General features: G+C 42.4%; 1 protein-coding gene across 1 annotated transcript; it reads right to left on the bottom strand.

Moving 5' to 3' along the window:
* Nucleotides 1-9,852: 9,852 nt before the first annotated feature.
* LOC142740736 (solute carrier family 26 member 10-like) lies at nt 9,853-74,471 on the bottom strand. Its single transcript, XM_075850160.1, has 18 exons — nt 74,199-74,471; nt 57,615-57,725; nt 53,726-53,886; nt 52,967-53,131; nt 51,786-51,938; nt 49,410-49,492; nt 48,883-49,030; nt 42,693-42,806; nt 39,318-39,395; nt 33,715-33,810; nt 31,794-31,900; nt 27,436-27,505; nt 25,023-25,202; nt 20,869-20,929; nt 19,306-19,385; nt 15,114-15,168; nt 12,088-12,194; nt 9,853-10,319 (listed from the first exon to the last, which is right to left on the bottom strand). Exons 1-18 carry the CDS (start codon nt 74,461-74,463, stop codon nt 10,281-10,283), a joined length of 2,073 nt encoding a protein of 690 aa, XP_075706275.1. The 5' UTR covers nt 74,464-74,471; the 3' UTR covers nt 9,853-10,280.
* Nucleotides 74,472-144,179: the final 69,708 nt, after the last annotated feature.

Here is a 144,179-nt window from a genome sequence, read left to right on the forward strand (position 1 = left end):
CCACAAGTGTTCTTGAAATAAAAAATAAATGTGGGCATTGCATTTATTAGTAGATAAATCCAACACCTGCGGCCCGTGCCGCCCCTGAATTAGTGGAAGTCGTGCATTTTAGCAATGGTTACAAGAATAAATTGGGGATGTATTTCCTTTTTCTTATGACTATGTCCTGCCACATACAGCGGTTACATTCCTAATTCTGTACCGTGATACGGGCATGATATTTTTTTTTTGGAGGATCTCTAATAATCGAGCTGTTCCTTATCAATACACCATGGGCTTTGTTACGGTTCTTCTGGAAATACTGACATAATTTTGGGGATTAGTGATCCTTTACTGTTCCTATAGATGGTTTTGGACACTGTCCCTTTATATATTCTGTAGATGATTGGTTGTTTTGTGCACATAGCGGTTCCTACCTTGCCGGGCAGGGGCCTGTTATGGTGTACCGCGTCACTTGGCACATTCGTCCCTCATAATGATTGATGGAGCTAAAGAGACGTTGTACAACCAGTCACTGAAAAAAAAATCCTTGTCATGACAGCCCTGCAGGTGTTCTTCTATCTAGTGAACAGACTCGAGTTTGCAACATAGTTGGATACATTTTCCTCCATTTGTTTGAAGATATTGCCCATCACTCCAGTACAGTTTATTTTTTCCTCTCTGACTGATTTTATATATCCAATCACCACTACTTGGTTACATCCTCCTATTAATACATGGACATAGGGTCCATGTACTCTCTCGCTCACAGACCCGTAGCGTCGTTTGGCGGCGCGGATCTGTTTTGCGAGTGAGTTACCATGGTCACGTCACAGCCGAGCAGTGGCTGTCACGTTGCCATAAGAGGGGGTGTTCCCCTACATACATCCCGGCAGCGAACTCCGATCGCTACACAGATGTATTCATATCTCCTATTGTGAGATTCAGGAGGTTAGCTTAGAGTGGGTTGTGGCAGGCGAGGCACAGTGCGGCCGGCAGCATAGTCTTTGCATGAACTTGGTTTGTTCGTGTGAAGCTGGCTGGCGGTCGCGGGGTGGATCGCCGTGTCACAACAGATACACGCCCCTCCAGATACGTCACAGGGAGGTGTGGGAGGCGGGTTGATCACAGGGGGGTGTGTCAGGAAATATAAAAAGCAGGGAATCCCTCAGTGCAGTGACGGCACACGCCAGGAACAGGCGTCTTTTTGTTTACCTCCAACCAGGAAGGACTAAACTACTTGCCACTGCAAGAATGTTTTAAACAGGATACTCCTTGCCACTGCAAGCAGGCTCGGACTCATGAGCTTTCGTCTGATACTAATTGACAGCAATACTGATCTCTAGGCAGTTAAACCTCAAATCTGGATACAACTGCTGCTCTGACCCATCTCCCCTGAAGAACTGCTTGGTCAGCAGGGAAACGCGTTGGGAGAAAATACTTACCATCTATCACTTCAGGAGAAGCCATATAACCATCCTCGGACACATTTACCAAAAGGACTACCAACTGAAAATAAGGGGTAGGAGGGCAACTGCCCCAGGTCTTTTTATTTCAACCTATACATGTGGTCCTTGCAAGAGGATAAGATATTGGATAAAACCTCCTGATGAAAGTGATTATTATACATTACAATACGAAGAAACCTTATTTAAGGCGGACTGATAAATATATTTTTTTTGCTGTCTTCATTAATTTTGTTTGATTTTGACATAAATCATTGTATACGAATTGGCATGCAGTATTGGCATTCGATATCCTTACTCTTTGACACAGTTTTGTTATCTATTTTTAACAAGTTCAGTAAAAGTTACATTTTATTACTCCGGATCTATTTTCATTTCTTGATTTTATATTAGGACAGAATTCTGTCCACAATGACATCATAATGGCACCAACTGCTTCTTCAGCAAGACATAGTCATAAGTACAGGCAAATACGTCTATAGCGACATGTATCCATTATGAATACACGGCTTCACTTTTCTTCTGTATGCCGCACAAATTTATTAATGTGGCATATTTCTAACAAAATAAACTTCTACCACGTCTCCTCTATTTCATGTGGAAACGTAATAAGAGTTTGAAGAAAACATTATATACCCATAGTGTCTGAAATGATACCCATTATTTCCTCCTTTAAAAAAATTTTGGTTCGCATGCCCACTACACCACTAGATGAATACCTTTAGGGGTTTCGTTTATAAAATGGGGTCATTTCTGCGTGTTTTTTTTTTTTGTTCAGGCAGCTCAATGCCTCTAAATGCATGATATGGGGCCGAGAATTTATTCAATTGTGCCCTGAAAGCCAAAGGGTGCTCCCTCTCTTTTTGGCCCAGCCACACGTCTAATAAGCAGATTGGGGCAACAATGAGAGTATTTTTGAAAACAGGAGAAACGGGGTGATAGATTTTGGGGTGTGTTTCTTCATTTTCATGTTCGCTTTACAAAGAAATCGGTCTTCAAAGTGATACTTTTATGAAAAAAGTGAAGTTTAATTTTTTTTCACCTGCTATGTATTAAATTTAGCAAAAAACTGTGGGGTCAAAATACTCACTACACCCCTAGATAAATACCTTAAGGGGTCTAGTTTTCTAAATGGGGTCGTTTATGGGGAGTTTCTATCGTTCTTGCAGCTCAAAACCTCTCCAAATGCACATTGGGGCCTAAAACATTTTCAAGCAAAATAGGAGTCCTGAAAGCCTCCGGGTGCTCCCTTCCTTTCAAGCCCTGCTGTGTGTCCAGGCAATGCATTAGAGTCACAATGGGGGCATTTTTGAAAACAGGAGAAACAGGGTGATAGATTTTGGGGCGTGTTTCTTCAGTCTTATGGTTGCTTTACACAGAAATCGGTCTTCAAAGTGATATTTTTATGGAAAAAGTGATTTTTTATTTTTTTTCACCTGCTATGCATTAAATTTAGCAAAAAACTGTGGGGTCAAAATACTCACTACACCCCTAGATAAATACCTTAAGGGGTCTAGTTTTCTAAATGGGGTCGTTTATGGGGAGTTTCTATCGTTCTGGTAGTTCAAAACCTCTCCAAATATACAGTGGGGCCTAAAACATTTTCAAGCAAAATAGGAGTCCTGAAAGCCTCCGGGTGCTCCCTTCCTTTCAAGCCCTGCTGTGTGTCCAGGCAATGCATTAGAGTCACCATGGGGGCATTTTTGAAAACAGGAGAAACAGGGTGATAGATTTTGGGGTGTGTTTCTTCATTCTTATGGTCGCTTTACACAGAAATCGGTCTTCAAAGTGATATTTTTATGGAAAAAGTGATTTTTTATTTTTTTTCACCTGCTATGCATTAAATTTAGCAAAAAACTGTGGGGTCAAAATACTCAGTACACCCCTAGATAAATACCTTAAGGGGTCTAGTTTTCTAAATGGGGTCGTTTATGGGGAGTTTATATCGTTCTGGTAGCTCAAAACCTCTCCAAATATACAGTGGGGCCTAAAACATTTTCAAGCAAAATATGAGACCTGAAAGTCTCCGGGTGTTCCCTATCTTTCGGGCCCTGCCGTGTGTCCAGGCAATGCATTAGAGTCACAATGGGGGCATTTTTGAAAACAGGAGAAACAGGGTGATAGATTTTGGGGTGTGTTTCTTCATTCTCATGGTCGCTTTACAAAGAAATCGGTCTTCAAAGTTATACTTTTATGAAAAAAGTGAGATTATATTTTTTTACACCTGCTTTGCATGAATTCTTACAAAAAAACTGTGGGGTCAAAATACTTACAACACCCCTTAATAAATACCTTAAGTGCAGTTTGCAAAATGGGGTCACTTGTGGGGGTTTCCATCATTCCATCATTCTGACACCTATGAGCCTCTGAAAACCTGGCTTGGTGCAGGAAAACCAAATGTACTTCAAAATGTATAAAATTAATATGCCCAAGATATAGCCTGAATGCAGTCAATAAGCAGCCAAAAGAGTCAGATAGCAAAAATGATGGTATGTACCCAGATTCATATCACCGCATGGAGGAGACGCCAGACCCGACGAGCGTTTCGGCAGATGACTGCATTCAGGCTATATCTTGGGCATATTAGCCCTCTGCATTTATTGCTACTTGACCTGCCTTTACTCGTTATACCTTGACACAAATGCATTGTGTCTTTTTCATAGGAAGCACTTTGCCTCTGCACAATAGCACTAGCACTTTATATACACATTGTTCTTTATAAGTCATGTGGATATTAGCCTACTACTTTTAACATCAGCATCCATGTAATTGGGTCTTTCTATATATGTTCATGTCCCATTAGTATTTCACATATCCTGCATGGGCTGACGCCTTTTTACATTGTATGACTCATTTTTTAATTGTTCATGTATCTGTCCATTAATAAAGATGTTTTTTCTATTACATATTATGTTTGAGTTGTACTTGACCATTTCCTCTATAGGTTGTTTTAACATGTAACTTGGCCTGTTAAGTTTTTTGGGATTGAAAGAGCTTTTGATTTCTGTAAATATGACCTCCTGATGCTGCAAATTCAACAAATTACCATTTTAGTTCTCTTTACAACCTTTAAAATATTTTGATCTCTGTTGTGCATAATAATTTGAAACAGTGCATTTTGAGTTTTTACTTCTAAAATAATAATAATTTGGAATGCGGTGTATATGTATGAACATTTTTCTATATTGCTAAGCTTATCACTTTATACGGATTAAAGCGGTCACGTGCCGCTGCACCCAATCGCTGGTCATGCCAATCAGCTGTCAATCAGCTGTCACGTGCCTAATGAACAGCATGAAACCATTTCAGGAACTTTCGGGACCGACGGCGTTAAAGATTGATTGCAATCCTGGGTGCCCTACAAGTAATATAAATAGAAATATTCTTCTGTCAGGTGCCAATTCTCCCATCTGTGGTAAAGTTTGACATTGTATCGGTGTGAGAAAAAAAATAAATATATAAAATATATATATTGAGGAAGTCAAAAGGCGTTACTTCATCCGCCCTAATACCTGAAAAGCCACAAACAGTGTGGTTTATAAACATAAATAAACGCCAGAATGCCCCATGAGTGACAGTTACAACGGCCAATCAGAGGTGAAACAAAGAATACCAACAAGTACCAAAAACATTAATCACTAAACTTCTTTAACTCCTTAACGCCGAAGGACGGATATATCCGTCCTCAGCAGCTGCTAGTTCGCGCAGGAGGACGGATATATCCGTCCTGTGATGGCGCGGGTACTGTCACTGTACCCACGCGATCAGCGGCAGGAGCACGGATGTTATACACAGCCTGGCTCCTGCTGCAACTGCTGGAATCAAAGCGCGCTCCGATTCCGGCAGTTTAACCCATTAAATGCCACTGTCAATAGTGACAGCGGCATCTAATGTGTTTGACAGAGGGAGGGAGCTCCCTCTGTCACCCGATCGGCGCCCCCGCAAACAAATCGCGGGTCGCCGTCGGGTTTCCATGACAGCCGGGGGTCTAACAAAGACCCCCAGGTCTGTCTTCAGCATCTGCCTGTTAGGCGATGCCGGAGGCATGACCTAATAGGTTGCCTGTCAGTTTTACACTGACAGGCAATAATGCTTCGGTATACTAAGTATACCAAAGCATTATATATGCGATCGGCACATCGCATAGTGAAGTCCCCTGGTGGGACTAAAAAAAAAATGTAAAACAGTTAAATAAAGTTTGTGGAAAAAAAAATAAAAAAATTACAGTCAAAGTCAAATAAAACTACTTTTTTGGCCCAAAAAGTGGTTTTATTTAGTAAAACTGTCAAAACAAATCACACATACACATATATGGTATCCCCGCGATCGTAACAACTTGACCAATAAAATGAACACATTAATTAAACCGCCGGATGAACGGCGTCCAAAGAAAACGCAAAAAACGTCAAAATTCTCTCTTTTCTCCCATTCCCCCCATAAAAAATAAAATAAAAGTTAATCTATAAGTCCTATGTACCCCAAAATAGTACTAATGAAAACTACACATTGTCCCGCAAAAATCAAGCCCACGTACGGCCACATCGACGGAAAAATGAAAAAATTACGGCTCTTGGAATGCGGCGATGCAGGAACAAGTAATTTTTTTCTAAAAGGGTTTTTATTGTTCAAACATAGGAAAACATATAAAACCTTTACATATTAGGTATCCCCGTAATCGTGCCAACCCATAGAATAAAGTTAACATGTTATTTATGCTGCATAGTAAACGGCGTAAATTTATAACGTGAAAATCAATGCTGGAATAGCTGCTTATTTTCAATTCTCTCCTAAAATAAAGTTAATAAAAGTTAATCAATATGTTATAAGCATCTAAAAATGGTACAATTACAAAATACAACTCGTCCCGCAAAAAACAAGCCCTTATACGGCTATGTCGACAGAATAATAAAAAAGTTACGACTCTTGGAATGTGACCGTGAAAAAACAAAAAATAATCCTGTAATGGCAGGGGGTAGGGAGACGGACAAGTGAGCCCTAATCTACTCTGTCCTTGCCTACTTGCAACGACCCGCCCTAGGCGACGGGGTACAACTGGGCGGCGGTCCCTGCGCTCACTAAGTGCACGACAAACACGACAAACATACAAAGGAACACAAGCAAGGAAAAGGGGCCGTTGCCCACGGCAACACCGTGAGCAACCAGAGTGGTGAACGAGCCGAGTCAAGCCAGGAGTGTGCGAGGTACAAAACGAAAAGCAGAAGAGTAGTCGGTAAGCCAGGGTCTGTATGGAGCAGGATCAAAAATAGCAGGAGCTGTAGCTGGGCCAGGAAACCACAAGGAAAGAATCACAAGCACCGAGGGACAGGAAGGGCAGGCTTAAATAGACCGAGGGCGGGAGCTAGCTGAGTCTGGCCAGGTTACGATAGGCTCTCCCACTCCTAAGCCTGCCAGCCTGAATGGTGGAAGCAGGAGTCAGTCTCAGGGATGTATTCTCAGGTGCTGACCGATTAGTTCTGGGAGTTAACCCCGAAGCTGTGCCTGGCAGATCCTTTACAAATCCTTGGTCATTAACGTGCAAAATGGCCCGGTCATTAAGGGGTTAAAAAACATAGGGTACAATAGAATGGCTTATTTATATGTTAAGTGTTAAATTACTTTATTTATTTAAAAAAGGATGTATGTATATGTGTATCCAGTAGGGAAATAAAAGACAAAAGAGCCGACTGATCAAAGCCAGAGGGTTGTAGGTCAGGGCATAATAGAAAGTAATCCGAGGCAAAGGATTGAGGGGGAGCAGAAATACACTACATCCCCAATGCAACCTTATTCCTAAAGTATATCACTCAGTAAGAGTGAACCGTAATCGCAAGGACGAGCAGATTATAATTATTGGCGGCAGTGTGACGGGAGGCGGCCAATTAGTGTTCAGCATTCGACCAGCCTCAAGTTACCATGGAGACCGGAAGCTCCCCTGGTAGGCTGAGGAAGCAGCCAACCAAAGGGGAGAAGAACGAACGAGCGCCCAGTGGAACGGAACCACCAGTGAGAGACGCTGGCTAGAAGCGAAAAGAGCAGAAAAGAAGGTGGAGAAGGGGGGATAGAAGGGGGAAATATGCAAGAAGAAATAAAGATAAACAAACTCAGTAGATCAAAGAGCTACAGTTATGTGTAGATGCAATTAGTACAAGAACATTGCTAAAGAATTTGAAAAGCTAGATGTAATGGAGCAATACATTATTTAAATAAATAAATAGAATCATTAAGTGAAGGGATATAGGGACATAATTAATACAAAGAGATAGCCAGAATTTAGAGAGCTAGTGGGATGAAGCAATTCGTTAATAGATTAGATATAGATATATAGAATCATTAAATAAATGTATTGTCAGTAAAGGGATATAACAGTGTAAATTATCAATGAGAATGTATATAATTAATAAAAAAGGCGTCATTAGATGAATATATTATCAGAGTGTCTCAGTCAATAGATATATGATCTAGAACTATATCGGGGAAGAAAAATATATATATAACTGAGTGAAGGTATAAAGGGATACAATGTTGGTGAGTAGTGCATAAAAGGATATCGGTGGGTAATGCATAAGCGGATGTATAACACAAATGTAAAATCCTTCACATAAAAACATATGGATATATAGAATGCATATAGATATAAACACATGTACATGCTTACCTGTAAAAATATAAATATATAACACAGTGTGCATGCACATGGCCTATCTAAACATAGAATGGTAAAAGCTTATAAGAGTAAAAAATACATAAATGAATAAATATGCAATGTCCTGTATAAAAAAATAATAAGAATGTAATAATAAAATAATAAGAATATATATATATATATATATATATATATATATATATATATATATATATATATATATATAACAGAGATATAAAAATTACATGGCTGAGAACTAATGGCATTAATAAATAGGTAAATATATCATAGGAGGCCTTAAAATGATGTCTCAATGTATTCATTGAGACCATGCGGTTGTAAACATGACAGTTTGTAAATCCAGTAGTTTTCACGTTGCCGGAGTTTGGCAAATCTATTAGGGGTGGAGTTAGCAATTTGTTCAATAGGCGCGATACTAATGCATTTAAAATCATTATTATGTGAAGTCGCACGATGGCGTGATACACTATGTTTTAAAAAGCCATTGCTGACATTAGATCTATGTTTATTGATCCGGTTTCTCAGATGCTGTATAGTACGCCCAGTATATTGGAGGTTACAAGGGCACTGTAGAAAATACACCACAAAGTCGGACTCACCGAGAAGAAGCATTCTGGTGTTTTTTTATGTTTATAAACCACACTGTTTGTGGCTTTTCTTGTATTAGGTCTGATGAAGGCGCCAGTCCGGCGTTGAAACACGTTACCTCAATAAATACTTTATTATTACCTAACTATTCTTCTTTTCCACCCTCCGGATGAAGTAACGCTTTTTGACTTCCTCAATATACAGGGTGGGCCATTTATATGGATACACCTAAATAAAATGGGAATGGTTGGTGATATTAACTTCCTGTTTGTGGCACATTAGTATATGGGAGGGGGGAAACTTTTCAAGCTGGGTGTTGACCATGGCGGTCATTTTGAAGTCTGCCATTTTGTATCCAACTTTAGTTTTTTCAGTGGGAAGAGGGTCATGTGACACATCAAACTTATCGAGAATTTCACAAGAAAAACAATGGTGTGCTTGGTTTTAACGTTACTTTATTCTTTCATGAGTTATTTATGTCATTATGGGTGTCAGGTCCGAGCATTCCTAGATGAACAGTTTCCTGGAATGTGGATTGGTCGTCGTGGGCCAGTTGAATGGCCCCTTAGGTCTCCCGATCTGACCCCCTTAGACTTTTATCTTTGGGGTCATCTGAAGGCAATTGTCTATGCTGTGAAGATACGAGATGTGCAGCAACTGAAACTATGGATACTGGAAGCCTGTGCTAGCATTTCTTCTGCGGTGTTGCTATCAGTGTGTGAAGAGTGGGAGAAGAGGGTTGCATTGACAATCCAACACAATGGGCAGCACTTTGAACACATTTTATAAGTGGTTAGAAACTTGTAAATAACTCATGAAAGAATAAAGTAACGTTAAAACCAAGCACACCATTGTTTTTCTTGTGAAATTCTCGATAAGTTTGATGTGTCAGATGACCCTCTTCCCATTGAAAAAACTAAAGTTGGATACAAAATGGCCGACTTCAAAATGGCCGCCATGGTCAACACCCAGCTTGAAAAGTTTCCCCCCTCCCATATAGTAATGTGCCACAAACAGGAAGTTAATATCACCAACCATTCCCATTTTATTTAGGTGTATCCATATAAATCGCCCACCCTGTATATATTTTATATATAATTTTTTTTTCTCACACTGATACATTACTATGTGGTGGAGCCTTGTGGCAGCAGCAACTTTATCTATTGAATGCCTTTAAACAGCGTTGTGCCTGGATACTGCACAACTTTCCCAGGTGAGGATAATTCTTACACCTGTATACCCATTCACCAATTGTTTTGGGATTCTGTAGTATGAGGCGCTTCTTCCTTTGATTTATTTCAGATATAAAGTTAGACATTGACAATTGTTAAGTTCATGGCTTTAATAAAAAAAAAAAACAATGTTCATCTCATAACCGAACAAAGAGCCGTTTGTGCAATAGTTGCTCCAGCTGAGTAACATACAGTAACAGTAAGTGCTCCATAAGACGCAGTCCTCTTATCCTTCATTCCATGGAATCCAAACTGCCTAATGAATGTCTCATTTCTTTTCTCCAAGTAGAACTGTTCATCTAGTGAGGAGATTGGTGCTGCTTCTGTACAGATTTCCAGGAAAGGAGATTCTTACACCCACACAATTGGGCTTTTAGGTGTCAGACTGTCCTGTTGGGGAAGATTTATATAAAAAGTTATGAATCAGACTGCAGTAGTTTTGGTAGTCAAGGTATTAGTTACTTTGTAAAAAACATATGATCAGCTAGCTGAACAAATTTATTAGGCCATGTTAACATCTGCTTTCTGTTTTCTGTTGCTCTGCTCTGTTATATAGATGTGTCCACCCTTGGGAGCCCCACACACTAGTGTGTTTGGTTCGTGATATACGGTCTGTACTGAAAACATGATTACAGTACGGGACAGTTGTCCCACAGTGAGGCAGGGACTCCTAGCATCGTACATAACTATGATGCTAGGAGCCCGGCTCCCTGCACTGTGTTCGGTCCGGGAAATGCGGCCGACATACGGACCATATATCACGGACTGAACACGCTCGTGTGAATCCGGCCTTAGGGTAATCTTACACAGCCCTAGGTGGGCCGTGTAAATGAGCGCCGATCAACGAGACAGCTAGTTGATCGGTGCTCCTCATCGGTTGATCGCTCTGCAACGTTCGTTTGCCCGTGTAAAAAGGACCTTACCTTTACTTGATTTTGGTTATGTACTCCAATTTCTCATGAAACCATTTCAATATAATATTGCAACATGATAGCAAAACCCTTGACATGTTGCAAATCACATCACAATCACTAGGTGGCCACACATAGACACATAAAGCATAGACATCTTGGGACAGGGTATCGCAAAATCATGTTTTTTTTATATCTAATTATCTCGTGCCGCACATCTTAGGATATGTTGAGATAAGAGGAAACGTATGGAAGGACACATCTGTAGGAACAGAACGAGAAAAACGCAAACGCTGGATCTGTTGGACGATGGGTTTCTGTCATGATTTCCGTCATTTTTCCATACAAAATAGCAGTGCTACTTTGCAACCAAAAATTACGTAATCTGTGACGGAGCTTCTGACGCAGATGTGGACAGGACCTTAAAGTAACACCAAGGCAAAAATGATACATTGTGTTATGGCTATTGCAGGGAGGCAATGTATGACACAGGGACTTTTTATTATCTTTGAATCCCTGTGCCATGCACCGCCACCTCAGGCCCTGCATTAGGCATAACAAAGTGTATTCGATTTGCCTGGAGTGTTCCTTTAATAATGTTAAGATCAGTTTTAGTTTGCCAATGCCAGCCTGAGTATGTCACTAAATACAGAAAAGTAAGTTTTCTAGTAAAATTTGACTCCCACAACCCTAAAGGTGCAGTCAGACATAGCATAATTTTCTGAAGCGGTAAAATCTGCTGTTGAAATTTACAACATATACTCCTATGGGTGAAAACAATATCTGAGACACACAGATGGTTTAAATTTTGCCTATGCGGATATATTTTACACCGAGTTTTCTGTATGTGTTGCGCACTTTGGATGCAGACTTTTATCATAGATTTCAATGCAATGTGAATGTCCGCAAAGAAAGAGGCAACACAAATCCGCTGCGGAATTACTGTTTGGTGTTTTGTGGCATATTTAAATGCCATGTGTGACTGCAACCTTATACTACTTACTAAATTTACACAATTTTCCCTGCAAATGTAACCATGATTTTAAGTTTAGTGGTGACACAAAATCAAAGAATTGTATAGTTGTATAGTTATTAGCAACCTTTACTTGTATACATTGGTATGTAGTAATTGTGGGCTACAGTATAAGATTTTCTACATGTTACATAATGTAATAATATCATATCATTTTTACTTTCTGTAAAGCTTATAAAAAGTTCCATATGAAAGTTAAAAATAATTCCCTTACAATATTTTGTTCGGCATAACACGCGGCATCATGCACAGTTACAAAGACTTGCTGTTCGCTGAGATGATCCATGATACCAATGGAAACCAATGTTCTAAGCACTTTAGCTAAAAAGCAAAAAATATATGTATTTAAATTAGGGTTTATTAAATAGTAACATGAAATATGTGGTTTAGGATGCGGCAGGCATGAGCTCTTTATCATAGCCTACTGCAGAATATCATGTACAATACACATACAGGAACACTACAAGGCTAAGGGTATCTCCACAATGAGTTTTTTGGCGCTGTTTTTGCTGGAGAAACCGCATCGGAAACTGCACCAAAAAGGACCGAAAACGTCTTTCTTTGATTTCATTAGGAGGCGGAGACGTTATTTTCCCTCGAGCGGAAAAAAACACTTGCGGCAAAAAAGAAGTATTATGATCTTTCTTCAGGCGTTTCCGTCTCTGACCTCCTATTGACATCAATGGAAGGGAGAGAAAGCAGTGTTCGCAAAAAATGCGGCAAAGAGAGTGCAAAATTCCTGAAGGAATTTTGAGGCAGATTTTTCTGCCTGCAAAAAACTCTGTATGTCCACACGTAGAGTAAACACTGCGGATTTTTCACAATGGGTTTCATTGCGGAAAATCCACAGCATAAAGCAGTAGCAGCAGAGTGATGTGATGCATAAAAAATACACCAAAAAACTGTTCATAAATTGACCTGCAGTGCGTTTTTTAATCCGCAGCGTGGCAATTTATGCTTTGAAATCGCTGCTTTTCTGTTGCGGGTTTTCCCCATTGAATTCTATCGGGAGGTAAGACCCACAACAAATAGCAGATTTAGCATTTTTTGCGATGGAAATGCTGCAATTCCACCGTAAAAATCGCAACCCAGGAAAAAAAAAAAAGATTATACTTACCCAGATTTCTAAGGCTTCTGCGTCCAGTCCTGTCTCCAGGGAAGATGTTTTATCCTATCTGACTGCTACAGCCAATCACAGGCTGCAACAGTTACCTGGGATGAAACGTCATTGCAGGAAGCCGTGCTGCAGGACGTCAGAGGGACGCGTCGTCTTGACTATGGGTAAGTATAGGCTTCTTTTTTTTTTTTTACTTGATGTTTTCCATACAAAAAACTGCAACACAACTTATTGAGGTTTTTCATCGGGAATTCCCTGCTTGGACCAGGGCGGATACGCTGTGTACTTTTACACATCGTATCCGCCCTGTGTGAATATAGCCTAAAGGTATGTAGACATCTGAAGGATCACATTGTTGTATGTGTTTGTTGAAGACCTCACTTCAGAGCTGTGGCGTTGGTCACCCTTTTCTCCTCTTGGAAAGCTCTTATTCTCCATCTCTAGTTTTAGAAACATAGCTTCAGGTCTCCACATCCGTTCAGCCACAAGACCATGAGGCTGGTTTTACAGCAGCATTTTTATGCGTTTTTCATGGCATTTTTCTTTTCATTTTTGTGGTGCTTTTTTATGCAGCCAGATGTTACATTAACCTCTATAGTGAAATATAAAAAAGCACTTTATACACTGCATTTGTGGAATTTTTTTCTGGCATCCCTAGTCTTCCCTGTGTGATTTTAAAAATGCCAAAAAATAACATGTACAAAATTATACTAAATGAAAAACGCCCAAAAAAAACGCCACCAAAAATGCCACAAAAAAAGCCAAAAAACAAAAACAAAAAAAAATACTTTACTTACCCCGGGGGGGAGCAGGGACGCGGTGCTATGGCAGTGCCAGGGGAGGTGAGTATAGGCTTTTTTTTTCAACCATTCTCCGCAATATACAATCTGGCCGAATATTTGCATTAAATTGAAGCACCATTTGGTGTTAATATTCGTCTGGATTTCCCTGCATGTTCTGGGTCAGATATGCTGCAGACTTTTCTGTGGCATATCCGACCCATGTGAACATACCCTTAGGGCACATTCACACGTGGCGGAATTGCTGTTGAATTCCGCTGCGGACAGTCCGCAGTGGAATTCTGCAGCAGCCGTTTTTTACATTTCTTTCTATAAATTTTTGGGAAAGTTAGTTCAGACATTGCAGAAAATAACTGTGCGGAAATCAGTCTGCGGTGCAGATTTTTCCCTCCGCAGCATGCTCATTACATTGCAGAGAAGAAGCAGCGGAATGTCACTGCATATTTCAGCCTTTGCAATGCAAAAACTGAAATCTGTGGCAAGTCCGCTGTGATATCTGCAACGTCTGAATTACCTGTCAAATATGTAAATGTTGGTGCAGATTCGTTGCGTAATTGCCCCGAATCTGCACCAACATTTGCAGCATAAAAAATTCTGCCGCGTCTGAACATGGCCTTAGGGTACCCACACACATAGCAGATTTGTTGCAGTTACATGTGGGTTCACAGCGAATTTCCCCCCTTCTACATTAAAAAGGTTGAAAACCGCGGTAAACATAAAGGAACAGAATAAGCATATTGCAGGTTTTAAAAATCTCATCCACTTCCGTTGTGGATTTTCAAACATGCAAATCCGGATAGCAAATCCTCAACAAATCCACAACATATGTGGGTACATTTTCCAGCAGGATATTTTTATGACACGTCATTCAGAAAAGTGTGCTTTCACTCAGAAGTTTCTATAACTTTCTATTCCTTCAATCGAGAGTGACTGTCATGGTGCATTCACCTTTTCTCACAATTCTGCACTAGGCATATTTTTTGTTATGTTCTGAATACAGTACATATAATGTTCCATAATCCAAAAAACTGCTTTGTGATACAATGAACACCAGGAAACTGTTATAAACTAATGCTCAATTTGCCTTTTATAGCTCTGTTCACATCTGCACCCTGGTATCCTTTTATAATAGAAACCAGGACACAGTGCCGGATCCACCGTACAACGGATACCACAACAGATACTACAATGGGGTCTGTTGAGCTCCGTCATGGTGTTCATAGTTTTGATGCCTGGAGCCTCTGACGCGGATGTGAACATAGCCTGATGCTTGTAATAGCGAATTGATAGAGAAATAGGAATAAAGAGTGAGTAGATGCTCACCATTACATCCAGCAAGGAGAAGGTGCATCCCAGCCTTCTGACACTCAACACACATCTAAATAACACGAACAACACATGGTATAAAGTTTAATACAAGACATATTTTTAAAGTGATTGCATTTCATAAATTATAAAACAATACTAAACAGAGTATTTGGTGTAAAAAAAAAGGCAGCAGTTTGAAGTGTTTTTTATGGCATTTTTTTTAATTTACTCTCATTTTGTAACTTTGTTTTGAAAATATGCCCTACCTGGAGCATGCTGTATTTTGATAAAAACGCCACAGACCCCAAAAACGGTGCAAACCAAAATGCTGTATACGTAGTGTTTTCTATATTTCAGTATGGACTTTAAAATGACATCTGGCTGGAACATTTTTGATCTAAAAAATAAATGCTAGGAAAAATAGCAACAAAAACAACACAACATTTTTTATTTTCTCTGGCGCTTTTTGCAGTTTTTCTCCGTTCTTCTGGCACAAAAATGCTGCGACCAGATGTAACTTTGGAATAAGAGAAAGCCTACATATACTGCATTCTGGTTTGGGGCGTTTTGGTGGTGTTTTCGGCTTCAGTTGCATTTTTTTCCAAAACGCAGAATGATCTGGGTATGAAACATTGAATAAATGCCATGAAAAACGCCTTGAAAGTCATGACGTTTTTACAAGCGTTTAAAAATTATCAAAACATAGTGTGTGTGGAGAAAGCCTTAGACGGCTATTTCCCCCCGCAAATAAGACTTGTAGCTACTAGGGTTTTTTTGCAGTGAAAAATAGGCATTTTTGACAAGTAGAGCATAATTTTAACCAAAATGTAGTATGTATGCACCTATGACAAAATATCGCACGAGGATAACAGAGAACCCAATCATATGATGATGGGAACCAGATGATGGGAAATTAGGTTTAAAGTGAATTACCGTAAATTTAAAGACTACTTACTGACTGTCAACTATTTTTTTTTTTAAAGCCAGCAACATGGCTATAGTAACTATAGCCATAGAAGCTGCCATCAGGGCCCACTGAATTGCAGAAATGTTGTCCCATTTTGAGGCAAATAAGCACAGTGTTGACTTGCTGTCTAGTTCTACTATGTTGGTTCTCTGTTGTGTTGAAGACCTGGACCTGGATCCATCCTTTGGTGTCTGCTTAAGTAAAAGTAGTTATGTCGCTGTTTGCATTTAAGGTTTACTGTCAACAAGATTGGGAGCCCATTTCTGACTTTGCTATGGGTCCCTATGAATGTCTGTTACCACCACAAGGGAGAGACATATATCCAGCTCTCTAGCTTTCCATCCTACTCTCCAAATCACACCCCACCTCCTATGCACTTGACTCACCTAATCCACCTAATCCCCAACCATTCAACCTTACTACTGTGTTCATCCCAGCTGTAACCCATATCTTCAACCTATCATAGTGACGTGTCAGAAGTTTTGATTAGTGGGGGTATGAGCACTGAAACCCCCACCGATCTCTAAAACTAAGCAGCAGAAGCGCTCGGGTGAGCGATATGCCTCTTTGTTTCTGATCGGCTTTCCTCGGTGAGTGGTGTACGGACCCATAGACTTTCTTCATTCTTTTTAAAAGTTAAGTTTAGTTACACTTTAAGTAGCCATCCCTTGACCCATCCCTTATGTTGAGCTATCTAAATAATATGTCCACCCTGAACTGTCCTCTCACCTCTCATCCAACTCCCTTTTCAACCATCTACAGTATAATCTGGCTTCTGATAGTACCCCTCTACTCACACAGCTTTAACCAAAGTCCCTAATTATCTGTTAACCCTTCCCACACCACGACTTAATAGCATGTCATGGTGCAGGGGGTCATGTTTGGAGCGGGCTCACTGCTCTGTATGCAGCAGGTGTCAGCTGTGTATTACAGCTGACACCCGGGACTAACGGCAAGGAACAGTGGTTGCACCGCAGCATCTGAAGCGTTAGAAAGAGGGGGCACCCCCTCCGACAGCTCATCGGCGCCCCCACAATGCCATCGGGATGGGCCGATGGTTCTCATGGCATCCTAATGAAGGCCCCCAGGACTGCCTTTCTTCATCTCCTGTTAAGCCTTGCCTCTGACAGGTCTCAACATGAGCCTATAAAAATGACAATATACTGCAATACATTAGTCAAGACCCATAGGGGGATGAATAAAATGTGCAAAAAAAAGTTTAATAAAATTTTCAGTAGTGTAAAAATAAAAAATATTAAAAGTTCAAAAAAAAAACCTCTTCCCTCTGAAGTAATGTAAAAAATAAAAAAATAAACAAAATTGGTATCGCTGCGTCCATAAAAGTCCGAACTACTACAATTTAGCATTATTTAATGTGCACAGTGAATGGCGTAAAAACAAAAAAATATAAAACTCCAGAATCGCTGTTTTTTAGTCACTTCATATCCCACAAAAATTGTAATAAAAAGTGATCAAAAAGTCTCATGTAGCCCAAAATGGTACCAATATAAACTATAGCTCGCTCGATGGAAAAATAAAAAGTTATCGTTTTCAGAATATGGCAGCAAAACACAAATTTTATTTTTAACAATCAGTTTTTTACCTTGTAATAGTAGTAAAACATAAAAAAACAATAAAAATTTGGTATCGCCGTAATAATATTGACCAGTAGAATAAAGTTAACAAGCCATTTTTACTATATGAAGAAAGCCGTAAAAACAAAACGCCCCAAAAGATTGAGCAATCGCTGTTTTTTTCCTATTCCATCCCACAAATAATTTTTTTCCAGTTTCCCAGTACATTATATGGTACAACAAATGGTGCCATGAAAAACTACAACTCGTCCTGCAAAAAAACAAGCCCTCATATATTTTTATCGTCGGAAAAATAAAAAAGTTATGGCTTTTGGAAGGTGGGGAGGAAAAAATGAAGATGAAAATACAAAAAATGGCTGTAACGGGAAAGGGTAAACAGGCAAAGCCCCACAACATTACTCTGTGCTCCTTCTTCTAGGCCGGTCCCCTGCCTTTGACACGGTCGACCACTCCCTTCTGCTACAAATTCTTTCATCCCTTGGTATCACCACCTTCTCTTCTCGCCCTCCCTATATTGGTGTCCCTCAAGGCTCTATCCTGGGTCCCTTACTCTTCTTTATCTATGCTTTTGGCCTTGGACAGCTCATAGAATCCCATGGCTTCCAGTACCACTTTTATGCTGATGACACTCAAATTTACCTCTCAGGCCCAGATGTTGCCTTTCTGCTATTCAGAGTTCCAGAGTGTCTATCGCTATCTTCACCTCCACCTGGGAGATTGGTGCAGAGGTGGTCGGAGATCCAGAAACAGTCAAGTTCACTCAGCTATGCTGTTTTCGTAAGTCCCATAGAAGTGAATGGGAGATACGGAAAGCACATAGCACAGCGAGCTACGTGCTTTCCAGAACTTGGTTGTAACTCTGTGCAGCCAGCGGCCATTTCACCTGGCAGGGGCAAGGTCAGAGAACTCCTGGTTTTGGAATCTATCAGATATTTATTGCATATCCTATGCATATTCAAGAAATGTCTGAAATGGGAATACTCCTACATGTTTATTGTACTTGTTATTTTTATTGTCTTATGTTATGTATTTAAACCGTTTTGTATTTCCTATGTACAGCGCCCTGGAATTAAGGGGGAGTTCAGACAGAGATTTTTGACAAGTTTTTTGACGCGGAAACTGCGCCGCAAAATGGGCCAAAAAATGGGCGAAAATGCCTCCCATTGATTTCAATGGGAGGCGGAGGCGTTTTTTTCCCGCAAGCGGAAACACCGGCTCACGGGAAAAAGAAGGGACATGCCCTATCTTCGGGCGTTTACGCCTCTGACCTCCCCGTGACATCAATGGGAGGCAGAGGAAGCATATTTCGTGGCATTTTATACCCGCAGCGATCAATGGCTACAAGCGAAAAACGCAGCGAAAAACTCCGCGAAAAACTCAGCGAAAATCGGCGGGCAGGTAGAGGAAAATCTGCTTCAAAATTCCAAATGGAAGCCTAACAGTGCTTCAAAATAAATTTAATAATAATAATAATAATAATAATACTGCTTTTATTGACCTGAATAGGAGCCGTACACAGTTATAAAGAGTTTAGATCCATTAGTGGGGGCAGTTTTTGTTTAGTAAAGAGCACCGACCTCTTTTAAATTATATTACGAAAATTGATGATTTCGTTTTTGCTTTCGATTGTCAATCATCAACTTACCTGTATAAAAAGACGAGCTCCAGCAATGTCAATAAATATTATCCCACTGCAATCAATGATAAGTGACTTGATTTCAGTGTCTGCATAGAAAAGATTATTGTATTGCATTTGTAACAGTCCATAAACTAAAAGACTATCGTATTCAGATAAAGATTCTACCAACACATATAGATGACGAGCAGAAATAGCTGGTAGTTATAGGTTGCTGATAAGTGGATCTGTAGTGCCGTGTTCAAGAGAGGGCACACATTGCTGGACTTGACAGACAGATATTCTTCTCGCTGTTCTGGATTTTCCTGACAGATCAGCACCAAAAAGGTTAGTGGCAAGCAAGCAGCTCCTTGCTTTCTGGCAGCAAAAAAAAAGCAGCATATGTAGACGTATGAGTGTGTTTTTTTTTCGGGGTTTTTCTTAACCCCTTAGTGACAAGCCAATTTTAAACCTTGATGACCGATCTATTTTTTGTTTTTTCCCATCGTCGCATTCCAAGAGGTATAACTTTTTTATTTTTGCGTCGACATAGCTGTATAAGGACTTATTTTTTTTGGGACAAGTTGTATTTTTTAATAGCACCATTCTGGGGTACATATAATTAATTGATTAACTTTTATTAACTTTTTTGGGGCGTAAAAGAAAAAAAACAGCAATTTTGCCTCTTTTTTTTCAAAATTATGTGTTTATGTGTCTACATATTTGAAGAGACATAACTTTTTTTATTTTTCTGCCTATGCAGCTGTAAAATTTTTGAAAAATGGGTATATAAGGGCAGGGCCTAAGTATTTTCCATGTGCCACGTGTGCCATATCAATCAGTTATTTAGTAGAAAACTTTATTTACTCAGCGTCAAATATACTATTTAAAACAAATTATTTAAGTAAGAGTCAAAGATTAGGAAATTCAATTGAAAACCCATACGCTGCACTACAAATTCAGTAGAATTTTTTAACTTCCCACTTGATAAAAATGTCTTCTTCTCATTGTGTTGTGTAAATTTTTTCAATCCTAGTTCCTCCTCTGCTAATTCCGAATGTTGTTTATTGTTTGTATTTGCAGAAATACATTCATACCCAACTTCAGAGCAACCAAGATAAAGCAAAAAATATATATAACATGGTTCAGCATCAGGGTCACCAACCTCCATTTTTCTTTTTCTGGAAAACTTTTTCAAAATCACAGTCAAGAAAATGTTTTATAGACAAATTAAAACCCAGAAATGAATGATTCTAAGTAATATATGTCTAGAAAGCAGAATAATAATATGAATATATTAGCAGGATTTACTGTTAACTATAAAATAATAATAATGACAATCAATATACTGTACAAAATACCCCAGCATAAAAAAAAATCACGCATTTATTTTTTGGTTATGGACACTGGACAACAACCCCATATTTTTACAGGCTGCCTTGAAAATTACAGTTGGTTGGAGACTCTGCTTGACATCCAACCCTGAAAAACAATATTAGGTTTTCCATTGCTAAATACAAAAATAGTTCAATAGTCATGTTCACAAAGCAATACATTTGGTCTTAATATATTTATGAATAAACTGTATTGTACCTTGTTCCAGCTTTATGTTGCCCCCATCTGCATGATAAACTGGGTTTGCGATTCCTGCATCCTACAACATAAAATACAGTAAAATGTAATAATAAAATTCATAAATGCTAAATATATTTGGATAGGGGGGCTTTGACAAACACTTCCCAAGAAGAAGCACTGCTTTCTAATAATAATAATAGTAATATAAATCATTTATATATATATATATATATATATATATATATACATATACACTACCGTTCAAAAGTTTGGGGTCACCCAGACAATTTTGTGTTTTCCATGAAAACTCACACTTATATTTATCAAATGAGTTGCCGAATGACTAGAAAATATAGTCAAGACATTGGCAAGGTTAGAAATAATGATTTTTATTTGAAATAATAATTTTCTCCTTCAGACTTTGCTTTCGTCAAAGAATGCTCCATTTGCAGCAATTACAGCATTGCAGACCTTTGGCATTCTAGCTGTTAATTTGCTGAGGTAATCGGGAGAAATTTCACCCCATGCTTCCAGAAGGCCCTCCCACAAGTTGGATTGGCTTGATGGGCACTTCTTGCATACCATACGGTCAAGCTGCTCCCACAACAGCTCTATGGGGTTGAGATCTGGTGACTGCGCTGGCCACTCCATTACAGATAGAATACCAGCTGCCTGCTTCTTCCCTAAATAGTTCTTGCATAATTTGGAGGTGTGCTTTGGGTCATTGTCCTGTTGTAGGATGAAATTGGCTCCAATCAAGTGCTGTCCACAGGGTATGGCATGGCGTTGCAAAATGGAGTGATAGCCTTCCTTATTCAAAATCCCTTTTACCTTGTACAAATCTCCCACTTTACGAGCACCAAAGCAACCCCAGACCATCACATTACCTCCACCATGCTTGACAGATGGCGTCAGGCACTCTTCCAGCATCTTTTCAGTTGTTCTGTGTCTCACAAATGTTCTTCTGTGTGATCCAAACACCTCAAACTTTGATTCGTCTGTCCATAACACTTTTTTCCAATCTTCCTCTGTCCAATGTCTGTGTGCTTTTGCCCATATTAATCTTTTCCTTTTATTAGCCAGTCTCAGATATGGCTTTTTCTTTGCCACTCTGCCCTGAAGGCCAGCATCCCGGAGTCGCCTCTTCACTGTAGACGTTGACACTGGCGTTTTGTGGGTACTATTTAATGAAGCTGCCAGTTGAGGACCTGTGAGGCGTCTATTTCTCAAACTAGAGACTCTAATGTACTTGTCTTGTTGCTCAGTTGTGCAGCGGGGCCTCCCACTTCTCTTTCTACTTTGGTTAGAGCCTGTTTGTGCTGTCCTCTGAAGAGAGTAGCACACATCGTTGTAGGAAATCTTCAGTTTCTTGGCAATTTCTCGCATGGAATAGCCTTCATTTCTAAGAACAGGAATAGACTGTCGAGTTTCACATGAAAGCTCTCTTTTTCTAGCCATTTTGAGAGTTTAATCGAACCCACAAATGTAATGCTCCAGATTCTCAACTAGCTCAAAGGAAGGTCAGTTTTATAGCTCCTCTAAACAGCAAAACTGTTTACAGCGGTGCTAACATAATTGCACAAGGGTTTTCAAGTGTTTTCTAATCATCCATTAGCCTTCTAACACAGTTAGCAAACACAATGTACCATTAGAACACTGGAGTGATGGTTGCTGGAAATGGGCCTCTATACACCTATGTAGATATTGCATTAAAAACCAGACGTTTGCAACTAGAATAGACATTTAGCACATTAACAATGTATAGAGTGTAGTACTTCTGATTAATTTAATGTTATCTTCATTGAAAAAAACTGTGCTTTTCTTTCAAAAATAAGGAAATTTCTAAGTGACCCTAAACTTTTGAACGGTAGTGTATATATATATATATATATATATATATATATATATATATATATATATATATATATATAGCAAACATAGAATGGTGACAGCACCCTGCAACACTAATGCCACCTAAACCACTAAATATAAATAAATATGCACTAAAGCTAAATCTACTTACAAATAGGGAGGTTCTTAGTGCACATTTTGATCAAAAAGTGTTAGCCCACCTGCCACGACAAGGCGACCTCTGTAAGGTGGGAACCTACGCTGCACATACACCCAGAACTGGGACTAAGCCTACATATATACCTGGGGATGGTAGGATCCAGCATTGAACTGATTAAAATCACCCAGGGCAGAATGGGAGGAGTGCAAGAACAACAAGTGGAGGCAGTCACTAACCCCACATATATGGATACCATAAGCACAACAAAAATTTTGAACAGCACATTCCAACTAAATGATACAAAATGTATGCAGGTGCAAGAACACCCATGACTGCAGATATACAGCAAACATAGAATGGTGACAGCACCCTGCAACACTAATGCCACCTAAACCACTAAATATAAATAAATATGCACTAAAGCTAAATCTACTTACAAATAGGGAGGTTCTTAGTGCACATTTTGATCAAAAAGTGTTAGCCCACCTGCCACGACAAGGCGACCTCTGTAAGGTGGGAACCTACGCTGCACATACACCCAGAACTGGGACTAAGCCTACATATATATATCTAGTGCCAACATATTCTGCCACTCCTCACAATTGGGGAAATAACAAACAAGTAAAATGAGAAGTAATCAAAACTAATGAACAATGACACAAAAAGAGAGTAGTCCCTGCCCATTAGAGCTTACAATCTAAATGAAGTGGGAGGTCACTCACTAGATACATAGTGTTGGATCACCCCCTTGTGTTGACAAAGGGAATATGAATAAAGCTGCATGACCCAAATTCATTGTTAAAGACTTTTCACTACCTAAAATGTAACAAAAGCAATTTCAAAGAGAATTGTGTAAAGTTGAACTTCTTTAAAATAAAAAATGAATATGGATGCTTGATGCCTTGCTCAGACAATTTTATTATTTGGCACATGTAATGAAATAAAATGAACGGGAAATTGTGAGGACCCCATCCCTAATATCAATAAGTAGCAATATAGTAACTTATTTAATTTAAAGGAACAGTGTCATCACAAATTATTTTTTTATATGTTAAAGATGTTAGTGCTTTATTAAAAACGTTTATATTCATTTGTGTGTTTGTGTTTTACTTTTTCTTATTTTTACACTTTTTCTTCCCTATGGGGGCTGCCATTTTTTGTTCCATTTCTGTCTGTGTCGATTAACGACACATACAGATATGGAATACGGCAGCCACAGTCCCATAGGGACTGCGAACGGCTCCCGTCCCATTGACTTCAGTGTACGGCGTCTGTGTGGGAACTGCGCATGCGCCGCTCCCACACAGTCCAATTCGAAATTGGCGCCGTCCGGCGCCATTTTCCTGTGGACCGGAAGTCGCGACCGGACAGTAATATTACTACTTCCGGTCGCGGCTTCCGGATTTGTGCACTTGGACCAGTGGCAGCAAACGGAGCGGACGGGCCGGAGGGAGCCGCGGCGGCAGGAGCAGGTAAGAGATTTCAATGTATGTTCGTGTTTGTGTGTGTTTACTACTGTATGTCAACCTACTACACTGTGTGTTAGCTCAAAAAATGGCGACACACAGTGTAGGAGGTTACACCGTTCAAACCCCTCGTTTATCCCGGCACTAGCCAGGATAAAGGAGGGGGGGATGCTGAGAGCTCACTAGAGCGAGGGCTTTTTACCCAATTTTGCAAAGCTGCAATTTTGGGAAGAGCTCCATCTAGTGACCAAAAATGGGTAGTATTATAAATTATAATTAATTTATAATATTTCCTAACTCGTGAAAAAAATAAAAAAAATTTGAACAATGTTTAATCACCCACACACTAAATGTTTAATTTAAAAAAAAAAAACATGTTTTTCTGGCAACACATTCCCTTTAAGTTCATAATTCAAGGTCCTTTGACAAGGCATCCAACAAAGCAGAGGATTGGGGTGGAGAAGAGAATTATGATTTGAAAAAAATTGGGTAATAGGTACCGTATATCAGCCACGGCGGAGAAAAAAAAACTCATGGCTGCTCTCGTTGGTAGCATCTTCAATAGAGAACTCATATGTACTGTTGTGATGGCCTTAAAAAATATATTTTTCACAAAAATATGTCTATTTCTTATAGTACTGTCCCTTGGACTTGATGTTGAGTGCATACATACATGTACATAGAATTAATCTTACCACAACTGAGATGCTCATCTTTCTGCCTTGTTCCATGGCTTTTAATGCTTTCTCTCTCCTCCTTATCTTTTCCTGTGTCAGTCCCACGATCCTGCTCATTGTTTCCTTAAAGATGTCCCTGTTGCCATAGTAGATGGGGGAGTTATAAGACAAAATCTTCACGCCTGGGATTTCAAAACACTGTAAACAACAATAGAGACAGAGGGTCTATAAATTTTGGCAGTGGATCCTGGAAGAAGTTTTTTTTTGTTATTTGTCTTAAGAAATCGGAAATTTGTAGCCAAAACATGTGTTATTGGAATCCAAATGCATTATTCCTGTCCTGTCTGATTTATGTATTGCTCTAATTGTGGTTTGGATGGCGTCCTTTTACTTGGGCAGAAGAATATGTTCCTGTATAATTTGGTTGAGGACTATGTGAATATAAAATATAAAAAGTAACTCCATCCAAATACATAATTTCCTCATTACCTTTTACCTACTAGATCCTTGGTTTACTTATGGAGTCATTTATATAAATATTGTCAAGTCTTAGTTAGGCTTGGTTCACAACTCATTCAGGCACTATGTGTGGCATACACGTTTAAACAGCGCAACCAAACGTATGCCAAAGTCGTAGACAACTGTATGCCATTGACTCCCAATGCAAAAAAAGTGTATATCCCTGCATATGCTGCCTACAGTTGTATTGAAAGATGTAGTTGGTTATGCTTTTCAATACAGTTGAGTAGTAGAGTCCACAAAGTGTTTAGAGATCCATGTCTTTATGCGTGGTATGAAATTGGAGACAGGCATTTCCAAGTCATGAGAGGGCATTCTTAAATTGTGACTGAAAATCTTTAAAGAGGAAATCAAGTAAAAAGGTCCTTCTTATGTGTCATAGATACATATGAGATAACATTGGTGACGTCTGATTTTGGACCACCACTGATTTCCAGAATGAAAGAGCTCTATCGAGGATATAAATCCCTTTGACACTGCTAATATATTTGTTTTATACACAAAGAAAGGAGTCATATACTATCACGTTAATGTGATTTATTGAGTAGCACGTAGTACTTACACTATTGCTTCGTCTCCTCCTCTATAGACTTACTTTTCATGCATGTTCCTCTTTTTTGGCAATAATTTTGCCTAAATTAGCGTTCCTGTTTAGGTACCTTATACTCATTTTTTCGTGTGACATTTCATAAATGTAGCTACTCCTGATATAGCGAAATAGCCCTCTGTACATTAGATTTTGTTGCTACTTTTATGTGTTACTGCTCTGTATGTAGCCCATATACAGTTATCTATTCAAATTCTCTATTTTAATAAGTGTTGTTATTTTTAGATTTTAGATTTTTTTCTACTCTTTGAAATATTGGCAATAGTATTCTTTCTAACCTTTCTTTGTGTATAAATATAAATGCGGAGTTTCTATTAAATACTTGGGAGGTGGCTATCCAGATTAATGGACACCTAGCCCACTGGTAACCGTCCTGTGAGACCTATGTTTATGTAGATTTCTTTTAATGGCAGTCTAATACAACATATTCAAGTATACTGAGTAACAGAATTTTCTGATCAGTGTCAAAGGGATGTCAGTGTTCTATAGGACCCTTTCATTTTGGGAATAAATGGTGGTACTTCAGCAATGTGATCTTCTAACATATATCTATGATAAGATCATTTTCAGTGGATTTCCACTTTCTTTACCCATAAAAATGTAGAAGGACCAGCTCTTTGAGAAGACCACGCCTTTATTTAGACCAGATTTTCTATGATAGATTTTAAGTTCCACCACATCCTATATACATAGTCCATCTTCTATCTAGAAGACATTTTTAATGCAATTTTGGATGGTCATCTGAAAGAGACACAGAATGTTTTTAGAAGAGCTTTTAATCACCTGGAAAAAGCGATTCCAAAGAAGGAAGCAAAATGACTCAAAGTGTCACCAAACACTTTGAAACATCTAAATGAAAGAAAGGGCTGCCATTTCACTAATAAGCATTTCCCTGATATTCTAGATGACAACCAGTCTGCTAATTTGGAAAATCTGCTAATGTGGAACTCAATGGAACAGACTGGTACTAGACTACAGGACCTTTACTGTTAGAAAATATCCATGAATTCAAAAAATGTTCTCTATTGATTCAATCTTTAAGGTCCCCCGACAGGAGATCCATGAGAAGTAATTGTTTGTAGGGCAATAAAATTTTATTATTATGGATTTAAACAATTGATTTTGTTTTGTTAATCAATACACCACAATAGTGTTTTCTGCTCTGACCAGGATCAGTTTAAATGATAAAGATTTGTCACTAAATGATTAGCAACAAATGATTAGACACAAATAGCAAAACTAAAATGACTCACTGAAAGGATATGTGTTCTTTTTAGTAAAAATGTCATGTATTAAAGTATGTACCTTGTCATTTTGCTCAATGGGACGGTATATTTCTGTATTGATAGCTCTTCCCAGAACTGAACACTGTGCTCTGAAATGATAAAATAAGCTTAACGTGAATAAACATTATACTTTTGGTTTATAACAAAATAAATATATTAAATAAAGGTAAGAAAGAACTATACATTTATAAAAGAAGCAGGTCCATCAGCAGCACAACGGCAATCCTAAAAGAGGTGAGAAAGAACCTTAGGGTTACAGCAAAAGACCTACTGAAGACTCTACAAACTGCAACAACCTTCAACTGCAAAGGGGAGATCGGCTTCAACTGCAAAGGGGAGACATTTCCTCAACCTGTTGCAGGAAAATTTTATGGGCCAGTTTATGGAAGACCCGACTAGAGGTGAAGCTCTGTTGGATCTGGTCATTTCTAATAATGCAGATCTTGTTGGGAATGTGAACGTTCGTGAAAACCTCGGTAACAGTGATCATAATATAGTTACATTTTACCTATACTGTAAAAAACAAACGCAGGCTGGGAGGGCAAAAACATTTAATTTTAAGAAAGCCAATTTCCCCAGGATGAGGGCTGCAATTCAGGATATGGACTGGGAAGAACTAATGTCAAATAATGGAACAAATGATAAATGGAAGATTTTCAAATCTACTTTCAGTTATTATAGTGCAAAATTTATTCCTATAGGTAACAAGTATAAACGGCTCAAATTAAACCCCACATGGCTTACACCTTCTGTGAAAGGGGCAATACATGACAAAAAAAGGGCATTTAAAAAATGCAAATCTGAGGGTACAGCTGTAGCCTTTGTAAAATATAAAGAGCTTAATAAAATCTGTAAAAATGTAATAAAATTAGCAAAAATACAAAATGAAAGGCAGGTGGCCAAGGATAGTAAAACAAATCCCAAAAAATTCTTCAAGTATATAAATTCTAAAAAGCCAAGGTCTGAACATGTAGGACCCCTAGATAACAGTAATGGGGAGTTGATCACAGGGGATCAAGAGAAGGCAGAGTTACTAAATGGGTTCTTTAGCTCTGTATATACAACTGAAGAAAGAGCAGCTGATGTAGCCGCTGCCAGTGCTGTTAATATATCAGTTGATATACTGAATTGGATGAATGTAGAGATGGTCCAAGCTAAATTAAATAAAATAAATGTGCACAAGGCCCCGGGACCAGATGGGTTACACCCTAGAATTCTTAAAGAGCTTAGTTCAGTTATTTCTGTCCCCCTTTTCATAATATTCAGAGAATCTCTAGTGACTGGTATAGTGCCAAGGGACTGGCGCAGCGCAAATGTGGTGCCTATTTTCAAAAAGGGCTCTAGGTCTTCCCCAGGTAATTATAGACCAGTAAGCTTAACATCCATCGTGGGGAAAATGTTTGAGGGGCTATTGAGGGACTATATACAGGATTATGTGACAATAAATAGCATTATAAGTGACAGCCAGCACGGTTTTACTAAGGACAGAAGTTGTCAAACTAACCTAATCTGTTTTTATGAAGAGGTGAGCAGAAGTCTAGACAGAGGGGCCGCTGTGGATTTAGTGTTTTTGGACTTTGCAAAGGCATTTGACACTGTCCCCCATAGACGCCTAATGGGTAAATTAAGGACTATAGGTTTAGAAAATATAGTTTGTAATTGGATTGAGAATTGGCTCAAGGACCATATCCAGAGAGTTGTGGTCAATGATTCCTTCTCTGAATGGTCACCGGTTATAAGTGGTGTACCCCAGGGTTCAGTGCTGGGACCACTATTATTCAACTTATTTATTAATGATATAGAGGATGGGATTAATAGCACTATTTCTATTTTTGCAGATGACACCAAGCTATGTAATATAGTTCAGACTATGGAAGATGTTCATGAATTGCAGGCAGATTTAAACAAACTAAGTGTTTGGGCGTCCACTTGGCAGATGAAGTTTAATGTAGATAAATGTAAAGTTATGCATCTGCGTACCAACAACCTGCATGCATCATATGTCCTAGGGGGAGCTACACTGGCGGATTCACTTGTTGAGAAGGATCTGGGTGTACTTGTAAATCATAAACTCAATAACAGCATGCAGTGTCAATCAGCTGCTTCAAAGGCCAGCAGGATATTGTCGTGTATTAAAAGAGGCATGGACTCGCGGGACAGGGATGTAATATTACCACTTTACAAAGCATTAGTGAGGCCTCATCTAGAATATGCAGTTCAGTTCTGGGCTCCAGTTCATAGAAAGGATGCCCTGGAGTTGGAAAAAATACAAAGAAGAGCAACGAAGCTAATTAGGGGGATGGAGAATTTAAGTTATGAGGAAAGATTGAAGGAATTAAACCTATTAGCCATGAAAAAAGACGACTAAGGGGGGACATGATTAACTTATATAAATATATTAATGGCACATACAAAAAATATGGTGAAATCCTGTTCCTTGTAAAACCCCCTCAAAAAACAAGGGGGCACTCCCTCCGTCTGGAGAAAAAAAGGTTCAAGCTGCAGAGGCGACAAGGCTTCTTTACCGTGAGAACTGTGAATCTATGGAATAGCCTACCGCAGGAGCTGGTCACAGCAGGGACAGTAGATGGCTTTAAAAAAGGGTTAGATAATTTCCTAGAACAAAAAAATATTAGCTCCTATGTGTAGAAATTTTTCCTTCCCTTTTCCCTTCCCTTGGTTGAACTTGATGGACATGTGTCTTTTTTCAGCCGTACTAACTATGTAACTATGTAACTATGTAACCTCTGTTCATGTGTCCACTATAAGAAAAACAGTGAACCAGAATGATGTTAATGGAACGACACCACAAAGGTAGCCACTGCTGTCCAAAAAAAAACATTGCGATCCGTCTCATCTTTCTGGAGACCACCTGGATGCTCCACAGTTATTCTGGGAAAATGTTCTATGCACAGATTAAACAAAACTGAAACATTTTAGCATAAATGCACAATGTTGTGTTTGAACAAAGAAGAAAACTGCACACCAAAACCTTATCCCATGGTGGAGGGATCCTCATGATTTGGAGCGGCTTTGCTGACTCAGGGCCTGGACGCCTTGCGATCATTTGGGGAACTATAAATTCACAGTTGTATCAAAACATTTCATGAGATAAGGTAAGGGCAGCAGTCCATGACCTCAAGCTGAAGAGACGTTGGGTGATGCAACAAGACAAAGACCCAAAGCACATAAGTAAATCAACAAAAAAATGGTTGAAATAGAAGATTTGTGCTTTGAAATGGTCAAGTCAGAGTCCTCACTTTAACCCTACGGAGATGCTGTGGCAAAACCTAAAGAGAACCGTGCACACAAGGCATTCAAGAAATATTCATGAACTGAAACACATTTGCAGGGAGAAATGGTCCAAAATTCCTCCTTAACGTTGTACAAATCTTATTTGCAGCTATATGAATCACATTTGGTGGAGGTGATCGCTGCTAAAGGGGGTTCTACAGGTTATTAAAATCAGAAGTTCACTTACTTTTTCTCCCTGTACTGTAGATATTTACTCAATGTGCTCAATAAAAGACATGAATAGTAAACTGCTTGTGTGTTATTAGTTTAGTTAAATAGTGTTTGCCGATAATTGTGACTTACAATCCAATTACATTTTATTAGTAATCAATGCAGAAATCCAGGCAATTCCAAAGAGTTTACTTTTTCTCGCAGCTTTATATCTATTTTATTTATGTTTTTTTCATCTTAATAGATCTAAGATTCTGTGCTAATAGTTTCATAATATATCTTTAATGGGGTCGATGCTCTGTTTTTTTTTTATATAATGCTTCAAATTCGTTGCTTCCCTTTATACAACCATAGAGTTAAATGATAAAATTATGACTCCACCACTAGGGGGAGATGAAAAGTGTTCTGAAGACAGATTTATTATTGAGTTCAACTAGAGCTGAATAAATCCATGTTCAGTACTGTATTCAGTACTGCTTCTAGTGGTGGTTACAGGCAGCTAGAATATTATCATTCAACTCTATGGCTGCTTGAAGATTTTGGAGCTCTGTAACATAAATTATCATGAAATTGATCAGCACAGAATAGGTACAATAGGAACACTTCTTTTAGCAAGACATGAAAAAACTAATGATTCCACTTTCATTTTTTTAAGTTTTTTTTTTATATCAAATTTTTTCTATATTGAAGTTACAAAATCATTCCAGAATCATCATTATGTTCAATTTTATAGTAAGTAATATAAATAAATACTTTAAAAGACATAAAGATGTCCTCCTCCTATCCCGCCCCTATCCCCTGTTCAGACAGGGGGAAATTTTTTTAAATTATCATGCAACAGACTGTACCGCATCAAGAGCGCATTGAAAACCGCAATTCTTTATACCAGAATTATATTTTTAAAGAACGTACCTTTGCGTTCTGCAAACTACAGTCATCATAGAGAAAACTACTCCGACAGCAAGGCCCATCTCCACATTGAGAATGACTACTGCCAACCATGTGACCACCCAAACAGACTGGAAAACAGAATCAGATAATGCCATTCTCAATCTGTGTAATTTAATAATTTATTGCAAATGTAACTATGGAGAAGATTTATCAAAACTATTGCCAGTAGGGCAGTTGCCTATAACAGCCTATCAGAACCCAGCTCTCATTTTTTAAAAGGTTCTTTCACAAATTAAAGCTGCATCTGTATTGGTTGCTATGGGTAACTCGACTTCTCCACTTTTCCTTTGCACTAGTTTTGATAAACCTCCCCTTATGTTTTAAACATTGTATGGCAATCTTGTAGCCTGGCAGGAAGGTGTGAGTAGTTCAATTCCTTTGAATGGACTGCTTTATTTTGAAATCATTCCTGATGTTAACAGGAATTATTTTACTACTAACAGTTTCTTATGTAATTGCCTTTCATGCAGTTTTCTTTTATTTGATATAAGTCCAGTCAGTGACACTCTTAAGCCTTCCAGACATTTGATGTACATTTACATCATAGGTAAGAGGGGGGAGTATACATCGCCCCCACGTGGCGTGAATATGGCCCCCAGCTCTGCCATATTACAACTCCTTTTAAGCCGTGGGCTTAAAGAGAACCTTTCACCTGCCCATAGGTGTGCAGCTGAGTGCAGCATGTAATAGACAGGGCTTCACAAACACTGTCTCACTTGACACTTTTTTCCTATCTTCCTCCATTATTTACATATCGGTGCCGCTATATTTGGTGCCCGATATGTAAATAAGCCCCTTAACTGTCAATGGGGCGTTTCTATATAATTAAATGGAAAGGGGGCGTGATCTATTCGCTCTGACACTGTCCAATCAGCTACGGACAGTGTCAGGGCGGCTTGCGCTGTGTTCCCTCCCGCGAGAACATACAGACTGAGAGAGCGCTCTCTGCAGAACCACCAGTCTGTGTGTTCTCGCAGGAAGGAACACAGCGCAAGCCGCCCTGACACTGTCAGTAGCTGATTGGACAGTGTCAGAGCAGAGACATCACGCCCCCTTGCCATTTAGTTAGATAGAAACGCCCTATTGACACTTCAGGGGCTTATTTACACATCGCGCACCAAATATAACGGCACCATTATGTAAATAACGGAGGAAGTAAGAAAAATTATTTCAAGTGAGACAGTGTTTGTGAAGCCCTGCCTAGTACATGGTGCACTCAGCTGCAGATGTATGGGCAGGTGAAAGGTTCTCTTTAAGGCAGGGATTAATAGATGCCAAAAAGCACAATACATTGCAATACATAAGTATTTTGGTGTATTGTGCAAGCACTCAAACGATCGCATGTTCAAGTCCCCTAGTGGGACTAAAAGAAATAAATGTAAAAATGAAATAATAATGTTTGAAGGAATCTAGGAAAGAAAAACTAAAACAACCCCTTTCCCATTTTATTTATCCCGAACGGTGAAATAAAAATTAAAAACACTTGTTTTTATTTTGTAAAAGTAGCCAAATATAAAAAAATATATACTTTTATTTTGCCATTATCATATTGACCCGCAGAATCAAGTTAACATGCTATTTTTACCGCAGTGTGAACGCCTTAAAAATTAAACTCAAGTAACAATGTTTTTTTTTTGCATTCTACTCATCAAATAAATTTTTGCCATTTTGCTAGTACATTATATGATACATTAAATGGTGCCATTAAAAACTACCACTCATCCTGTAAAAAAAATTCCCTCATATGGCTATGTCCACAAAAAAATAAAAAAAGTTATGACTTTTGGAATGCAGGAAGGAAAAAACTAAAATGAAAACACGAAAAATAGCTACAGCAGGAAGGGGTTAATGACAATATGTATAAATCTTATGGAATACTCACAAAGTCCGTTTTGCTGATTTTCCATAATTCTGGAAGCTCCTGGAATTGTAGGAACATCTGCCTGAGGCTCACAACATTTATACAGGCAAGTACTGCCTGGAAAAAAAAAAAATTAATAGCTGGTAAGGAGAGAACCTACAGTATGTCATAGACAACAGGGTAATGTGTTAGAGATACGTCTGTAGACACACGTACGAAGAAAAGATTCATTTTAATTCTATTATTTTCATTATTTTTGATTATTTGTAAAACATTTGTCATCAAAGATGTATGTGTGCTCGAGAAGAAAATGGGGCGCGCATTGAGGCTTTGAGGTATCCTATTGGTCCACAGCCTGCTCAATGTCCGCTCTGTTCATTCTTTGTTTCTGCTTCAATAGCGGCACCATTTTCATCAGTGCCCGTCAGCTGCCTGCCCCAATGGTATCTACAATGATGAGGATTACATATATTTAGGGATGATGGGGATCACATTAGATATCTGAGGTGCGGTCACCTGATTCTATGACCGCACCTCAGATAAAGCAGGTGGGTGGGATAAACTAAATGGGAATGGAGAACTAATGGGGCGGGCCAATAGACACATAGAGGGGCGGAATAATTAGTAAAGAAGAGCCCTGTGTCGTTATGTAGGTCAGTGAGGTATCGACAAAGCACTGTTTGTATACTAACTCTCGTGCACGAGCCTGTGTCGAAAGAAAAACAGACAGATGAAAATCAGGACTTCCGGCAGGGCACAGGTAGGGAGAATAGGAAGGAAAGTGTTCAGATTTAATACAGATTGTATATTAGGATCTTTATTCAATATTTATATAGAGTATTAGTTAAAAAATTTTGTGTCCCTGGAAAACCCCTTTAAGTTCCTCATCAGTGTATAGAGTACCAGTCAAAAGTTTGGACACACCTACTCATAAAAGGTTTAGTCCAAAAGATAATATCCCGCACATCCTCATTCAAAAATGTGAACCTTTTTTCCATCCATTTAAAATCCTAGTCGATATTCCATGTGACACACTTTTCAAGCCGTTGAGGCTCTTAGTCATAGCTTTGCTACATGGGTGGTACTACAATTTTAGAACAAACACTGACCAATCCTAATGACCGGATGGGGTCATCTGTCATAAGCTACATGATGCAATGTATTGGTTATATTGTGGAACAACAAGACAAGATACATGAAGCATACTGGATTATATTAGTAGTCAATCAATAAAGATAAATTAGGTCATGAATATAATTTAAACCCAAAGGAAATCTAGTGTTTAACCTGAAAATCCAGTATGCTATTTTCCAGTCAAACACTAGATTTCCTTAATTATATTCATGACCTAATGTATCATTATTGATTAACTACTAATTGAATCCAGTATGCTTCATGTATCTTGTCTTGTTGTTCCACAAAATAACTGTCTAGTATCATGTCATAAGACCACATCTGGTCGGTCCTTGCTTTTAAATTGTAGTAACACCCATGTAGCAAAGCTATGACTAGGAGACTGAACGTCTTGAAACGCATAAGCGTCACATGGAATATTGATCACTGCATAGTATTTTATTTTATATTTATTTATTATTGCATGCAGCTCCGAGACGAACCACATTGCTAACTATTTTCTTTACAGCTGGGATACAGGACTCAGCTTTTGCTTTGTTTTCTGAGCTGTTGTTCTGAAGTTGCTCTACCATTAAATACTGTACATGTGAGGACATGCTGTATCTCACCTTTTGACTTGTGCTATATTGCCACGACTTGAGTCTACTAGGTCCTTCTGTGCACCCTCCTTTGGTTTGGATGTCGACGCCACAAGACACGGACAGCAGCTGGGCTGAGTTGACTTTTAAATTTGCTTATATATGTTTAAAAAGTAATACAAACTATACAGTGACTCAAAAAAGGTAATACGATTCAAAACTATCTCATGTTTTAGAATCCTCAAAGTAGCCACCATTTGTCTTGATATCAGCCGTGGCATCTCTCAACCAACTTCATGAGGCAGCCACTACGGATGCTTTTCCAACAGTCTTGAAGGAGTTCCCATGTATGCTGAGCACTTGTGGGCGGCTTTTCCTTGACTCTCCGGTCCAACTCATCCTTAACCATCTCTAATGGGTTTAGGCAGGGGCGTAGCTAGGGGGGGGGGCAGGCGGGGCATGTTCCCCGGGCGCAACCCGGTGGTAGGGAAGGGGGGGTGCCGAAGAGCAGCTGATCGCTGCTGATAGGCGCCCCGTATGTCGGACACCTGCAGCAGCTTAGGAAGAGCCAGGACATTACGGCATTCTGACGGGTCTGTGAAGCAGAGAGGAAGTTCCGCCCACACACAGCCCGTCCTGACCTGTGATGCTGTCAGCAAGGAGACATGGTGAGTGTCTGTGTGTGTAGTGTGTGTACAGTGTGTGTCTCTGTGTTTGTATGTGTATATGTTACAGTGTGTGTGTGTGTGTGTGTATGCATGTGTGTGTGTGTGTCTCTGTCTGTCTGTGTCTCTGCATGTGTTTGTCTCTTACATCTACTACATTATCTGTACTCAGAGAGTTATCTCTGTGTTATCTGTGGTGTTACATAGGACTGCAGGTAACATCTACTACATTATCTGTACTGTGTGCTAAATTACAATCTCAGCTCTGCTACACAGTACAGATAATGTAGTAGATGTTACCTGCAGTCCTATGTAACACCACAGATAACACAGTGATAACTCTCTAAATACAGATAGAGGTGTTACCTGCAGTCCTATGTAACAACACAGATAACACAGTGATAACTCTGATTACAGATAATGTAGTAGCTGTTGCCTGCAGTCCTATGTAACATCACAGATAACACATTGTGCTAAATTACAATCTCAGCTCTGCTACAATGTGTTATCTGTGGTGTTACATAGGACTGCAGGTAACACTACTATCTGTATTTAGAGAGTTATCACTGTTATCTGTGGTGTTACATAGGACTGCAGGTAACACGACTATCTGTATTTAGAGAGTTATCACTGTGTTATCTGTGGTGTTACATAGGACTGCAGGTAACACTACTACATTATCAGTACTCAGAGAGTTATCACTGTGTTATCTGTGGTGTTACATAGGACTGCAGGTAACATCTACTGCATTATCTGTACTGTGTATACATGTGCCTGTGTGGGTATACATGGGTCTGTTTGTGAATGTGTCTTTGTGCTTGTATATATGTTCCTTTTATGTATTTGTATATGTTCCGGTCTGTGTATTTATCTGCCTGTGTATATGTGTCTGTACGTCTATATATTTACCTGTATGTATGTATTCCAGAATGTGTGTATGTATATTTGCCTGTATGTCTAAATGTCTGTCTTTATGTATGTACAGGATATATGTTCCAGCGTGTCCATATATGTGGTTAATTTTTGGTTTGTGTAGGGGGCGGCAATAGAGAGTCCCGCACAGGGCGCCATCCAAGCTAAGGCCAGCCCTGGCTGTCACCGACCCTAGTCAGAAGAAACTCCGCCGCTGCCTGCGCCGCATGACGTCCTCGGCTCCTCCGGTAAGTCACACCAGGCAGAGCGGAGAGTGGTAGCGGTAGGCTACCGCTCACCGCTCTGTTTACAGTGTGGCGCTAAGTACAAGGGGGGGAGTGTGGCGCTATTTAAAAGGGGGGGAATGTGGCACTATTTACAAGGGTGGGGGTGTGGCGCTATTTACAAAGGGGCAGCGGGCTGTGTGTGGCACTATCTACAAGGGGGGCTGTGGGGCACTATCTACAAGGGAGGGGAGTGTGCTGCTATTTACAAAGGGGCAGCGGGCTGTGTGTGTTACTATCTACAAGGGGGGGTGTGCTACTATCTACAAGGGGGGAAGCGGGCTGTGTGTGGCACTATCTACAAGGGGGCTGTGTGGCGCTATCTACAGGGGGCTGTGTGTGGCCTCTTTAATTTATTTTCTTTTAATTTATTTTTATGTTAATTACATTCTAGAACTATATCGCTTGTAAAATGTAGAAATGCTTTTATACTCGAGTTACATTAAAGAAATTGTGAAAAAAAAAATGACATCTCATTGATTGGTAGGGAAAGAAAACATGGCGAGGGGGAAGGAGATGTCTGGAAATAAGTTGGGGGGGGGGGGGGGCGCCAATCTGAATCTTTGCCCCGGGTGCAGGAGAACCTAGCTACGCCTCTGGTTTAGGTGAGGGGACTGTGAAAGCTAGGTCATTGGACACAGCACTCCAAGACTCTCCTTTGTTGTCTTGTACCCCTACACGGCATGGAGATCTATTTTGGGTCATTGTCCTGTTAAAAAACAAATATGGCCCAACTAAGCGCAAACCAGATGGAATAGTGTGTCGCTGCAGAATACTGTGGTAGCAGTACTGGATAAGTTTACCTTCAATTCAGTAAAAATTCGATAACAGTGCCCCAAGCAAAGAATCCCCACACCATCGTGCCTACTTGTCCATGCTTTAAAGTGGGAACCACACATCCTGACATCATCCATTCACCTTCTCATTGTCTAACAAAGACAAGGTGGATAGAGCAAAAAATATTGCACATTTTTTCCACTGGGCTGATGGCGACTGCCTGTGTTCCTTGGCCCATATCTCTTCTTCTCATTTGTCTCCCTCAGTAAAGGTTTTCTTGTAGAAATTCTGAGGTTGGTGGCTGGAATATACTTGTCCTGTTCAGTAAAGGTAGCTCTTGGTCTGCCTTTCCTCTGGCGATCCTCTTTAGAACCTGTTTCATCATAACGCTTAATGGTTATTGCCACTGCACTTTGAAAGTTCTTGCAATTTTCCAGATTTAGGCCCCACGCAATTACGGACCCATTAATTTCTATCGACAACAGACACCTTCCCGTATATTTGCGGGAAGGTGTCCGGGCTGTAGAAAGCCTCCGCAAAAGATAGGACATGTCCTATCTTTTGCTTTTTCCAGACCATGTTCCCATACTTTATATGAGAGCACGGGCTGAAAATGTCGGTGGCTGCCCGTGGCCGCAAGCATCCGGCCATGCCCATAATAGCGGAATGTAATTATGGGCACGGCCATGTGCATGAGGCCTTACTGACCTGCATTTCTTACAGTAATGTTGACTTGTCTTTTTTATTTGCTTAGTTGAGCTGTTCTAGCCATATTGTGGACTACTACAAACAAAAGACCCAGATGGGTCTTTTTAATCTGATCTGCCTTGCTGACACTGCAGATTTGCATTAGGCATGAATGAAGAAAGACATTTCACAAATTAACTTCAGGTGACAAAAACGTATTATATGTGCCTCAAAAATGAAGATGGAATAATTGAGGTTCAACATTTTTTACCTCTAAATGTCACTGAAGTTCAAAATGAAATAGGTGAATAGGTGAATTCCCCCCCAAAATGTATTAAACATTATCCTTACAAAACCTATTCATACAAAAGCATCAAATACAATATTTATATTTGTGTAAAAAATTACTTTAAAAATTTAAGCCGTAAGCCTCTGAATCAAGAGAAACCAGATTTCAGACAGGTATGTCCAAGTTTCTGACTGGTACTGCACTATTAGGAGTTGTACACAGAATTACACAAATGAACACGTCACATAAATGATCCAATGTCTCCCTCTGCCTGTCACTTCATTTATGTCGGTCTTACCTTTGGTAAATAGTTGAAGAGTGGACCAACCCACATCAAGACAACGAGCACCACACTGCTGGTAAAGAACCCGGAAAGCTAAAAATTTATAAAAAAAATGTTTATTGGATGTACTTTTAGTACAAATAAAAGAAAACATTTAACCCCAATATTTAATTCCACTAAAAGTCACAACACATGGTTCAGGACCATGAAATATGGAGATTTATTTTTTTAACAGAGACTGTAAACATGGTAGATTCATGAAATGTATTTATACGGTCATAAAAATGTTGACTATGTCGCTTTTCGACCTATTAGGGCATATGGATGTCATATAAGGGAAGGGCACTACTCGGGACCTTCTCTTTGTGCCAGAGTGGAGAGCTGCTCACTAAATGGCCTCCATGTAATATTACATTTCTCCTTTGGTGTATAAAAAGGAATGTCTGTTTGCTGGGGGCCTCAGAAATCGGACCCACAGAGATCAGTTGATTACCATGGTGGCTCCCATATTAAAGGGGTTCTCTGTGATAAGACAATTCTGATGAGATACTATTTTGTTAGGGAAAGAAGACAGAGGTAACCACCAGCTCTCCGGACCTTGCCAACATCGTCCTTCCTGTTGGCTTGACTTTTACTTATAAATAAGAAGACATGTATAGAAAAATGTGTATTACATTGAATGGGCAGTAATGGAAATAGAATCACACATATTTTACCTATAATGTAAGGCACTAGAAATAAAAGACAGTTTATTCAGCGCAAATGTGGAGACTGTGAGGAGGGATGAGCCTTAAACACAACCTGATTTAGCAGTATATTACCCAATTTACAAGTGTGCTTGAAGAGTATTTTATATATATATATATATATATATATATATATATATATATATATATATATATATATAGGAGTATGTTATAATTCCGGAAAACCCTGATCATATCATTAATACAAAATAGTGTTTGATAATTTATAGGGATATAGCAAATGATGGGAGCAGCAGGTTGGATCTTTATATGTTGGTGTATATAGAGCAATGCTCTTAGTAATGACCAAATGCAAAGATTTCAGTGAGGTTTTCCGTGGGGCGCAATCGATTTAACACAATAATTGAAACTTGAACTAGATGTTTTATTACAAGACGTATGAAAGCCATTTACGGATACATGTTGTATGGATGCCTGCTATGGGCCCATGCTGTACCTTTGCGTGCCTCCGATTTTATACAGAGCCACACAGAGGTTTGTTTCTCACAGATTAGATATTATTTGTGAGAACAAAAGTTGTAGCATGTGATTTTACAGAAAACAAGATGCCTCGGTGGACCATTTGTTGGCCAATACTCACCATATGTTGGAACCTGGAATACCTACATATTCATTATACAGGCCAACAATGTGTTATTGGTGGGGTTGCAACCCCCACTGATCAGCAGGACGATGAGGCTGCGTCAGGCACAGCGGCACATCCTGAGAATAGGCCATCAATATACATTTCTGGAAAACACCTTTTAATTATGAGGTTTCCAGCACATATCAAATTGTTGACCATATTATGTTAGATGGATCCCCGTTAACATTATACCTGTACAAAATCTATTGAGCCATGCTGTACTTCCATATGCCTATGATTGCATATTGAGGTTTTATGTCATATGAATCTAACAGGAAAAAAAAGTGTCATGATCCATTGGATGCTGTATTACGGAGGTATTATTTTTGGAGGAGGCACCATACAGCAACCATGTTCTTGAAATTCATCAATTCAAAGATGATGGTAATTAGTGGCGTAACGATCACAGGTGCAGGGGGTGTGACCACGACCAGACCTGGAAGGGAAGGGGGCCCGCCGCGGATCCCCAGACATCTGCTCCGCTGCATACAAGGTCCTGACCCCGGGCAGTGGTCTGATTTGGGGGGAGTCTGATCAGGGAGGGAGGCTGGCTTGGGGCCCGCAGTCCCAGGATACTCCCCTGATGCTAATGATCTAATTGTATTTTGCAATTAAAAAAATGTTCACAAAGGGTCAGTTTTCATTTAAATGGATATTGACCTCATCGGAGGAAGTAAGTGTAAAATGTTAATGGTAAATCATTTGGAGTATTTCATGATATACATACACCGATCAGCCATAACATTAAAACCACTAACCGGTGATGTGAATAACAGTGGATATCTTGTTACAGTGGCACCTGTCAAGGGGTGGGATATATTAGGCAGCAAGTGAAGAGTCAGTTTTTAAAGTTGATGTTTTGGAAGCTGAAAAAATGGGCAAGTGTAAGGGTCTGAGCGACTTTGAGAAAGGCCAAAATTTGATGGCTAGACCACTGGGTCAGAGCAACTCCAAAATGGCACTACCTTCAGTACCAAAGTGGTCCAAGGAAGGACAACCACTGAACCGGCGACAGGATAATTGTCCCAGGATCATTGATGCATGTGGGGAGCCCATCTGGCCCAATCCCATAAAAGAGCTACTGTAGCACACATTGCTGAAAAAGTTAATGCTTGGCTATGATAGAAAGGTGTCAGAACACACAGTGCGTCACAGCTTGCTGTGTCTGGGGATGCGTAGCCCCAGAACGATCATAGTGCCCATGCTAACCCCAGTCCACTGGTAAAAGTGCCTATAAGTGAGTATCCGAATTGGACCATGGAGCATTGGAAGAAGGTGGCCTGGTCTGATGAATCATGTTTCCTTTTACATCATGTGGGCAGCCGGGTGGTGGTGGGTCGCTTTCCTGGGGAAGAGATGTTATCAGGATGTACACTGGGAAGAAGGCAAGCTGGTGGAGAAAGTGTGACACTCTGGGCAATGTTCTGCTGGGAAACCTTGGGTCCTGGCATTCATGTGGATGTTATTTTGACACGTACCATCTGCCTAAACATTGTTGCAGATCAAGTACACCCCTTAATGGAAATGGTATTGCCTAATTGAAGTGGCCTCTTTCAGCAAGATAATGCACCCTATCACACTGCAAAAAGTGTTCAGAAATGGTTTGAGGAATCTCACAGAGTTCAAAGTGCCGGCTTGGCTTCCAAATTCTCCAAATCTCAATCCGATCGAGAATCTGTGGGATGTAGTGGAAAAAGAAGTCTGATCTATGGATGCCCTACCTCGCAACTTACAGGATTTAAAGGATCTGCTGCTTACATATTGGGGCCAGATTCCACAGGACACCTTAACAGGTCTTGTGAATTCTATGCCTCGACGCGTCAGAACTGTTTTGGTGGCACGAGGGGGACCTACATAATATTTGACAGGTGGTTTTAATGTTACGGCTAATCGGTGTATATGGCAGACATAACGCCTTTCAAGCTGAATTGCATAAATGACTCAGATAGACATATATATAAATCAAAAATACATATATGAAAATACAGTAAACATTACCTGGGTATGACATCCAGCACTTTCAAGAATACTTGTTGTAGCCAAAGTCGCAGAGCTAGGGAAGCAGTGAAACAAGGAAGAGACCATGTTGGATATTCCATGAGCCAGTAGCTCCTGAAATATAAAAATATGCTGCTATTTTCAAGATAACAAAATTAGAACAAACAGAAAAAAGGATTTAGAAAAACAGGAAAATCGAGACCGCTAACAATATAAAATGACTGGGGAGAGTGCTGCAAGAGTATGGTAAACAAAAACATATCTGACGCAATGAGGGCCAGGATGACAGATGTCTGGCATCCCTGGTTGTGTGGAAGTCCTCCTGATCGGAGGTTGTTGGGCTACATGGGCTGTGAAATCAAGGTTTCTCCTGCAGACACCACCTGTTGAAGGAAAGAGCAAGAGCGGAAGGAAAAGAAAAAGAAAAGTGGGAAAGAAAAGAGGGAAGAGGGAGGGACCGTATACAAACCTAGAGCCCACATCAAGGCAGTTTTAACCCCTTAATGACCGGGCCTGTTTGGGCCTTAATGACCAAGCCAGATTTGTTAAATCTGGTATGTGTGAATTTATCAGAGAATAACTCAGCGAAAGTTTTGAATATCCAAGTAATTGTGACATTGTTTTTTCGTCACATGTTGTACTTTATTTTAGTGGTAAAAGTAGACTGATACGATTTACGGAAATTAATAAAAAAAATAGAAAAAATGAAGAAATTTTGTAAAAATTATCATTTTTCCCTATTTTTAACGGCAATATGTCACATATGTACATACATACAGTACAATTTTTTTTATTATATATATATTTCCATGTTTTTACTCTATTTTGGCAGCACTTTTGAAAAAAAAATTTTTTTGGGGAGCAATTTAGAAGACTTACAAGTTTAGTAATAATTTTATACATTTTGAAGTACATTTGGTTTTCCTGCACCAAGCCAGGTTTTCAGAGGCTCATAGGTGTCAGAATGGCGGAAACCCCCACAAGTGACCCCATTTTGCAAACTACACCCCTTAAGGTATTTATTAAGGGGTGTTGTAAGTATTTTGACCCCACAGTTTTTTTGTAAGAATTCATGCAAAGCAGGCGTAAAAAAATAAAAAATCACTTTTTTCATAAAAGTATCACTTTGAAGACCGATTTCTGTGTAAAGCGACCATAAGAATGAAGAAACACACCCCAAAATCTATCACCCTGTTTCTCCTGTTTTCAAAAATGCCCTCATTGTGACTCTAATGCATTGCCTGGACACACAGCAGGGCTTGAAAGGAAGGGAGCACCCGGAGGCTTTCAGGACTCATATTTTGCTTGAAAATGTTTTAGGCCCCACTGTATATTTGGAGAGGTTTTGAACTACCAGAACGATAGAAACTCCCCATAAACGACCCCATTTAGAAAACTAGACCCCTTAAGGTATTTATCTAGGGGTGTAGTGAGTATTTTGACCCCACAGTTTTTTGCTAAATTTAATGCATAGCAGGTGGAAAAAAAAAACAACACTTTTTTCATAAAAGTATCAGTTTGAAGACCGATTTCTTTGTAAAGCGAACATGAAAATGAAGAAACACACCCCAAAATCAATCACCCGGTTTCTCCTGTTTTCAAAAATACTCTCATTGTTGCCCCAATCTGCTTATTAGACGTGTGGCTGGGCCAAAAAGAGAGGGAGCACTCTTTGGCTTTCAGGGCACAATTGAATAAATTCTAGGCCCCATATCATGCATTTAAAGGCATTGAGCTGCCTGAACAAAAAAAAAAACCACGCAGAAATGATCCCATTTTAAAAACTAAACCCCTAAAGGTATTCATCTAGTTGTGTAGTCGGCATGCGGACCCAAAAAATTTGAAAGGAGGAAATAATGGGTATCATTTCAGACACTATGGGTATATAATGTTTTCTTAAAATTCTTGTTACGTTTCCACATGAAATAGAGGAGACGTGGTAGAAGGTTATTTTGTTAGAAATATGCCACATTAATAAATTTGTGCGGCATACAGAAGAGAAGTGAAGCCGTGTATTCATAATGGATACATGTTGCTATAGACGTATTTGCCTGTACTTATGACTATGTCTTGCTGAAGAAGCAGTTGGTGCCATTATGATGTCATTGTGGACAGAATTCTGTCCTAATATAAAATCAGTCAGAGAGGAAAAAATAAACTGTACTGGAGTGACGGGCAATATCTTCAAACAAATGGAGGAAAATGTATCCAACTATGTTGCAAACTCGAGTCTGTTCACTAGATAGAACACCTGCAGGGCTGTCATGACAAGGATTTTTTTTTTCAGTGACTGGTTGTACAACGTCTCTTTAGCTCCATCAATCCTTATGAGGGACGAATGTGCCAAGTGACGCGGTACACCATAACAGGCCCCTGCCCGGCAAGGTAGGAACCGCTATGTGCACAAAACAACCAATCACCTACAGAATATATAAAGGGACAGTGTCCAAAACCATCTATAGGAACAGTAAAGGATCACTAATCCCCAAAATTATGTCAGTATTTCCAGAAGAACCGTAACAAAGCCCATGGTGTATTGATAAGCAACAGCTCGATTATTAGAGATCCTCCAAAAAAAAAATATCATGCCCGTATCACGGTACAGAATTAGGAATGTAACAGCCGTATGTGGCAGGACATAGTCATAAGAAAAAGGAAATATATCCCCAATTTATTCTTGTAACCATTGCTAAAATGCACGACTTCCACTAATTCAGGGGCGGCACAGGCCGCAGGTGTTGGATTTATCTACTAATAAATGCAATGCCCACATTTATTTTTTATTTCAAGAACACTTGTGGGGTCCATGTTCTGAATAGACAGATGTGGGCTCCTGCACAATAAACTGTATTCATTTGTGAGTGATCAAGTCCTGGATATAATTGTCCAAGAAATGTATATAAAAAAAAAAAAAAAAAAGGGGAAAATTAGTTTTACAGTCTGAAATAAATACTTTACTACCTCCCCGTGAGAATCCCTCCCTCCCTTGGAAAGCTCAGAAACGAAAAATAAAATATGAATAAATGAAATTGACTCCCTAAAAAGAATCCCCCCACCCCACCCTTTTTGGTGTTTCCTAAATTATAGATAAAATTAATAATTAGAAACGGTGTGGTAGGTCTCAAAACAGGGGTAGTTGCACAGGCCTGGATTTGAAGGGCACATGGGGCAGTAAAACCGTGTATCCCTCCTCCTTCCGTGTTTACTGCACACCCGGCATCTCCTTTGGGGGTATTCCTTACTCTCAGTGGCAGGGACAGGGTGAAGGAAGTGGCGTTCAGTGAGCCTTTTGACATTCTCTGACTCAAAGGAGTCTCCAGGTGCGGGGGAGTCAAACAGGAGGTGCTCTATAATTTTCTCCTGATACTGGAGGAAACTGAGCGTTCCCTGGGTCTTGTAGAGCACATAGCTGTTGTAAGTGGCCATCTGGATAAGGTAGATCGCTACCTTTTTATACCAGGCCCTAGTTTTGCGCTTGACCAGGTACGGTTGTAGGACCTGGTCAGATAGATCGACTCCCCCCATGAACTTGTTATAGTCCACCACGCAGACCGGTTTCCTCTTATCAGAGGTAGCGCCCCTCTCTCTCACTGCCACTGTGGTGTCCTCGTGCACGGTGGAGAGCATGTACACGTCCTTTTTGTCTCTCCATTTTATTGCGAGCAACTGGTCACTGGTGAATGAGAGTGACGCACCCCTTACTAGTCGCCTGGACACCAGCTGTTGAGGGAAGCCGACTCTATTTTTTCAGACCGTCCCACAGGCCCCTGTATTCGCAGCATGGAGGGACTTATACAGGGGGACACTGGTGTAGTAATTGTCGGTGTACACATGGTACCCTTTCTGTAGGAATGGCACCATGAGTTCCCAGACTATTTTCCCACTAATGCCAATATCCTCTGGGCATCCTGGGGGATTAAGGTGGCGGTCCCTGCCCTCATAAATGAAAAAGCCACAGGTGTAGCCCGTTGTGTTCTCGCACACCTTATAGAGTTTCACTCCGTATCGGGCTCTTTTGGAGGGGATATATTGGCGAAACGATAGACGGCCCTTGAAGGCCATAAGGGACTCGTCTACCGCTATTTTTTGGCCTGGGGTGTACAAATTTAGAAAAGACTCAGATAGGAGGGAGATGAGGGGTCTCAACTTGTTGAGGCGATCATGGCCTGGGTCACTTCTTGGGGGGATTTGGGAGTTGTCCGAGAAGTGCATGAAGCGCATTAGCGTCTCATAGCGCGTTCGGGTCATGACAGCAGCAAATACAGGGGTGCTATGGATAGTGCTAGTAGCCCAGTAAGAGCGGATAGAAGTTTTTTTTTACTATCCCCATATTTAGGGTAATTCCCCCCAAAAAATTAATTTCACAGACGGTTGTGGGGATCCATCCTCTGGAATAGTAAGAACTGGGATTTTGGGTGACAAATTGCCTGGCGTATAAATTCGTCTGCTGGACGATTAGTTCCAGGACCTGATCGCCTATAAACAAATTAAAAAAATTATAGGGGGTAAAATTTGTGACATCAGAGTTGATGCCTGGAGTCGCTGTAAATGGCGGAATTTGGGGGGAGAAAGAAACTGCAGGATCCCACATTGCGGGAGGGACTGCAGTACTAGGCCCGGCTCCTGACGCTTCACCGGTGACCGCTGCGTCCACCACCATAGGGCTGGGGGGTCCAGTGGCAGAAGCAGAACTTGTGTCGCTTTCTGAGCCAAGTTCTGCTTCTGACGCAGTGTCCGTATCACTGCCGGAACCGCTAGAGCATAGCATGGCGTATGCCTGCTCTGCAGAGAACATTCTGCGGCTTCTGCGGTTCATTATTTTCTAACACTAAACTAACAAGTAAATTTTTTTTTTTTTTGTATTTTTAATCTTTGGGGGATTATTTTTTTTTATATAATATAGACACAACACTAACGTAAAAAAATACGGTAAACCGCAGTTAATTACAGCAACTAAAACGAATTCAGCGGAAAAAAAAAGAATTACGGAGATAACAAGTAATTACGGGTAATCTGGCGTGATTACGGGTAATCTGGGGTGATTACGGACAATATCGGAACACTGGCGAGTAAGTATGTGGTGTATTTCACAGTATAATACAGCACAAGATTTCTATAGTATTTTTCTCTCTCTCCTCTCACAGATCAACTACAGTGAGAGGAGGGAGGGAAAGAGCACAAATCTTGTGCTGTATTGTGTAAATATGGGACTATGGGCACTGTGATAGGTATATCACAGTGACCATATGATCAGGGACCAATTATCAGGGTCCCTGATCAGTTTCTATGTACAGGCAGAATAGCTGCCTTAGACACACAGCGCATGCGTGCGCCATTTTCTTTTTTTTCCCGGCAGTTAGGGATGGGGGGGGGCACGGGGGGACGACGGGGGACACGATCGGAGGCAGCAGGGGGCATAAGCAGCAGTTTTTTTAATCTCCTCTCACCAAACATACATGGTGAGAGGAGATACAATAAATGTGCCTCAGCAAATTATGATTTTAACGGCGGTCGCCGGTATTCGTTGAATACCGGCGATCGCCGGTATGGGGACCGCAAACAGCGGTCCCCAGTCACTGCTCCAAGCCCTCAGCTACCTCCGGCAGCTGAGAGCAGGGAGCTAAACCTCCCCCCGGCTGCGCTATTTTATTCCGATGCCACGACGTAAAAAGTCTATGGCATCGGAATAAAGCCCGTTAGTGACCGACGTAGAAACACGATGGGTCGGTCACTAACGGGTTAACAAAACGTAGTTACAAGGCTGCTAAAAAATCATATCCGTACAGTATGTCCTGTCATGTCCGTATGCTCTATTGGGACATATGGACATCATAAATGGACACTCTTTTAGCCACAGTGTAGAGCCGATGCAAAAACTCCTGCTCCAGAAGACTCGGCACAACCATGTACAACAATGTGCAGTCATCTGCAGCTTCCCCTGGTGATCACAGCTAATCGCCGGGGATTACAATTGCTCTACAAACCCCTTTAAAATGACTGAATTACTCACAATAGTATGAAATTAATCAAAAATGCTTATAAACTCATCCAGTTGGTTTTGACTTCTGGGCATACCATAACTGTCTACAACAAAACCTTTATAAACTTGAATACTTAAAGATTTTTTTTTTTATGAAAAAGTAATTTTTTTCTATGTTGGGCAAGTCTTATACAAAATGCATAACCTCACCTGGTTTGGATCAATGCTGTATCTATGTTTCTCTGCATAGATCATGGCAAGCGATACAGACACTGCATAACCTACAAACGTGATGGCGATAGTATCTCCAATTACATTAGGAATAATATCCAAAGCTGGGAGCTTGGGGGCTGGAAAACTGTTAAAAAGTAAAAAACTGAATTTAGTTTGTTAAAAGAATTATCAGTATCTTAAAATGTTTGTGTTTTTATATAAAAAAAAACCAACATTTTATTATGTGTTTTCTATCTCTAAATATCAAAATGGATCCATGTTTTTGGTTCACATTACAGAATGTTGAGATTTATTTCCATATGTTGAAATGCTTTTCTGATCATAATTCTGCAAATTACGCAATAACATGCAAATCCTTGATCCTATTCATAGTAAAATCTACTGAATTTCTGAAATATTCATAATGACGTAATGAGGAAAAACGTTGTAATAAATGATTTGAAGTTGTAGCTAACAAGGTAGAATATACTGCCATTATATAAATAAACGATCATCGTTATTACCCTGCTGGTATACTTCCAACTATCTGCACATTATATCGGTTGTCCAGAGAAGAAGCAAAAGTTATTCCAGTAGCTACAAGAACCTGTAATAAAGCAAAAACTATGATAATATCCAACCACTTTTTTTACATGATTTCATACAATGTTTTTCTTTGTTTGTTTTTTGTTTGTTTCTCTCAATATACAGTTTAATCATCTCTATTGTCTTCTATTAGCTTGCTTGCCTGCCTATAACGCTGTTTGGCTGTAAGGAACGAGAAATATGGTAAGGCCTTGTGCACACGACCGTAGCCATGTGCACGGCCATGATTTTTGGGTCGGCCGGCCACGGAGTGTCAGCCACAAGCCGCCCGCAAATCGCGGGCTGTGCACATGGCCGCGGCCATTATTTTCAATGAGCCCGGACCGCAGAACACGGCCGTAATAAGGTTTGGCATGGTCGTGTGCATGGCCCCATAGGAATGAATGAATTCTCCCGTGGATTTTCGGGGGAATTGCCGCCGCAAAAGCACGTTCGTGTGCATGGGGCCTTATAAAAATCAACTTCCATTGATTAGTTATAAGCCACTAATACAATAGCAATACTGAACAATACTCAAAAGAATACACTAAAGGGTTAGTCTAAAAATGGAAGATCTATTTTCCAAACCGTAGAGTAAGTAAACTTTAGAAACCCATAAGTCTGCATGAGTTGGTCAGAGATCTAGCTTGCTTGCCTATTAGTTTATGTAAAGGAGTTGTCCCACCAACGACATTCATCACCCATCCAAAAAATATCCGATCGGCAGGTGCCCCTTCGTCGGAACCCCACCGAACACCAGAACGAAGGTCCCGAGCCAGTTGGCAGTAAGGAGGAGATTTAATGGAGAGCTGGTCACACAATCACCCTGCCACTCCATTTCATGTCCATGGGTCCTACGGAAACTGCTGAGCTCTGTACTCATACAGTAAGGAGGAAGGGGGGCTTGAAACCACGGCTCCAGTGACCACCGAGGGCCCCAGCGGCCAGACATCTACCACCCACACTGGGCGCAGGCGACATATGTCCTTCGTGGGAGAACACCTTTATAAATATGGCCTAAACTATGCTTCTTTGGAGGACATGCCAACCTTTCTTGTCATTTTCTAATTTGACGAGTGACATGAAAAGCTGCGGATTTGAAACAATGTCGGTTTTATTGGGAATTACTCTAAAAACTAATAACTTTTTTTTCTTCTTGCACCTGTTAGCAAACAGTAGATCTTGACCGTAATCACCTTTGCACACATTAGTAATAGAATACACTATCACTACCAGTTTCCACCCTATAAACTAGTCTGCTTATGTGATTGTAGGGATCAGCACTCCCATGTAGGATAGTATTAATAAATATAGATATTATTAACTATATAACTATATATAACTTCTCCACAATCGCTGACCGTGATGGATGGTGATGGAGTCAAGTCAAGGTTGGCAAATTAAAAATTTGTTTGGCCAATGTAGATAAACAGAACGTATTTTACAGGTCCATTTCTCACACATGTAAATTATGATTGACATATTGTAACTCTATTTCAATTATGTTATGTAGTCAGGGTGCAGCTGGTCCCCAGGATACAATAGGATCCTCCAATGGCTTTGACACAATAATTTGCCTCAAAGGTCCTGCAAAAGGCAACCTAGTTTGAAGCTGATTGAAGAGCCAATCACTTGACACTAGGATCTATTTCTTATAGGTTGACATAAATAGTGAGCAGTGATATTGTTACAGCTTCTATACTGTTCTGATGACCTTTTCATTTTGGAAAGCCATATAAATTAATTGTTGATGTTGCCGACTGAAGCCTACTTAAGGGGCTACTGCCATCTTATAACGTGATGGCATATTGTTAGGAAATGCCATCATTTTATGATCAGCGGAGGTTCGACCTATGAGACCCCCCCCCCCACTGATCCTGAGAATGAAGGGTCCGCAGCGCTGAGTTAGCACTGCATCTTCTAAGTTTTTCATGCACATCGGCGCACCCGGCTGTGTAGGAATTGCAGCACTACTCCATTCACTTGAAAAAAAGTGAAAAATCAGCGTAAACAAAATGTGTAAATCAGCACTGCAGACCCTTCATTCTCAGGATCGGTGCAGGTCCCAGAGGTCGGACCCCCATTGATTATAAAGGGATGGTATATCCTAACGATATATCATGACTTTATAAGATTGGAATAATTCTTTCATTATTTTCTAATAGAATGTAGCAGGCACATATCAAACTTCATGTTAGCTCTCCTCAACTATAGGTAACTACTGGCCCAGTCTATGAAGTTGTGGACTTGTTTAAAAAATTTACCAATTTCCACTACCATTTAACTTTTGCCTTTAAATGATAAAAAAAACTTACCATAATAATTTCTCCTGGTATTGGTGTCCGGAGCTTTGTTCGGAAACGTACATTAAGTTCTTTGATCGGTATAAGCACTGCTAAGCAGAGCATTGATATAATCAACTCTGCAACATTCGTCATATGGGCAGCTCTAAAAACTGATGCCAGTGTCTAAAACCACAAAGAAACACAAGTTTATTGGGACCTTATAGAGCCAGATGACATTTTAACCTTTTGGGTATTTTTCTTGCTTTTGATATTAGAGTTCTCAGGTAAAGTGTCCAAATCAATATTGTATAGTTATAAGCAAAAATGTCAAAAACAGCACTACTATGCTCATAAACATTAAATCTTTCATTAAAGTGTAGCTAAACGTATGACAAACTTCTGACATGTCATAGTGATATGTCAGAAGTTTGGATTGGTGGGGGTCAGAGCACTGAAACCGCCACCAATCGCTAGAACGAAGCAGCTGAAGAGCTCGTGTGAGCCCTCAGCTACTTCGTGCCTATTCGGCTGTTTCCGGAAATAAATGTATAGGTGTACGGACTCAATAGAAAGTCTATGAGCCCGTACTCCGATACATCGGCTTTCTGGAAAAAGCTGAACAGTCACGAAGCGGCTGAGCACTCACACGAGCACTTCAGCTGCTTCGTTCTAGCGACTGGTGGGGGTTTCAGTGCTCGGACCGCCACCATTCCAAACTTCTGATATGTCACTATGACATGTCAGAAGTTTGTCAAACGTTTAGCTACACTTTAGGCTGCCCAATTCAAACATCAAGGTATATAAAATTGTACATGGTCATAGATGTGCTCCGCAATTGGATTACATGGCAGGGGGCCGTAGGCACACTATAATCCCTAGTATGTCATTTGTAAATATAATAGTGACATCAACTTTTACCCAAGATGTCAGTACAGTAAGCATTCTTCTATCAGTGCTTACAGCATAAAGCTAAATTGAATGTTTATAAGAATTGAATGGAGACTACTGCACCATCTCCCAGTACATGAACTATAAAGCAGCCCTGACCTGAGTGCCAGATGCCATTTTCCGCAGGGCCACCTAATGACGTAGCCCTTTTGTAAATACTGGAAATTCCAGCCCTGGGTATACTGTAGATCTTTTTAGGCCGCGCTGTATTGATCATTGCAACATTATTCATTAAGGGGACTGTCACAGTCTACTGGACCCACCTTAAAAATGGAAAAGGATCCAGTAGGACGTGGAAGGGGGAGTCCCATCATATTTTGGATCTGAGAAATGGTGACATGAAAAGCAGCAGCATTGGTGAAAGCTTTTACTATAGGCTCAGACAAGTAAGTGGACAGGAAGCCCAGCTGTAGAACAAACATGACCACCTGGAGAAAAAAAGGGAAGAATTACTTTATTAGACTAGACGCAACATTTTGTATTGTAGGCCATTAGTTACTTGTATATATTTTTACTAGTATTTATTTGTGGTTTACAGGATAATATATTTAAATATTATTAAAGAGCACATGTCAGCTCTCCTTTTTAAGAATTCGGCATTGTGACATTCCTCTGTTCTTCCTCCTGGAAATGTATAAATAAATTAAAAACTGAGTTATTCCCCCTGTCAATAGGTTGTGTTCCTACACGGTCTGAATTTGTCAGCACTATTTTGACAGTGTCAGAGTGTGTAGGACCAAGCCTCATTGACAAGTGGAAGAGTAACACCCAGTTGGCAATTAATTCATACATTTCCAGGAGGAATATCAGAGAACCAACATAATGCAGAGAAAATGTGCCACAGAATTACTAAAACAGACATGTCAGGAGATGTGAAGGGTCCTCTAGAAATTAATATTCACTAAAGCACAATTTTATGTGATAATGAATTCATACTTTTTTTATGTCAAAATTTTAAACTGAAAATATCCAAAGTATATCTCATAAGTAAATTTCAAGTCAAATGGCAGCAGTTCATTTACCATTATAAGCCCCATTAGGAAGGCGATAGCAGCAGCCATCCCTATTCTCTGAGCATATATTTCCGATTGCTCCTCACTGGTGAGGTTTCTGTCCAAAGGGTTTTCAAAAAGATGTTCATCAATTATTGAGCCAGTCATTAGACTTAGCACAGCGAAAGTACCTAGGAGTCAAAAATGTAAATCTTAATTTCAAAACAGGGTTTGATAATTGTTGAACATTCAACATTCTTTAATATGAATGATTTGTACATAAAATTGTCCTGAACTATTACGAGCACAACATTTTACTCCAACCCTAATCTTAAAGGGGTATTTCAGTTTCCGCAAATAAGGGTTATTCCTGGTGTAATGAAAAGTTTTAAAATTTTCAAATATACTTTCTGTATCAATTCCTCATGGTATTTAAAGAGGCTCTGTCACCAGATTATAAGTGCCCTATCTCTTACATAATGTGATCGGCGCTGTAATGTAGATAACAGCAGTGTTTTTTATTTCGAAAAACAATCAATTTTGACCAACTTATGACCTATTTTAGATTTATGCTAATAACTTTCTTAATAGACAACTGAGCGTGTTTTTACTTTTTGACCAAGTGGGCGTTGTACAGAGGAGTGTATGATGCTGACCAATCAGTGACCAATCAGCGTCATACACTTCTCTCCATTCATGTAATCAGCACATAGTGATCTTGCTAGATCCTGATGTGCTGTCACTTACTCACACATTTACGTTACTGAAGTGTTTTGAGAGTGAATAGACATCACTTCCAGCCAGGATGTGATGTCTATTAACAATCCCAACACTTCGGTAACGTTTGTGTGGGACATAATGACAGCAAGCGTGATCTCGCGAAGTGTCGGGATTGTGAATAGACATCGCGTCCTGGCAGAAAGCGATCTTTATTCACTCTCAAGACACTTCAGTAAGGTTAATGTGTGAGTAAGTGACAGCACATCATGAGCTAGCAAGATCACTATGTGCAGAGTAAATGAATGGAGAGAAGTTTATGACGCTGATTGGTCACTGATTGGTCAGCGTCATACACTCCTCTGTACAACGCCCACTTGGCAAAAAGTAAAAACACGCTCAGTTGTCTTATTAAGAAAGTCATTAGGATAAAGATAAAATAGGTCATAACTCCGTCAAAATTGATTGTTTTTCTAAATAAAAAACACTGCTGTAATTTACATTACAGCGCCAATCACATTATGTAGAAGATAGGACACTTATAATGTGGTGACAGAGCCTCTTTAAAGGTAATGTGTCGTTAGAATTTTTTTTTTTAGTTAAACAGTTAGTGTATAAGTGATTAAACATTGTTCTAATTTTTTTAATTTTTTCACGAGTCAGGAAATATTATAAATTAGATTCTAATTTATAACATTTCCCAGTGCTGGTCACTAGATGGAGCAATTCCCAAAATTGCAGCATTGGCATGTGGTAAAGCAACATTGCTTTATGCTGCAAAATTTGAGAATACACACTCGCTCTAGTGAGCTCACAGAATCCCCCCTCCTTTATCCTGGCTAGTGCCAGGAGAAAGGAGGGGATTGAACGGTCAAACCTCCTACACTGTGTGACGCCATTTTTTGAGCTAACACACAGTGTAGTAGGTTTACATACAGTAGTAATCACACACTAAAACACGTACATACACAGACCTAACTTACCTGCTTCTGCCGCCGCCGCTCCCTCCGGTCCGTCCGCTCCGTCTGTTACCTCCACTCCAAGTGCACAAGTCCGGAAGCCGCAACCGGAAGTAGTAATCTTACTGTCTGGCCGCGGCTTCCGGTCCACAAGAAAATGGCGCCGGACGTCGCTCGGCTGAAGACCTTCAATTTGGACTGTGTGGGAGCGGTGCATGCGCCGTTCCCACACAGACGGCGTACAGCATAGTGGATGGAACGGGCCCCGTTCGCATTCACTATGGGGCTGTATGTGCCGTATTCCATGTCTGTATGTGTCGTTAATCGACACATACAGAGATGTAAAAAAAAATGGCAGCCCCATAGACAAGAAAAAGTAAAAAAATAAAAAAAAGTAAAACACAAACACACAAATAAATAAAACATTTTTTAATAAAACACTAAAAGTAAATTGATATAAAAATAAATAAATTCGCAACACTCGTCCTTTAACATCTTTGCTTGCATTCATTAAATAAAAACCTTCAAAGTTTACTATTAAATAGAAAAATCTGTGTGATAGACAAATCACAGGCCTGGACTAGATTAAAGAGGTTGTCCACTTTTTATCTTTTCTATTAATTTATTTATAAGATAGGACATCATACAAATTTCTAATATACATGTATTTAAAATTCTGCTCACATACCTTTTTTATATCAGTGCAATTCTCTCTGTCTAAAAATCAATAAAATGGAATAGCCCACAGATTTGTCCATAAAAAAGCACCCAGAGGATAACAGAATGGACAGTCATGTGACCCACATCATGTGACCACTGGCATTCAGGTAACACTGTCCAGGTATATAACAGGTAAATAGCGGGTTATTGAGGAGCAGAAATTATGAAGGATTTCTACCTCCATGTCTGTCAGTGTCTGTGAGGAGCAGCTCTTACATTCTCCCGGTCTCCTCTGTGTGTTGTGTATGTGTTTTTTCTTCAATTTAACGCTATTAACAACATCCCCAAGAGACAGGCAGCCATTTTATACATAATTTAGAGAAAGTGAATACATGTACAGTGAATCAATTGTTTTGCCACTATTAGTCCTATGGCCCCAACACATTGTGTGTGTTGTGTGTGTGTATGTGTACGTGTGTGGTGGTGGGTCGAATGACTGACGCCATGTTTAGTCATATTTAGTTAGCCTGTGGATACTTTACACAGGACTAATCTGTGGGCTGTACCATTCTACTGTGACAGGGGCCTCATGCACTATAATACATGTATGTGAGCAGAATTTCTAATGCATGTATATTAGAAAACTGTATGATTACCTATTCTACAAATGAGAAAAAAAATTAAAATAATTGGAAAACCCCTTTAAATTAAATTACATGAATTAGGAGGGATGCCGAGGCAGGAAAGGGTTAAGCTAGGTGCTGAAGGGAAGGTCTCTTACCTGATTGGCCAAGAGGCGGGATCTGAGGGGGTAATATAAACTTGCAGGAAGGGTCTCCAGTGGCAGTTTGTAAAGGAGCAGCATCCCACCTGCTCACCGTTTTTTTTTGTTTATCTTGGTTCATTATTGTGTGTTTTTTCTGCCCTTTTTTTTGGTTTGCTTCGTCACTGCAGCTGGCAGAAACGGGGTCTATGAAGGAGGTACAGTGCTGGGTGAACGAGGCTCATCACAGGTATAAGGTGTCCTCAAGGTTATGCATTACTGGTGGTTAATTACTAGAGGGGTAGTCCCTACTGGGACATTAACTTTGGGTAACATTCAGTGGGAGGTGCCCTGGAATGGGTCTACTGCGGCTGAGGGTGGAGAAGAGGTGCTGATGTTGCAGGTAATATATGGAGGACCTTCAAAGACCCCCTTCCAATAATTAATATGTTATATATACTGTTATTTATATAATGTTATTTTTTATATAATAGTATTTTTATACACAGTACATATTTGTGATGTATGTTATTAATGAAGAGGCTGCTTGGGCCATTTCATCCAAAGTTACATGGCGTTTGTCTTTATTTTGGTTAAGGTTATTAAGTAGAGGTGGTTATTTATTGTTGAAGTGGTCAGAGGATAGTCAGATGTTCCCACTATTATGTGGTTACATTATTACTTCAGTGTGGTTTACATTCTGGGCTTGTGATGGGACTTTAACTGTGAACTGCTGTGAGATAAAGTATGTATGTTATAAAAGGAGCATCATCAAATAAATTGAAATTGTATGAAACAGGTTTCTTTCGAGTGGTCTCACCAGTAGAAACATGATGTCCAGTCCCAAGTAGCATGTACAGTAGAACAGGAAAGAAAGATGTATAAAGTCCATACACTGGAGCCACTGATGTCAGCAGCGCAAAGGCCATTCCTAGGAGAGATGAATTCAACAGCTTTCATTATAGGCAAAGTAGGTTTGACATTACTATTAAAACAGGAGAGATATCGAAAGTAAAACAGGTATAATACTGTGAAGAGAAATGTTTAACATTTTCATGTATTACATTTTTTCATGTATTAAAAATTAATGACAGTATTGCTTGAGGGACAGATGATGGTACAGGCATATTAATAATAATTTTGCTAATTGCTATGGTTTTTTGTTAATTAAATTCTGTTTTTATGTGTTTTGTGTTTTGGTTCCCCCCCCCCCCCCTCTTTGTGTTTCAGTTGGTACTTACCTGTCGGCTTCTGGAAGTTTCCGATAATCTGCCCATCACCAGGAGTTGGCACCTGATTGGTACCCGGGGATAACGGCAGGAGAAGATGTTTAAGATCGATATTCTGCCCGGCATCTGGAGTTGATTTTGATTGTCAGTTCGGATTTTTTCGGTGGGAAGATTCTCCTTTAAAAATCCACGGTCTCGGAGGTCCGGGGCCAGTTCTTGAGTGTTCCAGTGACCAGCAACCACCCGCCCTCCCCAAGAATTGTATTTTCTCCCTGACTGTCGCAATTTTTTATTAGAGGGGTTTTTTGTCTCCCAGCTATTGCTGGGTGGACTGATTTATTAAAAATGGTTTATTTATTATATGTGGTTTTTATTATATTGGTTTTAAGTATTTTGGTTTTTAAAGTATTTATTATTATTGATAATTTTGGTAACCCTTAATAAAAACATTGCAGCCTTTATTATCCACATATCTGTTTTCTGTCTTATTTGTTTTAATTTGAGTTTATTTTAATTGTGCCGTGTACCTTCATGTGTCACTGCTGTAGCACAGATATTGGTCTGGATGGACTGGTTGTACAGTACCTTGCAAAAATATTCCAACCCACTCCCTCCTTTAGTGTTTTTTCTGTTTTGTTGCGTTACTGCCTTGAGTTAAAAATGATTTTTGGGTGGGTTTGTACAATTTGATTTGAACAACATGCCTACCACTTTGAAGGTGCTAAATATTTTTTTAGAGTTTTGGTTGGTGGCCTTCTCTTGTCAGGTTTGTAGTTGTGCCATATTCTTTCAATTTCATTTTAATGGATTTAATGTTGATGTTTAGGATATTTTTGTTATACAGTAACCTTGATCTTTGATTCTCTACAATTTTGTCTCTGACCTGTTTGGAGAGCTCCTTGGTCTTCATGTTGCTTGCTTAGTGGTGTACAGATCAAGGCCTCATGCACATGACTGTAAAAACTCCCGTTATTACGGGTCGTAATTACAACCCGTAATAACGGGCTCATAGACTTCTATTGGCCACGGGTACCTACCCGTTTTCTAACGGGAAGGTGCCCGTGCCGTTGAAAAAGATAGAACATGTCCTATTTCAGGCCGTAATAACGGCACGGACAGTCCATAGAAGTCTATGGAGCTCCCGTAATGACGGGTGGCTACATGTGTGCACCCGTCATTACGGCAGCGTTGCTAAGCGACGTCAGTAAATAGTCACTGTCCAGGGAGCTGAAAGAGTTAACTGATCGGCAGTAACTCTTTCAGCACCCTGGACAGTGACTACCGATCAGAATAAAGAGCAACCTGTAAAAAATAAAAATATAAGACGTTCATACTTACCGAGAACTTCCTGCTTCCTCCAGTTCGGTCTCCCGGCCGTTGCCTTGGTGACGCGTCCCTCTCAACATCCGGCCCGACGTCCTGGCCGTCCCTGGATGACGTTTCAGCCCATGTGACTGCTGCAGCCAATCACAGGTCAATCACAGGCTGCAGCGGTCACATGGACTGCCGCGTCATCCAGGGATGTCGGGCTGGATGTGAAGAGAGGGACGCGTCACCAAGACAACGGCCGGGTAAGTATGAATTTCTTTAACTTTTATTACAGAAAGGGCTGTCCCTTCTCTCTATCCTGCACTGATAGAGAGAAGGGGCTGCCGATTAGTGCAGTGCTATTTTGCCGCCAAAAACGTGCCCGTAAATACGGGTCGAATACGTGTGACACCGGACCTGTATTTACGCCAGTATTTACGGGTGGGAAAAAATACGGTCGTGTGCATGAGGCCTTAGGGGCCATTCAGAACAGGAGAATTTATACTGACATCAAGTGACAGATCATGTGACACTTTGATTGTACATAGGTGGACCTTATTCAACTCATTCTGTGACTTCTGAAGTTATTGTTTTGACCAGCCATTATTTAGGGGTTACAGATCAAAGGGGGTGAATACATATGCGCTCATGACTTTTATTTTTTATTTATATTTATTTTTTAAGCAAAGTTTTTTTTTTATTCCACTGTAACAATTTGGACTTTTATTTGTCAGGTCCATTACATAAAATCCAGTTTTAAATCTATTTTAATTCCAGATTATAATGCAAACAGTAAAAACACCATTGGGTTGAATACTTTTACAAGGCACTGCACAAACAGCATTGAAATAACTGACCAGCAGATAGTGAGTGCTCAATGACTGAACTTTAATAGTGAGCATAAAGTATTAATAGGCAAGAAGAAATCAGTTATTTAAACACATGTATCCCTGGAGATATTTTTACTCTCTGGGCAGAACAACTGATAGCACCCTAGGAGGTCCAAGATTTCCGATTAAATAGTGGGCTTCACTATTTTATACTATACATAGGCCCCAAAATATATATATATATATATATATATATATATATATATATATATTGTGGCCCAGCAAGCCAAGAATGGAGAGAAGGAGAAAATGAGTGTATAGGAGGCACACAGCCAAAACCCTATCTTGACGTGTAACTTGAAGAAAAGTGTTGAGCCCTCCAACTGGGCTGCTGAAATCACTCTAGTTTCCATATAGGCAGGGGCGGACATACCATATGTGAAACCTGTGCAGCTTCACAGGGGCCCTGCAGGCAATGGGGGCCACTGTAACCTTACTTTATATTAGATCATATATGAGAGGCTACATTCCTTCCCATCAATCACTCACAATTGCTGGTGAATTAGTAAAGCAGTAAGGGATTTTCTGGAGAGACATGAATGGTCTGTGATCTGTTGCTAGAACCATGTTGTCATTAAAGGGGCTCTGTCACTAGTTTAGTAATGCTCAATCTCCTAAATAATCTAATAGGCGCTGTCACGCTTATAATTCCAGTGAAAATTGTGTCCCAAAACGTAGATTATTTTAAAAGTTATGAGCTTTTTCCTAAATATGCAAATTAGGCTATACTAGACAAAGGGGCGGTAACGCTGCTCTTTCTCCGTGGGCGGTGTTTGTGTTGTCTGTATGATGCTACCTGGATAAGCGCTGAGGCGTGTTGAAGGAGCTGCGACAGAAGTGTGAACACAGCTTGATCTCGCGATTGAAGCTGAGATCACACTGTGCAGTGAAGGCGAGAAGCTGTATGACGCAGATTAGACAGCGTCATATATACAACACTAACACCACCCAGAGAGAAAGAGCAGCGTTACTGCCCATTTGGCTGGTATAACCTTATCTGCATATTTAGAAATAAGCTCATAACTTTTAAAATAATAAACATTTTCACTGGAATTATCAGCATGACAGCATGACATGCCAATTTCATTAGCTAGGAGATTGGGCGTTACTAAACTAGTGACAGATCCTCTTTAAATTAGAAATTAGAAATGAACAGTTGCTTGTTGCACAAGGGCTGTCTGTTTTTGGCATCTTTCCCTGGGTAAACTACTGTGAAATCTCAAGAGTGTTTCTGTTTGGTAGGCAGCTGTGATATCTCAAATGTTTCCATCAGGTAAGCTGCTGTCAAATCTCCGGTGGTCATTGCAGTCAGATAAGCTATTGTAATACCAAGGGGGGTTTTAGTCAGGTGAACACACCTGGCAGCTTTCGTGACATCACAAGGTCCTTTTACAACCTCCGATAAACGGCCGATGCAGCGAGCGCTGATCAACGAGACATCTCCAGTCACATGGAGCTATCGATGGGGACGAGCGGTCGTTACTCCAATCGCTCGTCCCCATACGTTATTATCATGTCGGCAGCGCGTCTCCCTGTTTACACAGGGAGATGCGCTGCCAACAAAGATAATACTTAACTTTTTTAAAAAGATACGATCAGCAGATGATCGAGCGTTTACTTGTTCATCCGTTGATCACTGCCCTGTTTACACAGGGCAATTATCGTCAACGATTGTTCTATGAACGCTTGTCTGCCCGATAATCGCCCAGTGTAAAATACCCTTTAGTCAGATAATTTTGCTGTGACATCACAATTGTGTTTGTCAGGATTTGAACCCAGAAACTCTGTCGCATAGGTAGCAGCTTTTCTAGCTAAACTAAGTGGACACATGTACTTTCTAGCTTCAAGGCAATGCCTGAAAAGTATATTTGGTATGCTCTGTCTACAGTATACATAAGCCCAAATTCTTTCCACTCACTATTTCCTTAGTCTATGATATACTGTATATTTTTATATGATTTATATTTCTTCATTCTCCTTTACTATAATAACGCTATCCCTGTACTATGCTCTGTCTTCACTAATATAGACACATTTAGATCATCCATTATCTCTAATAAAGTCAGAATGCTCATCTTCAGCTACTAAGATCATTTTGATTGCCTCATTGGCTACATGTTTCCAACCTACAAAGAATTGATGCTAGCAAAAGCAAAGGTATAGAAAATATATAAATTTTTTAATTGAAATGACCAATAAAAGCTAAGTTACAATACAATTAAAAAGAATCCTCAAACCTACAGAGAAAAAGGACAACTCACTGTAAGTCCCCCATTACAACACAGACCTGCGTACAATAAGCAGCATATAAATGCCAAATGGCATGAATTGATAAATGCCTTCGTCCGGGGGTGGTGCTGATAGCATACTCTCAATATTTAAATAGGCACTAGCCAATAATCTTTGTCAATATCCAGGTGATCCTTAAATAAACTAATCTACTCACTGTTTATTTGTTGGTTAAAGTGTGTGGCTGAGAACATGACTGGTCTCCGGAAACGTCGACCGTGAGACACCGGCGGTTGAAACACATCAGCGCGTCATGGGCGACGAGACAGAAGCCAGTCAGTCATGGCCAATCAGAATGCGACACAGTGATAAGGGCCGTGAGGATGTAACCAGAAGGTATTAACACTATATAGGACAAACGGATAGTCATGCAATTATTATAGATAGAGCAAGTCCCAATATAAAAGAAGACCAGGTGGTTATACAAATATATTACACATATAGCATAAGGTCACATAATACAGTGCATGTGCAGACAGAGAATTCACAAGGTAAAATATTACATAAAATCACATAATACAGGGGACACAGAGGCCATCACCGCACGAGCATTAATCAAGTTATAGAGTTTCCCAAGTCTGGTTGTTGCCCCCTTATTGGTCCTCTCTCATATAAGATGCACCCTCACTAGATATCAGCCACCCCAGGCGAAGCCATTGGCGGAACTCGCATTGGCTGTGGGGGGTGTATCTCATGTATGCTGTTGGCACATGCCATGCATATTTTCCTTGGGGAATACGGTTTTATCTTGTATTATTGTTTTGCATTGCTGGTCAACTGAAAATGTATCTATAATATGTAACTGCATATACAGGTTCTTCTCAATGAATTAGAATATCATCAAAAAGTTTATTTATATCAGTAAATCAATTCAAAAAGTGAAACTCCTATATTATATAGATTCATTACACACAGAGTGATCTATTTCCAGCATTTTTTTCTTTTAATGTTGATGATTATGGCTAACAGTTAATGAAAACCCAAAATGTATTCTCTCATAAAATTAGAATATTAAGTAAGCCCAATTTCAAAAATGATTTTTAAAACCGAAATGTTGGCCTACTGAAAAGTCTGTCCAGTATTTGCCCTCAATACTTGGTTGGGGCTCCTTTTGCATGAATTACTGCATCAATGCGGCGTGGCATGGAGGTGACCAGCCTGTGGCACTGCTGAGGTGTCATGGAAGCCCAGTGTAATGACAGGGATAGTGAAACAGACAAGTGAGCCCTAATCTACCCGCCACTCAGTCCCTGCCTACTTGCAACGACCCGCCCTATGCGACGGGGTACAACTGGGCAACGGTCCCTACACTCAATAAGTGCACGACAGACAACAGACAAGGAAACACAGAACAAAGGGAAACGGGGCAGTTGCCCACGGCAACACCGTGAGCAACAAGAGTAGTAAATGAGCCGAGTTAAAACAGGAGAGTACGAGGTGCCAAACGTAGAGCAGGAGAGTAGTGAACAAGCCGAGTCAAACCAGGAGTGTACGAGGTACCAAACGCAGAGCAGAAGAGTAGTCAGTAAGCCAGGGTCAATACGAAGCAGGGACAAGTAGTTCAAGAAGCTGCAGCAGGGCCAGGAAACCAACAGAGAAGAATCACAAGCAAGGAGGAACAGGAAAGGCAGATATAAATAGACAGAGGGCGGGAGCTAGCTCCGTCTGGCCAGGCTGTGATAGGCTCTCCCACTCCTAAGCCTGCCATCCTGAGTGGTGGAAGATGGAGTCAGTCTCACAGACATAGAAGCAGGTGCAGACTGATTACCTATGGGCGTGGATACAGAAGCTGTGCCTGGCAGATCCTTAACACCCAGGTTGCTTTGATATTGGCCTTCAGCTCGTCTGCATTGTTGGGTTTCGTGTCTCATCTTTCTCTTGACAATACCCCATAGATTCTTTATGGGATTTAGGTCAGGCGAGTTTGCTGGCCAATCAAGAACAGTGATACTGTGGTTATTAGACCAGGTATTGGTACTTTTGGCAGTGTGGGCAGGTGCCAAGTCTTGCTGGAAAATGAAATCAGCATCTCCATACAGCTTGTCAGCAGAGGGAAGCATGCTCTAAAATTTCCTGGTAGACGGCTGCGTTGACTCCGGACTATAACATAGTGGACCAACACCAGCATATGACATGCCTCCCCAAACCATCACTGACTGTGGAAACTTCACACTGGACCGCAAGCAACTTGGATTGAGTGCCCCTCTACTCTTTCCCCAGACTCTGGGACCTTGATTTCCAAATGAAATGCAAAATATTCTTTGATCTGAAAATAGGACTTTGGACCACTGAGCAACAGATCAGTCCTTTTTCTCCTTAGCCCAGGTAAGACGATTCTGACGTTGCCTCAAGGAATTCGACTGTTGTAGTCCTTGTCCTGGATACGTCTGTGTGTGGTGGCTCTTGAAGCACTGACTCCAGCTGCAGTCTACTCCTTGTGAATTTCCCCAAGATTCTTGAATGGCCTTTTCTTGACAATCCTTTCAAGGCTGCGGTTATCCCTGTTGCTTGTGCACCTTTTTCTACCACACTTTATCTTTCCTCTCAACTTTCAATTAATATGCTTGGATACAGCACTCTGTTAACAGCTAGCTTCTTTAGCAATGTCCTTTTGTGGCTTACCGTCCTTGTGCAGGGTGTCAATGACTGTCTTCTGGACAACTGTCAAGTCAGCAGTCTTCCCCATGATTGTGTAGCCTACTGAACCAGACTGTTGGACCATTTAAAGGCTTAGGAAACATTTGCACGTGTTTTGTGTCCACTTTCTTCTTTTGCTATTTATATTGGTAATGAAAACTCTGCTGCAAAAATGTATGCAATCTCCAGGTCTCAAAGATTATCAGTAGGCAATGTAACACAAACTATGGCTGCTTTTGCAGATCATGTTCTAATTTTAATAACTAGCGCAGAAACTACCGGTTATCCTCAAAACCAAGTTATTTGGAGTGGTTTAAAATTTTAAAGTGAACTATGGTAAATTGCAAGCTCCTAACATCTCAATTCACGTAGATAAACTTGATAAAATAAAACGAGACTTCTCTTTTTACTTGGCCGACCACAGTCATAACATTTATGGTCAAAGATTATCAGTAGGCAATGTAACACAAACGACGGCTGCATTTGCAGATCATCTTCTAATTTCAATAACTAGCGCAGAAACTACCGTTTATCCTTGAAACCGAGTTATTTAGACTGTTTTAAAATGTTAAAGTAAATTATAGTAAATTGCAAGCTCCTATTTACTATGATTCATATTTGATCCAAAAGAAAAATCTTGGTGGTCTTGCATTGCCGGACTTATATTCTTATTACAAGGCAATACATTTAGCAAGATGGCTGACTCTGATTGACGCATCTAATGACTCCCCATCGGTGCACATTGAAAGATCTTTACTTGGATCTTCCAATCAGCATTACCTTTGGGTGCTTCCATCTCCCCAACAGAGGCCACAGCTCACAAGCCTGATTATGAAAGGGACTGTACGCATTTGGCAGGAATTGCAATCAAAGGCAGAGATAGATCCAAAAGTCTCTCTATTTCTACCAATGTATTTGATTCCCTCTTTACTCGAAAATAGGCCAATAGAAACAACTCCACTATGGAGAAAATGAGGTACAACCACAATACACAAATTTCTCAAAGGCACCACCTGCAGGATCTTATACCTGACACATCTCTGAATCATCTTGAGGCTTACGACCTTAGACACTGGGAAAGTTTCTGACTAAATTCTCAAATAATCTGAGAGACCCTACATGGTATGAAAACCATTTAGCTTTGATCAAAATGCCTTCTAAACTTTTATCTAGATTATATTCCGGTCTTTTTAACTGATCTTCTGATAAGCCTAGATTTATTACAGAGTGGGAAACTGAGCTACATGCCACCTATACATGGGAAGTAGCGAATGAAATGATACATAATTCCCATGGTTTATTTACCTGTGTATACATGCAGGAAAGCTCATATAAGCTTGTGACAAGGTGGTATACGGCTCCAGCTTTCCTATACAGACTGAATCTTGCTCCCTCAGATGTCTGCTGGCGGTGTCAGACCCACACAGACACTATATTACATATTTGGTGGGATTGTCCGTTAATTTATACATTTTGGCAGGCAACTACCAAACAAATTAATCAAATATGTTTAACTGCAATTAAATTAACCCCAGAACTCATAACTGTGTGGAAACCTTTTACTTCTTTACGTCCCTCAAAAACTGACTTACCTACTCTACTGGGCCGCAGAATTGCTGATTCCATTAAAGAGGATAGATGTTGAACCCCCACAATTCCTTTATAGATAAGTCTATCAGATCTGCCATTATGAGGAAATGGCAGGCTGGATACATCAATCTAGAGAAAAATGTTGAGATCTATGGAAGCCCTGATTTAATTTTGAACATAACCCCTTGAAAAAGCTGACGGCGAAACGTGCGTCCGGGTTCTGTGGTGGGGGTCTGGTGTGATTTGGGACTCATTATGCAGTACAGTGGTTGGTATTCAACCGTGGCAGTATCTATGTTTTGAATGGCTTTTTTTCTTGGAGACAGCACTGATATTCAGTATTATACTGAGTGTATACCTTTTGTCTCTTGAAATTATGTTAATTTTTTATAGCAGGTGACATTCTATGAGATATATTTATAAAACTAGTACTTCCTTGTTATATTATTGATGTGATATGCTGTTCTGTGTATTGTAGTCCCTCCCACCATCACCATGTGATTTTAATTGTGTGTTATTTTAGGTCTTGATGGCCATAGCTCTTAAATATCTGATTAAAATATAATAAAAGTCTTTTTGTATGGTACCTATGGTGTGCTATTGTGTTATTTTTACTCTTTATATGGTAGTATCTATGTATATACTATAGGGATTGTGTTTATGCTTTGATATACGCAGATCATTATATGTATTTTTTTGGCCTGGTTTGGTATAGGTATTAGTGTATATTAATTGTAGTAAATTTTAGGACTAGAAAAAATGGTCTTGTATTTTGAGAATGTGTACTATTCTGTACAATAGGTATGACAACATATTAAAATGTTGCCTTTAGTGCTTACACTCAGCAGCCTGGGGACTTTTACAACTTTTTTTTAACTACGTATGTCTCTGATCTGACCCCTTGAGAAAGCTACACGCGAAACGCGCGTCGGGGCGCTACCTTATCCACTGGGTCATACCACTACACTACGGAAATATGGGTAAGCATAATATGGAGGTTATGTTAAGTCATTTATACTCTATTTACACTGTTTACGCTCATTTGGTGTAGACTCTAACTTTACTGCCTGTTTCACCTGACACATATTCTCTATCTGTGCATACCTTGCTAGTTTAGGATTAAAGATAGATGTGTCTTTTGATATACTCTATTTTGTTTACCTATATCTGTGATATATTGTGTCATACTGTGATCCAGTTATAAAGACCTGTTTTAGATTCTTATGTTTTTTTGATTTGTAATAAAGATATTCTATTTCCAACTTTCTTTTGGTATCTATGGGACTCCTTGTTTCTCTTGTTTATATACTTACAATTTGGAGTCTTTATCTCCCATAAAGTGGGTGGTTGTTACTTTTGTTCCCCACCCTTACATTTATGTCCTGTGAGACTGTTTTGTCTAACAATAGTATGTCTCTGATCTGCCAGTTCAGTCTGGCAATGGTGATGGTTGGATCATTCATATGAACGATACAAGGTACGATTGCTCAGCCACATGTAATGAAGTGTGCAAGACAGATCCTCCTAAAGATCTATGCACATGGCTGTATTACGGATACATGTTGTACCAGTAGAGCAACGGACGCACCCAACTCTTGACTTTGTCTAAGTATGCCGTGTGCACGTTCAATTTGAATATTATACCGTACTTATGGAAAAAAAACAGCAATCCAGACTTCACTTGCACTAGGTAAAGTTTATTTTGGTATCATAGATTCCATTCATAGGTTATGTAGCAACGCTTCGGAATTATGTTCCTTCATCAGACTATGTGTACACTACAATGTTCCTTGATTGGTACTCTCCTTGAGAAAATACATGTTATACCAAACAGTGTGGCACACAGAGGTATTCCGAGTGTTTTTTATACGGAATTCTGGAGAGAAACAATGTGGATATTTTTTAATGCATACCATATTACTTAGGTATTCTTCTCTAGAAGCATTGCTTCTCCCGGAGAATACAGCGCATCAAAGAGGCTACAAGTTTAGCATACTATGAGGACATTTGCATTGTAACTGTTTGTGCATTGCATGTGAGTTATTTATTTTTAATTCATAGAGGACCTGTCAGCTCTTCTGACATGTCTGTTTAAGAAAATAATTGTATTCTCCATTGAAATAACAACTCTGGAGTACTGTTCTGTGTTATGTTATCCCTCCGATATTCCTCCTGGAAATGTATGAATTAATTGACAACTGGGTGTTACCATTACCTTTGTCAAAAGTGTGTAGGGCCCCATTGACAAGAGGAATGATAACACAGATGTCAATGTATTCATACATTTTCAGGATGATTAACAGAGGAATGGCACAACGCAGAGTTCTAAGAAAAAAATATTTTAATATTCATATTATTTTATTGAAATACACGTCAGTAGAGGTGACAGGTCAATTTTAATGTTAATTATGTGTGTTTTTAAAGTCTTCAATGGAAGCAATATAGAAAGTTCTGTTACCTCCAAAGATAAATTAGGTAATCTGTTGTATTTTATACTAAAGTGTACCCTACATTATACAATATATCAATGCAACAGTTGACCTAATAAAATGTTATTCCTGCTTGTGATTTAAAGACGTTTATGTACTTGGACTGACAAACCGAACTACTGAAACAAGCATCTTTGTCGTTTCAACAAACTTTGCATAAATCAATAGTGCAAGCAAATATAAGAAACTTTGTAATATATTTTATTAGAGAAAATAGACTCTTTCTCTACTTATGAGCAACTTTTACTCCTCCCCCTGCCTACTGCACTGATCATTCACTCTCAATCCACTGCTAAAATATGTCTTGAAGGATCAGGTTACATGCTGCCCATCAAAGTCTATGGAAAGGGCCGAGGGAGGAGGAGGGAGCAGCGGCAGAGCGACACACAGACACACAGAGATGCTGCTTCTAGTTACTGTTGTATATCACCCCAGTGCTGAATTCGTAGCTACACTTCTCAGTACTGCTGTTTAATGTCCTCCATGCTGCTGCTACTTTTACTAGGTGTGTGCTACAGAGAGATAGGAGAGGAGGATCTCCTCTTTTCTCTGTGTGTAGTGTATGGGAGACATCATAGCAGCTAGTCTCTGCCCCCTAGCTCAGGGAAGACTAACAATTAAAAATTGATCATACAGATGGGAAAACGGGTGAAAAATGCAGAATATAAGTAATATAATGGCCATAAATTGTGTTTTTTTTTCTCACATACACACATGACAGCTAATTCTGAAAAGTCACTTGAAACAACAGGTAAGCTTTAAGCTTTGCATTTTTGATATTTGTCTGCTGACAATCTGATGACTATTCGGACAACCCATGGCAATATTTTGGTCAATATTTTGCATCAGTATTCTTAACCCCTTAATGACCAGCCTATTTTAGATTAATGACCAGGCCATTTTTTAAGTTTTTCCATCGTCGCATTCCAAGAGCTATAACCTTTTTATTTTTGCGTCTACATAGCTGTATAAGGTCTTGCTTTTTGCGGGACAAGTTGTATTTTTTAATAGCACAATTTTGGGGGACATATTATTTATTGATTAACTTTTATTAACTTTTATTTGGGGGGAAATAGAAAAAAACCTGAAATTTCGCCACTCTTTTTTGCGTCTTAAATCTACGCCGTTTACCGTGTGATATAAATAACACAATAACTTTATTCAGCGGGTTGTTACGATTGCAACAATACCAAATTTGTATAGTTTTTGTATGTTTTACTACTTTTACACAGTAAAAACGCTTTTTTTTTAAATTATTTGTTTTTGTTTCTCCATATTTGAAGAGCCGTAACGTTTTTATTTTTTCGCCGATGCAGTTGTATGAGGGCTTTTTTTTTGCGGGAAGACTTTTTATTGGTACCATTTTGGAGTAGATGCGACTTTTTGATCACTTGTTATCACATTTTTTTAAAGTCAGTATTCACAGAAAACAGCAATTTTTCCATAGTTTTTTATTAAATTTTTACCGCGTTCACCGTGCGGGTTAAATAATGTAATAGATTTATAGTCGGGGTCGTTACAGACGCGGCAATACCAAATATGTGTAACTTTTTAACTTTATTTTGTTTTTTTAATAGTAAAGCATTTTGTAAGGGGAAAAGCTGGGTTTTTCATTTTTTTTCAATTTTTTTTTAAATTAACTTTATTAAACTTTTTTTTTACTTTTTTACTAGTCCCACTAGGGGACTATAATATGCGATTCTGCGATCGCATTTATAATACACTGTAATACTTTTGTATTGCAGTGTATTACTGCCTGTCCGTTTAACACGGACAGGCATCTGCTAGGTCATGCCTGCGGCATGATCTAGCAGGCATTCACTCCAGGCAGACCTGGGGGCCTTTATTAGACCCCCGGCTGCCATTAGAGACACAGACACTCGGCGATCGTATCGCCGGGTGTCGGTGGGGGAGAGAGGGAGCTCCCTCCCTCTCTCCAAAACAACTCAGATGCGGTGCTCGCTATTGAGCACCGCATCTGAGGGGTTAAACGGGTGAGATCGATACTAATATCGATCTCACCCGGCAGAGCAGGCAGCTGAGAGCAGGGAGATTTGACCTGCTCTGTTAACTTATTCCGATGCCGCGACGTAAAAAGTCTATGGCATCGGAATAAGGCCCGTTAGTGACCGACGTAGAAACACGATGGGCCGGTCAATAACGGGTTAAGCGAAACTGGTAGCAGGTCCATTACATGGAAGCAATAGGATGCAAATCTTTCCCTTATATACCCGTTTCAATGTGGCCCAAAGAAAAGAAAGATAAACCACAAACAGCTTATTTTTTATGTATATGTTATATTAGATTTTCTTTATATAGTGCAGCCTTTATAAATTATTTAATAGACAATATGTTAACCGTATTGAATTACTAACACAATTCAATGCTTTTTAAAAGAGCAAGTTACTATTGTTTATTATTATTATCCATGTGTGTGTATACAATAGCTTCCTCTAATCTGAAACATTACTTATCCCTCCCTTGGATACAAGAGGTGCTGTTGCATGATTTCCGTTATGTCTTAGAACACAGGTCTATGACATTTGCTGCCACGTGTCTGTTATGAGATATGTTGTAAAAGGGGTTGTCCAGTTTTGTGTAAATAAAATGTATCCACTCTATAAGGAACAATTTTGCAACTTTCTAATATACTTTATATACCTCGCTTTTAGGCTATGTTCACACGGAGTATTTTGGGGGAGGAATATCTGCCTCAAAATTCCGTTTAGAACTTTGAGGCAGATTTTCCTCTCCCTGCACGCCGATTTTCGCGCCGTTTTTCGCCCGCGGCCATTGAGCGCCGCGGGCATAAAACAGCGCGAAATAAGCTTTCTCTGCCTCCCATTGAAGTCAATGGGAGGTCAGAGGCGGAAGCGCCCGAAGATAGGGCATGTCGCTTCTTTTTCCCGCGAGGCAGTTTTTCAATGGGAGGCGTTCTCGGGCCGTTTTTGCCGAGTTTGCGACGCGGTTTCCGCGTAAAAAAACTCGGCAAAATACCCCGTGTGAACATAGCCTTAGATAGTATTCTGCTTGCTGCAAGTGAAAGGAATTGTTCTTATTTACATTCAGATGCTGAAAAAAAATCCTCATTCAATTGCAGTGATAGTCTTTACAATTATTCAATGTATTGTATATAATAGTAAAGTTGCATGTGAATCTAAACAGCCTACGGTGTGAAATTTTAAAGGTGGGTGGTTTAGTTAAAAAATAATTTTAGATATATTGCATAAAATAAGTAACATTTAGCAAAAACAACATAAACATAAAAATGTATGGAAATCTGCTACTATTTCCTCAAACTGGTCTTCCCACCTTAATGTTTATGACATGTTGATCGGACATGTTATAAATCAATGATTGGTTGGGTACTGGGCTGGCCATTGCTGTGATATACATCTGTCTAAGAGGGCAAGTGGTCCTTAAGAGCTAGAGAGATGTGCTCGGACTGGGGTTCCTTGTGCCCACTTTTAATTGTATCATAAACTTTGTTATTATTATACACATTCCTCAATAAGTTCTAATAGGTTATTTGAGAACCAAGTGATTGGCTCTATATGAGTTTTCTTTCTTCTGGATCTTTGGGTTCCTTTATTGTGCCAGAGCCTGGGACCAATAGAGGATCCTGTGACACTCTTATGGGCCAGTCCAAACCTGGCTGTACTGTCTCTTGGGGAGAAATGATCAGAGCACACCCCAATAGAGCATAGAAGATGGACATTTCTAAAGTAGATGACCACTTTAATATTAAGCCCAATACACCTTCAAAATAACGTTATTAACAAGTGGAGGAAACTATGTCAGAAGGGCTATGGCGATTTAGAATTACAGTATTATCCCAAAAAACCTTAGTTAGAGTCACTCTAACGTTTAACTATTAATTTATATGGGTGAGGTCCCTTCTCTGATGTCAGTGTATGTTACATAGTAAAATGTAAGGGGTACTTAAAGTTTAGTGTAACTTTCTACAGATTTTATCACACCAAAACCTGATTATGCTTTATTACTCTGCTACTTTTAGAGAAATTGATAGACAGATTTCTGAGGTATGTGAGACTTGAGATTCAAAGTTCCATCATTCAAAAGTTTCTAAGTACATACACATGTATATAAGGTTCAGACTTACCAACTTTGTATTTATTTTTTCCTCAAGAAATGCAGCACGTGTTCATGGCTGTACCCTCTTAAATATAAAACTCTAATAAAACAAGTCTCATAACTGCTAGCTAAAATTATCAGCTAAAAATGCAGATATAGATAGAAAAGTCATTCCGAATAAATAGGTGAAAACAACTGTAAGTGTTGTCATCCAACCATTTAAAAGTGAGAGCCAATGAAAAATGCGAGATGCATTTTGTCCATAACAAAAGCATAGAGATAGATAGATAGATAGATAGATAGATAGATAGATAGATAGATAGATAGATAGATAGATAGATAGATAGATAGATAGATAGATAGATAGATAGATAGATAGATAGATAGATGATAGATAGATAGATAGATAGATAGATAGATAGATAGATAGATAGATAGATAGATAGATAGATAGATAGATAGATAGATAGATAGATAGATAGATAGATAGATAGAATAGATAGATAGATAGATAGATAGATGATAGATAGATAGATAGATAGATAGATAGATAGATAGATAGATAGATAGATAGATAGATAGATAGATAGATAGATAGATAGATAGATAGATAGATAGATAGATAGATAGATAGATATCCATAGATGAACGAAGGTTAGTATTAAATATTTTGTTAATGTGAAGTATTATCAAATAAATATTAAGATTTACAGATTGATTATTTATACTTTTTAATTAATTTCCTTCTATTATTTTGATATTTGATAAGACACATTGATCTAGGTTGGCCGCATATAGCCATGCTTTGAAGCTTATACTTTTTTGTCAACATAGTGAAATCTGTTATTCAGCAGTAAAGAAAGTTGAGTACACTTACCTTGTGGGATATGCACGATGCCAACTGTCAAGCCTGCAACAAGGTCTCCCAGAATCCATTTCTTCAGTTTGTATCTGGGCAGCCAACCTACAATAGGGATCCTATGCTTAAGCAAAGTGTGGAGACCATGAGTTGAGCATTTACAGCTCCTGGCTAATTTTTCCTTTAAAGTCAATGGAGGCCTCTCCAAATCCTTCGCTGTGCCATACACCTTCTGAAATTGCTCTTCCGTGTAGACGTTCCTGTACACTGCCAGTGTACTCATAGTGAACGCTGCCAATGTAACCTGAGATCACTGGGGATAGAAGGGAGGGAAGCCCTTATATATTAGTCTGTAATCTTTGCTTGCTTTCCTGCTTGCAGAAGTGGGCCAATCATACAATAGTCTGCATTGGGAATATCCTCCCTGGAAATATCCTTTATTAACCACTTCTGTTTAAAAAGGCACATTTCAGGAAAAGGATGACATCCTCTATTAAAGCCTGTGGGACTAAGCATCAAAGAACAAGAGAAATGTTGCATGAGGTGTCACCGGAACAAAATAATCTTATTCCACTGGAAATGTCTCTTTTTGTGCAGCTGTAAACCAAATATTCAGTTCGACTTTTATTGGAGTTAAATGACACATGATGAAGGCAAATACTGTGAAATCATTCAAATCTGACATGTCTGATGTACTTTTAATTACAGGGATTTCCAAGATTAGAAAACAGGTCTGCTTTTTTTTTTTCCAGAAAGAGCGCCACCTCTGTCCATGGTCTGTGTTTGGTATTGCAACTCATCTCTGAACTGTAATAATAGGCAAAGCTTATGGTCAGATGTGGTGCTATTTCTGGGGGGAAAAAAATAGAATATTTTTCCTAAGCCTGAACAATATTTTTAATTTCATTGACACAGTTGAAAGCATTTAAACTAAGAGTTACTATGGTAAGTTGCAGACAGGAGGACTGACAAAGATAAAAATATTGCATGAATTTTGAGTTAAATCACGTCAGTGAAAATTATATAAAATCATACAAATATTATACAGAAGGTCATTTTGCTAGGTGATATAGGTCAGTTAATTTGACCCTATGATATACTGCACACTACTGCACACTATTATATAATTATATACTATACTATTTCATATACTATATGTTACCTATACTACATCGTATTTTCAACAGAGGAAGTATATCTTTATTCACTGGTCATAACACAACAGTGTAGGTGCTGAAGTGGTCATGCCATGAATGGAGCACTTCGTATTGGAGGCTCCTGTTTTTTGTGAACTTGAAATTAGCACTTTTGAATGCGAAGTAAAGTTGTCAATTTTTTTTTCATTTCTCAAATGCATCTGAAAATATCCTGTCGTTTTGTGTATACAGCTTCTATGCATACCCTTCATTATGGTTATAGACTATAAACTGTGTATTCTCAGATCCGCCACTCGTGTGATAGTCCATTCCCTCCGCCCTCTCTTCTTGATAACCTATAGACAGAAGAGGGAACAATAAAAGGAACACATGACTGGCCTAAGTAGAGTCATGTGTTATTTTAAACCATTTATCTTTATTCACCCTTTTTGGCCCACCACCAAATAACAACACGTGACAACCGAGGTTGGATGTGAAATGGCCACAGCAGCCGTTTATTTATTATTTTAAATGCAATTTAACCGAAACATTCGGATAACTCCTTTAGGAATTCGACCAGAGAATTCCTCCTATAATTCACATGACCCAACATGGGTCAGAATCAGAAATAACAATCAACTTTATTAACACTTAACAGAGCAGGGGAAGCCCTTGAAGCCATTTAAACCGGATTTCCTTTAAGTTAGCCATCTGCAAACCACCACCAACTCTTTACCTCCAGCAGTAAACCAGCTCGGAGGCACCACTCACCTCTGCAGATGGCTCCAACCACCAGAAGACCACTTCAAAGGGATAACACCCTATGAAGTCTTCAAATGATATACCTTTTTGGGGGACGCATACCCCCGATGCGACCCCCCCACCATTTTGTACTGACCAACCTCAAGGACTCCCCCCGTCACAGCGAAAAAGACCTTAACTACCTTAAGCCTGTGAGTCCCTCCATACCACAACCGCCCTCTCAATTCCTTCTGCTAAAGCCAGGCTCCACAAATCAATTCCAACCTCGGTCAAATGTACTCCATCACTCCTCCAATAATTTTCAACTCCAGACTCCAAATCCCTATGTCGAACACAAATGCCCCCGTTCTTGGCAACAAAACGTGACACCGCCCGGTTCACCTTAATGCGGGCTTTATTAACCCTCTCCACTGATCTTGCCAAGCGCCAAAACTTCCTTGGAACTATGTCCGACCAAACAATCACTAAGGATGGATAAGACGCCCACAGACACAACAAATCGTGCTTTATATCCCGCACTAGCTCGCGAAAAGGGCGTACTCCCAGATCGTTCCCCCCAACATGTAACACCAAAACTTCCGGGACTCTATCTAGCTGAGAGTATGTTTGAAACTCGGTCAATACCCGGCTCCATAACATACCTCGAAATCCCAGCCAATGTAAAACCGCATCTTGCCGCAGAATGCGAAGCTGGCGGCCATCCGGGCGAACGTCCACCCGTAGTGCCCCCCAATGCACATAAGAATGTCCTAACAGCCAAACTAAACAGGGGCGATGATCTGAAATGAAAGGACAAACAAACGCAAATAAAAGCCATCAGAAACAATTTACAAACTCACAACAAATGAGGGCGCACGTAAGTCCTAAACCTATTAGACTCCCAGCAGCCAATGCGACGCACACCCTCGTCATCCAACCCCCAATGCCCAGCTTCTGTAGCCGCGCCGATCCTGAACGAGTGAGACGAGTAACACCCGTACCCAACTTCAACCTCAGCCAAGCATTTTTTGAATACAGCATCAAATTGATACCTGGACAAAAACGAGCCATTCTCATGGCGGAGCAATGACGACTCGGGCAACTCGCCACGTGGCTTGAACGCAACCATACAAGCAACCGGACACATCGCCGACCCGGGGAGGGCAAACAACACTATCCGCTTACCCCGTCCCAATTGATCAGTCTTGGACCGCCGCAAAAACAACTCGAGTCTATCCCCGTATAGACCCACATCCGCCTGTCGCAATCCCCCAGCCCTCGCCGTACTAGGAGAAACCAACTCCCCAATTCTGAGTGCTCCAAAAAACGCGAGGGAAAAAGCCAACCGAAACAACTCTACCTCAAAAGGTGAATTACAAACAGCCCCCAGCGATGCGCCCAATGAACCAAGGAGGGTAAAAGAGACGGGTCGCCTCTGATCTGCTTCAGCCCTACCGCGCTGCAAACCTTTCAAAACTTGCCTTACTAGAAAATGTTTGGACACATCCTGTAAACCCCGTAATTACAATCCAAATGCCAAACCAGCAACGAAACAATTCACCTTAGCCAGAGAAAACCCTGCCTCCCAAGCATCCCCCAACCAGTACAACAATGCCACCAACCTGTCTTGCTCCGTGCTGACGTTACCCAACACTCTTACCCACTCCTCCCACTGCTGCCAACAAGCCGAATAAGCGTTCCAAGTCACACTAGCCAACGACCGTTCAATCAACCTGCCATGGGACCGAAACCAGATCCCAGAGATGCTCCGGGCAAGCCAAGCCGAACAGATCCGCTCCCGGTGCCAATTGACGAAAGCGATCCCACTGCGAGCAAGAAAGAGCATCAGCAATACAATTGGAAACCCCTGGTACATGCACCGCAACTACCCACGCGTTTAACGATAAGCACACCAACACTAGGTGACGCAACAACTGAATCACAGGTGGCGAAGATGCTGATAAGTTGTTAATTGCTAACACAACCCCCATGTTATCGCAGTGGAAACTAACCTTTTTATCCCTGAGCCTGTCCCCCAAATGGTCGCCGCAACCACGATGGGGAACAGCTCGAGCAGGGCCAGATTCCGCGTAAGACCACTGTTCACCCAGTTCCCCGCACACCATTGACCTCCTGCATACGCGCCAAAACCACCGGACCCCGCCGCGTCAGTAAACAACTCCAACTCGTTCATATCTTGCATCGGGGACATCCACAACGATCTACCATTATATTGCCAAAAGAACGCATCCCATACCTGCAGATCTGCCCTGTGTTCAAGCCCAAGCCTCACAAAATGATGGGATGCCCGGATACCCGCCGTCGCTGCCGCCAATCGCCTACTAAAAATTCTACCCATTGGCATAATCCGACAGCAAAATTCAACTTCCCCAGCAGCGACTGGAGCTCGCGCAAAGTGATCTTCTTCAATCGGCAGGCCCGCCTCACCTCATACCGCAAGGGCAGTAATTTATCCTCAGGCAGCCTGCACTCCATAGCAACCGAATCAATTGTGATCCCTAAAAAACAGATGGTAGAGATCGGGCCCTCAGTTTTACCAGGCGCCAAAGGAATTCCAAAATCCGTCGCAACCTTCTGCAAGGAATACAATAAGTTACCGAAAACAGGGGAACCGCTAGGGCCGACACACAAAAAATCATCAAGATAATGTATCAATGAGTCTACCCCTGCAACGCCCTTCGTCACCCATTCCACGAAGCTACTAAAAGCCTCAAAGTATGCGCAAGAAAGAGAACACCCCATTGGAAGACACCTATCGACATAAAACCCCCCATTCCAGAAGCAACCCAACAGCCGTTGGCTCTCCAGATGCACCGCCAGCAAGTGAAAAGCCGCCTCAATGTCCGTCTTCGCCAACAACGCCCCGGGTCCCGCCTCACGCACTAACGCTACCGCTTTATCAAATGACGTGTAAACAACCGAGCATAAATCGTGATCTATACTATCATTTACCGAAGATCCCCTGGGAAAGGACAAATGCTGAATCAAACAGAATTTATGGGGCTCCCGCTTCGGCACAATTCCCAAGGGGGATACCACTAGATTCACAATTGGCGGCTCAACAAAAGGCCCGGCCATGCGCCCCAACGAAACTTCTTTCAAAAGTTTTTCCGAAACAACCGCCGAGTGCAAATAACCCGACTTAAGGTTACGCCGTGTAACCGGAACCTCATACGGAGGAGGGTGAATAACAAAACCAAACAAAAACCCCTCATAAATTAACTTGGCTGCAACTTTATTCGGATATTCACTTAGATACGGGGCCATCCTTTCCACCCTCACCGGCGACCGCCCCTTGACCAACGGAGGAGGACTGAGGGCCTGACCGCTTCCCCTTTCGCATACATTTTGCGGCCCCATGAGAGGAGCCATTGCACTCCGAACAGACATGTTTAAATTTACATGTGGCCTCGAACTTACACTGGCCATCATTGAATTGCCAACAGAACCCAAGTTTTGACCCGGAACCCTGTCCGGACTGACTAGACTGACCTCCGTGGCCAACGCTACCGGGAAAGGACTGCTTAACCGGGGCTGTAACCCGCAACCACAGCGCAATATCTTTTTGATCCCACCGAATCGCCGGCCGTACCGCTTTTCGCTGGCGAAATTGCTCATCATACCGCAACCACGCCTGACCCCCGTACGCCCGATAGGCCTCCCCGATGGCATAGAAATATCAAAACAACGCCGAGCAATTTTCCGGCGCCTTTTCCCCGATCACACTCGCCAAAATAGCAAAAGCTTGCGACCAATTAACGAACATCTGCGGGATAAGCCTATACCGCCGGCGTTCCTCTTCCTCCTTTTTACTCTCATCCCGTTTGCCCTTATCCAAGTTGAACTTTGCAAGCGGCAGAAGGGAAAAAATTTCCACGTACTCATCCTTCCAAATCCGTTCCCTAACCTCCTGTTTAAGGTGAGCCCCTAAAGGGCCCTCAAAACAGACGTAAACCTCGCCCCGAGCACGATCATCAAGCCTAATTCTATCCCCATCCTTCTGCACCTCAGTTTGGACAGACACTGCTACTGCTTCCTTAGTCACCCCCGGAACATCACCAACCATGGACCACGGCTGTACATCACGAGGACCTTCCCATACCACCACCGGGGACCCCGAAGGAACTACAGGCGCCGCTGCCCTATCTAACTCGCGCAAACAACCCACCAAATCCGATAAGCCATCGAGCCCGACAACGCCACTATCGACAGCCGCTACCCCCATGCTCGCTGCCCCACCCCCAACACCCGACATGAAAATTGCTGGATACGGTAAAGTAGGAGTTACACACTCACCAGGCTGCCCAGGCGTTGTGTTCCCGCCAGACGGAAAATGCTGACCGCGCTGCGACTCATCCAGCTCTCCATCTTCCAGATCCTCTCTCGCTGCCGACTGGTACTCGCACCGACATCTCCGACACGGGGACCCCGACACGCTGGCAGAGGGGCCGACCACCTGCCGCCCGACCGCAGGGACCCAGACCTCCGACCGGAACTGTTGTCTCATCGTCGTTGCTGATCTTGGCGTCCTCACCGATGATCTCGAGGAAGCCTGCCCCTTGGCCGGCACATCACCATGCGGGACGGCCGTGGACTGCACCCGGAACACTGCATCTGAAGGCGGGGGCGTGATAGGGAGCCCGGCCTGCGACTCCCTGTGAACCGCCGAGCCCCGTCGCGGCTGAGAATTCCTGCCAGGACGCAGGCCCTGGAAGGAGGCGCCCGTCCCAGCAACCTGGCCTGCAGCGTCCTTATAAGGGCTTCCCCTGCGACGCCGGGCCCGCGGGGCCATATCTGGACTCAGACGCTCTGGTGGACGGGACCGCCGGGAGCGGCGGGGTGACCGAGCCTGAGCCACCGCCGCTCCCGACGACGCCCTCTGCTTTATCGGAACAGGGGCAGCAGGAATCAACTCTCCCCCTCTGCCATATCACCAGCGCCTGCGAGGGGGGTGGGGGAGGGGAGCGCGTCTGTGCCAACTGCCGACACAGAGCGAAACGGGCCCGCCTAAGGGATCCGGGCTAGCGCCGCAACTGACTCTTTCAGCCAGCCCGGATCATGGAACGCAGCTGCTGCCCGCAGCTGCTCAAGCAACGTGGCCGGAGAAGACGTAAGTCGGAGCAGTGAGAGCTAGTTTTTCTACCTGTTGTTCCTCCCGCTGCCGAAAACAGCGGGAGGAACAGATACCTCCCCTCTCCGTCTCCTCCCTTTCCCTGCCTCCACTAACCCTTTCATTTCCTATTGGCTAACCTTTCCCTCCTATGGCAGTCATGGAGGCTTTCCCTTAAGCCCTCCGTGCTGCCGTCCAGCCTCGTCTTGACTTTAGATTCAGAATACACAAATTATAGTCTGTAACCATAGGGACACAAAGATCTGCATAGGAACTGTAGCCACAAAACGGTAGGATATTTTTCAACGCTATTTGCAAAGTTCTTGAAATTTTATTTTGGATGCATTAAAGCAATAAAAATAAATAGATGCAAATGTGTACAGATCTGGCCACGTTAAGGTCCCCGTTTAAATTATGCTTTTTGGTCTACGTTTGACATATAAGCTGAGAAAAACTACCCAGGTATACGTTAAACGTAGGCTGTGACAGATATCTAACATCTGTCTCCCATAGACTATAATAGTATACATTAAATGGATGCCATGCATATGTCATGAAAAGCTATTGAAAAGTTCACAACGTATGCATTCAATTAATCCCTGTGACGTATGCTGTGCGGTATATGTGTTTTATTTTGATTCTGTTGCATGAAATAACAGTATAGAGGTATTCCGACATTCTTTTGGCCTCTGTTGGGCTAATAGAACCCTATAGACACATCCAGCATGCACATCCGGAGCTTTTTTGATGTACATGCTAAACGTATGGCAAAAACGTGATGTGAAGGGGGCGTTAGAGTCCATACAGTGCAATACATGTTAATAGGGTTTTCAAAACCTCATTAATATGTAGCGGCTCTTTCACTACGGATGTAACCCTTTGTAATGCAAAGGGTAAAAACCACACCAAATCAGCCGCAAGAACCGCATGTAACACAACAGGCGAATCCCCTGCAGATTTTTTCTGCTGCTTCTAAATGTTTTGAGGGCATAATCTGAAATTCAACATGAGGTTGTATTATGGCTGTTTGAAGCTGACCTACCTTGTAGAATAATGTTTTGTTTCGTTTTTGCTGTTATCTTCATTTACCTGCATAGTATATTAGGAGTCTGTGATAATGTGAAATCTGTCGCCTGTTTCATCAGAGCCTTTGGCTGCTGCCCACTTCCAATCCCATGGTTTACACTGCAGCCTTGCTTTCTGTGAATATGCACAAATCCATCACATGGTCCCCAGAATGTCAACGCGTGGAGTAATAATTTCAATTACAGTGCTAATTTTCATTACAGCAAGAACAGTATGATTATAAATAACATGAAACGTAACGATCAAGTTTATTGCCACATATGAACTGTACATTTCACGTTCATCTATAGTACTATGCAATATAAATATATTTAACCCCTTCCCCACATTTGACGTATACATACGCCAAAGTCGGGTAGGGGAAGTATGGAACGGGCTCACAAAGTGAACCCGCTCCATTCGATGCTGGTGTCGGCAGCCACTTCAGAGTAACGAGCAGTATCGCGCTCAAGCGCGATCCCGCTCGTTTAACTCGTTAAATGCTGCGGGCAATTGCGACTGCAGCATTTAAATCGTTAGAAAGAGGGGGCTACTAACAGCTCATTGCGCCCCCCTGCAATGAAATCGCGGGGTGGCGATGGTTGTTATGGCTGCCTGGGGGCTGACAGGGTTTAATAGAAGGCTGTCAGAATCACAATATGCTGCAATACATTAGTATTGCAGTATATAGTGCAAGCATTCTAACGATCGCTGTTTGAAGTCCCCTAGGGGGACTAATAAAAAAAGTAAAAATTAGTAAAATAAAGGTTTTTTTTTATGTAAACAAAAAATTACAAATTAAAAGTTAAAAAAAAAAACCTTTTCCCATTTTCCCCCTAGAGCATAGTAAAAAAATGAATAAATAAACATAATTGGTATCACCACATCCGTAAAAGTCTGAACTATTACAATATATCATTGTTTAACCCGCACGGTGAACGGCATAAAAAAAAAATAATTTAAACGCCAGAATCTCCATTTTTTGTTCACCTCATCTCCCACAAAAAATGAAATAAAAGTGATCACAACGTTGAATGTACCCCAAAATGGTAAGATTAAAAACTACAGCTTATCCTGCAAAAAATAAGCCCTCATACCACTTAGGCCCCATGCACACGACCGTGCCTGCAATCACGGCCCGCGATTGCGGGCACGGCCGGCCGCTGACTGACAGCCGCATTTTCAGGCCGTGCTCCCATACAAAGTATGGGAGCACGGCCCGCAAAATGCGAAAGAACGGACATGTTCCATAATTCCCGGAACATTTCCACGGCACTGACACCCTTCCGTAGTGCTACGGAAAGGTGTCAGTGTTCAATGAAAGTGAATGGCTCCGTTTTTGCGGACCGCAATTATGGTCCGCAAAACGGAGGTTTTTTGCTGTCGTGTGCATGGGGCCTTAATCGATGGAAAAATAAAAAAGTTACGGCTCTCAGAATTTGGCGACACAAAATAAATTTTCTTTTTTACACTTAGGTTTTTACTTGTAAAAGTAGTAAAATATAGAAAAAACTATATATATTTGGTATCGCCTTAATCGTATTGAGCCACAGAATAAAGTTACCATGTTGTTTTAATTGCACAGTGAATTCCGTAAAAACGACGCGCAAAAACAATGGAGGAATCGCTGTTTTTTTCATTTTCTACCCCACAAATAATTTTTTTCCCATTTCCTGGTACATTATATGGCAAAATAAATGGTGCTACGAAAAACTACAACTCGTCCCGCAAAAATCAAGCACTCATAGGACTATCGACGGAAAAATTAAAAAGCTATGGCTTTTGGAAGGTGGGAAGGAAAAAACGAAAATGAAAATCTGAAAAATGGCTGCGGCGGGAAGGGGTTAAACAAATCTCAATAGATATTATGGTTAATCTGTCTAGTAGTATAAGGGTTAATAGATGTCTCAGGAAACTTTTAAACAAAACCTGCCCTGAATGTTGGGTGAGGCATTCCCCAGAGCCTTATTGTCTGTACTAGCTACGTGCGACTAAGAACAATATTACATTCTAATAGCACATTTAACCCCTTGTTCGTTGGGGAGATAACTTCATCAAACCCCAAGGACCATAAGATGATCCTGACTGCACTTGAACTTGTCACTTTTTCAATGAACCAGACTTTTCACATTTCTGCCTCTACTAATTGCTTAATTCACAATAAGGGCATGTTCACACGTGGCGGAATTGCTGTGGAATTCTCAAGCAGCCGTTTTTTGACATTTGTTTCCATAAATTTTTAGGCAAGTTAGTTCAGACATTGCGGAAAACTCCGCTGCGGACCATAGGCTGTGGTGCAGTATTTTCCCTCCGCAGCATGCACTGTCTGTTGCGGAGAAGAAGCGGAATTTCACTGCGGATTTCAGCCTTTGCAATGCAAAAACTGAAACTGAAAGTCCGCTGTGTTTTCTGCAACGTCTGAATTATCTGTCAAATATGCAAATGTTGGTGCAGATTCGTTGCGTAATTGCCCCAAATCTGCACCAATATTTGCAGTGGAAAAACTCAGCCACGTGTGAACATGCCCTTAGGGTATGTTCACATGCAGTGTTTTCAGATGTAATTCGGGCCGTTTATGCCTCGAATTACGCCTGAAAAAACGGCTCCATCACGCCTACAAACATCTGCCCATTGCTTTCAATGGGTTTTATGATGTTCTGTTCCCACGAGGTGTAATTTTACGCGTTGCTGTAAAAAGATGGCGCTTAAAAAGACGCCCGCGTCAAAGAAGTGCATGTAATTTACTTGGGACGTTTTTAGAGCCGTTTTTCATTGACTCCATTGAAAAACAGCTCAAATAACGTCCGTAAAATATGCAGCGAAAAACGCGAGTTGCTACAAAAAGTGTGAACATACCCTTAGGCTGGATTCACACGAGCATGTTCGGTCCGTAAAGGACGGAACGTATTTCGGCCGCAAGTCCCGGACCCAACACACTGCAGGGAGCCGGGCTCCTAGCATCATAGATATGTACGATGCTAGGAGTCCCTGCCTCGCTGCGGGACAACTCTCCCGTACTGTAATCATGTTTTCAGTACGGGACAGTAGTTCCACGGAGAGGCAGGGACATAACTATGATGCTAGGAGCCCGGCTACCTGCAATGTGTTCGGTCCGGGACTTGCAGCCGAAATACGTTCCGTCCTTTACGGACCGAACATGCTCGTGTGAATCCAGCCTAATAGTTTTTCTTATAGATTCATACGGAATCTGTGAGACAAAACCTCAATGTGTCCCATATAAAATCAGAGATGTCAACCTGGCAGAGCCCTTTACAGGGTGATACTCGGGCAGCGAGTCATGGCAAAAATGGGAGTTGCCTTTCCAAGGGGTGTGGCTTATACAAAACGGCATGTTTATATATATTTATTTAAACCCCCTGTAATATCAGACCCCTATATTATTGGACTCCTATTACTTTTCATGCTGCAATCCAAAGTTTAAAGCCTACAAAAAGGTCACTGCTCCCTTTACCCCCTAATACAATGTTGTGGACACCTTTCAAACCAAACATGCTACCATTAATTTAATTTCACTATATTTGTTTTATATTGAGTGTGCTCTTATCAAGTCTCAATAATGTCATGCCAATATATATATATATATATATATATATATATATATACACACACTACCTGTTAAAAGTTGTAGAACACCTCTATTTTTCCAGTTATTTTTTACATTAACACAGTTCTAGTACAGCAAATAACATGACATGGTTCAAAGGTTCACAAGTAAGTTAAAAACATAAAAATAATATGAATTTTTAACCTCAAACATAGTTATGTACAATGCTAGGAGTCCCTGCCTCGCTGCAGGACAACTGTCCCGTACTGTAATCATGTTTTCAGTACAGGACAGTAGTTCCACGGAGTGGCAGGGACTCCTAGCATCGTACATAACTATGATGCTAGGAGCCCGGCTCCCTGCAGTGTGTTCGGTCCGGGATTAGCGGCCGAAATACGTTCCGTCCTTTACAGATGTAATGTGCTCGTCTGAATCCAGCCTTAGAAATGTAGGTCTGTCCCACAGAGAAATTGACAAGAAAGCCAAGGTGGCTGTCAGTACAGTTTCAAATACAATCATAGGGCACTTGGAAATTGGTGGGAACTCTGACAGGAGGAGGTCTGGCAGACCAAAGGCCACTAGACAATCAGATTACAAGTTTTTGAGAGTCAACAGTTTGCATGATCGGCGCTTCACAGCACAAAATCTTCAAGCCCAGCTTAATGGAGCAAAAAATAAACAGGTTTCCATTTCAACTGTGAAGAGAAGACTTCTATCTGCAGGTTTGACAAGTCGAGTATCAGTAAGAAAGCCACTTCTAAGATTGCAAAATAAAAAAGACTTGCCTGGGCCAAGCAGCACCTACAGTGGACTACTAAAGAGTTGAAGAAGGTCTTATGGACCGATGAATTAACATTTTCCATCTTTGGCACGTTACGCAGGGTTTTTGTACATCATCGAGTACATGAAAGGATGCCTCCTCAGTGTGTGACACCAACGGTCAAACATAGAGGAGGAAGCATGATGGTCTGGGGCTGTTTTGCTGGATCCAGAGTTGGCAACTGGCACACTGGACAAAAAGGGCTACCACAGCATTTTGATGCACCATGCACCACTGGTGTACGCCTACTTGGTAAGGGGTTCATATTTCAGCAAGACAAAAGGTACTTTTAGGTTATGTCAGAACTACCTAAGAAGAGAAGAAGAAGCCAGTATGCTTTAAAGAATAGAATGTCCTGCACAGTCTCCTGACATAAACCGGATTGAGCTTGTTTTGGATGAACTGGACAGAAGGGTTAAAGCAAAGCAACCTACAAGTGCAGCACATTTGTGGGAACTTATGCAACAATGTTGGGAAAAAATTTCTGAACAATATCTGAATACAATTGTAGAAAGAATGCCTCGATTGTGTAAAGCTGTTATATCAGCTAGAGGTGGCTACTTTGAAGAGTCAAAAATCTAAATTTAATTTGTTGAAACAAAGTCAATCCATTATTTTTATTCATCTTAACTTGTTTATTTCTTCTATGCTTTCCTTTCAAAGTACATTTGAGACATTAAACTGTGTAAATATCAATAAAAACTGGAAAAATGTAGGTGTTCTAAAACTTTTGACCGGTAGTTTGAATCCAGTGGGACCTAGGTACTCCCATCTACTGTTCAGAGAAGTCTGGCCAGAAGTGGTCCGCATGGAAGAATTGTGGCCAAAAAGCCATACCTTCGAGGTGGAAACAATGCCAAGTGACTCAACTATGCATGAAAACATAGGGAACTGGGGTGCAGAAAAAGACTGATGAGTCAAAATGTTACATTTTTGGCTGTAACAGAAGGCAGTTTGTTTGCCGAAGGACTGGAGAGCAGTACAATAATGAGTGTCTGCAGGCAAAAGTGAAGCATGGTGGGGGTTACTTGCAAGTTTGGGGCTGCATTTCAGCAAATGGAGTTGGGGATTTGGTCAGGATTAATAGTGTCCTCAATGCTGAGAAATACAGGCAGATACTTATCCATCATGCAATACCATCAGGGAGCTGTCTGATTGACCCCAAATTTATTCTGCAGCTGGAAAATGACCCCAAACATACAGCCAATGTCCTTAAAGGACGAGTGTCACGGAAATTTTTTTTTTTATATCAATTTGCATTTAGTGTTTTATTATAAAATCTTTTATTTATGTGTGTGTTTGTGTTTTACTTTTTTCTTTTTTCTAACTTTTACTTCACTATGGGGGCACATACAGAGATGGAATACGGCAGCTACAGTGCATAGGAGTCAATGAACGGGAGCCGTTCCATTGACTTTGCTCTCTGGCTCTGTACTGCGCAGACGCAGGTCAGAGTCACACAGAGCAGAGCAGCTGTTTGCAGGGAGAGAGCAGGCGCCATCTTGAAGACCAGCTGCACTGCAGGTAAGATGTGTGTCTCTGTCTGTCCCACTCTCTATGTCACAGACCGCCGCTCTCGTGACCCCCGACGGGCCCCCCCACGCCCCCCGACCGTTCAGGGGTCTGGGAAAGCTGGGTGACCACCATTACCCCTCCCACTGGAGTGTGAGAGGTTCATTAGTCACATCCCTAAACACTCCAGTATGAGGGGTAATGGTGGTCACCCAGCTTTCCCAGACGCAGATATAACCAGGAAAGGGCTGGATGGACAGGCTGAGGGTGCACAGGGTTTTTGGTGATCCCCCTCTGTCATGTGATCGGACCTAGGTTACCGATTCATCAGACGGGGTTCATGTGACTATAAATCTGTCCATAACAAGAGACAGTGCACTCAGGACAAGCCCTGCCCTCATGCCGTAGTTGTGTGGTTCTGTCTGCAGTGATGGCGGTGGGTGGCTCTGACACTCGCCTCCCCCGTCGGGTCATCTCAGGACAGAAGGGGTGTCCGGATTGGAGACACAGCGCCGCACCTGTCCTCAGGTTGTGTCTGGTATTGCAGTTCACCTCCATTGAAGTGAATAGGACAGAGCTGTAATACCACACACGACCTGAGGACAGGTGCGGCACGGGCGCCGCTGATACTTCATGGCCGCTTATCAGCTGTTTTGAAGAATCAGCGGCGAGCACCCCCCCCCATACACACACAAATCCCCCAAACACGCAAAATCAAGTGTAATCAAGCGTTTTTTATGTGTTTTTTTGCACGTAAATTGTGCAAAAAAAAAAACATGTCAAATACATGGCGTGTGAAACGGTCAACTGAAAAGTCATTCACTTCACTTTCATCATTCTAAGGCTGGGTTCACACGACCTATTTTCAGGTGTAAACGAGGCGTTTTACGCCTCGATTTACGCCTGTAAAGACGGCTCCAATACGTCGGCAAACATCTGCCCATTCATTTGAATGGGTTTGCCAACGTACTGTGCCGACGACCTGTCATTTTACGCGTCGCGCGTAAAATAACAGCCTCGGCAAAGAAGTGCAGGACACTTCTTGGGACGTAATTTGAGCCGTTTTTAATTGAATTCAATGAAGAACAGCTCCAAATTACGGCCGTAATTGACGCCTCGCAAAACGCAAGTACGAGCAATTACGTCTGAAATGACGGAGCTGTTTTCTCCTGAAAACAGCTCCGTCATTTCAGACGTAAATGCAGTTAGCGTGTGCACATACCCTAAGGGTATGTTCACACACAATGCTTTCAGCTGAAAAATGGGAAGCAGAACGCCTACAAGCACCTGCCCATTGGTTTCAATGGGAAATACGGCGTTCTGTTCCAACAGGGCGTTTTTTACGTGGTAGTTTTCCAAAAACGACACTTAAAAAGACGCCCGACCAAAATGAAGTGCACATCACTTCTTGGGACGTTTTTGGAGCCGTTTTTCATTGACTTTATAGAAAAACAGCTCCAAAAACGGCCGTTAAAAAACGCGAGTTTGATAAAAAAAATGGCTGAAAATCAGGAGCTGTTTTCCCTTTGTTTAGTAAGCGTGTGAACATACACTAAGGCAGGATTCACACGACCGGGTCCCGCCCGAGCCCGAGTATCGGCCGGTAAAATCGGCCATTTTGCCCGGCCGGTTTGCATAAAGTTTTGCATCCGTTCCGGGCCGGGCAGATCTGGACAGTGACATCAGCGGCAACTCCTGAAGGGGAATTCCCATGTGTTCGGGGATTCCGCTTCAGGAGTTTCCCCTGATGTCACTGCCCAGATATGGACAGAGACATCAAGCGCTCTGTCCAGGAGCGGAATCCCTGAAAACACGGGGATTCCGCTCCTTCAAGGAGCTAAAGTGGGGCTAGCACATAGCAGAGCGGGGAGATACCTCCCTGCTCTGCTATAGTGGCGTCGCTACAGTAGTAGCAGCCGCAGCAGCAGCAGCTGCTAGCGGCGCCATGGAAGGTGTCGCCGGGCCAGGGCGCTTTTAAAACAAGCAGGGGAAGGGAGCCAGCGCAGCGCTCCCTTCCACCTGCTGTACACCCCGGCCCTGCCATAAAGTGTACAGCGTCCAGCCATTCGTCCGAATGGCAACAACTCCTCCTCCTCACATGCACTCTGCGCTGTGAGGAGGAGGAGATAGAGCGCAAGCGACGGAAAACCCGGCCATCACTCGGGACACATTCCGGTGATGGCCGTGTATTACCCGGCCCCATAGACCTATTTTTTGATGGACGGTTTTCCCGGCCGTCAAAAAATCGGTCGTGTGAATAGGCCGGGAAACCCTGTCGTGTGAATGAGGCCTTAGCCTTTTGGTGTGTGTCCTATAACTTCTTCCAGCTGCAGAATCACACCCAATATGGCTGCCGGACACTGCTTAGCAATTTGAAGACACCTTTACCTGGCTTGTGAGAGGGGGGGTGAGGTTCCCTCCCACATTTACAGCAGCTGTGAGTCAGGTTGCTTTGCCTTATTCACCTTGCTGTAATTCTGGGAAGTGCTCCCCCTGGTGGCCAACATTGGAAAACATGTCAAATTATTATTTAATTTTTAATACTTTCCACCATACGGGAAAAAAAAAATACAGCAAAAAACGTAAAAAATATAATAGAAATAAGTAACGACACTTAAAAAAAAAGGTTTCATTTGCGACACATTCCCTTTAAGAACTATCTTGAGCATAAAGAAGAACAAGGGGCCCTGGAAGTAATGATATGGCCCCTACAGAGCCCTGATCTCAACATTATCGAGTCTGTCTCGGATTATATGAAGAGACAGAAGGATTTGAGGAAGCCTACATCCAGAGAAGATCTGTGGTTAGTTCTCCAAGATGTTTGTAACAACCTCCCTGCTGAGTTCCTTCAAAAACTGTGTGCAAGTGTACCTACAAAAATTGAGGGTATGTTCACACGCTAGCTGGCTTTTACGGCTGAAATGACAGCCTGTTTTTAGAAGAAAGCAGCTGCGTCGTTTCAGCCATAAATGCTCCTCCTCGTAATAATACGAGGCGTCTGTGACGCTCGTATATCTTGAGCTGCTCTTCATTGAGTTCAATGAAGAATGGCTCAAATTACGTTGCAAAGAAGTGCCCTGCACTTCTTTGCCGAGGCAGTCAATTTACGCGTCGTCGTTTGACAGTTGTCAAACGACGACGCGTAAATTACAGGTCGTCTGCACAATACGTCGGCAAACCCATTCAAATGAATGGGCAGATGTTTGCCGACGTATTGTAGCCCTATTTTAAGACGTAAAACGAGGCATAATACGCCTCGTTTACGTCTGAAAATAGGTCGTGTGAACCCAGCCTGATGCTGTTTTGAAGGCAAAGGGTGGTCACAACAAATATTGATTTGATTTAGATTTATCTTCTGTTCATTCAGTTTGTATTTTCTTAATTGAAGAAAAAAACAACTATTAAAGGCGTTGTCCACAACCGGACAACTGATGACCTATCCACCGAATAGGTCATCAGTATATCATTGGTGCGGGTCCGACACCCGGACCTCGCACCAATCAGCTGCTTCGGCTGCCTGCAGGCAAGAGTCAAGATAAAGATGGCTAAATCTGTACCAACGCCTCAAAAGACTTGTGCTCAACTAAGGATGGTCCGGCTGTATACTTGAGATTACTCCACAACAACCTCCCTCCCCACTTTCCTCACGGAGTACTCGTGGGGAGTGTAAATAATAATTCTCATTACTTTTGGCACGCTCATCGTATAAATATATATATATATATATATATATATATATATATATATATATACACACACGCATATATACGAGATGTAGCACACACACTTGGTGCGTTCATTCTTAGTTGCTTCACACATCTTTTGAGCCAAATCCTTCATCATGCAATAAGATACCAGGACTCGAGAGGGCGACCATAGACTAGAGGGAATTAGCTTACAGCTCAGGACTAGGCCTTAGTCTTCTGGCCAGCCACCACCAGTCTTTAGCAGCTTTCACGTTGCATTTTGTGTGAAGATCTGCACATCACGGATAGGAACTGCAGAGAATATAAGGTATTTGTGCACCCCACAGAAGGGAACTGCATTCTGGAGTAATCGCTATTTGAGATTTAGGAAAGCGTTGCTTCAGCTCTAGCATAACCAGACCATTGTTAAAAAAAAACTATTTTATAAGAACTGTGTGCCTCCATATTGGAAGTGTTCTGCAAGTTACTGACAAGTAAAAAAATTGTGAGTTTATTTGTTGAACTTTACTACAGTCTCCAGGGGCGTAGCTAAAGGCTCATGGGCCCCGATGCAGAAATTCTTGTAGGACCCCCCCCCCCCCCCCGCAAACTTCCCATGGCCGGCAGTCCGCAGCTTTCAGCTGCATTGCTGGGTCTCCTAAGTGACCCAACAATGCAGCACTAGCAGCCAGGGGCATCACTAAGGACTTAAAATGTCAGGGGAAATAGGCCCAGTACATATGTGTCCGCCCCAAAAAATTGTGTGTGTGTATAGGAGACAGCGTAGCATATCTATAGCACTATGACCCTATAAACTATTCATAGGATTAGATACATTGGCTCAGCAGATGGTATCACACATGATAGGATTAGATACAGTGGCCCAGCAGACAGTATGGCACATGATTGGATTAGATACAGTGGCTCAGCAGGCAGTATCACACATGATAGGATTAGATATAAGGCTCAGCAGATAGTATCACACATTATAGGATTAGATACACAGCTCAGCAGACAGTATCACACATTATAGGATTAGATACAGTGGCTCAGCAGTCACTATTACACATGATAGGATTAGAGATAGGGCCCAGCAGACAGTATCACACATAATGGGATTAGATACAGCAGCTCAGCAGACACTATCACACATGATAGGATTAGATACAGTGGCTCAGCAGACAGTATCACACATGATGGGATTAGATACAGTAGCTCAGCAGGCAGTATCACACATGATTGGATTAGATATAGGGCCCAGCAGACAGTATCACACATGCTAGGATTAGAGATAGGGCCCAGCAGACAGTATCACACATGATTGGATTAGATATAGGGCCCAGCTCGCTGACATTGCGGCTCCAGCGCTGGACCCAGGAAAGGTAAGAATAATAATTGTTTTGCTTTTTTATGTGTTACTAATTATTGTGTTTGTGTTTTTTTACACGTTCGGTTGTTGGACTACTTCGGATTCGAGGATTACTTCAATGACAGCGTTTTTTTATTCTCAATAAAATGGTTAATGGGGGTTGTGATTTTTTATTTCAATAAAATATTTTTTCTATATGCTTGTACTTTTTTAAACTTTATTATTACCGTCTGTAATGACGGTCAGGCACCAGGGCGGCCGCAGGCTGGAAGTATTAGGCTGGGGAAGGCCAAAACAGTGGCCCCTACCACCCTTGTAATGCTGCCTGCTGCTGCTGTGTTGTATCTGGCTGGTTATGAAAATTGGGGGTCCCCACATCGTTCTTTCCATTTTATTTTTTTTTTATTTTTTTTAAATGACATGAGGTTCCCCCTATTTTTCATAACCAGCCAGATACAATAAAGCAGCAGCAGCCTAGCATTACCACGGTGGGAAGGGCCACTGTATCTGGCCTTTCCCAGACTGATAATACCAGCCTGCGGCCGCCCCATTGCCCTTTCATCACTACAGATGGTCAAGTACTGGATCGTACCCGGCTCTTCCCAGCACCCCTGGTGGCGGTGGGTACCGGGGTAATAAAGGGGGTTAATGTTAGCCTCTGCACCGGCTAACACTAAGCCCCGCCTTAGAAATGGACACTGTCAATCAGCTGGCGACCATTACTAAGGCGGTAGTAATAAAGTTGAAAAAAACCAACAAAGACAGAAAAAATGTATAATAAAAAAAGCCGTCAACGAAGTAGTCCTGGAATCCGACGTAGTCCAACGACCGAACCTGTAAGAAAACACACAAAAAACGATTAGTAACACATGTGTTAGGCTTAGATACAGGGCCCATGTGTGATACTATCTGTGGGACCCTGTATCTAAGCCTACCACAAGGTAGGCTTAGATACAGGGTCCAGCAGACAGTAATCTTATAGAGTATAAGATTACTGTGTGCTGGGACCCTGTATCTAAACCTACCATGTGGTAGGCTTATATACAGGGTCCATCAGACAGGATCACACATGGGCCATGTATCTAAGCCTACCATGTAATTGGCTTAGATACAGGGCCCAGCAGACAGCATCACACAATCTGTGATCCTGTCTCATGGGCCCTCTAAGCCTGCTACATCGTAGGCTTAAAGGGGTTGTCCAGTGCCTAAACATTGATGGCCTATCCTCAGGATAGGCCATCAATAGCTGATGTGTCAGGGTCCGTCTCCCGGGAGCCAGCCAATCAGCTGTTTTGAAGGGGCCGCAGCACTCGTACGAGAGCTGCTTCCCCTTCATTTCCCTTACTCGCCGACACGGATTCACAATGTGACCGGAATGAAGTGACCGGAATGAAGGGGAAGCAGCTCTTGTACGAGTGCTGTGGCCCCTTCAAAACAGCTGATTGGCCGGCTCACCTACAGGGGGGCTATATACAGGGGTGGGCTTTCTGTGGAGCACTATAGGGGGAGCTATTTGTGGGATACTATATACAGGGGTGGGCTATATCTACAGGGGGACTATATACAGGGGTGGGTTATATCTACAGGGGGGCTATATACAGGGGTGGGCGATCTATGGAGCACTATATACAGGGGTGGGCTATATCTACAGGGGGGCCCACCCCTGTATATAGCCCCGCTGTATATATAGCCCACCCCTGTATATGGTGCTCCATAGATAGCCCACCCCAGTATATAGCCCCCCCTGTAGATAGACACCCCCCCTGTAGATAAAGCCCCCCGCGTGTAGATAAAGCCCCACCCGGTAAAGTACCCCCCGTAGATGAAGTCCCCCTTTTAGATAAAGCCCCCCCCCCGTGTAGATAAAGCCCCCCCGTAGATAAAGTCCCCCTTGTAGATAAAGCCCCCCCGTAGATGGAGCCCCCCTGTAGATACAGCCACACACTTTTTTATTACAGTAATAAATAAAAAAACTATTCAAACTCACATTAATCCCGTTCCCACGCCGGCCGGCAGCAATGGAGAGCTGCTCTCTTCTGCACAGGTCTCCTGGGGGTTGAACGAAGCGTCTATGAAAGGCGCTGATCGGCTGGGCAGGATGACTTTGCCTGTCATTCAGCGTCTTTCAGAGATGGGAGCTTCACTGGTACAAAAGGTACCAGTCGCTTCACTGGTACAAAAGCGCTGAATAGCCGGGCACGGAACGTACCCGGTCATTTATTGCTTCTAATTGTACCTGTGTCCTATAGACACAAGTACAATTATAGTGCAGGAGGAGGTGGCACTGGCGCCCCCCTCTAAGTTGCGCCTGGGGTACATGGCCCGCCTGCCCCCCTAGCTACGCCCCTGGCGATCATGCTGTTACAGAAGCCTCTAAAAATAACAATATACTGCAATACATTAGTATTTATAGTATATTGTACCAGCGATCCAATGATCGCTGGTTCAAGTCCCCTAAGGAGACTAATAAAATGTGTAGAAGAATTTAATTTATTAGCAGTGAGAAAGAAAAAAGTTTAAAGTTAAAAAAAAAAAACTTTTCCCATTTTTCTTCTAAAGTAAAAAAATAAACAAAATTGGTATCGCTGCGTCCATAAAAGGCCGAACTATTACCATATATATACCATTATTTAACTCGCACGGTGAAAAAACGTAAATAATTTAAACTGCCAAAAGCGCTGTTTTTTTGTCACCTTAGCTCTCAAAAAAAAGTAATACAACTTTTTGATCACTTTTTATATACCAAAAAATGGTAGCAATAAAAACTGCCCAATCAACTGAAAAATAAAAAAGTTACGGCTCTCAGAATGTGGTGAAACAAAACAATTTTTATTTTAACAATTAGATTTTTCTTTGTAAAAGTAGTATAATATATAAAAAAAAATATATAAATTTGGCATCACTGTAATTGCATTGAGCCGCAGAATAAAGTAAAGTTTTCGTTTTTACCGCACGGCGAAAGCTGTAAAAAGGTAAAACCCCAAAAAATGGAATCAGATTTTTTTCCTATATCAGCCCGCAAATAATTTTTTTCATTTTTCCAGTACATTTTATGGCACTTTAAATGGTGTCAATAGAAACTACAACTTTAAATGGTGTCAATAGAAACTACAACTCCTAGTTTGTTTTTTTTTCTCCTTTATCCCTTGTGAAAATGAGAAAATGCAACATTTTAGTGGAAAAAAAATTGAGATATTCATTTAACTTGGGAGGTTTCCACTGTTTTGGTCCCTCCAGGGGGTTGCAAACGCGACTTGGCACCGAAAACCAATCCAGCAAAATCCGTTCTCCAAAATCCAAATGGCGCTCCTTCCCTTCTGAGCACTGCCATGGGTCCAATCAACAGTTTATTACCACATATGGGGTATTGCCGTAATCGGGAGACATTGCTTTACAAATGTTGGGGTGCATTTTCTTCATTATTCCTTGTAAATATTACAAATTTCTATGTTTTTTCAGAAAAGAAGTCGATTTTCATTTTTACAGACTAATTCCAATATATTTAGCGAAAAACCTGTGTGGTCAAAATGCTAACTATACCCCTAGATAAATTCCTTGAGGGGTGTAGTTTCCAAAATGGGGTAACTTTTGGGGTGTTTCCACTGTTTTGGCACCACAAGACCTCTTCAAACCTGACAAGGTGCCTAAAATATATTCTAAAAAAAAAAGGAGGCCCAAAATCCACTGGGGGCTCATTTGCTTCTAGGGCCACATGTGGGATATTTCTAAAAACTGCAGAATCTGGGCAATAAAATATTGAGTTGCATTTCTCGGGTAAAACCTTCTGTGTTACAAAAAAAAAAAATGTATTAGAAATGAATTTCGGCCCAAAAAATTTAATTTGTAAATTTCACCTCTACTTTGCTTTAATTCCTGTGAAACGCCTAAAGTGTTAAAACACTTTGTGAATGCTGATTCGAATACCTTGAGGGGTGCAGTTTTCAAAATGGGGTGACTTCTGAGTATTTTCTAATATAGAAGGCCTTCAAAGCCACTTCAGAACTGAACTGATCCCTAAAAAAATGGCCTTTTGAAATTTTCTTTAACCGGTTAAGGACTAGGCTGTTTTACAGCTAAATGACCAGAGCAAATGTCACAATTTTGCTATGCGCTTCTTTAGATGACTATAACTCAGCAGGTGAATAAAGTTCATCTTTGAATTTTACACTCTTTTTAAAGGACAGATAGGGCTTTGTTTTAGTGGCATTTGTCAGTATATATCATTTTTATTTTTTTCTCTAAAGTGGGCAAAATTGGAAAAAAATGCAAGAATTTAGCAATTGCGCCAGTTTATGCTAGCATTTTTCACACACGGTATGGACCACGGACAAAATTAATCTCCTTTCACATTCTTCCACTTCTCCCGTGCATGGGGATACCAAATATGTGTGCCTTATTCACTGTGCGGGCATGTGCCAGGGCTTGGCATAAAAGGAGGCTTTTCGGCCTTTTCGGTCCAGGAATTTTGCATTTGATTTTATAGCCGCATATTGTTTTCTGGGGGGTGTAATGCTGCTGAAACATTAGAATCACCCCATAAATGACTTCATTCGCACAAGTAGACCCCACAAGGTTTCCTTCAAGGGGTTTATCATATTTTTAGCAAGTCCAGTTTTCTTCTGAAAGTTTCTTGAATGAGATGGAACAAAAAAAAAACAGCTATTTTTTAGCAAATGCGTCAGTTTAGGCTAGTATTTTTCACACACGGTATAGACCACGGACAAAATTCATCTCCTTTCACATTCTTCCACTTCTCCCGTGCATGGGGATACCAAATATGTGTGCCTTATTCACTGTGCGGGCATGTGCCAGGGCTTGGCATAAAAGGAGGCTTTTCGGCCTTTTCGGTCCAGGAATTTTGAATTTGATTTTATAGCAGCATACTGTTTTCTGGGGGGCGTAATGCTGCTGAAACATTAGAATTACCCCATAAATTACTTCATTCACACAAGTAGACCCCACAAGGTTTCCTTCAAGGGGTTTATCATATTTTTAGCAAGTCCAGTTTTCTTCTGAAAGTTTCTTGAATAAGATGGAACAAAAAAAAATCAGCTATTTTTTAGCAAATGCGTCAGTTTAGGCTAGTATTTTACACATACGGCATAGACCACGGACAAAATTCATCTCCTTTCACATTCTTCCACTTCTCCTGAGCATGGGGATACCAAATATGTGTGTCTTATTTATCACATAGAGAAGTAGGAGGGCGGACGATAGAAGAAGCTTATTTCACAAATCGCTTTTTTTCAAAGCTGGTTTTACAAAACTCAACAGAGTTTCTATAACACGTCCAAAATATCTGCTCTTGAAGCAGAAATCCCAAAATATTCATCTAGGGGTATAATGGGAATTTATTTTTTGGGGTTTTCTAAAATAAGAAATTGCAGGTTTATGCAAATGGAGCTCTCCAGCAGATGAACTTTAGAGAATATGCAAACATGACATCCACCCCCACCCTTGTAATAAAATCAGGGGAAAAATAAAAACGTAATGTAGGGCAAATATATTTTCAACAAATTAACTAAAATCTAATAATTCAGAACAGTGTGGTATTTTTTAAAACATGGCTCAATGCACAGGCCTGGTTGTGAGGGACATGAGGGACAGAAATATCGGGAATCTTTGCGGTGCCCGTCTTTTCTGCAGACGCGGCCTTTTTTCTGAGGGTTGCTTCTGGTTGGTGTTGGGGGAATCCAACTGATGAAGTGTCTTTCAGTCAGTCGCGTGACATCCTCAGACTGGGGGCATTCTCGGGTGTCCTGAACATCAAAAATGAGGCCTTCAATAATTTTTTCCTGGAAATCCAGGTATGTGTCTCTGCCTCTGTTTTTTTTGTAGAGCACAAATGATTCGTGGATGGCCACCTGTAACAAATAAATGGACACTTTTTTGTACCAGGTTTTAGTTTTGCGTTTTACTAAATAGGGCTGTAAAACCTGGTCGCTTAAATCCACCCCCCCCATGTACTTGTTATATTCGGACACGCTCACTGGTTTGTGCTTGTCCGATGTTGCCCCTCTTTCCCTCACTGCCACTGTTCCTGCGGTATGTATTGTGCTTAGTACATACACATCTTTGCGATCCCTGAACTTGACCGCCAGCAATTCCTCAGATGCATAAGCACAGGAGTCCCCCTTTACCATGCGCTTCCCCACTAATTGCTGTGGAAAACCAATTCTGTTTTTGCGCATGGTACCACATGCCCCAGTCCTTGCAGCATGCAAATGCCTAAACAGGGGCACACTCGAATAAAAATTATCGCAATACAGGTGGTACCCCTTGTGAAGCAGAGGCTGCATTATCTCCCACACGATCTTACTGCTGGTGGAAAGATCAGGGGGGCATCCAGGAACATTTATTCTGCGGTCCCGCCCTTCATAAATTCTGAAGGCGGTGGTATATCCTGACCCGCTTTCACACAATTTGTAGAGCTTAACGCCATATCTTGCCCTTTTTGAAGGTAGATATTGGCGAAAGCTAAGTCTTCCATGGAAGTTGAGGAGGGATTCGTCCACACTTACATTCTGCTCAGGGGTGTAGAGTTGCAGAAATAAATTATTCAGGGAATTTATTAGCGGTCTTATTTTGAACAACCGATCCCGGTTTGCATCGGTACTTGGGGGGGCCTGTGCGTTGTCATTGAAGTGGAGGAACCTCATTATTGTCTCATAACGAGACCTGGGCATTACTGCAGAATATACTGGGGTGGCTTGGGCGGGTCTTGTTGACCAGTAAGACCTAATGGAGGGCTTTTTGACAATACCCATATTTAGGGTGAGCCCCAAAATTTTTTTTAATTCCAGCAAATTGGTGGGCGTCCAATCTCTGGCATGGGTGGATGAAGGTTTCTGCCTTATATATTGAGTGGCATATAAATTTGTTTCGTGGACAATCTGATTTAGGATGTCGTCCGTTATAAATAAATGGAAGTAATCCATTTGGACAAAATTTGTATTGGCCACGGTTATGCCAGGAGTGGCAGTAAATCCGTGGATTCTAGGCCCAAAAGATGGGGCAGGTGCCCATACAAGAGCCTGGACTGAAGGGACCAGGCTGTCCCGTGCTACAGCGCTACTTGGCCCTGCGCTTTCAAGTTCTGCAGTTTCAACTGCATCAGGGACAACGTCCCCTGAAGATGAACCTGAAGTGACGCTGTCATCGTCACTACCTAAAACAGGTTCCATCTCGGACGCCATCTCTGATGCGGTCTCCGACTCAGACCACAGCATGGCGTATGCCTCCTCGGCGCTAAACAACTTCCTCGCCATAACGTAACTAACACTAACACTAACTAAACAAATTGGTTTTTTTTTTTGGTTTTTTTAATATAAAACACACAAACTAACTGGTATATATATCTACACTACCGCTAACAAAAAATAAACCGCTATTGCTATATATATTATATATATGTGGATATATATAATTATATACTCCCTACCTGCCTATTCTAATAGAATAAAAGATAGAAAGGTAGATAGATAGAAAAAAAGATAGATGGATAGATAGATTGTATAGATAGATAGAAATCTATCTATACAGAGAATGTTTTAGAGTGTAACTGTATTTTTTGTGTAACTGTAACTGTAATCTTCTGGCAGCAATTCTCCCGAGTCTCTTCTTCTCCTCAAACTGAAACAATGTTTGAGGAGAAGAAAAGAGGCAGGAGATTTACTGCCAGAAAAGTCAAAATAAAACAAATGTGGTCGCTGTGATAGGTTTTCACAGCGACCACATGTTCAGGGACCATCAGATTGGTCCCTGATACTCTGCCCAGTGCCCAGAGCTGTTGGTAACAGCGTGGGCACAGGGCTGTGTGCACGCGATCGCGTGCACACTGTTTTCTATGCAGAAATGCATGTGATCGCTGTGATTGGTTGTCACAGCGATCACATGTTCAGGGGCCAAAAGATTGACCCCTGACATTCTGCCCAGTGCCCATGGCTGTTAGCAACAGCCAGGGCACAGAGCTGTGTGCACGCGATCGCGCGTGCACAGTCTCTGAAGTGCCGCCGTAAATAGTCTATACGGCGGACTTTAGAGACCCTGACCGCTGGCCGTATAAATACGGCCAGCGGTCAGGAACCTGTTAAAATATGATAAATTGCTGCTAAAGTTCTAAGCCTTGTAACGTCCTAGAAAAATAAAAGGACGTTCAAAAAAATGATGCAAACATAAAGTAGACATATGGGAAATGTTAACTAGTCACTATATTGCGTGGTATTACAAACAGATACGTTTAAATTTAGAAAAATGCAAATTTTTTCTACATTTTGGTGTTTTTCAGAAATAAATACTAAAATTATTGACCAAATTTTTTCACTAACATAAAGTACAACATGTCACGAGAAACAATCTCAGAATCGCTTGGATAGGCAAAAGCATTCAGATGTTATTACCACACAAAGTAACACATGTCCGCTTTGAAAAAATCGGCTGCGTCCTGAAGGCCAAAACAGGCTGGGTCCTGAAGGGGTTAAGGAAAAATTTACTGTTCTAGTCCATGTATTGGCTAAAAATGACACTTAAAAGCATGTTCTGTATAAACCTGACAATTTTAATTTGTGTTTTTGTGCAGTATGGAAACAATAGCGGCCAGATGTTACATTTTGTGTGAATGAGATTTTGTGATGTTTCATTCATGGCAACTAAATTAATTGCTTTCATATTCAAAAGGATACATGGGACTCAGAATCTGATTATTTGCTATGGACAACTGCTGCACTTTTCCTTCGCACTAGTTGATAACTCTACCCCATTAAATTCAGGGTTTTAAAGTTTTGTTGAATAAGGGCGGATTTACACGAACGTGATTTACGTCCGTGTAACCCGTGTGATTTTCACGCGGGTCGCACGGACCTATGCAAGTCTATGGGGCCGTGCAGACTGTCCGTGATTTTTGCGCAGCTTGAGTCCGCTGCGTAAAACTCACGACAGGTTCTATATTTCAGCGTTTTTCGCACATCACGCACCCATTGAAGTCAATGGGTGCGTGAAAATCACGCGCACCACACGGAAGCACTTCCGTGGGACGCGCGTTATTAGTGCAACAGCAGTAAAAATATGAATGTAAACAGAAAAGCACCACATGCTTTTCTGTTTACAAACATCCAAATGGAGTGTCATAATGATGGCGGCTGCGTGAAAAGCACATGGCCGTGCACCATATGAACATGACACACTGAGCTATTAAGTGCCTTTTGCGCACGCAAAACGCTGCATTTTTTGCGTGCGCAAAATGCACACGCTCGTGTAAATCCGCCCTAAAAGTGTCTTTATGCGACCAGCTTTTGTCATTAAAAATTATACAAAATTTACTGAAAGTGCACCAAATTCTCAAAACTCATAGTTTTCGATGTGTGAAACTTAAAATGAAATGTACGCCAATTGTAGGCTGTCCAACATTTTTTTTGCTGTTGAAAATCTTGCAGTCATCAAAATCGTATATTAAAATTAAAATAAAACTGTTGGGTATGATGGAAACCTAAAAAAAACATGTAACTAGAAGCAGACGTGTTCTCCATTTACAAATCCAGACTGGGACAATTTTTATGTGTCCCATTGTATTTTCTTCACTGTAAGACATGCTTGTAATGTTTTTCAATGAATTCCTGTCAACTGCCCTTAGACCTTGTTCACACAGTGCAGTTTTGATACAGTATTTTCAGCCAAAGTCAAGAGTGGATCCAGTTTTCACGGTGTACCTTTCCTCTGCTTGGGATTTACTTCTTGTTTTGACTACAGAAAAATACAGAAAAGAACAGAAAACTGCAACAAAACTGCCATGTGTGAACAAAGCCTTATAGAAACCATTGAGGTGACGGATGGAGCCAGGAAGTTAGTGGACCCTACTACAGATATGTGATGGTCAGCTGGCCCTGCATTGAGATCTGTGCGTGTGTGAAGAGGATGGGAGGGGGATTGGTGAGAGACCGGGGTTAATTAAATTAAAGATTGTCCATCCAACAGCTATCATGATGAACTTTAGGGATTGAGGGGGAAGCGCATTTTGAAACCTCTACCTTGGGCACCAAGAGAGCTAGTCTCGTCTCTGCTACCAGGTTACATTAACCCAGGGGTCTCAAACTCGGCCGGGTAAGTGGGCCGCATATAGAAAAAATGGGAAGTTGACGGGCCGCATTACTTTCAAATTTGATACAATACAAAATTATTGTTAATCAATTAGTTATTTGAACTACTATAACACTATATTACTAGAATAATAATACTACATTACTATAATAATAGCGCTAGGTTTAAAATTTGAGATATTTCTCCACGTGCTTATTTCAACAATCCAGCTTTCCAGTTTAAGTGTCGCTAAATGCAGTCCGGCGGCTCAGTTAGCACACATGTCAAGATTGGGCAGCCCCTTTTTAGATAGTGCCACAGTGCCCTCTGTGGATGCTGCCGTAGTGCCCTCTGTGGATGCTGCCGCAGTGCCCTCTGTGGATGCTGCCGCAGTGCCCTCAGTAGATAATGCAACACACTCCTAGATAAGGCCACAGTGCCCTCTGTAGATAAGGCCACAGTGCCCTCTGTAGATAAGGCCACAGTGCCCTCTGTAGATAATGCAACACACCCCTAGATAAGGCCACAGTGCCCTCTGTAGATAAGGCCACAGTGCCCTCTGTAGATAAGGCCACAGTGCCCTCTGTAGATAATGCATCACACCCCTAGATAATGCCAGTGTCCTCTTCAGATACTGCCACACACCCACTTGTAGATAATGCCACAGTGCCCTCTGTAGAGGCTGCCACAGTGCCCTCTGTAGAGGCTTCCACAGTGCCCTCTGTAGAGGCTGCCACAGTGCCCTCTGTAGAGGCTGCCACAGTGCCCTCTGTAGAGGCTGCCACAGTGCCCTCTGTACATTCTGCCACAGTGCCCTCTGTAGATGCTGCCACAGTGCCCTCTGTAGATGTTGTCACAGTGATGTCAGGGGCTTGCCCAGATCCGGAGTCCCGGAGCAGAGCCGCTTCTGGCACTCTGCCTGGGACTCCAGCTCTGCTCCTGACATCACTGTCCATATATGGACAGAGATGTCAGGGGCAACCCCAGAGCTGGAGTCCCGGGCAGAGCGCTAGTAGGCACTTCCTGGGACTCCAGCTGTGCTCCTGATATTACTGGGACTCCTGCTCTGGGGAAGCCCCTGACATCATTGTCGATGTATGGACAGCGATGTCAGAGGCTTCCCCAGAGTCCCGGAGCAGAGCTGATAATAGCGCTCTGCCCGGGACTCCGCTCTGGGGAAGACCCTGACACACTGTCCATATATGGGCAGCGATGTCAGGAAATTCCACAGAGTCCCGGAGCAGAGCCGATACTAGCGCTCTGCCCGGGACTCCGCTCTGGGGAAGACCCTGACACACTGTCCATATATGGGCAGATATGTCAGGGAATTCCACAGAGTCCCGGAGCAGAGCCGACACCAGCCCTCTGCTCGGGACTCCGGCTCTGGGGAAGCCCCAGACATCGCTGTTCATATGTGGACAGCGATGTCAGGGAATTCCACAGAGTCCCGGAGCAGAGCCGACACCAGCGCTCTGCTCGGGACTCCGGCTCTGGGGAAGCCCCAGACATCGCTGTTCATATGTGGACAGCGATGTCAGGGAATTCCACAGAGTCCCGGAGCAGAGCCGACACCAGCGCTTTGCTCGGGACTCCGGCTCTGGGGAAGCCCCAGACATCGCTGTTCATATGTGGACAGCGATGTCAGGGAATTCCACAGAGTCCAGGAGCAGAGCCGACACCAGTGCTCTGCTCCGCTCTGGGCAAGACCCTGACACACTGTCCATATATGGGCAGCGATGTCAGGGAATTCTACAGAGTCCCGGAGCAGAGCCTGTACTAGCGCTCTGCCCGGGACTCCGGCTCTGGGGAAGCCTCAGACATCGCTGTTCATATGTGGACAGCGATGTCAGGGAATTCCAGAGTCTCGGAGCAGAGCCGACACCAGCTCTCTACTCGGGACTCCAGCTCTGGGGAAGCCCCAGACATCGCTGTTCATATGTGGACAGCGATGTCAGGGAATTCCAGAGTCTCGGAGCAGAGCCGATACTAGCAGCTCTGTGTTCCGCGGGCCGCGTGCTTGAGACCCCTGCATTAACCCCTCCTTGAAGGTTGGCCTGGTGTCATTTTGCTTAAGCCCCGCAAATTTTCACGTACTTACCTTGTCCTGCTAAAGCGCTATCTCGTCCCGCCAGCTGCCGCAGGTGCAGTGTGTCTCACGGTGGGGCAGTCATGGATGCGGGACGGCACATGCACAGAAACCAGCCAATCAGATTTTAGGGCGCTGTATTTAAAACTAAAATTCACTGGCCACACTGCCAGTTATAAGGTTATTATTCAAGCTAGGCTTCCTTGTTCCCTATATTGCTACACTGTGTTTTAAATCCTAAATTATCCGTTTTGTTGGACCTCTGTATTGCCTCATCCCCTCTGTACCGCATTCCTGGCGCTGGTACCTTACCTTGGCTCTTCCGACTACTCTTCTAAACTACCCTCTACTTCTCCATCCGGTCCAGAGCTCATGATGACTTCTCCCGGCCATGACCCATTTCTGCAGAATTTGCCACTCAGATATCTTTGGCTTCTCACTTTTTCAACATTTCCACACCTATAAACAAAAATAAAATAATCATGGTGCCACATACTGTGCCCCTAAATATAATAGCACCAAGTACTGCGTGCCTGAATATAATAATACCATACACTGTAAAACACCACATACACACAGCCCCCTGTACATAGTGCCACACACAGCTCCCTGAATATATCACACATCCCCCCTATAGCTAGCACCACACACATCCCCTGCACATAGGGCCACTTAGTGCTCCCCCCTTGTATATAGGGCCACATAGCGCTCCCCCCTTGTATATAGTGCACACAGCGCTCCCCCCTTTGTATAACGTGCCACACAGCGCTCCCATCCACCTTGTATATAGGGTCACTGAAAAAGGGCTAGTATAATGGTGGGTTTTGCTTGCTTATGTCACCCACCATTACTACCTCCTTTATAAGCAGGGTCACTAGGGTTATGCCTAGTTCCCCTACCTTTTCCTTATACTAACGTTAATATACTTGCTTTGCTGCTACGTAAGTGTATACAGCTGAATAAAAACAATTGTATAGTAAATAAAGGGTAATATTTATTACTAACAATAATCACACTTACATATAAAATACACCAAACACAGAACACAGTAACTGATCACAGTATAGTATCAGTATACCCCAATACATATAACAAGTTAATATATACTGAGTATACTCACACTATACGTAGTACAGTATAACCATGGTATCACAAACCTACGTTATACCTCCACCCACATACCTAAACATACATATGAATACAGTTACGTTACAATACAATACACATCCACATGCTCACTGTTTCTGTCCCACTACCACCTAGCAATAACTATCCCTGTACACTAAGGGTTAATCAGGTAACAGGGACAGCAAGGGTTAACTTAGGAACTCAGGAGGAAAAAGGGATAACAAGGGGAATGGGTTGCTGTATCAGGTACTGCAGGGCTAGCAAGTTACTGCAGGGGTTACTTAGGGATAACTATGGTTACTGCAGGGGTTACTCAGGGCCGCAAGGGGTAGTAGGGGAACTCAGGACTGCAAGGGTTATTTAGGGAACTCAGGGCTATAGGGGTTAACAGGGTATGGGAATGTGCAGGTGATGAGCTGGAGAGAAAGGGTTACTTAGGGTTTATAGGGGAGAAGATACTTAGCGGTTCATGTGGTCCAAAGTTGGCGTAGTCTCTCAGGAAGGGCCATGAGGCAAGAGCAGACCAGCAGGGAAGGGGCTTCCGTTGGGAGCAGGAGAGCCGTAAATAAGACCAGAACTTTGGGACTGTTTGTCCTTTTAAACCCCCCTGTGCACATCTGTGTGACATCACATGCTCATGCACATGGAGGGGGTGGAAGGCATGGGCCTCATGGCTACCTCATGGAATACCATTACCTGTTGAGGGGGATGGATGGGCAGTTGGAACTTCCTGCTACCTGGATTAGTTCACTGCTTATGGTTTCCATCCCCCAGGGTGTCTCATTACCTGGTGGGGAGGAATATACACCTTTCTGGAGGGACAAATATATATATATATATATATATATATATATATATATATATATATATATATATATATATCTACACTCACATGTACATAGATATAAATACATAAAACACTTCCCTTTACAATCACACAGCACTTCCCCCTTGTATATAGGGCTACACAGCGCTTCACCCTTGTATATAGGGCCACATAGCGCTCCTCCTTGTATATAGTACACACAGCGCTCCCCTTTGTATATAGTGCACACAGCGCTCCCCCTTTGTATATAATGCCACACAGTGCTCCCTTCCCCCCTTGTATATAGGGTCACACAGCACTTCCCCCCTTGTATATAGGGCCACACAGCACTCACCCCTTGTATATAGTGTCACACAGCGCTCCCCTCCCCTTGTATATATAGGCCCACAAAGAGTAACCCTCCCCCTTGTATATATGACCACCCAGCACCCCCCCTTGTATATAGTGTAACGGAGCACTCCCCACCCTCCTTGAATATATACACAGCGCTACCCCCACCTAAAAAAAAATATATATTTTACTTACCTTGCCCCGTGGCGGCCGCTCCAGCTGGATGCATGTGAATCCTCCGGACTAGACGCATGCGCAGGCCGGCGTGATGCAGTACCTCATCACGCCGGCCTGCGCAAGGAGTCTTCCCAGCGCCTTATAGGCTGCAGGCCTAACGTGGCCTGCAGCCTATAATATTCATTTGTATCTGAGTCCTAAGGACTTAGATACAAATGAATGTGGCTGCCACTAGCACCGGGGCCCCCTCCGGTGCTAGCGACGTCACCGGGCATGAGGGGGCATGTGCGGTTTGGGCGGCCATGGACCCCCCGGGAGCCATGGGCACCGGGCGGCCGCCTGAACCGCCATAATGATGATCCGCCACTGAGTGTACCGCATAGCAGGTTAGCAGCTGGCCAACTAGGTACAGAACAATGTCTATAGTCCAGAAAGGGTACCTGAGGCAATGTAGACAGTAGCGGAGACACAACTTGACTTTCACCGTAGATGACACAGTAGATGCAGCTGAAGACACGACTTGACTCTCACTGTAGATGGCACAGTAGATGCAGCGGAAGACACAACTTGACTTTCATTGTAGATGGCACAATAGATACGATAGCACGGGATACAGGGTACAGGCAGCAGGAACCGGTAACACTGGGAGCTGGAAAACACTGGGAGACGATTTGCAAGACAAACTTTTGGTATACAACAATGCTCAGGCAACGATCAAGTGGGCAGAGCCCTTTTTATAGTCCAGCAGCATTCTGGGCTAATTTTTTGCTGGATGTGTACTGGCCCTTTAAGGCCATGCGCGCACAGGCGCGTGCGCCCTACGGGAACCAATCCCAGAACCCGGAAGTGAGTGCCGGCGTCTCCCTCGAGGGAGATGTCTCCGAGAACACAGATGTCCATGGCCGGGGCCGTCAGAGGGTAAGTCTGAACGACGGCCCTTGGCCATAGATGTTGCAGTATCCCCCCTCTTACGCCCCCTCTTCTTGGGGCCAGAGTGGGAGAGAAATCTATTCACGAGGACAGGGGCATCAATGTTCTCCTCTGGCTCCCAAGACCTCTCCTCAGGACCAAATCCCCCCCAATCCACCAAATAAAACGTCCTTCCTTCCACTTTCTTGGGGGCCAGGATCTCCCTCACTTTGAAAGTCCCTGACGAACCACCAGGAGCCACTGCGGAACTAGGAGTCCTGGAGTAGCGGTTCAGGACCACAGGCTTCAGCAAGGAGACATGGAAGGAGTTAGGGATCTTGAGGGTAGGAGGCAGCCGAAGCTTGTAAGACACAGGATTGATTTGTAGCAGGTCCGAGGAACCTGGGAGCAAACTTGCAAGATGGCACCCTCAGCCGGATATTCCTGGAAGACAGCCAGACCTTCGTATCTGGAAGAAACTGGGGAGGTTCTCGTCTTCTAGTGTCTGCCTTTCTCTTCATGCGGTCCATATCTGTTGCCATATCTGCAGAAAGTCCCTGAAGGTAGACTCAGCTGAAGGCACCTGGGACATAGTAGAGACAGGAAGAGGTATACGAGGATGTTGGCCGTAGACGATGAAGAACGGACTGGAGGTGGTGGGCTCACTAGAATGGTTATTATAGGAGAACTCAGCCCACGGGAGAAGCGTTACCCTCCCCCTTGTATATAGGACCACCCAGCACCCCCCCTTGTATATAGTGTAACGGAGCACTCCCCACCCTCCTTGAATATATACACAGCGCTACCCCCACCTAATAAAATATATATATTTTACTTACCTTGCCCCGTGGCGGCCGCTCCAGCTGGATGCATGTGAATCCTCCGGACTAGACGCATGCGCAGACCGGCGTGATGCAGTACCTCATCACGCCGGCCTGCACAGGGAGTCTTCCCAGCACCTTATAGGCTGCAGGCCTAACGTGGCCTGCAGCCTATAATATTCATTTGTATCTGAGTCCTAAGGACTTAGATACAAATGAATGTGGGTGCCACTAGCACCGGGGCCCCCTCCGGTGCTAGCGACGCCACCGGGCATGAGGGGGCATGTGCGGTTTGGGCGGCCATGGGCCCCCCGGGAGCCTTGGGCCCTGGGCAGCCGCCTGAACCACCCTAATGATGATCTGCCACTGAGTGTAGCGCCCCGTTCGTCGCTGGAACAGGGAAAGGTAAGTACTATCGTATTTTTTTTTAAGGAACTGTGTGGCTGTATATAAAGGGGGAGGGGGGCTGTGTAGCGTTATATACAAGGGGAGAAGGGTGGCTGTGTAGCGCTATATACAGAGGGATGGGGGCTGTGTAGCATTATATACAGGGGGAGGAAGGGGACTGTGTAGCGCTATATACAGGGGGAGGGGGGCTGTGTAGCACTATATACAAGGGGAGAAGGGGGGCTGTGTAGCGCTATATACAAGGGGATAGGGGGGCTGTGTAGCACTATATACAATGGGAGAGGGGGCTGTGTAGCGCTATATACAAGGGGAGGAGGGGAGCTGTGTAGCGCTATATACAAGGGGAGGAGGGGGGCTGTGTAGCGCTATATACAAGGGGAGAGGGGGCTGTGTAGCACTATATACAGGGGAGAATTGCTGTGTAGCACTATATGCAGGGGGGCTGTGTGGCACTATCTACAGGGGTCTGTGTGGCACTATCTACAGGGGTCTGTGTGGCATTATCTACAGGGGGGTCTGTGTGGCACTATCTAGAGGGGGTCTGTGTGGCAGTATATACAGGGGGGGTCTGTGTGGCACTTTATACAGGGGGGGTCGGTGTGGCACTATCTACAGGGGGTCTTTGTGGCACTATCTACAGGGGTCTGTGTGGCATTATCTACAGGGGGGTCTGTGTGGCACTATCTACAGGGGGGTCTGTGTGGCAGTATCTACTGTCACGGCGCGGGGTGTGGACCCACTGGGCCGTACCGCATAGCGGGTTAGCAGCTGGCCAACTAGGTACAGAACAATGTCTATAGTCCAGAAAGGGTACCTGAGGCAATGTAGACAGTAGCGGAGACACAACTTGACTTTTACCGTAGATGAGGGGACAAAGTCCATGATGTCTTTGGGCAGCGTGGACCACCAGAACTGACGGGCAATTAGGTCTCGGGTGTTACAGGCACCCGCTTGACCTGCCAGCTTGGAACTGTGACCCCAGCGAAGGAATCTTCCTCTGTCTGCCAGACGTACAAAAGTCCTTCCCGGAGGAATGTCTATAACTTGCAGAGGGTTAACAGAATAGATGCAGGTAGGGTCGATAACATTCTGTGGGGACTCCACAGTGTCCTCTGTTTCAAATGACCTAGACAGGCATTGGCCCTCACATTCTTGTCGGCAGGTCGGTAGTGGAGTTCGAACCGGAACCGAGCATAGAACAACGACCACCTGGCTTGACGAGGATCCTTCTGTAGGTTCATATGGTCCGTGAAGACCAGTATAGGATGAGCTGCGCCTTCCAGTAGGTGTCTCCCACTCCTGCAGGGCCAGCACTGGATGGTGTATTCGGAGGCGTCTTCCTGACGAAGGTTAAAGATAGCAGTGGCTGCCGACGAGACTCGTCCAGGCTCCTCGAATACGGTACGGGATAACCGCACGAACCCCTGGAAGTCTATGGTCCCTGTCGTTCCAAGATTGGATTTGCCCACGCCGGGGCGTTGCTGGCAAGTAGAGACATTATGAAGGTGATCCTGGCTCCGTCCGAAGGAAATGCTCGGGCGTGCAGAGTGAAGTGGATATGGCATTGGTTCAGAAACAACCTGCACGTACTTGCGTCTCCATGGAACCAAGGTGGCAATGGCAGCGAGATCCGAGGATCCGAACTGGAGCTGCCAGGAGGAGTAGCAGGAGGGTCGATCGGAGGAGCTTGAATAGGAGCGGAGAAGGAAGTAGCTAGTGCTCCTAGCTGCTGTGCCATGGAGTCTACTGTCACAAGAAGTTGATCCTGTCGTGCCCAGCAGATCCTGCAGGTCCGCCTGCATGGCTTGGGAGGGTGACATGCCCTTGAATTGACCAGCGGGGTCCATGGCCTGAGCGAGCGTACTGTCACAGCGCGGGGTGTGGACCCACTGGGCCGTACCGCGTAGCGGGATAGCAGCTTGCCAACTAGGTACAAAACAATGTCTATAGTCCACAAAGGGTACCTGAGGCAATGTAGACAGTAGCGGAGACACAACTTGACTTTCACCGTAGATGGCACAGTAGATGCAGCGGAAGACATGACTTTACTCTCACTGTAGATGGCACAGTAGATGCAGTGGAAGACACAACTTGACTTTCACTGTAAATGGCACAGTAGATACGATAGCACGGGATACAGGGTACAGGCAGCAGGAACGGGTAACACTGGGAACTGTTAAACACTGGGAAACCATTTGCAAGACAAACTTTAGGTATACAACAATGCTCAGTCAAGGATCAAGTGGGCAGAGCCCTTTTTATAGTCCAGCAGCATTCTGGGCTAATTATTGACTAATGACAGTGGACGCGTACTGGCCCTTCAAGGTCGTGCAGGTGCGCGCGCCCTGCGGGAACCAGTCCCAGAACCCGGAAGTGAGTGCCGGCGTCTCCCTGGAGGGAGATGTCGCCGAGAACACAGATGTCCATGGCCGGGGGCCGTCAGAGGGTAAGTCTGCACGACGGCCCTCGGCCATAGACGTTACATCTACAGGGGGGTCTGTGTGGCACTTTCTACAGGGGGATGTGTGTGACACTATCTACAGGCGGGGCCGTGTGTGTCGCTATCTACAGGGGGGCTGAAGCTGTCTACAGGGGGATGTGTGTGGCGCTATCTACAGGGGCTGTGTGGCGCTCTCTACAGGGGGTCTGTGGTACTATCTACAGGGTGTGTGTGTGCATCGCTATCTAAAGGCGGTCTGTGGCGCTATCTATTGGGACAGTGGTCTAATGAGGGATTCTTTTATTGATGCCTATAATTGGTGTTTATAACTGTCTATTTTACTGCTGTACTTGTAATATTATAGTGTTTAAAAAAGTAATTTAAAACTAATTTATAATAAGTTTTCTTATTCTCTTATTTAGTTGCTATATTAGCGTTTACTGGGGGTATTACGTTTGGTCATCAGATCGCCCACCATTGATAGAGACTCGCCCTGCTCCCTAACTGCCTCGCTGCCAAGACTTAGAGGGAACATTGCCTATCTGCTCTCCCGACATCTGTTTTAGTAAATACTTGCACTCTCCATGAAAGATAATTCTGGAGTGTTCCATTTTTCTGTTCTTCTTCCGTGAAATGTATGGATTAATTGACAAGTGGGTGTTACCATTCACCTTGTCAATAGGGCTTGACCCTACACAATCTGACACTGTCCAATGAGTGCTGACAGTAACAGCATGTGTAGGGACACACCCTATTATCTAGGGCTATGGTAATGCCTAGCTGTTAATTTATTTATAAATTACCAGGAGGAATAACTGAACAGCACAGCACAGAGTTGTAAGGAAAGATGCCCCAGAATTTTTATTTTATGGGGAATACAATATTTACTAAGACACCTGTCATGAGACCCGTCAGATCCTCTTTATGCATGGGGATTTAGTGTTTTGTATCAGGAAAAAGCAGCTCTACCTTGATAAAAAGAAATAGTAAGAAATGAATCAGAATTTCATCTCCTGATAAACATGTGGATAATGTTGCTTTAGCATGTACATCATTTTTACGTTTTTGAACATATATTTCCATCTTGTTGCTAGTTATCTTCCTCTTATTACTTACATTCTTCGAACCATAGTTGTCTTTTTCAATGATTAGAGTCTTACAATACGTAAATTGTAAAATAAGTTTGATTCTTGATTTTACAGACACAGTATAACATATCAAGAAGTGCCAGTCTACATTGCATTTCTGCTGGATAATTCCTGGGTAATAATTGTAGCTAAAGCAGTACTGTGTTCACACCCTTAGGCCTCATGCACACAAACGTATTTTTTTCCTACCGTAAATACTGGCGTAAATACGGGTCCACGTATTCGACCCGTATTGCAACAGTATTTACGGACCCGTGCCCGTAAATATTGGTCCGATGTTACCAGTATTCCACCCGTTTTTACGGGCACATTTTCGCTGCAAAATTGCACTGCACTAATCGGCAGCCCCTTCTCTCTCTCAGTGCAGAAGAGAAGGGGCAGCCCTTTCCGTAGTAAAAGTAAAAGAAATTCATACTTACCCGGCCGTTGTCTTGGTGACGCGTCCCTCTTTCGACATCCAGCCCGACCTCCCTGGATGACGCGGCAGTCCATGTGACCGCAGCAGCCTGTGATTGGCCTGTGATTGGCTGCTGCGGTCACATGGTCTGAAACGTTATCCCAGGAGGCCGGACTGGTGGAAGAAGCAGGGAGTTCTGGGTAAGTATGAACTTTTATTTTTTTTACACGTTGATCTATATTGTGATCGGTTGTCACTGTCCAGGGTGCTGAAAGAATTACTGCTGATCATTTAACTCTTTCAGCACCCTGGACAGTGACTATCCCCTGACGTCGCCTAGCAACGCTCCCGTAATTACTTCTTTGGGCCTGCCCGTGCCGTTATTACGGCCTGAAATAGGACATGTTCTATATTTTTCAACGGCACGGGCACCTTCCCGTAAGCATACGGGGAGGTACCCATGGCCAATAGAAGTCTATGGGCCCGTAATTACAGGCCGTAATTACGGGCGTTTTTACGTTCGTATGCATGGGGCCTCAGTAAAAATGATAAATTATTTTGATTTTAAATGTGTAATAAAAACAACTGCATACTTGCCAACTGTCCCGAATTTGAATTAGAATTTTGAAAATTACTTTGTCGTGGCTTGTACCGGCAACTGTTACATTCAATTGTATCTGCGTCCTCAGGGGGAGTATGTGGCACTATCTACAGGGGAAATATGTGGCACTATCTACAGGGGAAGTATGTGGCACTATCTACAGGGGGAGTATGTGGCACTATCTACAGGGGGAGTGTGTGGTACTATCTACAGGGGTGTATGTGGCACTATCTACAGGGGGAGTGTGTGGCACTATCTACAGGGCGGCTGTGTGTAGCACTATCTACAGGGGGCTGTGTGGCATAATCTACAGGGGGGCTGTGTGGCATATAGGTTTCCATCTGCATCACCATTGATTTCAATGGTGACGGATCTGGTGCGAATGGTTTCCGTTTGTCACTGTTGTGTAAGGGTTCCGCGGTTTTGATGGAATTAGTATGCGCTATTCATTCCATCAAAACGATGGAAACCTACACAACGGTGCCAAAGGGAAACCATTTGCATCTAATCCGTCACCATTGAAATCAATGGTGATGCAAATGGAAACTTATGATTTCTGTTGGTTTGAGTTTGAATTCAGTACATGGGTTCCCCTGACAGAAAGCTCCAACAGACCCCATGAACTGAGTCCTGACGCAGATGTGAACAAAGCCTAAGAAGCAGTGGCGGATTATCATATGGGCGGTTCGGGCGGCCGCCCGGGGCCAGAGGCTCTCAGGGGGCCCATGGCAGCCCGAACCGCACATAGTCTTATAAAACTATTCAGCGCGCTAGCGCTGCTAACTGCCGCTATGGAGATGGGGAGACGGAGCAGGGAATTGGCCAGGATAGGAGTAGGTAGCAGGCGTTAAGCACGTCTGCTAGTGCTTAGGACACGCCTCTCTGACACTGTGGGTGCCGCCATTGAGTAACAGAACAGCGATGGACGGCTGTTCTGTTACTCCAAAGCTGGAAGAGAAGCTGCAAGAGAAGAGCCGGGCAGGCGGTCACCGTCGCTGAAGTTAGTGGTACTGGCTGCCGGTTTATCCTCCTGCCCAACTAACATTAAAGTTACTGGCCGACGCTAGGTGGGGGATTATGCAGTAAGGGGGAGGGCTAACCGGGGGGACGGCAGCTAGCTCTTTTTTGGTCGGGGATAATAGTTTCACCCCACAGAGCTCTCTTCAGTCAGTTAGAGGCTCAACCCCCGCCTTGCAGTATAGTAACTACTGAGGGGGAAGGGGGGCTTATTCCTAGAGCCCTCTACCTGCAATCAGATGGTTAGACCCCCTTGCAGCATAACTCTTCCCCCCTCCCATAGAGCTCTCAGCAGTTATTATATATTTTTTTTTTATAAAAATGTGTGTATACATTTAAAAACGTTATATTATATATATATATATATATATATATATATATATATATATATACACTGCTGTTCAAAAGTTTGGGGCCACCAAGACAATTTTGTGTTTTCCATGAAAACTCACACTTATATTTATCAAATGAGTTGCAAGATGACTAGAAAATATAGTCAAGACATTGACTAGGTTAGAAATAATGATTTTTATTTGAAATAATAATTTTCTCCTTCAAATTTTGCTTTCGTCAAAGAATGCTCCATTTGCAGCAATTACAGTATTGCAGACCTTTGGCATTCTAGCTGTTAATTTGCTGAGGTAATCGGGAGAAATTTCACCCCATGCTTCCAGAAGCCCCTCCCACAAGTTGGATTGGCTTGATGGGCACTTCTTGCGTACCATACGGTCAAGCTGCTCCCACAACAGCTCTATGGGGTTGAGATCTGGTGACTGCGCTGGCCACTCCATTACAGATAGAATACCAGCTGCCTGCTTCTTCCCTAAATAGTTCTTGCATAATTTGGAGGTGTGCTTTGGGTCATTGTCCTTTTGTAGGATGAAATTGGCTCCAATTAAGCGCTGTCCACAGGGTATGGCATGGCGTTGCAAAATGGAGTGATAGCCTTCCTTATTCAAAATCCATTTTACCTTGTACAAATCTCCCACTTTACCAGCACAAAAGCAACCCCAGACCATCACATTACCTCCACCATGCTTGACAGATGGCGTCAAGCACTCTTCCAGCATCTTTTCAGTTGTTCTTCTGTGTGATCCAAACACCTCAAACTTCGATTCGTCTGTCCATAACACTTTTTTCCAATCTTCCTCTGTCCAATGTCTGTGCGCTTTTGCCCATATTAATCTTTTCCTTTTATTAGCCAGTCTCAGATATGGCTTTTTCTTTGCCACTCTGCCCTGAAGGCCAGCATCCTGGAGTCGCCTCTTCACTGTAGACGTTGACACTGGCGTTTTGCGGGTACTATTTAATAAAGCTGCCAGTTAAGGACCTGTGAGGCGTCTATTTCCAAAACTAGAGACTCTAATGTACTTGTCTTGTTGCTCAGTTGTGCAGCGGGGCCTCCCACTTCTCTTTCTACTCTGGTTAGAGGCTGTGTGTGCTGTCCTCTGAAGGGAGTAGTACACACCGTTGTAGGAAATCTTCAGTTTCTTAGCAATTTCTCGCATGGAATAGCATTCATTTCTAAGAACAAGAATAGACTGTCGAGTTTCACATGAAAGCTCTCTTTTTCTAGCCATTTTGAGAGTTTAATCGAACCCACAAATGTAATGCTCCAGATTATCAACTAGCTCAAAGGAAGGTCAGTTTTATAGCTCCTCTAAACAGCAAAACTGTTTACAGCGGTGCTAACATAATTGCACAAGGGTTTTCAAGTGTTTTCTAATCATCCATTAGCCTTCTAACACAGTTAGCAAACACAATGTACCATTAGAACACTGGAGTGATGGTTGCTGGAAATGGGCCTCTATACACCTATGTAGATATTGCATTAAAAACCAGAAGTTTGCAACTAGAATAGTCATTTAGCACATTAACAATGTATAGAGTGTATTTATGATTAATTTAATGTTATCTTCATTGAAAAAATCTGTGCTTTTCTTTCAAAAATAAGGACATTTCTAAGTGACCCTAAACTTTTGAACGGTAGTGTGTATATATATATATATATATATATATATATATATATATATATATATATAAAATGTATGTGTGTGTATCAGTGTGATTGATTGATTTTATTAAAAAATATTTTTTACTTTTTAGGGTACAGCTGCTTTGTATCCTGTATTCGTCAGGTCAGCAGTCACTGTGAGAGGGCTGATTTCCCCTGTAACTGGGGCTGCTGTGCAGCTCCAGTTACAGTGGAAAAACATGGTGTAAAACAAAGAAAAAATATATATAAAGTTCCCCAAAGGTCTTTTTTGACCTTTGAGAAACAGACCATAGTAATAAAAAATAGTAAAGTGCAAAAAAAAATTAAATAATAAATACACATAAAATACCCACCCCAAGAAAAACGTTCCCCCCCGCCAATGATTGTTGTAACGCTAGCGCTGACCCAATTACCCTAATATAGACATGTAATATATTAAAATTTACGGTAGACAATGACGATTACAAATAAAAGGTCTATTTTAGGGTAAAACTATGTTATTACCAAAAAAAAATAGCTGAAACGTAAAAAAGCTTATTTTTTTACTATTATTTTCAAACTTTATGAATAAAAATTCTAAAATAGCAAAAAAGGTGTGTATAAAAACGCTAAAAAAATGAAACCTGCATTGTCTACGGAAAAAATGTCGCAAAAATCACGTCGGTTTTATTTTTTTTTAATAAAAATGTGTGTTTGGTGCAACTTTGTAATTACGTTTTATTAAAAAATATTTTCACTTTTTCAGATATAGCTGCTTTGTATCCTGTATCCGTCAGGTCAGCAGGACTGACGGGATCAGTGAAACGAGCCCTGCGCTAAATTATAATCTTAGATGTGATAGATTTGAGGTGAATGCTGCGTGTCACTGATCCTGTCAGTCCTGCTGACCTGATGGATACAGGATACAAAGCAGCTGTATCTCAAAAAGTCCAAAATATTTTTTAATAAAATCAATCAATCACACTGATACACACACATAGATTATATATATATATATATATATATATATATATATATATATATATATATATATATATATATATATATATATATATAATTATAATATAAAGTTTATAAATGTGTACATAGCCTTGTGGCACTACATACAAGGGGGAGCGCTGTGAGGCACTATATACAAGGGGGAGCGCTGTGTGGCACTATATACAAGGGGGAGCGCTGTGTGGCACTATATACAAGGGGGAGCGCTGTGTGGCACTATATACAAAGGGGGAGGGCTGTGTAGCACTATATACAAGGGTGGGATGTGTAGTGCTATCCACAGCGGCATGTGTGTGGCGCTCTTTATAGGGGGGCTTTTTGGTGCTATTTACAAGAGGAGGAGGGTTGTGTGGCGCTCTCTACAGGGGGGCTGTATGGCACTATCTATAGGGGGCTGTGTGTAACGCTCTCTACGGGGGGGATGTGTGATATATAGAGGGGGCTGTGTATGGCAATATCTATGGGGGTGTGTAATATCTACAGGGGCTGTGTGTGGCACTATGTACAGGGGGCTGTGTGTATGTGGTGTTTCACAGTGTGTGGTATTATTATATTCAGGTGCACAGTGTTTGGTGCTATTATATTTAGGGGCACAGTATGTGGCACCATGATAACTTTATTTTCGTTTATAGGTGTGGAAATGTTGGAAAAGTGAGGAGACGTCTGAGTGGCAAATTCTGCAGAAATGAGTCATGGCCGGGAGAAGTTGTCATGAGCTCTGGACCGGATGGAGAAGAAAAGAGGAAAAAAACGACTCGAATCTGAGACGTCGTCACCTGTGAGTCACTAGATTTATATAGAATCTGTCACCTCTCCTGACATGTTTATTATAGGAAATCCTTGTATTTCACAAAAAGTCTTTCTGCAGTCCAGGACTGATAGACAATTCCCCATGTCAGGAGGATGTGTCCCTGCACAGTGTGATGCTGTCAGTATGTAGGGGCACAGCCCTGTGACAAGGGGAATCGTAACACCCATTTGTTAATGCTTGCCCAAAAAGGTAGTTTTAAAAATAGTTACGGAGCGGCAGTGCGGCGGTGCAGAAGGGGGGCCCAAGTTTGGGTAACAGCCCAGGGCCCATGGTCTACTTAATCCGCCACGGCTAAGAAGTATAAACTTGAAGAAAAGGTAAGGGTCCTCTAACATGGCCGGACGTGGGCCATGTAAACTAGAGTCGATCAATGAGACAGCTTGTTGATTGTCGCTCGTTTGCTCTACGATTGCTCGCCCTACACATTTCTATCATGTTCACAGCACATCTCCCTGTTTAAACAGGCAGATGTGATGCCGACAATGATAATATTTTTAGCTGCATAAACTATACAATCTGCCGATAAACAAGCTTTTACATGCCAATGATCGGGAACGAGTGTTCTATGAACCTTCAATTACCCGATAATTGGCCCTTGTAAGAGGGCCTTAACTTTTGTGCTTGTGCATTATTATCTTAATTTTGGATAGAGAGACACTGGTACATGGAAATTATGCATAAGAGTCAACCTTCACTTCACCCTTAAAGTAACAATACTGAGTGAAAAGTCATTGTGCACGTCTTCCTCCACACAGCTATGTATTGTGTTTTCACCTCGTCTAGGCAAACTAGTCACATTCCTGTTGTACGTACATTTTCTTTGATAATAAACAGAATTTGTTGAATGCCATTCTGCCAGACTTATGTTAGGAATTATTTTACATCCGACAGAAGGCAGACAAATAACATTGATGTGCAGATGCCATTCTACAACTATTTAGGCTTTTTTGTTGTTCTTTCGAAGTATTTATTTGGAGCAAGCATACAGGCTTAGCCAAGGATAGAAATACATTTTCTGTTGTATTTGAATTATGCGAAAATAAGGAATTTCATAGACAATGGAATAATACTGATGTGCCAACAGAAATCCAAGTGGCACTTGGTTACATGTAATGTGGCACTGGAATTTGATCTCTATCATTGTACTCAATAAATCAAAGAATAACACATTTAAAGCCTAATTTACTAGGAGTATTTCGCAGGCAGACAATTTTGACCAGCCTGCTTTTTTTTGGCACAGCGTTTTTCATCTGCGGCCATTAAGGACGCAGCAAAAAACTTTTTCTGCCTCCCATTGATTTCAATAGGAGGTCAGAGGCGTAACCCTGGCAAAAAAGGACATGCTGCTTTTTTTTCCTGTGAAATCAATGGGTGGTGATTTTGGCTAATTTTTGGTTCTGATTCCAATGCTTTTTTCTGCGTCAAAATTAGTGCCTAAAACTCTTGGCCTAACTACATCCATACCTCCCAACTTTCAAGTATCACAAAGAGGGACAATTTTTTTTCTTTTAAAGGGAATGTGTTGCCAGAAAAACATGTTTTTTTTTTTTTTAATTAAACATTTAGTGTGTGGGTGATTAAACATTGTTCAAATTTTTTTTATTTTTTTCACGAGTCAGGAAATATTATAAATTAATTCTAATTTATAATATTTCCCATTTCTGGTCACTAGATGGAGCTATTCCCAAAATTGCAGCATTGCAAAATTGGGTAAAAAGCCCTCGCTCTAGTGAGCTTTCAGCATCCCCCCCTCCTTTATCCTGGCTAGTGCCGGGATAAACGAGGGGTTTGAACGGTGTAACCTCCTACACTGTGTGTCGCCATTTTTTGAGCTAACACACAGTGTAGTAGGTTTACATACAGTAGTAAACACACACAAACACGAACATACATTGAAATCTCTTACCTGCTCCTGCCGCCGCGGCTCCCTCCAGCCCGTCCGCTCCGTCTGCTGCCGCTGGTCCAAGTGCACAAGTCCGGAAGCCGCGACCGGAAGTAGTAATATTACTGTCCGGCCGCGACTTCCGGTCCACAGGAAAATGGCGCCGGACGGTGCCAATTTCAAATTGGACTGTGTGGGAGCGGCGCATGCGCAGTTCCCACACAGACGCCGTACACACAAGTGAATGGGACGGGAGCCGTTCGCAGTCCCTATGGGACTGTGGCTGCCGTATTGCATGTCTGTATGTGTCGTTAATCGACACATACAGAAATGGAACAAAAAATGGCAGCCCCCATAGGGAAGAAAAAGTGTAAAAATAAGAAAAAGTAAAACACAAACACACAAATAAATATAAACGTTTTTAATAAAGCACTAACATCTTTAACATATAAAAAAATAATTTGTGATGACACTGTTCCTTTAAGCCTCTAATCCCACCCATCCCCGCACATACACACCCGATTCAGCTCACACAGTATCATGCTCCCATAGTGCCTCCCAAACAGTATAATACCAAATAGCTGCCCCTACACAGTATAATGCCCTCTAGCTGCCACCATGCAGTATAATGCCCCATAGATGCACCCATACAGTATAAAGGCAACACATATTCTCCCATGCAGTATAATGCCCATACAGATGCCCCCATGCAGTATAATACCCAAACAAATTTCCCCATACAGCATAATGCCCCCTTAGCTGCCCCTAGTTCCAATGCCCTTGTTGGTTAGTGCCACAGTATATTGCCCTCTTGCTGCCACCATACAGTATAATGCCCACATAGATTCTCCCATGCTGTATAGTGCCCACACAGATGCCCCCATGCAGTATAATGACCAAACAAATTCCCCCATACAGCATAATGCCCCATAGCTGCCCCATGCAGCATAATGCCCCCATAGCTGTCCCATACAGTAAAATGCCCATACAGATGCCCCCATACAGTATAATGGCCCCATAGCTGCCCCATACAGTATAATACCCCATACAGTATAAAGCCCCATACAGTAAAAAGCCCCATAGCTGCCCCCATACAGCTTAAAGCCCCCCTACATCATAATGCCCCAATAGCCTCCCCATACAGTATAATGCCCCATAGCTGCTCCATGCAGTATAATGCCCCCTAGCTGCCCTTATACAGTATAATACCCCCAAAGCTGCCCCTAGTGCCAGTGCCCATATATAAAGTGCCAATGCCCTCTCGATAGTGTCACAGTGCCCACGTAGATAGTGCCCTTATATAGTGCCACAGTTTCCATGTTAATAGTGCCACCCCCCTGTAGATAGCGCTACCCCCGCCCTGTAGACAGCGCTATTCAGACTCCCTCTAGAAGTGGAATCCCCAGCCAGAGCATAGGCCAGGGATTCTGCTCCTAGAGGTAAGCCCTGATGTTACTGTCCATGTATGGTCAGTGACGTCAGTGGATACTCCTTGAGCGAATCCCCGTTGCCGACTCTGGCCGGGGATTCCGCTCCAAGAGGAGCCACTGACGTCAATGTCCATATATGGACAGTGACCTCTGGGGTTTCCTCTAGGAGCGGAATCCCCGGCCAAATCGGCAACGGGGATTCCGCTCAAGGAGTAGCCACTAATTCTGAAGCAGGAAACTATCAGCTCCCTGCTTCAGAATTAGTTCAGAGCGGAGGGAGCTCCTCTGCTCGCTGAAGACTCCCCGGCATCGTTGCTAACCTCCACTTCAGAAATTTCTGGACAACTGAGCTAAAAATCGCGGACAGACCAAAAGTTTTACGGACACATTACAAAATCAAGAGTAAGGCCCCATGCACACGACCGTAGATTTCGTCCGTAATTACGAACCCATTCATTTCTATGGCCGTAGAAACCTTACATAAAAAATAGGAAATGTCCTATTTTTTTTTATTTTATGGGCCATGGTCCTATACTTTATAATAGGAACACGGTCCGCAAATGCAGATTGCTGTCCGCAGCCGGCCGTGCCCGTAATCACAGATTGTGATTACGGGCACGGTCGTGTGCATGGGGCCTCAGTGATAATAAAGATCATAACTAACACCTTTTATAAGTGATCACACGAGTGGGATAGTAAAAAGAAGAGTACGGGCACAACTGAAGTTGAATTAAAAAACGATTAAAGTAAGGCTTCTTTCACACTAGCGTTTCTATACGTTTACCTCTCTTCCATCAGAGGAAGAGAGGATCGATACATTAAACGAAAAAGCAACGGTTCCATTAGAATTACCCTTGATTTCAATGGTAATTCTTTTGTATCAGTTGCTTTCCGTTTGTCTCCGTTCGCTAGGTTTCCGTTTTTTTTTAAAGGAAACAAAAGTGCAGTCTGCAGAACTTTTATTTCCGTTCAAAAGAACGGAAATCTAGCGAACGGAGACAAACGGAAAGCAACTGATACAAATGCATTATAAATTTAATGGTAATTCTAATGGAACCGTTGCTTTCTGTTTAATGTATCGAGCCTCTCTTCCTCTGACGGAAGAGAGGTAAATGTATATTAACGCTAGTGCCTAAGGGCCTGTTCACATCACCGTTCGCTTTCCGTTCCAGGGTTCCGTCGGAGGTTTCCGTCGGGTGGACCCCGCAATGGAAAGTGAAAGTGAAACCACAGCTTCCGTTTCAGTCACCATTGATATCAATGGTGACGGAAACATCTTTAATGGTTTCCGTTCATCACCATTCCGGCAGGTTTCCGGTTTTCCGACTGAATCAATAGCGCAGTCGACTCCGCTATTGAGTCCGGTGACTGAAACGGAAGCTGTGGTTTCACTTTAACTTTCCGTTGCGGGGTTCACTCGACGGAAACCTCCGACGGAACCCCGGAACGGAAAGCGAACGGTGATGTGAACAGGCCCTAATACAATTAAGATAATAATATTTTAAAAAAGAAACAGGTTTTGAACCTTTCAGCTGTAAGTCAATCAAGCTAACCACTACACTATAGAAGCCATCCTATCCAATATGTGCCAAACAGTAGTAGTTGAGGGCCAATCCAATAACGGCGGGCAGTGTCTCAATCTTTCCTGCCGGCACCATCTGTCTGTTGGTGGGGGTGGTTACTGGTCAGAGACTCAGTCAGACTGGCCGCCGCTGCTGCTGCTGCATGCACTGAAAGACTCACCAGTCACAGCGCCACTTGTAGCTTTCCCACGCTAATTAAGCACAGGGAAGCTACAAGCAGGGCTGTGACTAGTGAGTCGGACGCTCAATCCACCCACACCCGCACCCTGCTGTCTGGTCTCTGGACATGAGGTCATTGACAGTACTGTCCATATATAGACAGTGACGTCAGTGGCTAATCCTTGAGCGGAATCCCAGTTGCCGACTCTGGCCGGGGATTCCGCTCATAAATGGACAGTACCGTCAAGGGCTTCCCCGAGCACAGCGGTAAAAGTACCACTGTGCCCGGGGAGCCCTCGGCGAGCAGAGGATCTCCCTCTGCTCCACCGCTATGAACTAATTCTGAAGCAGGGAGCTGATAGTTCCCTGCTTCAGAATTAGTTTGACGGCTGAATCCTGGACGGTTGGGAAGTATGTACATCATGAAGAGCCGAGCTTCTTAAACTGTAGTATAATGTACCGGGGGCACATAGCACAGGAAGAGCTGGTACATGTGTTGCCCCCAGGCCATGCTTATTCCCCTGCTGCAAGATGCTTAGTTATGAGCGCACTGTTCCAAGCTAGTTCAGTTGTAAGGCCTTGGGTATTGTTGCAGGCTGCCTCTGTGCTAGGAGCAAAGTTGCTGCCTGGCTCTGTTATGTGGCCACTGTTCCAAGCTTAGCTCTGTTTTGGGAGTATTGTTGCAGGCTGCCTCTGTTATACGCATAGTGTTATAGCTTAACTTTTGTCGTTGTAGTACTGTTCCAGCCAGACTTTATTATTGGGCACTGTGGCTGACACTGTAATGGAGACAATGTGTGGCACCTGAATAGTTTGTCATGGCCTTTACACCTCTTGCACATGACCGAGTTCCGCGTGTCGGCCGCATTTCCCGGCCTGACCATGGTACAGGTGAACGGGACTCCTAGCATCATAGACATTTTACGATGCTCATAGTCTCTGTCTCCCCACGGAACTGCTGTTCTGTACAGTATGATTTTGTGAAGTGGGGAACAGCTGTTCCGTGGGGAGTCAGAGACTCGCAGCATCATAAAATGTCTATGATGCCAGGAGTCCCGTTCACCTGTACTGCGGTCGGAACGGGAAATGCAGCCGACACGCGGACCGTTTTTCATGGCCTGAACTCAGTCGTGTGCAAGAGGTGTTAGGCCCTGTTCAGTTTTTTGCAGGCAGAAAAAATCTGACTCAGAATTGCTTCAGGAATTTTGAGGCAGATTTTTACCTGTGTGCGCTTTTTGCGCTTTTTTTCGGTGGCGAAAAACACTCGGAAACGAGCACCGCAGTTAAGCAAGTAGCTTAACAACTGACATATCAACCATAACATCTGCTCCTGGGCCCACAGACTCAGGGGGCCCAGCACACAAGCAAATGTGCCCTAACTTTTGCATGGATCTCGTAATATATGCTTGGAGAGATGGCCATTAAAAAGTCTTCTATGGGGTCCAACGATTTCTAGTTACATCCTAGGTCTAAAATTTGTCAATATACAAACTCTACTCCAACAACAACTTCTCAATGTAATATTTGGGTATGTGCACACACACTAATTACGTCCGTAATTGGCGGACGTATTTCGGCCGCAAGTCCCGGACCGAACACAGTGCAAGGAGCCGGGCTCCTAGCATCATACTTATGTACGATGCTAGAAGTCCCTGCCTCGCTGCAGGACAACTGTCCCGTACTGTAAACATGATTACACTACGGGACAGTTGTCCTGCAGCGAGGCAGGGACTCCTAGCATCGTACATAAGTATGATGCTAGGAGCCCGGCTCCTTGCACTGTGTTCGGTCCGGGACTTGCGGCCGAAATACGTCCGCCAATTACGGACGTAATTAGTGTGTGTGCACATACCCTTTGAGTTATGACAAGAGGTAAAGGAATAAAGAAAGTACAAAGATCAGGGAATCAGGTAAAGGAAGTAATAATAGCTAGTGTAAGAGTAAGATTATACAGAAAGATATTGATATAAAAAGCAAAAGAAAGGAGATAAATATTAAGAAAGTAATGAGCAAAGAAGAGATATTGTACTTGAGAAAAAGGAAATCTATAATATATATGGTTATTACATAAATATATTTCGCCTCCCAGACTTGATAGCTGTAATTCATTGCATAACAATACAACTACTATGCAATACAATATAAATTATTAAGTATACACTGAACTACAGTATGACCTTACAATAGGAAACTTCATTTCTTAAGCTCTGTTCACATTTGCATTTGAAACACCATATGAAGCCCCTGTCACGAATTACGTGGAACCTGACAAACCCCATTCTAAATTAGTAAGGCCCATTATATTCCGGGGGTATTCGGCGTACAATGGATCCGACAATGTCGTGGCTTTCGGTATAAACGAAAGCCATGACGCAGATGTGAATTGAGCCTTACATATTTGGCTTGAAAGGCTGAGACCTTCTATGGACATATAGGGGAATTCAAACTTCTCATGGCCGACAGCCCGCAGCTTTCAGCTGCATTGCAGGGTCTCCTAAGTGACCCAACAATGCAGCACTAGCAGCCAGGGGCGTCACTAAGGTCTTAAAATTTCAGGGGAAATAGCCCCAATACATATGTCCCCCCAAGAAAATGTGTGTGTGTGTGTGTGTGTGTGTATGTGTTTATAGGAGACAGTGTAATGACAGGGTAGGGAGACAGACAGGTGAGCCCTAATCTACCCGCCACTCAGTCCCTGCCTACTTGCAACGACCCGTCCTAAGCGACGGGGTACAACTGGGCGACGGTCCCTACGCTCAGTAAGTGCAAGACAGACAAAACAGACAAGGGTACACAGAAGCTAGGGAAACGGGGCAGCTGCCCACGGAGACACCGTGAGCAACAAGAGTAGTGAACGAGCCTAGTCAAACCAGGAGAGAGCGAGGTACAAAATGCTGAGCAGGAGAGTGGTCAGAAAGCCAAGGTCAATAACAAGCAGAGGATGAGAAGTACAAGCAGCAGCAAGCCTGGAAACAAGCATAGAAGAATCACAGGCAAAGGAGGAACAGGAAAGGCAAGTATAAATAGACAGTGGGCGGGAACTAGCTCCGTCTGGCCAGGCTGTGATAGGCTCTCCCACTCCTAAGACTGCCATCCTGAGTGGTGGAAGATGGAGTCAGTCTCACAGACATAGGAGCAGGTGCAGACTGATTGCCCACGGGCGTTGACACAGAAGCTGTGTCTGGCAAATCCTTTACAGACAGCATATCTATAGCACTACGGCCCTATAAACTATGGATAGGATTAGATACAGTGGTTCAGCAGACAGTATCACACATAATGAGATTAGATACAGTGGCTCAGCAGAAGAGTATCACACATGATGAGATTAGATACAGTGGCTCAGTAGACAGTATCACACATGATTGGATTAGATATAGGGCCCAGCTCACTGACATTGCGGCTCCAGCGCTGGACCCAGGAAAGGTAAGAATAATAATTGTTTTGCTTCTTTATGTGTTACTAATGATTTGTGTTATTTTATAGGTTTGGTCGTTGGACTATGTCGGATTCGAGGACTACTTCAATGACAGCATTTTTTTCTCCTCAATATAATGGTTAATGAGGGTTGTGTGAGTTTTTTTTTATTTCAATAAAATATTTTTTCTATGTCCATGTTATTTTTAAACTTTATTATTACCACCTTAGTAATAGCTGCTGGCTGATTGACAACCTCCATTACTAAGGCGAGGCTTAATGTTATGCCGGTGCAGAGGCTAACACTAACCCCCATTATTATCCCAGGGGTACTGGGAAGAGCCGAGTACGAACCAGTACCCGACTATCTGTGGTGATGGCCGGGCACTGGGGCGGCCGCAGGCTGGTAGTATCAGGTCTGGGAAGGCCAAAAACGGTGGCCCTTTCCACCCTTGTAATGCTGCCTGCTGCGGCTATGTTGTATCTGGCTGGTTATGAAAATTGGGGGGAGGGACTCCACATCGTTCTTTCCAATTATTATTATATATATTTTTTTTAAATGACGTGAGTTTTTCATAACCAGCCAGATACCATAAACCAGCAGCAGGCTAGCATTACCGGTGCGAGGGGAAGGGCCACTGTTTCTGGCCTATCTCAGCCTGATAATACCAGCCCGCGGGCCGCCCCAGTATCCGACCATCACTACAGATGGTCAAGTACTGGATCATACCCGGCTCTTGGTGGCTGTGGGTACCAGGGTAATAATGGGGGTTAGTGTTAGCCTCTGCACCGGCTAACACTAAGCCCTGTCTTAGTAATGGACGCTGTCACGCTGTCAATTAGCCGGCAGCCATTACTAAGGCGGTAGTAATAAAGTTTAAAAAAAACACAAAGACAGAAAAAATATTTTATTGAAATAAAAAAAAACACACAACCCTCATTATCCATTTTATTGATAATAAAAAAAAGCCGTCATCGAATTAGTCCTCGAATCCGACTTAGTCCAACGACCGAGGCTGTAAAAAAACACAAACACAAAAAAAATTATTAGTAACACATGTGGTAGGCTTAGATACAGGGCCCATGTGTGATACTGTCTGTTGGACCCTGTATCTAAGCCTACCACAAGGTAGGCTTAGATACAGGGTCCAGCAGACAGTAATCTTATACAGTATAAGATTACTGTCTGCTGGAGCCTTGTATCTAATCCTACCATGTGGTAGGCTTAGATACAGGGTCCAACAGACAGTATCACATATGGGCCCTGTATCAAAGCTTACCATGTGGTTATGTAAGATGCTTAGATACAGGGCCCCAGCAGACAGTAATCTTATACAGTATAAGATTACTGTCTGCTAGGGCCCTGTATATAAGCCTACCATGTGGTAGGCTTATATACAGGGTCCATAATACAGGATTACACATGGGCCCTGTATCTAAGCTTACCATGTGATTGGCTTAGATACAGGGCCCAGCAGACAGCATCACACAATCTGTGATCCTGTCTCATGGGCCCTCTAAGCCTGCTACATCGTAGGCTTAAAGCGGTTGTCCACTCCATAAACATTGATTTCCTGTTATGAAGGGGCCGCAGCGTTCGTACGAGAGCTGCTTCCTCTTCATTTCCCTTTCTTGCTCACACTGTGAGTCGCCAACACGGATTCACAGTGTGAGCAAGTGACCGGAATGAAGGGGAAGCAGCCGGCCACTTCAAAACAGCTTATTGGCAGGGTCCCGGGAACCCGACCTATCAGCTTCAGCAGACAGAGATATTACTCTTACCCACCTCTTCAGCCGCAGTGGAGGTCCTGTCCTGACTCTATCCAGGGTCATGATGTTGTGCGCGGCGCATAGCGTTGTGACGTCATGCGCTGCGCACAGTTCTGTGACGTCAGGACCTCCGCTGCGCTCCGGAATCAGGCTTGTAAGTACTGTCAGTTACTAGTAACAGGGGCCTGCGGCCCCAGTTACTATAGTAACTTTTAATGATGTGGTTCGGGGAGCGGCGAGCCCCCCCTGGCTTCGGGGCCTTGTCGCAATTGCGACCTCTGCGACCCCTATAGCTACACCACTGATTTTAATATTCTTAACCTATCCTGAGGATAAGCAATTAAATTGAAATTCTGGGAAATCCATTTAATCCAAACGTGATCATTTTTCCAATGGGATTTCACAACCACTTTTTCACTCTGTAAGGGCGGATTTACAAGAACGCGATATACGTCCGTGCCACCCGCGTGTTTTTCACGCGTGTCGCACGGACCTATGCAAGTCTATGGGGCAGTGCAGACTGTCAGTGATTTTTGCGCAGCTTGAGTCCGCTGCGTAAAACTCACGACAGGTATTATATTTCTGTGCTTTTCGCACATCACGCACCCATTGAAGTCAATGGGTGCGTGAAAATCACGCGCACCACACGGAAGCACTTACGAGGGACGCGCGTTATTCGCGCAACACCAGTCAAAAGTATGTTTGGAAACAGAAAAGCACCACGTGCTTTTCTGTTTATAAACATCCAAACGGAGTCTCATAATGATGCCGGCTGCGCGAAAATCACGCAGCCGCACATCCTATCTGATGACACACGGAGCTGTTAAGTGCCTTTTGCGCACGCAAAATGCAGCGTTTTTTGCGTGCGCAAAAACACACACGCTCGTGTAAATCCGCCCTTAGGCCTCATTTACACGAGCGTAATATACGCGCGTGCGACGCGCGTGCATTTCACGCGTGTCGTACGCACCTATATTACTCTATGGGGCAGTGCAGACGATGCGTGAAATTTGCGCAGTGCGAGTGCGTTGCGTAAAACTCACGACATGTTCTATAATCGTGCGTTTTTCGCGCATCACGCACTCATTGAAGTCAATGGGTGCGTGAAAACAACGCATGCCACACGGAGGCTCCTGCGTTGCATGCGCGAAAATCACGCATCACTTGTTATGTCCATGAAAGACAGTCTATAAAGCTGGACAAAGCAAACAAAAACCAGGAAGTGCTTGCGTTTCCACTGCGAGTGGGCAAGGCTAGTGACTGGAGACTGAAGTTATCTTCCACTGAACATCTGCTGCCATGCCGCGTGGGATGGACGTGGAGCGCCTCTTTGTCCTGGTCCAGGGACATCCTGCAATTTGGGACACTCGCTCTGAGGCGTACCACGACCGCACGGTCAAGGAAGACGCCTGGGAGGAGGTCGCGAGGGAGCTGTTTGGCCAGGAGTGGGAGAGTGGCCGAACCCGGGACCGCAGTCGGTTGGGTGAGTACCTGGCTTTTTCTGTCAATGCATGTCATCCCTATTGAAGAACTGGGGCCCTGTATGTGTCTTCTGCGCATTTGCCCGAGGAACTTTGGTGCAGCAGGCGCATCACCTTGGACCACGTAATTGTCAGTGCAGGGCCCCTGATTTAAATGAGAGGGCATAGTTCTGATGGCGTGATATTTGTTTTTTTACTCCAACAGTCCAAGAGATCAAAACACGGTGGCGGAGCTGCCGTGACCAATTCCGCCGTGAAATGGGTGAAAAGGGACGCAGCGGAGATGGCGGATCTCGCAAGCGACCCTATATGTACACAAAACAGCTGATGTTCCTGAAGGACACCATGGCGATGCGCACGTAAGAGTTTCTGCTTTTGCATGTGTCTAATGTGTGTTCGCCCATGTCCTGTTTGCCATCGTGTTGTTGTGGGCATTGTTCTATATTCTGTTCTAACGTAATTTTCTCATTATAGAACAACCGACAATTTGGAGGATACCACAGAGGAGACAGACGTTGGCGAGTCTCTGCCAGAACCTCCTGCTGCCCATGTCCTGCCCCCTAGCCCAGAGCCGACACCCCTGGAGCCCGCCCCTGGCCAGTCTGCACGGGCCGTCGCCTCTCCGGCAGAGGAGCGCCCCGTGCGTGCCCGCACTCGCCGGGCCCGTGCTCAACAGGCCTCCGCAGCTGGGCAAGTAGATACCCGGGTCCTGGAGTATCTGAAGCGAGCCGCAGATGAGGACGGGGACGACGCCTTTGGGCGAAGCATCGTTCCCCTACTCTGGCTGGTCCCCATGGACCGTATGGGCCGTCTGCAAGCGTCGATCGTAATGTTGATCAATGCTTCCAGACCGCCCCACAATCCCAACCAGTGCTTCACGGCCATTGAGCAGTGGCGCAGTTCAGCCATGCCGGCCACCACGCCCCAGGTGCTGGGCCCATTCCATCCAGCCCCCCAGATGCCACGTCCGCATCCTTATATGCGCCCTATGGCTCCCCACTTCCCTGCCCCAACATACCACGGGCAACATCAGCACCACTATGCTGGCGAGGAACAACCTCCACAGCTCCAGGTCCAGCATAGTGGTGCTGAAATGCCGGCGTATTCGTCCCCGGGCCACCAGTACCAACACCTTTGAGTGTGTTGGAGGACTGAATTTTCGACGCCAGAGTTGTTTTTGCTGCAGGGATGGCAACTCGCCATCCTCTGTTTTTTGGATGTATATTAGACACCATGTTGGTGTTTTTGGGTTGAAGCAAAATGTTTGTGTTTTTGCAAAACACAGTATTAAAAAATTGGATGTTGATTGGTTAGATTTCGTGTGGTTTTTCATTGATACCCCTCAACACAATGTTTGTGCCACATTTAATTTGCCTATACCCTCTCACACTTCTGGGCTTTGGGTCCAATGCATACACACGTGATATGAGGTTTTAGTTAATCAATCGGGGTTTGATATGGTTTGCAAGAGGTGCGAACGTTTAGGTGCTGTCATGGGCCCCGAGGCAAACTATGTACACTAGCAATTGGACTTTCCAAACTTTAGCCCACACAACATTCTATCTCCATAAAGAAGGTTGCCAACTTGCAAAAGTCCTGCTCAAACCCCGACAGATGTAAGCTCGCAACCCGCGTCAAGACTCCTCTTGTTTTGCAAGTACCTAACCCAACACAAACCCCTAAAAAAAGAAAAACCACAGGCCACATGTGACGTGTGTAGGGAAGCCGACAAACAACAGAGAACCCTTCAAAGGTCATCACGCACCCACGGTGCGGCTCCAGATCGACACTCAAAATATGCCGCCAAAGTATCCCTCACGCGAAGGCCGGATGAGAGAGATCGGCCGAGAGGAAGAACCGGGACAGTGAGGCTGCTGCCTGCATGTGTAAGAATATATTCTGCATCAAAGGTAGCATCATTAATGCGGCAGAAGTTATGCAGCCCGACACACAATTCTATAACACGTGTCACATTCTGCATGGACAATGGCATTGTCGGCAGAAAGACACGCCACCTGCTCGACATAATGCCAAAGGCACATTTCACACATCGACGAGCTCGGCAGAGGCGGAGATTAAGGTGCTAAACCTGCTTCTCCTAGCAAGCAGGGGTTGGGCCAGTTGGCCTATTTGTAGGCGGGCTTGCCATGAATCCTCTCTGCGTTTTTGACGTGCGTGGCAAACGCTAGTCGTGCGCGCGTTTAAATGCAACAACGCAGCGTATACGCTGTCAAAACGCAATGCCAACGCGCGCAACACGCTGCGTTTTTTGCGCGCACGCTCGTGTAAATGAGGCCTAAGAATGGTTTTACACACATTTTTTTTTGTGAAATATAAAACACACTGCAAAAGGCATGCTCTAGAAAAAAAACTAATGTTACAAATGTATGTTCACATAGAGTAATTTATAGGCAGAAAAAATCAGATTGCATGTCTTTTTACGCTATCTTTTTGTATACGTGTATTATATACCTAATACGATTAGGGAGATGTCAAATTTATATATGCTTTTTTTAAAAATGTTTTACTACTTTTACAGAGGAAAAAAATATATGTTAAAAAAAATATATACTTTTTTAGTTTTCTGTTGAGCAATTCAGGTGTTTAAAAAGGTTTTTTGTTTTTTTTACGGCGTTCACCATGCGGGTTAAAGAGGCTCTGTCACCAGATTATAAGTGCCCTATCTCCTACATAATCTGATCGGCGCTGGAATGTAGATAACAGCAGTGGTTTTTATTTTGAAAAACAATCATTTTTGAGCAAGTTAGGAGCTATTTTAGATTTCGTTTCTTAATGCCCAACGTGTTTACGCTTGTTTTTACTTTTAACCAAGTGGGTGTTGTAAAGAAGTGTATGAGGCTGACCAATCAGTGACCAATCAGTGTCATCCACTTCTCATTGTTCCAGCCCAGCTTCTTTCACTGCACAATCTCACTGTGCTGTGGATCATGCTGGGCTGGAACAATGAGAAGTGTATGAGGCTGATTGGTCACTGATTGGTCAGCCTCATACACTTCTTTACAACACCCACTTGGTTAAAAGTAAAAACACACCCAGTTGGGCATTAAGAAACTAAATCTAAAATTGCTCATAACTTGCTCAAAAATGATAATTTTTCTAATTAAAAACCACTACATTCTAGCGCCGATCAGATTATGTAGGAGATAGGGCACATAATCTGGTGACAGAACCTCTTTAAATAATGTTAAATTGTAATAGTTCTGACTTTTATGGATGCTGCAATATCAATTTTGTTTATTTTTTAATTTTTTACATTACTTTAATTTTTTTATGTTTTTTTATTTTTTGTACACTACTAAAAACTCTATTAAACTATTTTGAATTAGTCCCCCTAAGGGATTTGAACCAGCGATTGTCAGATAGCTGGTACAATAGACTGCAGTATTAACATATTGCTAAGTATTGTCATCTTTACCGTCTCCTATTAAGCCCTGCCAGAGGCAGGGCTTAACAAGAGCAGATGGCTGGCAGACCTGGCGTCCTTTATTAGGCCTCCGGGCTGCCATGAAAACCATCGGTACCCCGCATCGCGGGTGGGCCAATGGACTGTTGTGGAGACCGCCCCTCTTTTTTTAACGGCTTAGATGCCGCAGTCACTATTGACCGCAGCATCTTAGGCTGGGTTCACACGACCTATTTTCAGGCGTAAACGAGGCGTATTATGCCTCGATTTACGCCTGAAAATACGTCTCCAATACATCGGCAAACATCTGCCCATTCATTTGAATGGGTTTGCCGACGTACTGTGCAGACGACCTGTAATTTACGCGTCGACGTTTGACAGCTGTCAAACGACGACGCGTAAAATGACTGCCTCGTCAAAGAAGTGCAGGACACTTCTTTGGACGTAATTTGAGCCGTTTTTCATTGAATTCAATGAAGAACAGCTCTAAATTACGGCCGTCAATGACGCCTCGCAAAATGTGAGGACGAGCAATTACGTCTGCAATTACGGAGCTGTTTTCTCCTGAAAACAGCTCCGTAATTTCAGGCGTAATGGTCGATATCGTGTGCACATACCCTAAGGGGTTAAACAGCCAAGATTAGAGTTCTCTCTGTTCCTGGTCCTTAGTGTGAGGTGTCAGTTGTAATACACAGCTGACACAAGCAGCGTATGCAGCGGGCTAGCCCCCACACCATGACGTACAGTTTCATCATGTTGCGTCAAGGGTTTAATGACCGTCGTGAAAAGGCGTATAGGCGGTCATTAAGGGATTAAAGTGTTCGCATGCTGTATTATGAGGGTGAATTTTTATGTCACTAATCTCCATTTTAGTACTCTAGGGTTGTGTGGAGATCCATTTGGGATTTTTTTTATATATGTTTTCATTTTTATGTCGATCCTACTTTCACAAAATGGGATTTCAGATTGCAATTGTTTCTCTTATCAGTTTTTTCAGACATGTTTTCCCTGTTTATTTTCATGATATTTTCCTTAATTGTAAGCTAGAAGAGTTCTGACTCCAATTAAAATGTATGTTGCTGGATCCCTGTTGCTAACAAGAAGGAAACGGTTTCTCAGTTTTCATTCATGGGACATTTTTATAGCTAAGCTAAGCAGGTACAAATAGGTTTTGGTGTACGTGGTGCTGACCATGTTATACATTCGGCTAAGATAGTGATCACTAAAGAAAACTACACCCAACATGTAGATGTCTGAGTAGCAGAGAAATGCATGAAATACTTGTGTACAAAATATTAACATTGCATTACCCAACTTTTGTCTCTGGGAACATTGAATACATTTGTTTCAAAACTCTTTATTGAATTCCTAGGGTATGTTCACACGAAGGAAATTTCTGCCGCAGATTTCAACCTCTCATTCATGTCAACGGGAATCAGATGCTTCTGTTTCCCGCTACCTGATTTTTTCAGCTAGCGGGAAAAAGAAGCGTACTGCTCAATTATCGGGCGGATTCCGCCTGAACCTCCTATTGAAGTCATTGGGAGGGAGGAATCTTGCTGTTGACGGCAGGAATAATTCCGTGGCGGATCTTGTGGTGGGACCCACCACGCAAAGTCTTCTGTGTGAACAGGGCCTTATTCTCCCTATTTTTTTAATTTTATTTTTTATTTTGAATAGGTTTACAAAATGTCTCCTCAGAGCTGATGTACATACATTGTGTCAAAGGGCTACAGAGTCTGAAAGACTCATATCTGACCTGGAGGATGCTGTGACTCCTCTTAGATCCAGAGTTGATACCCCGGAATCTCCGCAGTCTGCATAGCAGGCTAAACTCGATGACATGGAGTACCGTCTACAGCGAGGCAACATCCGCTTTATTGGTTTGTGAGTGGAATAGCCAAATCCTGCTGCATTCTTAGAGAGTTGGCTCCAGTCGACGTTTGGAGAAACTGCCGTTTCTCCTATGTTCTGTGTGGAATGTACTCATCATATCCCAACTAGAGCTTTTCCACCAGGGGTGCCTCCGCAACTGGAACTCGCAAGGAGGCAGGGGCCTTTGAAACCTACTAATAAAGATGTGAGAGTCTTCCCTAATTACTCTCTGGATGTATAAAAACAAAGGCAACGATTTGCAGAGGCCAAGAAATGTTTGCGAGAGAAACAAATTCTCTACTCTATGGTCTACCCCACCAAACTCCGGGTGGTGCACAATGGCTCTGCGATATTCTTTGACAGGCCGGAAGACGTCTTTGCCTGGTTAGAACGTCATGGGATATAATCCCTCTGCTTTTGTGATATCGTATCTTCCTATCCTGCAATGTACTATGACTGGGAAGTCTGTCTCACACTATAGGACATATGCCTGAGGGATGCTCGTTTCTCCAATTTTTCGTAGGGAATGTGATTCTCCTTAGTCCTGTTTTTAGCTGAATATAATACAGGAGAGATGTGTCATGTTGTATAGTATTCTGATATATTTAACATGTCTTCCACTCTAAACTTCTATTGAGCCTACTCTTTCTACTTGATAGATTTATGAATTAACTAGGGGAATGGGGTCGCCCATTTCACTTAACCATTTAACCATGTATTTTAGTTCTGTTTCTAGTTCTGTTTCTACCTTTTAATTTGTGCAGGTCTTTTGCTGCAATTGGGAATAAAACGGATCTCATGTTTGGGGGATGGGTAGGGTGGGTTGGGTTGAGTTTGTTTGTTTCAGCTTTTCATTCTGTGATTACTTAAATGTAGTTCATATACTTATGTGGATCGGTCGCTTGACCTCTGGGAGTACTGGAGTTTGTAGCTATTACTATGGGCCTTGCTTGTCCGTTCTCTTTACTTTCATGCACTCCTTTAGCGTGTGTTATAGCTTTTATTTCACTGGTGGAGTTGTTACGACACCTTAAGATTATCTCCCGGAATGTGAAGCGCCTCAATGATAAATGTAAGAGATCGCTAGTCTTTAATTTTATCTCCACGTATAGTCTGCAAACAATACTCCTTCAAGAGACTCATTTACTAGGCACTAAATTACAAGCTCTTAAGCGACCCTGGGTTAGACATGGTTATTATGCCTTTTATTCCAGCTACTCATGTGGGTTCTCTTTGCTGGTCCACAAATCTCTGTAATCTGAGGTTACATCTGTTAAGATTGATCCTAAGGGGAGATTCATTGTGATGTTATGTCACATTTACTTTACTTCATTTATAATTGACAATGTCTATAATCCTCCTTGGCAGCTATTCAATTGCTAAATTACATAATGGTATTGGTGAGGGAATTGTTGTGTTCTGAATTGGATAAGCCGGGTGGAGTCCCGAGTAGTAGCCCCCCCCTTGCCAACTGGGTAGCAACATATCACCTATAGGACATTTAGCGTATTCGCCATCCCCACTCCCTGGTTTACTTGTGTCATTCTCCTGCCTATAGATAATTTTTGTGAATTGACCTAGCATTGGAAAATGCCTCTTTAATATTTGTAGTAGATGCTAACTACCTCCCCCAGGGTGTCCCCGATCACTCTCCCCTAATGATCACTTTGGAATTCCATGAGGTGGCGAAGAGTAAGATTTGGAGGATGAGTTTTCTATGGCTCTCTTGTACAGATGTTGCAACCTCCTTAGAAATTGAAATACCAAGTTTTTGGAGTTCTAATTTGGGATCAGCCGAGGGTGGTCTATTATGGGATGCTTTTAAAGCCTATATTAGAGGGATGATTATACGGGCCATCTCCACACATACACGTGGACTGGCTAAGCACAGTGCCGGTTTGGAGGCTGATTTGGTAGTGGCGGAGAAGGAATATCTTAGGACTAGAGAACCCTCGGCCTTCTCTGCGAAACAGCGCGAATATACTCTTTTGTTTACTGAACTGACTAGAAAGAAATCTTTATATTCCCAACAAAGAATTTTTCATCAGGGGGCCAAAAATGGTTTTCTACTAGCATACCTAGCAAAGGAGGACACAATTCCGTATCCCATTTTGGAAATAACCTCATGCACCGGTGTGTGTCTGTGTGTGTGTGTGTGTGTGTGTGTGTCTGTGTGTGTGTGTGTGTGTGTGTGTGTGTGTGTGTGTGTGTGTGTGTGTGTGTGTGTGTGCGTGTGTGTGTTATTGACCCTTTAACTATTAAAAAAATATTTGCCTAATTTTATTCTGATTTATACTCCTCTAAGGTATAATACAATTTATCTAGTCTGGGAGAATACTTAGACACTATAGCATTCCCCACCTTGAATAGTGACCATGTAATTTTCTGGAAGCAGTTGTAGCTGTGGAGGAAATCACTGCAACTATTAGCTCCTTTCCAAACAGGAAAACTCCAGGTCTAGATAGTCTGCCCATACAATGGTGTAAATTCCATGTGGAATTTATTGCTCCTCATTTACTTTTCCAATCTTTAAGGTAACGGGACTACCATCCCCCATTCTATGAGAGAGGCTCTTATAGTTCTAATACCCAAACCCTGTTAAGACCCTAAAGACGGTCTTCTGCCGCCCTTTTTTTGGTTCTTAATTGCAATGTTAAAATATTAACTAAAATTATGGCAATGCTTTTGCAGAAGGTTATATCTCATGTCCTTCACCCAGATCAGTCTGGCTTTCTGCCGGCGAAAGCTACTGATATAAACCTACGGAGGCTTTTCACTAATATATCGACGGCTTCTGGGACTTGTGGCTCCCAGATTGATGACTCTTTGGGCTTGGAGAAAGCATTTGACTCTGTAGAGTGGTCATATAGGTGGTAGGTAGATTTGGGTTTGGTCCGAGATTTATCCAATGGTTACGTCTACTATACTCCCAACCCATAACAAATATTAAAACTAATTGTCACTTTTCCCCTCTTTTACACTGGCCTGGGGGACTAGACAGGCTTGCCCGTTGTCCTCTTCCCCTTTTGCGTTTGTATTGGCTATTGAACCCCTTGCTCTGGCTATAAGAGGTTTGCCTTTTATAGGCTTCGAGCTAAGGGGGAGGGAGGAGCGTGTGTCTCTTTATGCTGATGATACACTTCTTTTCCTCAACAATCCAGGTCCATCTTAACGGGCTTTATTGTTTCTGTTTGACGTATTTATATATTTTTCTGGGTTATGAGTGAATTGTTCGAAGTCCTTAGTAATGGCGATAGATACAGCAGATAGGGATATTGGTCTTCCCTCCACAATACAATGGGCAGATAAAATTACTTACCTTAGTATAGTGATTAGTTTTAATGTCCATAGCTTTATACCTGACAAAATTATTCCCCTGGTATAACTTCTTAACCCCTACCCGCACGAGTAAGAAACTATACGTCGTTGCGGGAGGTTACTTCCCGCACGAGGACGTATAGTTACTGAGTTGTTTCCGGTGCACACTGTCGACGACAGTGTGCACCGGAACCAGGAGGTCAGCTGTTGCCGACAGCTGACACTCCACTCTTGCCGGCCAGCGGTCCTTTGCCGCTGATTTCGGCTAATTAACCCCTTAAATTCAGTGATCGGTTGCAAATGCCGAATATTAGGGTTTTCTAGCATATCGGCAGACCCTGGTCCGAAATCGCAGGGTTTGCCAATAGTTGGCATGGCAAACGGAAGCCAAACAATGGCTTCCGTGCCTGCCATGGACGGAAGCCCATCACGACCAACCTTCGGCTGGTCCTGATAGGCTTCCTGTCAGAGTGACAGGAAGTCAATGTGTCGTTCCCGATGCACACTGTCGGCGACAAAGTGTTCATCGGGAACTGGGAGATCAGCTGTCCCCGACAGCTGACTCTCCAGTGTTGCCGATCAGCGGCTCATCGCCGCTAATTTCGGCAATTAACCCGTTAAATGTGGTGCTTGATTGCAATCGCCACATTTAGGGGGTTTGTAGCACATCAGCAACCCCCATGCAATTGTGGGGGTTGCTGATGGTTGTGATGGCATCCGGAGGCCAGGCAACGGCCTCCGGGTCTGCCATGCATGGAAGCCTATGAGGACCAGCCTCTGGCTGGTCCTCGTAGACTAAGGCTGGGTTCACACGACCTATTTTTAGATGTAAACGAGGCGTATTATGCCTCGTTTTACGTCTGAAAATAGGGCTACAATACGTCGGCAAACATCTGCCCATTCATTTGAATGGGTTTGCCGACGTACTGTGCAGACGACCTGTCATTTACGCGTCGTCGTTTGACAGCTGTCAAACGATGACACGTAAAAATACAGCCTCGTCAAAAGAAGTGCAGGACACTTCTTTCAGACATAATTTGAGCCGTTCTTCATTGAACTCAATGAAGAGCAGCTCAAAATTTACGGCTGTCAGAGAAGCCTCGCAAAATGCGAGGAGGAGCATTTACGACTGAAACGAGGCAGCTGTTTTCTCCTGAAAACAGTCTGTCTTTTCAGACGTAAATGCCTGCTATCGTGTGCACATACCCTTACTGTCAGAGTGACTGTGACGTCACACTGACAGTTGGAATACATTACACTACCTAGGTAGCGTAATGTATTCTAGCAGCGATCAGAGCTGCAGGTAAAAAAAAAATAAAGTGTAAAAAGTAAAAAAAAAGTTAATAAACAAAAAAATAAAGTGTAAAAAGTAAAAAAAAGTTAATAAAAATGTTTTATAAAAGTGTCAAAATAAAAGTTTTGGTTTTCCTATAAGTCATTTATTATAGGAAAAAAATGTAAACGTTAAAAAAAGTACACATATTTGGTATCACCGTGTTCGTAATGACCCATGAAACTATAATGTTATTTTTTCCGCACGATGAACGCCGCAAACAAAATAAACGGAAAACGATGTCAGCATCGCTATTTTTTGGTCACCACCCCTTCCAAGATATAAAATAAAAAGTGATCAAAAAGTCGCATTTACCCCAAAATAGTACCAATAAAAACTACAACCAGTCCCGCAAAAAAACAAGACATCCCACAGCTTTTTTGACTAAAAAATAAAAAAGTTACGGCTCAGAATATGGTGTCTCAGAAAATAAATTATTTTATAGAAACGTAATTTTATTGTGCAAACGCTGCAAAACTTAAAAAAAACTATACACATATGGTATCATCATAATCGTACCGACCCGCAGAATAAAGTAAAATGTAATTTATTGCGCACGGTGAACGCTGTAAGAAATAAAGAATTTAAAGCGCCAAAATCGCTCTTTTTTGGTCACTTTAGCTCTAAAAAAGATCCTGTGGGGTCAAAAAGCTCACTATACCCCTAGAAAAATTCCTTGAGGGGTGTAGTTTCCAAAATAGGGTCACTTTTTGGGGGTTTCCACTGTTTTGGTCCCTCCGGGGTGTTGCAAACCAGACATGGCACTGAAAACCAATCCAGCAAAATCTGCGCGCCACAATCCAAAAGGCGCTCCTTCCCTCCTGAGCCCTACTGTGGGTCCAAACATCAGTTTATGACCACATATGGGGTATTGCCATAATCGGGAGAAATTGCTTTACAAATGTGCTTTTTCTCCTTTATTCCTTGTAAAAATGAAAAAATTCTATGTTTCCACAGAAAAAAAGGTGATTTTCATCTTCACAGACTAATTCCAACTGTGGGGTCAAAATGCTAACTATACCCCTAGAAGAATGCCTTGAAGGGTGTAGTTTCCAAAATGGGGTAACTTTTGGGGGGTTTCGACTGTTTAGGTACCACAAGACCTCTTCAAACCTGACATGGTGCCTAAAATATATTCCTAAAAAAAGGATGCCCAAAATCCACTGGGTGCTCCTTTGCTTCTGAGGCCTGTGTTTCAGTCCATTAGGACACTAGGGCCACATGTTGAATATTTCTAAAAACTTCAGAATCTGGGCAATAAATATTGAGTTGCATTTCTCTGGTAAAACCTTCTGTGTTACAGATATTTTTTTATTACAAATGAATATCTGCAAAAAAAACTGAAATTTGTACATTTCACCTCTACTTTGCCTTAATTCTTGTGAAACGCCTAAAGGGTTAAAATACTTTCTGAATGTGGTATTGAATACCTTGAGGGGTGTAGTTTTCAAAATGGGGTGATTTATGAGGACTTTCTAATATGGAAGGCCCTCAAAGCCACTTCAGAACTGAACTGGTCCCTGAAAAAATGGCCTATTGAAATTTTCTTGAAAATATGAGAAGCCTTGCAAAGTCCTAGAAAAATAAAAGAACATGAAAAAAAATTTGATGCAAACATAAAGTAGACATATGGGGGTGTTAACTAGTAACTATTTTGTGTGGTATTACTATCTGTTTTACAAGCAAATACATTTAAATTTAGAAAAATGCACATTTTTGCACATTTTTGGTAAATTGGGAAGTTTTTCACAAATAAATATTTAATTTAATCGACCAAATTTTTTCACTAACAAAAAGTACAATATGTCACGAGAAAACAATCTCAGAGTCGCTTGGATAGGCAAAAGCATTCCGGAGTTATTACCACATAATGTGACACATGTCCGATTTGAAAAAAATCCCCTGTGTCCACAAGGCTAAAACAGGATGTGTCCTAAAGGGGTTAAGGTTGATTTTGATAGGTGGAAATATCTTCCTTTCACAGAAACGGGTCGTATTAATTTGTAAAAGATAAAGTCTCTCCCTCGATTCCTGTACTTCTTTCATAATTTCCCAGTTCGGTTGCCTCTATAATTTTACTCCAATATAGATAAACATCGTAGATCCTTTATTTATTTATTTCAGGTGGTACTCCTAGAATTGCTCTTCGTATATTACAATTACACACTGAGCAAGGCTGTTGAATCTATATCATTATTTACCTGACAGCTAACTGGTGTATGTTTGATGGTGGTCTACTCACAGACATTTTAACCCCTGTACAGATTTCGAAGCTCCTACATGGCTTTAGTTAATTCTGTATATAGACAGCCCCCCACCCCTCGGGGCACTTGCTTACCACTCCAATGCAGACTACCCTGAAAGTTTGACAGAGGTCACTGTTGCTTTTCTGCTCTGAGGAGGTGTCCTGGTCACCGAGGATGCCACTTTTGGTATAACACACTCCTGCCACAGATACGATGACTTTATGACTCCAGTAGATGGGCGGCCTTAGGTATATTAAGTTTGGGTGATGTGGTGGTGGAGGATAAAGTGGCTACCTTCATTACTTCAAGCTTAGGCATTCCCTCTCGCCACAATTTGCAGGATATTATGTCAGATTTTGTAAATTTGCAGGATATTATGTCAGATTTTGTATATCCCTGGTGGAGGATTGGGTGACTCAGGGAACATTGGTTAAACCTATGTCCATTGTTGCTTGCCTCTACTAACAAACTTGCTAGAGCTCTGGACCGATGGTCCCAGGCTCTTCCCTCTGTATCTACTGATGATCATAAAGAAATGCTGAGCACTTTGGCTGGTCATTTAATATCAACAAGAAACGCGCCTTTTTCAAATACAATTTTTTAATCAGATTTATTACATCCCTTCCAAATTGTTTAGGATGGGAAGAATACATACTCCTATCTGTCCACATTGTCAAAGAGCAGATGGTTCCTTCTTACATATGTTCTGCGAATGTCCGTTATTTCTAATGTCTGGACTGAGGTTATGGAATTAATTGAAACAAAAGTTGGACTGCCTTGCATACCTGACCCCAGATTCTGTCTTACTTCTGGTGGAGGATATTATATATACTGTAGCTACCAGATTCCTTATGATGCTTTTATTTTTTTATGCAAAGAAACCCATTCTCA

Source organism: Rhinoderma darwinii, chromosome 2 (genome assembly GCF_050947455.1).
Source record: "Rhinoderma darwinii isolate aRhiDar2 chromosome 2, aRhiDar2.hap1, whole genome shotgun sequence".
NCBI lineage: Eukaryota > Metazoa > Chordata > Amphibia > Anura > Rhinodermatidae > Rhinoderma > Rhinoderma darwinii.

Coding starts and splice junctions, on each gene's coding strand:
- LOC142740736 (XM_075850160.1), bottom strand. CDS start 74,463: ATGAGTACACTGGCAGTGTACAGGAACGTCTACACGGAAGAGCAATTT. Junction 57,726..74,198: donor CATCGTGCATATCCCACAAG/GTAAGTGTACTC, acceptor CATCTCTCCTAG/GAATGGCCTTTGCGCTGCTG. Junction 39,396..42,692: donor GTGCTGGATGTCATACCCAG/GTAATGTTTACT, acceptor ATAAATTTTTAG/CTTTCCGGGTTCTTTACCAG.